The sequence below is a fragment of the Lissotriton helveticus genome, chromosome 3_2 (assembly GCF_964261635.1).
Source record: "Lissotriton helveticus chromosome 3_2, aLisHel1.1, whole genome shotgun sequence".
NCBI lineage: Eukaryota > Metazoa > Chordata > Amphibia > Caudata > Salamandridae > Lissotriton > Lissotriton helveticus.
The window spans coordinates 255,870,238-256,014,416 of record NC_136062.1 but is presented as its reverse complement, the minus strand read 5'-3'; the positions used below and the strand labels follow the sequence as shown (position 1 = coordinate 256,014,416).

At 42.8% G+C, this 144,179-nt stretch overlaps 1 protein-coding gene and 1 long non-coding RNA gene across 2 annotated transcripts; both read left to right on the top strand.

The window, feature by feature from the left end:
* The first annotated feature begins 31,443 nt into the window (after nt 1–31,443).
* On the top strand, nt 31,444–42,640 carry LOC144826629 (beta-1,3-galactosyl-O-glycosyl-glycoprotein beta-1,6-N-acetylglucosaminyltransferase 3-like). Its single transcript, XM_078685159.1, has one exon. It carries the CDS (start codon nt 33,112–33,114, stop codon nt 34,429–34,431), a length of 1,320 nt encoding a protein of 439 aa, XP_078541285.1. The 5' UTR covers nt 31,444–33,111; the 3' UTR covers nt 34,432–42,640.
* Nucleotides 42,641–64,750: 22,110 nt separating this feature from the next.
* LOC144826283 (uncharacterized) lies at nt 64,751–127,716 on the top strand. Its single transcript, XR_013609757.1, has 3 exons — nt 64,751–64,816; nt 75,892–75,915; nt 127,534–127,716. It is a non-coding gene; the product is annotated as an uncharacterized LOC144826283 (long non-coding RNA).
* Nucleotides 127,717–144,179: the final 16,463 nt, after the last annotated feature.

The window sequence follows — 144,179 nt, the reverse complement described above, 5'->3', positions numbered from 1 at the left end:
ACAACCCCCACCTGTCCTTTAAGTGACAGGTCGGCGTTGAGGATGAACCCTAAGCTTTTTACCGAAGGGGAAGCAGTGGGGGGAGAGCGCATGTCGGTCGGCCAGAAATGCGGGCCCTAGCTGATCTCACTCTTCCCAGGCAGTACTAGTTCCGTCTTGCCTGGGTTGAGTTTTAGATGATTTAAGTCCATATAATAAACAAACATTGGCATAGCCAATAGGTCTCACCTTTGGGACCATATAAGTGTTTAACCAGAGCTATTGACTTTGTTACAATAAAAATGTGTTATAAACATTTTTGTTACCTTATAAATAACCAAGAAGTACAATTGAACAACCCTATTAAAAATTAATTAAGGTAAAACATTTATTTAAATGTTTTTGTCCTTGTAATTTTGGCAACTTTTTACCGCTTGTACTAATGGTTGTTTGTTGTAGTTGTTTTTGTTTTGTGGGGGCATAATTAACAGGAGGATAGAGGTTGGAAAATAGTATGTAAATTATAATACGAGCAGAGGATGGATTTTAGGGGAGAATCAATACCTGCCAGACTCTGCGGGCAGACTGCAGTAATGGCAACGAGGCATATTAGAAATTGTGAGGATAGAGTCTTGTTGTGTAGTTCCTATAAAACCTGTACAGGATCTGTGCGTTCGGATGACATACTCTGTAGGATTGGTGTCAGACTGATTCGAAACACTCCCACCGAGAATGTTGGCCTTCTGTATCATCTAGCTCACAGTGCCACTAGAATCTCCTCTTACTAAGAAGAGAACAGTTCTTAACAACCTTCAAACATGACAACCCTGATCCCTCTGACCGTGGAAACAGTGTACTACTTTTTGCTCAGTCACTCGTGCTCACTTAGTCTTAGAGAGATACACAGACTAAACGGTCTGGACGTTTTTCAATAAATAATTATTGAACAGTCTTTATTCTAGTACAAAATAGATGAGGTGCAGCAACCACTAGACAGTAACAGATACAAATTATTGGAAGCACTATGAAAGTAAAAGGATGATAGAGCTCTACCATCTTGCAATAATCCTGAATACATACGAGTATATAAAATACATGATAATAAAAGTGCGTACTCCTACGATGCCTCCCTAACTAGATGTACCTAAGTGTACCTAGCATGTGTATAGGTGTTAAGCCAGGAATCCCTCTAGGATAAAGTCAACCCCATTACCTGGATTGAGAGACTGTGGGACCATGTCGTGGCCTTGGTTTGGACACTCCGCAAGAGAAGTTAGACCACTGCAAGCTGGAGTATCTGCATGCAGGCACTTCAGCATTTTTGGTCAGTGTGCCGACTATGAAGTCCTGGTCTCCCCTGCCTGTTTTAGCAAGTTAGCAAGATGTGATGTATATATACCCATAGGTCTCCCTGAGGGTTCTACCACACTGTATTACTTTGTCGGACTAAGGATGACGTTGGGAATTAATTTTGTACATAGATATTATACAGGAGATATTAGTCCTGCTGTGCTTCCAAGAATCCTCATGTATAATGTATGAGGCTTTTACCAGGGAAAATCCTGCATTCTGTGTGCAGTGTCGTATCTAGGTAAAAGGTCAGTCCCCAAGAACCGTAATGTATGTAATGTAGGGGAGAATATAGGTGAAGAGTTATGATGTTACCTGAGCATATATTAGTGTACCTATATAGAATATGACACCAACTCCTCATCCGACTGGATGACATAGTTAAATTCTAAACGTACGAATAGGCTAACTAGGCACTGGTACACAAAGAATTACAGGAAAAATTAATAGCTGTGGAATAAAATGTTAAAAAATTCTATAAAGTCTTTAAAATGGAAAAAAGGAAATTTTCACTCAAGCCATATCTCTAACATCTCTGTATGTATAGTTCGAACTACTACAAGCGTCTGAAAACCATGCATGTCCATGAAAAGTGTCAATTTATTTCTGAGTTCCAATATTAGTTTGTTTAAAAAAGGCCACATTTTTCCAGAAAACAATCAGTCAATTGTTTAAGTGTCCTGGCTGGTAGATGCAACATTACTGTTGCCTGCCTTCGCAGACGACGATCCCTGTAACACCTCGCAGATTACGTCAATTGAGCACAAATGATCTTCCGTAGTGCCTGCAACCGAGGCTGGGGCAGCCTGTGCATCATCCAAAGCCTGGGTGTCAACTGAGGAGCCGGTATTAAATTCCAACAGGAGCCCTGACTACCTGTGGAGGTTCAACGGAATGCTGCCATCAACATTGGAATAGGCTAGGGACACTGCAGAACATGGGCCGTTATCGGGTTCAGTAAAGCATCAACGTCCGATTACGCACATGATGGGAGTGTCAGACAGAGATCCAACACGCATTCTTTGCCGCAAAACAGGCATCGGAGGACAGGTAAGATGCAGTTCATCCAGACTGTTCTAAATGACAAGAACCAAGATTCACTTAGTTCTCTCAGGTGAGGTGTGCCCAGATTTTGGACCATGCGATCACGGTACTTACACTCCTGGAGTGCTTTTTGTATCTCCTTGGTGACTGGGATATCCATTGCATAGCAATAAAATGACAATCAGGATACCTGCTATTAGAAACAGGATTAGCGGAAGTCCTCCAAAAATACTTCCGAATACAGAGTGTATAAAGTTTGATATAACTCCGAGAACCGTCTGAAAGGTGCTTAACAGTCCTGAACCTATGTTCCTAAAGGTGGACGATACCCGTCGTATCACACATGTTAAAGATACAATTTACCATTTCTGCGAAATGGAAGGGGCAGTTTGTACGTATTAGTGCCTGTATCACAGCTGAGGACCTTGCGATCTGGAGATCAAAAGTCTCTTACATGGAGGTTAAGGGTACGGTCTTCTATAGAAGCATGGCTTTCATTCTGCTCAAAGTAGCAAACCGTATTAAAGAACCATTCAATGAGGGCCATAGCAGTGCCTCCCTGACAGGATGTGTCGGTGGAAACAATACTTTCATACAACAAGTAACCCTGGAGCTTACAGTTACCAGGCATGCGATGCCCGGGAGCATCCCACAGCAACCTTGATAGTTCAGCATCAAGTAAGTACCGTTCGTGAGTAGCCTGAACACTGGAGTAATCACGGCTGCTGGGTCACCCCTCAGGTGACAGGATAAGCTAGCTATTGAACCATTACAGGCCCTGTGCAGCATTATATCCTGGCATATGAGAGATCCACTTAAAGTGTTCTCAGAGTTTGTACCTCATAGAAACACTTCTAGATCCACACTCCTGCATCGGAATCTGTACGCTAATTCCCAAGATTCCTTGATGAATTCCCTACCCATTTCTTCAAATCTGCCTGCCTGCTGTTGTTCTATACAATACTGAAATTGGAAAGTTGTGACCGGTAGAGTTATATGGCAATGGATTAACCATTCTGTGGATACTGATTCTGCCACAGTAAAAGCTAATCTGTCCAGTTTTTCAAGACGCATCATTGTATATTTTGCTCCCCTTTGTGCCATTTTTGTCTGTTTTTCTGTCATATTGTATGCAGAAAACAGAGATGTACTGTTGATAAAACGCCAGGCACATAGCCTGTGTGCAAAGATTGCAGCTTTCAGCTCAGTAACATAATAGAACGCAATTGTGATTGCCCATGCTGTAGTATGGACAAATCTTGTTCTAGGACATCAATAGCAGAGGATACAATGTTGCCCAGTGAATATATCCTGGAAGTTAACGTAGTTATACTATTGTCAACTATGGCTAAAGCTTTCTCTAAGTTAATCTGATATATTACTCGTAACCTCTCCGCTGCTTCTTGAAGGGATATTTTCCAGTTTTCATTATAGACAGCATAATAGAAATGTTTTCGATGTGGCTTTCTAGGACCCAATAAAAAATCCCATACGTCCACATTCTTTGTAAATAAGGATAAGTGTTGTTTCACCTGTGTTAGTGTTAAAGTTTTTAGCCAATCTAGGCATAACTTCCCAGCACTATGTGACATCATTACCTCTGGATGTTCCCTCTGTACATAGAGTGGATCTGGCCTGTGGGTACTAAACCCGTTGGTAGTAACTTTGAACATTTCCTGACATCTATTAGTGTATGTGGGCCATACCACCATCCCGTCCAATTGGGGTCTGATCTATTGTATTGCATGATGTCATCTAGTGTAATCCCTTCTCGTGATGTAAGGTTAGCTCAGTATGTGATGGTGTTGGAATTCGAGGTGCGTTCAAATCCTTAATTTTGGCAATGCCAAAACAGGTAGTTTGTTGCACAGTATCATTCAGAAACATAATCTGCTAAGTAATGAGGCATAGTCTAAATAGCAATTCTGTTCCCTGGACTTGCCAGTCTCTAGAACACCAGACAAATTTTGTGTCTATTCTGCCTTTCCATAATTTGAAACCTTGTTCAGACAACTGGGTAACAAAGGAAGCAGAGTAAATCTGTTTGGTGTTTGTCAACATATTTGTCTGTGCTGATGTCGGTGTAACCTTATAATAATACAAGTCTGGGTCAGACATGTTAAACCCTAGAAAATATGAAAATGTATGTGCAAATGTTTTTGAACTTCTTTTTGGCTGTGTTGGGCAATGTTCCCAATGGTGATATGTGAAAATATTTCTGGGATTAGCAGATTTGTGCAAAACATGATGACCATAATGTTGATAGCAATACATTGTGTTGAAATCTGATGTGTCTTCCAACATTTCATTATTAGAAAAGGAAGCAGATTGTTCAAAATCAAATAATATATTAGTTATAGTTTCATAATCCCACTCATCAGAGTATGTACTCGAGGTAATGATATATTTTAAGGATATTTTAAATAAATGTGGTATTTTTAAAAGTTCTGTCGGACTAAATATATCATAATCAACCTTGTCCCACACTATACCATCAGGTAAAGGAAATACTGCAATGTTCACTGATGACTAGTCTTTTGTACACAATATGAAGAAAGGTGAAGTATCAGAATCAGATTCACCTTTGATACTGCAGAGTTTTACCTAAGATAAGTTCTACTAATAAGCATGCTAAAAACAGTTACTAAGACTACCCTGAAAAGAAAGAAAAGTATCCTGGTGATTACTCAAAGTTCCATCCAAGGTGATACCAGGTGTGTCTGTTTAAGAAAGATGAAAAAGTCTTTGATTTGCTGGTGACAAGTCTTTTGGGCTTTCATCATTTCAGGTTCACTTGGATCCAATTAAAAGGTATCGAAGTGGATAAAATTTGATTTATTTTTGGTAGTTCCACAGGTTTTGTTGAACTTGTAGATGGCTCTGTTGAGGCATGTTGATGTAGATAGACATCAGTGTTTGGTCAAATAGAAATGTGTCTTTCATTTTGTTTTGTTTTTGAATTTGGGTTTGAACTACATTTTCAAGAAGAACGAGTTCCATGGCATTATTGCATAATCCATCATTTTGTGCTGGGGACTCTTCAAACGTGATGAGTCTTTCTGTTTCAACTGCCTATAAAGTAATGAAAGCAGGGCGTCGGCTACTCAGGAGTCCATGAGGCCTACTATTTAGAATCAGCCACATAGTGTGCTTTATCAGGTCAATGGAGACAAATCTTTTCTCCTTTTTCCTGGCAAGAGGCGGCAGAAGTACAGTTCTTGTTCCTTCAACGGCCAAGACAGGAACATGCTTTCTGTATGATGGCCCAAATTCCTTTTCATCCGCTTTTTTGTCTCTGACCAGATCCCCAACATTTGGGACCCAGACAGGTCTTGCCGTGACTGCCTTGACAGTGGAGGTCCTCTTTACCAGGACATTGCTTTGTAGTGCCCTGGGTTCATTCAGATCCTTTAAAATGGCCAAACATTTATGGTTTCCAAAAGGTTTTTCATCTGCCACTGTGCCTTCACAATCAAGATCAGGTACCCGCATTCTTGTCCCAAATAGGACCTCATAAGGAGTGACACCCCCTAGAGAACTTTTTGGCATGTTGTTCAAGCATCTTTGTACTCCACATAAATGTTTGGCCCAACTACTACCCAAACCTAATACTCGAGCTGATAAAGATTGCTTTAAGTCCCGATTTTTCTTCTCCACAACCGTATTTCCCTTGGGATGGTATAGAGAGGAGTACCGCAATGCTACACCCAAACCTTCCATGGCTTCCTTGTAAGCCCGAGAGCTAAACGCGGGGCCACGGTCAGAATGTAATGTGCCAATTGTGTAGGTCCCTATAAAGACTCGCAAATATTTTACAAAAGTTCGAGCATCAGACGAGCACTGGGGCCACACCCATAGGAATCTCAAGCAGGAATCCACTGCAATCATTATATACCTGTAAGCCCCATCTGTTTGTAAGGCGCCGCAGTGGTCCAAATAAACACATGTGAGTGGTTTGTCTGATACTAAGAATGGTGTCTGCGCTGGACGTGTTATGGTGGAGCCTTTCATCTGCAGGCAGATGTTGCCTTTCAAGACATAATCTTAAATCTGCTGTTGTTTCAGCAAGGAAACAGTCGCCATAACTCCTGCATGCGTGGTACCCAGGCTCTCGTGTGCAGTTAATATTAAGCCTAATCTGCGATCCATGTTTGGTATTGCGTGTAGCAATAATTGCAACCATAATCTCACCGTCTATTCTCGTTTTTGAACAAGTAAATGCAGCTACGGTAGCCGTGTATACAGCTCCCTTTGCGGCTTCATCAGCCAATGAATTCCCTTCAACATGAACGCCATCACGTGTATGACTCAGTGTGTGTTTCACGTGAGCTCTCAGCAGTTCGTTTTTCAACTCCACTACCATTTCCCATAGCGCTTTGTGCTTAATGGGGCCACCTTTTGGATCTTTGAACCCATTTAGGCCCCAGTGTTGTAATTACTCATTGTATGAATGTACACAGTAAAATGAATCTCACAAAGTTCATGTGGGGAATTCTCGATCTGTATTTACCAATGCCAGTAGCGTAGCTTTTAATTCAGCTAGCTGTGCCACTCAATCTCCTAGAGACTGTATTTTTTTAATGCAATTTGGGTTAAATTTTCCATCCTGCACATGCAGCGCTGTATTGTTGTTTACTTCCAATGGCCAGCTGAGCAGATCCGTCAGTGTGAATTATGTTGAGCTCATATTCCAGAAATACGACATTGAGGTGGGATTTCTTAAAAATGTTATTTATAGCCTTCAGAGGCGAACCCCAATATTATGGTATTCACTCTGGTCAAGTGTTCCTCGAGGTTATCTTCCATTAGATAAATATCATCTACAAAGGACAATGCCTCCAGATTTTGAAGTAATTCAGTTACTCTGGCTGAGAACAACCCCGAGCTGTTCTTATACCCCTGGGGAAGTCAACAAAATTGACACTGTGAGCCTAACATGGAGAATGCTGTTAAATACCTGCTTTCAGTTGCTATATTTTGGCAGAAGAATCCATTAGAGATGTCTAGTGTGGTTTTGTATTTTTTCCCCACAATGTTATTCATTAATAAATGCACTGTGCGCATTTTGTACAGCAAATGTTTTTGTGAAAGTGTTAAATTGTCTGTAATCCAAGACTAGACGATATGAGTTGTCAGGTTTTATTACGGGAAACAAAAGATTATTCATTTAAGAGGTGCAAGTTTCAATCACCCCTTGGTATTCAAGTTGATCTAAGATCTCCCTGGCCTGTTTTTTAGCTTCTTGCTTTATTGGATACTGCCTCTGTGGAGTTGTAGTAGTTTTCAATGGTATTATGTGGCGGGTTGAATCTACAGTCCGCGAGTTCCGCTGAGTGAGGAGTGCAGAAAACACCACAAACTCCGCGAACGGAGCAAAGTTCACCGCCCAGTCCTACTGATGACCTACCTCTGGATTGAGATCTATTTTCTTTATTCTATTGCTTTTTGTTGTTGTCCCACTTCTTCTTCGAGGAAGCAGGTGCCTGCTTGAAAGTGTCCTTTTCTGGACCACCTATCAGCTGAAGTTTTACTGCTGTTCCCCCCAAACTGTCTCTGCCTAATTCTGCATATGCAGTCTCTATTATTTTGGGTAATTCATGTTCCTGTTGTAAAGGACTGAACTCCCTTAGTTGGTGACGGATTCCCACATGTGCTGCTGCCCCCTTAATATTTCCTAATATTATAGCTGATACCTAGGCAAAATTACCAAGTAATTTCATTCCTAATTTTAAAGCAGGTTTTACTCCATACTCATTCTGTATTTGTCTTAATACATCTGGTATTACTGCTGACGATGGGACACCATGAGTTCTGGCTATAAAAATAGCAGCGAAAACTGTACCTCAAGAGGTACAATCCTTTATTTTGGGTGTTATCCCCATGGGCAAGCACATTGTTAACATTCTATGTTTTTCAAATGTGCTTGTATTCTGGAATACTGCTTCTAGCTGTGTTTTTTGAGCTACCCAGAATGGCATTTGTTTAAGTTTTATGGGCACTTTACCCATTACTGCATGTAACGTTTGTGGTGTTATTTTAATTGCTAAATTCTGAATTGGACCTGTTATTGTATCCGATGCTGGCTGAACCATTAGTGTCCTCATCACAAAATGTGTCATATTTCTGTACAGTTTTATCAGCTCTTTATGAAGTGAAAGTAAATCTCCTCCTGGCATCGTTTCAATGTCAGGTTGTGGTTTGTAGGCCGCTAATACCGGCCATGTTGCTGCATCTCTTCCTAGCGGGCCGAGTCTTACTCTATTTCTTGTATAGTGGAGGGCACCTTTAAATTAGTATATGGGTTCCTGGTAAGTTAGTGGAACTTCAATGTCCTCATACGTGCAATATTCGTCCGGTATTTCATCTTCTATGTAATGAAAAGTCTTTGTTAGTGCATTTGCAACAGGGAATGTAACCCATGAATAGAATACCTTTGTTCTATATGGTTTGTGTGCCTCAATCATGAATGTTACTTGTCCACCCCTGGCTGTTAAACCATGTGCACCTAGTTTTATGGTAACGGCATTCCTAACATTTTCTGCAATGCGAATTGTATCTGCATCTTTTTCTCTAGCTGAGAGATGTAGATCTTGTACTACGTTATCTACTGGCTCAGTCATTGTTTTTGTAAAGAAGAGCTTTCCAAGGGCACTAAGATAAGGTGTTATGCACAATTAATAGCAATGTGTCCTTCAAGCTTGATTAACCAACAGCCAATGATTAGGATTTTTCCTACTCAACTGTGGCATATTTTGTACCCTCCCACTCCAGACATCTCTGGGGAAATGTGAGTAGGGGTCTCTGAAAATAGCACAACTGAACTACTCAGTTTTGACTGGTAAATAGGTACCCAACCAACGTTGGCAGAGCCATGTCATGTAGTTCCTATAAAACCTATTCAGCGTCTACGCTTTCGGACGACATACACTGTAGGATTGGTGTTAGACTGATTCAAAACACTCCCACCGAGTATGTTGGCCTTCTGTATCAGATAGCTCACAGTGACACTAGAATCTCTTCTTAACATGGAGAGAATAGTTCTTTGGCAACCTTCGAACATGACAACCCTGATCCCTCAGGAGTGGACCATGGAAACAGTGTTCTACTTTTCGCTTAGTCACTTGTTAGCACTTAGGGCCCCATTAGGATGGCGGGCGATCCGCCCGCCATCCTTGCAGCAAAGACCCCTCGCCATATTACAATGGCTGGGGGGGTCCGCGGCAGACGAGCCACTTTTCCGCTTGGTCGACACGTCGACCGGGCGGAAAAGGGTTTAAGGTAAATTTTGCGTTTTAGTACTGTAGCGGGTTGTAGGTTTATAGGGGAATAGGGTGGGAAGTAATTTGATTATAGTAAATTAAATAATACATTTTAGGAATTATTCATTTATTTCAATAAAATTTGTTTTTTTGTTGTTTTTTAAAAATCTTTTTATTAACAATCATCAACTTACAATCTGCAATAATACCACAATACAGTTTCAATTTGGGCGCAGCAAGGTATGACAACAGTTACATGACAACACACAGTAAGGCCTGTCAAGGAGAGAGCTGTTCGTCTGGAGCGAGCAGTGTTGGCGGAGTACAGATGTCTCCTCTATATGAGTTCCAGGGTCCCAATATCTTGGACCACTTTCTCGGGCAACCCCGTGCAATAAACACTGTTTTTTCACCAAACATGCACCAGTCCATGTCTAACTTCCATTTCTCCAGAGTAGTTTGGATCGAGGCCCCCAAGCCTGGGCGATATTCCGTTTTGCCACCATAAACCCCAGAGTGGCCCATTGCGTCTGGTGCGAATTAAGATCAGTTGGCTCCCATATATTTAACAAACACCTTCGTGCCTCCGGGAGAAGGGGCCCTCCCATAACTGTGGTTAAGACTTCATGTATCTCCCTCCAGTAGGACCGTATGTGTTTGCATTCCCAAATATTATGTAGGAAGGTTCCTATGTGTCCACAGTGTCTATGGCAGTCTCCAATAGACGCCTTTCCCTTCTGCACCAGTTTAGGCCCCGTCATGTATATCCTGTGGAGAATTTTTTGTTGTACCAGACGTAGCCTAGCTGGTATAGCCACTACTCTGGGGGATGACACTGCATCCTGCCAGTCCCCATCATCCATCTCGATGCCATCTGCCACCCACTTTTGTCATAGTGATGTAAGAGGGTCATCCATGTTGTGAATCAATTTGTTATAGATCAATGAGATTGCCCTCTACGGGAGGTGCCCGTCTAATATCCTGTCTTCTAGTAGGGAGGACTCGGAGGCGAGAAGCCCCGGGGGGAAACCGAGCTTATTGCATGATGCACCTGTAGATAGCGATAACGCTCCGAATCGGCCAGTTACTGCTGAGCCTGCAAGGTAGCAAATGTTTTGATGTCGCCCTCTTCCCACATGTCCTGAATATTAGAAATCCCAATTATGTCCCACCTATCAAATCCCTTCGTCGTCCATAAGTTACCTAGCCGTGCAGTGTCCCAAAGGGGGGCGGCCAATGATAATTTACCCTCCCACCCCATAGATCTGTTGGCACTATTCCAGATTGCCACCCAGTGTCCAGTGGGGCCCGCCAACGGAGGTCTCGCCGATTTTGAGTACAATGATCTGTTATAATTCCCTTCCGAAAGGAGCCACCTGTCCATACGGTAACCCGGGTCTCCAGGGGCCCCATACTGACAATGATTAATAGCGGCCATGTGGGCCTCCCAATAGCATTTCATTATGTCTGGGAGAGCGATTCCACCATCGTACCACTTCAGAGGGAGTTTTCTGAAAGGTATTCGCGGTGGACCATTCCATAGCAGCTCCCTCTGAAGACATTCAATTTCCTTGAAGTACGTCACTGGGACGACATCTAGTGAATTTTGTGGGGCGTAGAGCAAGTGGGAAAGTAACATAATTTTAAATAGGGCCACCCTTCCCAGGAGGGACAATGGGAGAGTTCTCCAACTCGCTATATCACGTCTTAGTCGCAGCAGAGGAGGGAGGAGGTTATTATTGTATCAGAGGGTGGGGTCCAGGGAGATGAAAACTCCTAGGTATTTAAACCCTGAGGTAGTAACCTGTACTGGATAGTAACGGGGAGAATCAGTTAACATTGAACCCCGAATATCTACCATATATAGCCAATATGTCAATTAAGGCAATCAAGGATTTTTGGGGGTTACATAGAAAAAGCAGCAAGTCGTCAGCATAGAGCGATACACGGTCCTCCCACTCCAACGACCATCACTTCCCACGAATCACCAGGTCCTGTCGAACCCAGGCCACCAGCGGCTCCAGTGCCAGTGCAAAAGGAGAGGGGAGAGTGGACATCCCTGACGGGTGCCCCAGCTCAGACCAAACGTATCTGACTGTTTGTTGTTGACTACAACCTACGCTAGCGGTGGGGCGTACAACAGACGCACCCATCGAATAAACTCGTGGCCGAATCCAAACCTCTGTAGTACAGCAAACAGGTAGGGCCACTCGACCCTGTCAAAGGCCATAGTGGCATCTAAGGAGGCCAAGACTGCCGGTTCGCGGATGGTGTCCGCTCTGCCGAGAACGCCGTGCAGGTTTAGCGCCGTGTTACGGTGTGGGATAAAATCCGACTGATCAGGATGGACGAGGTCTGAGATAATTTTGACTAAACGGTTGGCCAGGACTTTCGCCAGAATTTTGGGTTCCGCATTAAGGAGGGAGATAGGCCTATATGAAGCACACTTTGTCCTGGGTTTGCCCTCTTTATGTATTACTACAATATTAGCTTGACGCTGGTCTAATGGCAATTCTCCCTGGTCCCTGCTCTCCTCAAACATGGTTTTGAGATGCACCCCCATTCTATGAGAGTTTAGCTTGTATAATTCTGTCAGGATCCCATTGGGTCCAGAGGCCTTTTCCGAGCAGGGCGATCTAATTGCTTGTGCAATTTCATCCGTGGACAGGGGGCTGTCCATTGAAAGCCTATCTGGCGGGGACATAGCGGCCAGGGCGATGTCCCTCAACAGTGTTGCGTAGTCATCCTCGGTATGGTGGCGGTCGATGCATAAACTGCCATGAAGTGGTTGGCAAATTGATTAGTGATTTCCTTGGGGAGAATGATACTGGTACCTTGAGCATCATGGGGGACAGGGACCAGTCTACTAGCCCACTCACGTTTTTCGAGCCAGGCTATTAGTTTCCCGGCCTTGTCACCTAGATCATAGATTCTTCCAAGTTTTTCTCTCCCCTGCATGCAGGCCGCCTCTGTGACCAAATCTTTATAGGCTTCTTGTTTAAAGCGGAGCAGATGGAGTGTCTCAGGGGTATTATGCTCCTCCAACTCCCTCTCTAATATATAGATTTCCTCTTCTATGTCAGATACCTCTTTTTGCTGTTCCTTCTTGTGTACTGAAATCAGGGACAAAGCCTCCCCCCCTAATCACCATTTTAAAGGCATCCCGGAGCGTCTGAGCGGAGTCCACTGTGCCCTCCTTATCACAAAAAATAATCGTCCATGTTAGTCAGTAGCCCCCTACGAATTTTGGGATCACGAAGGAACCAGGAGTTGATCAGAGCCACCCTGCCCACCCGCGTGTAGTCCAATAGCAAGTGAACCCATAGTGGTGCATGGTCGGATATACCCCTAGCTATGTGCCAGATCTCCTGGATATGTGAGATGTGGGAGCTAGGCTTCAAAACATAGTCAAGTCATGAGAAGCTACGGTGGGCCCCGGAATGGAAGGTATATTGTTTTTTATCAGGATTACAAGCACGCCAGCCATTCACCAGCCCCATAGCCTCGAGGAAATCAGGGAGCCAAAGCGCGGCCAGCACCAGTTTGCGGGGGGACTGCGGTCCAGCTCACCCGGGCCCACGGAGTTGAAATCCCCCCCCAGCACCAACAATCCCAGTGGCAGGGAAAGAAGAGTGGATCAGAGATCCTGATACGTGGTGATCTGGAGGCCTGGGGGTACATACACTGACAACAACGTGATGATGCGGCCCTCCCAAGACCCCGTAATGCTCACATAGCGACCCCAAGTGGAGTCAATACTAAGGGGGATGGAGTTCCTCACCACGATTCCCACTCCACTAGATCCCGTCATGAACCCCGCATGTGCAATCAGTTTGTATCCACCCCTATTCATTGCCTTACAAGAGTGACCCATAAGATGTGTCTCTTGGAGGAGTACCACGTCAGGCGCGTGCATTCTGACATATTGGAGGACAATACTACGCATACTTTTATCCGCAAGCCCATTGAAATTACAGCTCAATATTTTAATACTTTTCTCCCACTGTGTATGCATTGCAATATTGAAAGTACATCAGTCTACCACTGCGTCCGTTGTATTTTTTTCGATGAAAAACAAAACGAATTGAGACAAACTCAGATCCCCCCAAAAAATTCCCCCTCCCTGCTGCCCTTCCCACTGGACTTAAAACTGCCCATTACTAACTGGAAGAGTGCCTGTCACCCAAAGTCTACTACTAAAATAAGTAAATTGGGGAACGAAGGACCCTGGATCCCCAAACCCACCCCATAAGCAATATACTGAATTTTGAGAGAATTCCGCATAAACTACAGGGCCATGGCCAATCAACTGCCATCCCGCCCCACCACCCGCCCAAGATTCAAATTTTAACAAATTATCATAGTATTCTGAGTCAATAACACATGTTAGCCAACATCTCCAGGGATAAGGAGGGGGAACTGTCTATGATGTGGAAGCTTGAACGGTGTGATGAGATGTCCCTCGGCCACAGATTACTATATCAAGGACCAGGTTCAGCCACATGAAGTTAGCCCTCCATCATCAAGCCTCGCCACGGGGCATTCCAGTTACCAAGCAGCCCCGGAGTATGTTCTACAATTTCAGTCTATTAACTCACAGCACCTCCGTTGTCCAGGTCACGACTTTTGGGACTCCAGCCAGTGTGCCGCCACCTCAGGAAGATCGAAGAACCAGGCCCTTCCGTCTGCTTCCACCCGTAGTCTTGTGGGGTAGAGCATGGCGTATTTGAGGCCTTTGTCACAAAGCTGCTGCTTGATCCCCTAAAATGATCCGCGTTGTTTCTGGACCAGCTGAGTGAAATCAGGGAAAAAGGAAATGTCCGCGTTTTCAAGATGCAGAGGTGCCCCTGTTCTGGCACGCTGAAGTATGGCGTCACGGTCTCTATATTTAAGGATCCTGGCCAGGATCGGGCGAGGGGAGGCCCAAGGCTTCGGACGACCACCGGGAACCCTTTGGGCACGTTTCACCACAAAGAAATTACCAAGGCCTTTAGGTTTAAGGTGCTGGAGAATCAAGTCCTCCACAAACAAGTCAACTCACTCCCTAAGATTCGGACATTATTGCGATGCAGACGCCCTTCGTAATCGTCAATTTTGGCTTCTGCGAGTTTCATGAAAGCTTGAAACTCCCCAATATCGGTTTGTATTTGGGAAGTGTCTTCCACCAGGCTGTTGGTCTTGAGCTCGACTTGTTTCAATTTCTCGTTGTTTTTATTGAGATCAGCTCGGATGAGGTTGACCTCGATGGAAATGGCGTCCATTTTGTTTTCTAGGGAGGACTTGATGTCCGCGATCGCCACCATCACGTCCTCGAGTGTGGGATCTTTATCCTGGTTCCCTTGGTCTCCAGCCGCCTTGTTATTGGGGGAATTGTCCTTCGGGTTGTCCCTGGTGAAGGCATATTTATTGAGTTTGTTCGCCTGTGAGGCCTTGAGACCTCGCGCCGTCGCCATAGCGGAGACCCGCTGCAATTAGCTGCCCTGCACTGTGTGGGAGCCACTCCGCTAGGTCCAGGCAGGACAACACCTCAATACAGCCTGTAGGTTCCCAGTCCGTGGGGGTGAAGTCCTGCTGCTGCACACTCACAGCCAACCAAGATAGGCCCAAGTGTAGCATGCTGACCTCACTCAAGAGGGCCTTCACACCTGTCAGCTGGTCAGCAATATCCCTGGCTGGTACGGATGTGCACCGTTCCACCAGCACCTCGTGGCAACTTTCGCTCCGGGCGCACCTTGCCAGCAATCTGCACCTCTGTTTCTGCTGCCTGTGTCCCTCCCCCGCTGCGCGTGGCGTCGCCTGGTCAGTGCGGCGGCCCCGTTGTGTGTGGGTCCCAGTCAGTAGTCCACCCCTCTGCCCGGCGCCTCAGGCCCCGTGCAGCCCTGTCATTGCCTGTGCCTCTTCAGTGTTTGCAACACGCTGGGTATTCTTCCTGTGCCCGGCCTCTCTCTCCCCCAGAGTCTCAAATTCCGAGGCAGTCGCGCCCCCGAAGGTGCCTGGGGCAGTCACGCCAGCAAAGTCACAGTGCGGCGATGCTGCAAGGGGGGGGAGTCAACCGGCGACCACACACAGCTGACGTACTTCATCACTCGAGATCCCGGCCTGGATCTCCAGCAGGCCCAAATGCGGCGGCCGCCCTATCTCGGTCAAGAAGGGGGCTAGAGGGATCGCTCAATGGTGCATTGTCCTCTCATTCAATTGAGCTTTATTCGATTTTTAAAATACAAAATCATACAAGCATTCATTTAAAAACACATTAAAAAAGATCTGTACATATAATATTGGATACTGTAGAAAAGACGGTATGGTGTGATACAATTCATGGGAGGCTGGAAGTTTGTCAAAAAGAAGAACACTCCACTCAGTACAATTTATATGGTCGGAATTAAAAAGATAAAAAGTTGAACATTTACGTATGTATATTGTGTCTAAAATAATTACACTTTCTTTGTACGCTATGTACAAGCTTTCTAGGAGTAATCTTATATAGATGGAGAATAGTGGCCATGTGTCTTACATCAAGTTCCTGAACCTGATAACAAGTTTCAGATAAGAGGATACGACTTTGATGACATATGCATTTTCTAATAATTTTAACTTGTGAAAGGCCACTCTACAAGTGCGTAAGCCCCAGGCCTTTAATAAGGGTATCAGGAATCTTTCCCTCGGAATCAAATAAAACCTGCAAAACAATACACAGCGGATGTTGGATTGATATGAAGTATCATGACACGGGCAAGTTACTCTTTCCCTTGTCCAGTCATTAGATAACGGGAAGGTGATCAATCTAAAAAAGGTGTCCGTGCGGAAGCGGGTCAGGAGAATGCGGGCAAAAGGGCATGATTCTAATAATAGATACTGCTGAAGTCCACCGTTGATGGTAATTAGCTGGTTCTCTATAACTGTGCATTTACCCTTTTCCAAAAGCCACCTTTTACTGTCTAGATGCTCTCAAATCATCCTTTTCAGTGTATTTCTAGACACAGCTTACATACTTGCAGGGTTTACAAAAGATTCCGGCTGTCTAATGTCTTTGAGCATTTCTCTTACATAGTTAAACCATTTTATATTGGCCACTCCATCTAGCTTAAGGCAGTCTTTAATAACTTCTCTATTTAAGCTCGTCTCAGGTGTTACCCATACTTTGTGCCACAGTAATAAGGGGGAGGATTTAACCTTTTCAGTGCGACCGTGTTTCCCCCTGCGGTGCTGGACCCTAATAGAAACGGGCGTGGTCATGACGGAACGGTTCCGTCATGAGCACAGCTCAACCGTAGCTCATGACGGAACAGTTCCGTCATGAGCATGGAAGGGGTTAATAGTGTCAGAAATATATGAGAGGCCTATTTCATTGTGAGAAACGTGTGGCTATGGATTTGGGGGTTGCTAATAAATAACATATAAAATAGTTCTCACGAGTTGGATATATTCTGCATGTTCTATCCCCCAAAGGCCTGCTCCATAAGTGCCGGTGGATACGCATTTTGATTTATAAATTTGTAAGAGTTCACCAACCGGTCTTCCTCCCAGTTTTTCAGCAAAGTTAGTCAATGCTCCTGTGGCCCTGGAGAAAGCTATATGCCTTGCAGTTGCAGCTGCCTGCCATGTGCCCTTTCTATCAAAGTTAATTCCTAGATAGGAGAATCTGTCAGTGCTCTCAATTTTTCTCCCATCCAGAACGATTGGGCCCGATGTCCTTCTAGTCCCGGTTCCACAGGACATAGTGTACGTTTTAGAGACGTTTACTTTTAGGCCTCTGCCTCTCATGAAGTCAGTGAATTTCACTACTGCCCTTTGCAATCCAACCCTAGTCCGAGACATTATTGCGGGGTCATCCGCGTACCAAAGTATTGGTATTGATGTCCTGTTTATTGTTGGGTAATCATGCTTTCCCTGAAGGGCTTTCCTTTATTGCCCTGATAACTTCCTCGCATTCAAACACGAGGCCCAAGGGGAAAGCACTAGGTGAATTGTGCTCAACAGTTTTGCCAGCATCATTTCCAGATGAAAATCCGGATTCCACTACATTGGCCTTATCATATAAACCTTTAAAATGTGTCACCCAGGTTTCACCCGAAATTGCAAGATCAATTTGGTCCGCCTCTTTACTTTGCAGGAATGGGGCATTAACTGCCTTCCAGAAGACTATATTGTCTTTTCTTTCAGATGCTTCATGAAGTGCCAGCCATACATCCTTCTTTAGTGGGTTTTTCCTGCAGATTATGGCAGCACGGTAGAGTTTTCTGGCTCTCCGAATTATTTCGGGGAATCTCGGGGTGGCATGTAAGGCGTTTTTCAAGGTAGTGAGTGCCTTAGTACAACCCTTGTCGAACCAGCCATGGCCTTTGTTCGAGCCATGGCAGGGTACTCTAGTTAAAAGTCTTTTTGATTCCGCTAAGATTTTAATGAAGGAATCAGTTACTTTGCGAGGTTCTTTCTTATGTGAGAGGCAGATTTGAATATCCTCATAATTATTTTCAACTAGATTTTGAATGAAAGCCATAGGCTCCACCTTATCCCATTTGAGAGAGTACCCATTTCTACTGGCCAGACTTATTGGTGGGTTGTATAAAGGGTTATCCAGCGACTTTTGCTCGACGCCCTTAGATTTTATGGCAATCGAAATTGGATAATGATCACTAAGGGTAGTGTTGAGTGTTTCCCAGCTTAGTACTAACCCTGAATATCTTGAAGATAGGAGGGTGAAATCGATGGTTGAGTTGCACTCTCTCCCATTAAAAGTGGTCCGGAAGGGTATAATGGGTGAACATAGTTCGTTAACGTATGACAGATTAAAATAAAAGATCAAGTTATTTAATAAGTCCCCCAGTTTGGAGTGGTTAAAGTGAGTAGGAGCATCTTCCTTATTATTATCACCTAGACCGCAGATACCTGCAGCACCAAGGGGCCACAGGGTGCAGTTAAAATCGCCTACCCATAACAAAGCCATGTCTCCAGCCATCTGTTCCTCCAATTTTAATAGACTAGACATGAGGTTATTTATAACGTTTCCCAACAATAATGTTGGGATGTTGTTATAGAAATTAACTAATGTCATATTTTTTAGGTCTCCCCAAGAGGTTAGTAGGATTTGATAATACTCTGTTGATAAGAACTTGGCTACTTTAAACCCCCCTGTAGTTGAAATGTATGTGCACAACCCCCCCTTATTTCTGCCCTGTATACTAGCAGTGGCTGGTGTATTAAAATTTTGATAGCCCATAATATGTAGCTCGTTTATGGACCATGTTTCCTGTAAGCAGTAAATGCTGTGCTTGGTTACAATTTCCAACCATGGGGGTAGGTTATTTTATCTGTCAATCCCGCGACATTCCAGCATAGAATGTTATTAGTGGGTTTCATCTCTTTGATGGGGGCCCTATCGCCAACCTCTGCGCTGACACCATCTTTAGTGCCCTTGATAAGTGGTGGTCCTATTATCATTATAGGTACTGCCTCTTGTCTTTGTGCTTTAGTTATGAGTGTGTTATCTGTGGGCATTTTGTTTTGATCAATGAAGTCGGTTTTTTCGAGTAAAACGGTGTCCATAGTGATTGTCTCTGGGATTCTAACAAGGCCCTGTCCCTGTTTCCCATGTTGTTCTATCAATGGCAAACTGGTCGGCTCATGGAGTTGCTCCCCCTTTCTGGTCTTCCCCTGTCAATCCTGATCGTCCATGCCCGATAGGACCTCATAGTGATTTTGTAAAGGGATACTCCACCTTGATTTATGGGTGGCCTGTGGTATTCTTCCTTGCTGGTATTTGGGGGTCCTACCTATAAGTTGATGTGGGGGGTAAAAAAATAACAGCGAATTGATGCTTATAGAATTTTGATATATAGGGGAATGTCTGGTGCGCAGTAGAATGTCATGGACAATTCTGGGATCGCTAAAGGTCAAAGCGATACAATCGCCGGGGGAGATCTTATTTTGCCTTCCCACCCACGCCACCCTTCTTGCCATTTTGAAGCAGCTGAACAGTTCGTTGTTTAGCCCGGTTTGTTTGCCCAGCCAATGTAGGGATTTGTTTCTAAGTTCCATCCAAGTTTCATGCTTTCCCTGAGCCAGTGTGGGCACATTGGCCAGGACCACCACATATGGGGTGGCTGCGGGGGGTAAATCTAAGCGATCCCTCGTGTCCATGGCGTTCTGATTAGTTCGGCCACTTAAAGTGGGGGCGCGTCTCTCTGGTTCATCCCGGGGCAATCCCATATTTTACAGGATTTATTGGGTCAGTGTGTAGTGAAGGCGCATTTCTATAGGTTTTGGAGCTGAGGTTTGTTCGTGTTGGATCCCCTGAGGGGGTATAGAATTTCCCATGAGTGGATCAACAATAATATGTGAATCATGTATATTTTTCCTATGGGTGCCCAGCCAGGCCTGGTTGGATTTATCTGTTTTTGTTGTATGTTTACTTTCATTAACGATTTCCTCCAAGCTCGTTACTCTATTAGTCAGAGACTGTACGGCCTCAACCAGTGTACTATGAAGGCAGTCCATTCCCTTCGTAAGATTTTCAATCGCTATGATATTGCGCTCTGTTTGTGTGGCATGGTTAGTTTTAGCAGAGCTTTTGCTATTCCTGCGGGGGGCCGTTTGTACAGCAGGTTTTTTCACCTTGGACCTTTTTCTATTAGGATGCTCCTTGTGGGGGCTTATATAAATAGTACTAGTATTGGTAATTAGATTGTTATTGCCCCCCTCCGTGGTTGCGGGATTCTTGGAGCGTTTATTCGGGGGTTGTGCCTCTGCTTCTTCATCAGAAGAGCTTGGTTCAATCTCCAGTGGCGAGTGTTGTATACAACCATTTTTTACTCTAGCCTGGGTGTTATTATCTCTCAGGGGTGTACGGTCGGATTGAATGTGTGTTATGGGTTCCACGTTGTCCTCTCAATTCGGGACGCAGATATGTGTGGCGGATGTTAGGGGGCAGCTAGGGTCTCCGGAGCTCTGCTAAACGGCGGCCATCATGCGCGCAGCGTAGCCACGCCCCTCCTTCTTGTATTTTATTTCTGTAGCGGGTTATGGGTTTATAGGGGAATAGGGTGGGAAGTAATTTAATTTTAATTAAGTAATGTTTAATTATTTTTATTAACCCCTTCCATGCTCATGACGAGCTCAGCTCGTCATGCAGTACACTGCTTGTGTGCTCACGACGAGCTGAGCTCATCATGAACAATGGGAATCATGGATCTGCAGCACAGAGGATGAATTGCTGTAGCATTGATGTGGTTAATAAATAATGTATTGTTAATTAATTATTAATTAATAATTAATTAATATTAATTGATAATTATTGTATTTGCATTAATTTGATATTGGAGTGGGTTGCCTGTTTTAGGGGAATAGGGTGGTAAGTCAATTATTTGTATTTAAGTAATAAATAAGAAAAATTGAGTATTGATATTTTTTTTATTGATTTTTACTTGGTTATTCATATTTACTAAATATTATTTATTGGTATTGATATTTTTGTTTGTTAATTAAGTATTAATTTGCTATTAATTTGTATTAAATATTATGTATTGGTATTGCTTATTAATGTATGTGTTAATTCACTATTAATTGTTATTAATTTGTATTACATATTATTTGTTGTTATTGATAATTATTTGTTTTATTTAATTATCAATTGCAAATTAATTTTTATTAATTGATTAATTGGAAATGTATTTAATTGTGTGGAGTTTTATGTGGAGTGTATTGTGTGTTTATTGGGGAATAGGGTGGGAAGTATTTAATATTATTAATGTAATTGTTATTTTTGATATATTTTCTCCAAAATGTATTAATAAATCATTATTTAATTACAATATTTATTTCATTTATGAGTATGTTATTTTAAACATCTACGTGGTCCAACACTTTCCCTACTGTTGCACTCACTGGAGTGGGAATAGTAATTCTTACCCCTACGCTATCCAACGCTTTCCCTACTGTTGCACTCACTGGAGTGGGAATAGTAATTTTTACCCTACGCTATTCAGCGCTTTCCCTACTGTTGCACTCTCTGGAGTGGGAATAGTAATTTTTACCTCTACGCTATCCAACGCGTTCCCTACTGTTGCACTCACTGGAGTGGGAATAGTAATTTTTACCCCTACGCTATCCGGCGCTTTCCCTACTGTTGCACTCTGTAGTGGGAATAGACATTTTTACTCCTTCGCTATCCAACGCTTTTCCTAACGTTGCACTATGTGGAGTAAGTATTTATATTAATTTATAGGTATATGTTTATTTTCTTTTAACATTTATTGTATTAGTTATTATTTTAAAATATCTTTTAATATTTTTAACTACATTTCTTTTAATTATATGTATTATTTACTTAATTTACATTATTATTAAAACATTTTAAAAAGCGATATTTTTAACTTCAATATTTTTGACAACTATATTTTTTTTCAATATTTTTGTACTTACCTTTATGTAGATTGGACTTTTATATTTTTTGACTTCTATATTTCTGTGTCGATATTTTTGCAGGTCGCTTTTCAGGCCGTCGATATTCTGTCACAAAATCCAAAACATGTCTCTGGTCCAGCCCAGGTTTTCAAAAACACTCACAAAAGAGACATCACACAAGCCGTGCTTCTGCAGCTACCCAAAATTACCCAAAATAGGGTGTAAGTCATTAAAGCTTACGGCATATACACTACTCAATGCGCGCTAATTTTTAACCTCGTAACAAATTTAAACAACCTAGAAACCTTTCAATGCCCACATATCTTTATTACAAAGAAAAGTGCCCCTAAAAAAAGTGACTGGTGACCATGTAACGCTCTCCAAAGCCCTCTGGTTGTGTCTCTGTGGCAGTGCGCAAGTCATAGCCACCTGTAAACAGGGCCCAAACTCTTTAATAAAACGAGAGCATGACGCTCACGATCTAGGTGTCCTTAACCGCTACCGCGTTTTTCCGCTGTGCGCTGGAATTTCAAAAATGCGCTGTTTATGACAAAGCCAGCTCGTCATCCGCGTAGCGCAGGTAACGCCAATGACTAGCTGGCTTTGTCATCCGCATCGAAGGCGTTAAAGAAAAAGATATATCTACATAGACATTGTACCTCCAGTCAGCGAAGTAGCTCAGTGTCAGCCACGGTCGGTAGTAGGTGTACCTGCAGGGCGGTGACGTGGGGAGGGGGAGAGGCAGGGTGGGGGGTAGTAATCTATGGATTACGGAGCTTTACAGGTAAGCAAACATATAAATAAATAAAACGAATTTAGTAGCGTCCACTGCATCGCATTTAGGGATGCAGTGCACGCAACGAAATTCGTTTTATTTATTTATATGTTTACTTACCTGTAAAGCTCCGTAATCCATAGATTACTACCCCACACCCTGCCCCTCCCCTTCTCCACGTCACCGCCCTGCAGGTACACCTACTACCGACCGCGGCTGCTCAGTGTGTAGGGTGCCTGCTGCTGAGAAAGTGATAGAAATGAAAGAAATAGTTCAAGCGCAACACTGAGGCGCATCATCAATGTTGTAGTAAAATAAACATTCATTTCAGGTTGCCTGTCTTTATTTCGAATTACAAGTTGCAGTGTCACTTTGACGTCACACTTCGATCTATTGTTTCACAAAAAGCTGAAAACATGGCTTTTTTTCCAGCCCAGAGTTCCTGGTCTGTCCCCGCTGACACCCTTCCGCAACAGCACCAGGAAGCTCCTAGGAGTAGCAGATGCGCTTTATACGTAGACATAGATATTGTAGCCAACATACTAAAGCATATTTCACTGATATTAAGTCTCACAAAATTGAGTAAAGTAACTGGCATCCATGTAAAGCGCTCTGAAGCCTTTTGTCCAGGTTCACACTTTCGGGGTTTTAACGAGAATGTTTCTAAAGGAAATGTGTATTAAAAAAAAGATAAACACTTTTAAATCACATTGCGATGCATTTTATGGAACATATTCTTGTTTTCACTAATGATTAAAAAGTAAACGTCTACCCGTGAAAAGATTAAAACTAATAAACTATCCCTAAAAACTATTTAATCTAATAAGTGCATGTTTTCAACCCTCCCAAGAATGTGTGCAGAACACATACATACTAGGATCCCAAAATGCAAAACAGATGCTAAGAACGAACAAATAAATGTACTATTTTTGAAAAGCATACAAAAATTCTAATTTCTTTCATATTCACACAAGAGCACACAGTGCTACAGTGTTTTAATACATCACGGCGTTGCCATCTCAAAATGAGACACCGGAAATAAAACCCTGTTGCCGAATGTAGCAGCCAGGCTGCTTGTCTCTTTAATCTCAAAGATGTTATTGTGTGCAACAAAGAATTCTGAAGTCCACCAAGTTAGATCCAACGCACTGTAAACTGCCCCATATCACCATATGTGAAAGTGACGACAAGAATCAAAGGGTTGTTTTGTACTTTGAAATCGCCGCGGTCTGTGAAAAAAAAGACATTTCTTATCGAACTGAAAGTGTACAAAGCTGTTCTAAAGTACTCCAAGGTTAAACATAACATCAGCTTGTGCAGCTACACACAATTTCTCAAAAAGGGCGTGAGTCATTAAAGCTTACGGCACTATACACCCCTTAATAAGAGCTAATTGTTCAGTTCATAAACAAAAAATCAAACACCTTGAACCATTCATTAACTAACTACCTGCCGGCTGAGAGTGTTCCATAAATGAAAGAAATATCCCAAGAGCAATACTTAGTAGAACCATAACTATTATAGAGATACATATTAATGTAGAAGTTTAAAAGTTATAAAGTCTCAAGGCCTACGCCACCACTGAGTGAGATAGCTTAAGGTTGTGCATTTGCCGTTGTGCACGGTCATAGCCATGTGAAAAGAGGGTCCAATGTTCTTAATTAAAAGAGAGTATAACGCCCACAATCCTAAAGGAAAGGTGTGCTTCAGAGAAAGATAAACATACAGATACATTGCACAACCAGGGCGCGAGATAGCTCAGTATGTGGAGCGCCTGCCGCTGACAGTGTGTCATAAATGAAATAAATATCCCAAAGGCAACCCTGAAGTGCACCGAAATGTTTAGGAAATTAACCATTAATTGCAGGGTGCCTGTTTTTGCTAACTGAAATTTCTGGTAAGTGAGTGTCGGCTGTGGGCAGGCTGTACTTATGTGCCTGGTCAATTAGAGCCCTAGGCACAGCCGCCCCCCGCCCCTATAAAAAACAGTGGAGGGGGTCACATAACATGAGGTAGGAAGCCACCAGAGAGCGGGAGGAGGGTTTTGGATGAAACCACAGGGACCGAAAAAGCACAGCTACAACAAGCACTGTCGCGTTGTCACAATATATTTACTTACAGGAAAAAGCTTTAAGAATCAATTGCTTTGAGTGGATGAATCTGACAGAAACCGGGTGATTACTGGATGGATTACAGTTGCCAGGGACTGGTGATATGAAAATTAACTGCTCACCACTTAGTGTTTGTGTGACAGTATGCTCTGCTCCACTGCACAGACTTGCAGTCACACCGGCCGCCCCACACCTTTCCCGAATAGAACTGGGAGGTTCTGTTTGCAGTGAGGTATCGCTTCCTCCTGGCTCCGGCCTCCTACGCAGATGGTGTTTGCACAGGTTGAGGAACGAGGCAAGATTTACAGAGAATTAAAGTATCTGAGTCAAGCAGGGTTGTAAATTTGCCGGATCCACACAGGTTTCAAACCTGATCGTAAACAAGCCACTTATAAAAAAAATCAAGTGTTCTTCCCACAGTTAAAGAATATTGACCAGTTCCAAAGTCAGCAGCTTTTCGCTAAGAAAGCTACAAAGTGGCAAATAAAAAAATCAATGCAAAGCTATTTCATACTAAACACAGTGCAGTTATTAAAATAGAATACAGAATACAATTCCGTAGATTTCAGCACGTTTTGTTAAACAACCCAAAAAAACGACAAAACAGCACCTTCAGAAACACAAAACGATCGTACACTGAACACAGTTATTAAACAAAGTTAATAACACAGAATACAATTCTGTGGTATTCAAATAGATTTTGAATACCATCAAATTCAACCCATATTACTAAAGATCCCAAAAACACAACTTTCAGAAAACTTGAGCCAAGGCAAACTAAAACAAGCATTGGCATAGCCAATAGGTCTCGCTTGTGGGACCTTATAAGTATTTTGTTTTGCAGCACAATATCCTTGTAACTAAATACTTATAAGGTCCTACAAGCGAGACCTATTGGCTATGCCAATGCTTGTTATGAGAAGAAACGAAAGTGTACTGAAGCTGGTAATTGTGCGCCGTGCTCGGCGCAGCTTAATTAGCCTCTCACACTAGACTGAGCCACAGATCAAAGGTAACCTAGGAACGGGGTTCCTGCTCGGTGCAGCTGTGCTTCGAGGAAAGCAATTAATTACAGCCGAGTTTCGAGCAAAATGAGCATTACTGGGCTCACATGTCGAGGATGTGAAGTGATACAGCAAGCTTAACTGTCAGCGGTGCTTCGATGAGCAAATACTTATAAGTGATGTAAATTACATGCTTGTTTGTAATGTAAGGAAATAAACGTGTGCGTTAGTGTTCAGAAAGCACGAGGCAGAAACCTACAAATCAGGCCAGTGAGTGGCATGGAAGCTACAGAGCGTGAAAGGAAGGCAGAGAAGGGGAGGGGGAGGAGAAATGCGAGACGGCGGGCAGGGGAGCGGCGAAAATGACTAATTAGGGGAGGAGAAGCCGCAGAGCGCACGCTGGGCGAAGCCCTTGGATGTGCTGTGCGGCAAATGGAGGGAGGCTGATGCGCGTTCATGTTTGAACACGTGGTTCACATGAACTGCAGGAAAACGCCATGAAAACGCCAGCAAAAAGCTGGTGGTTTCATGATGTTTTCGCTGCTTGAATTCTCGCTCCGCTCGATGAGCATTCGCGCATCGATAGGTCGCGAGACCTAAAAAATAGTGCGAGGAAACTAGCAAAAATGCACACAAGACAAATAATACATGCAACAGGGACAGTCGCCATGGGCATGAACATCACACAGAAAGCAGGGACACAACTGAACAATTCACCACATAACGGAAAAGAATTTCGAGAGACACACAAATGAACAAATCAGAAGTAAGGGGCGTGCTAAAAACCCATGGAGGAGATGCAACATGTCTCGAGAGACAGCACATGCGCTGCCTAGGTGAGACCTTAAAAGGACATGCCGTTCTTACCAGAGCAGGCCTTCAGAGATCCCAATGGGTATTATTTGATAGTGCATTGCATTTTGAAGCGCTGAGCAGTTACCCTAGTCAACATATACGGTCCCAACACTGACTTACCTGCCTTCCTCCATCATCTTGAATTGAAGACAGGACCCCATGGGTCTGTTACTTTGGGGAAGAGTCTTTAATTTGGCCATGAACCCATGTATTGAAAGCATCTTGAGCAGCAAATATGCTCTGCCCATTGCAGTCAAGGCACTGTAGCAATCAATAACTCACCTCCCATTTGTGGATCTCTAGAGACTGCACACCCAGACACTAGAGATGTCACCCACTGCTCTTCAGTGCAAGCCACGTTGTCGCAGTTAAATTACTGGCGTACCACAAAACACATATGTACTGACGTAACAGCTATTAAACTGCTATTGCGCACATTGCCTCACCACTCTCCTGTCACCTCGTACTGGCAATTCCCACAGACTGCCATCGACACAGATACTGGCACTTGCCTTTGGAGGTCCTTCTGGAAGAGGCGTTCCAATCAGAATTATGCACAGTGATCAGTTAGTATTTCAATAGTAACCTTTATTCTGTGCCCAGCCTGCCTCTGTATGAGAGGCCTTTAAGGTGTACATAAGGGGTATACGTATATCCAAGGCGTATGGCATACCTATATCCGTTAGAGGTAGATTAACAGCACTCAAGCATAGGATTTATAGTCTGGAAGAACAGATGAATTGGAATGCTAATTTGTGGAGATATAGAGGCACTTCACGAATGCCATGAGGAAACAGAATAAGAAATACATTTCCTAGGAAAATGGTATACAGTACATAGATATGGGGAGGGTGAAAGCCTGAGAAAATCACTGGTGGCCATGAAACTTAAACTACGGGCAGTCTCAGGTGTAATCACACTACATGTCACTGAAACAGAACCTACGTCGGACACTAACACTATAATGCATACCTTAAACATTTCTACGAAAATCTATACAAGTCAACAAACTAAATCTCTCAACCCCTGGTCGATAGCTATTTAGATGAGATAGCATTATACTGTCTCATAAATGGACACAGGGAATACCTACTTTGGCCTATAACCGAGTAGGACATTATCAGCACTGTTTGCAGCACAGTGACTGGCAAAGCACCCTGTAGCGATGGCCTCATTGCTTAGTTTTATAAAGAACATGCCACCCTCATTACCCCACACCTTCTTAGAGTTTACTAAGAGGCCTTGTACTGTCTCATAAATGGACACAGGGAATACCTACTTTGGCCTATAACCGAGTAGGACATTATAACCACTATTTACAGCACAGTGACTGGCAAAGCACCCTGTAGCGATGGCCTTATTGCTTAGTTTTATAAAGAACATGCCACCCTTAATACCGCACACCTTCTTAGAGTTTACTAAGAGGCCTTTAACATCCGCTATCTTCCAGATACATTTTTGGGAGGCATACCTAATAACCTTACTTGAACCTGACAAAAACCCCACAAGATACAACTTTTACAGGCCCTCTCCTTAATTAATACAGATAACAATATCTTGGCAAAACTACTTGCTAGCCAACTGCTACCATGCATGCCCACCATTGTCCTTCTGGAGCAATCCGGCTTCATGCCGGGTCTGTCCAGATTGTTTAATCAGTTTACGATATTTTCCCTCCTCTACCAAATAGACCCAGAGCTATAGGCCACAACTGTATTACTCGCTGCAGCTAAAGTTGACTCGTTGGAATGGCCAATCCTTGGCCGCATAGGCGTAAGCTTCACCTGCATCACCTAGGTCAAGTTATTATACACTCGACCCACGGCAACACTGCAAGTCAATGATATGGTATCCTTTGCAATAGAAATAAAGCATGGCACATGGCAAGGATGCCTTTTATCTCAGCTGCTATTCACCATAGGTACCCACCTGAGCGCATTCAGCTATCGTACCTTATAGTGGCACCTGTGCCACATCACATAGTTGCCAAACTCTACCACATGTCCATGTCTGTAAAACAAACAGAGGCACTTAAAATTAAGTTAAAATGGGAGATTATTGTCAAAAAAGTATTATCGGCCTAGCAGTGGACGTTCTGCTTTAACTACAGTGAAATGCTTCCATAAATGGGTGTTGCAGAGCTATAGACTATAAATATCTAAATATTGCATATGACCCCAGGTAGGCTTTGTGCCCTGAGACTTCAGGAAGGCGCAACATGCAAACGATGAGGATATTTCGAGGTAGGTTTTTTCTACAGTACTGGGAAAAAGTATTGAGAGACGTGTCACTTATGATAGAACTTCAGATGAATCCAGACCTCATGATGACACCAGGCCCGGACTGGCCGTCACGGTCACCGGGCAATTCCCCGGTCGGCCGCAAGGGTGGGGGCCGTTTTTGGGCCCCTGGGGGCCGTTTTTGTGACAGGGCCGTTTTTGCAGCAAAGCTGCAAAATCGGCCCTGTAACAAATTCGGCGGAAAAGCGGCCCTGGTAAAGAGCTTGGTGGCATTCCCCCCCCTCCCCCAGGGGGAGGAGGGGGGGCCGGCCGAGCACTTTGCCAGGGCCGGTTTTGGTTCCCAGTCCGGCCCTGGATGACACTCCTGGGATATCTCAGAAACCTCCCTACAATGGTCCATAAGTATTACTGCTGGTGAAGAGATGTCCGGCCTTCCGATGGTGCCGGGGTTAATTAGTGAGGATAGCCAGTATCTGGTGGATATTGTCCTGATGGTATTTCTATATCGCAAGATTGTTTTGTTGCATGTAACGTTGTTCATACTATATTTTTATTTTCTTCTTTTCTTTCTTTTATAAACAAGCAAATCAAGTTTTTTCTTTAATTACTTTCTCACTCGGTTATCTCATGTCACGTCAGGTTATGTGTATTTGTAAAGCGCACTATCACCCATGAGAATATCCTGGTGCTGAGCAGGTGTGTGTGCCTAGCCCTGCCTCTGGTAGGTTGGTTAATTAAAAGTCAGGTTTTCAGCTTCCTGCAGAATTCAAGAAGAGAGGACGCTCCACGCCTTAGGATCGAGGTAAGGGAAGGCCTGTCCTTCTGACCAGGTCAGAGGTACACTTCAGTGCACTTTCTGTCAGGAGAGGCCACCTCTGTTGGATGAACACCAGTGCTGAAATGTGGAGCACTTACAGTGGACTCAGAGATTGAGGGGTTTGTTTCAGTAAAGCAGACGAACCATTACAAAGTAACTTGGTAGTGCAGCACAACTTTATGCAGCTTTTCGGAGGACTTCTGTTCTGACCCAACATTGAGTGGCATCTTGGTGTGTACTGCTCTTGCCTCTATGTGAGCTGTATGTCCGTCCAGGGTTCCATGTGTGTGCATCCAGGATAATGTATCTGTTCTGCCTGCTGGGTGGCTACATCTGTGCTGGTCTGGGAGTATGCTGGTCTGGGTGTGGATGGATTCCTGTAGGTGTTTTGCTTTGTTATTGCATGGGTGGTGTGTATCTGAACATTGTGAGTCTCTGACAGCGCGGTGCAGATGCCACACCTACAGGCTTGGTCACTGGGTTCAGTGGGCGGACAGTTTAAACACATGGAATGAGTTAATAGGACACTTTTCCTAAGTGGAATTGCCTTGATGTCCCCAGATAGCGGTCCGGGATGGCCTCCAGCCCTATTTTTTGCCATTAGAAGAGTTATACCCTTCCAGTGCAAGAATAAAACGATAATTGCCCAGCCCTGTCTGCAGGGCCACTGGAATTATGCGATTTCGCAGCTGCGGCGTATTCCACACAACTATGTGTTTGCCTCAATTGCCACATACTCTTTTGCTGCATTATTTGCAGATTTTAACAAAAAAAACAGTTTGTAGCTCACTACAGTGATGGATTGTAGGCAGTGAAAGGCCCTTCCCAATGGGTGAAAATCACAAAATAATGAAGTTATACTATCACGAAATGTGCAACTGTTCGCCGCATCCTTTGACACTTCTTGCCGCATAAATTTGTCAACTCTGCAACAAAAGCCTAAGCAAGATTGAGGTTCCACTATGCAATATAGGGACAAGGAATTTGCACGCTATGTACTATACAAAAACTTCCGCGATAAAACCATAATAATAATGATGATAATCATAATAATAACCTGATTAACAGTGATTCTAATAAAAGAAAAAAGAATGATTCTAATAGTAATAATAAACTGATTAATAATGATTATAATCGTAATAATAACCTAATTGATAAGTATTGTAATCATAATAATAACCTGATTAATAATGATTATACTCATAATAATAACCTGATTATTCACGCCCCTCCTCCATGTGTTACCCTTATTCAAACTCTCCGACGGCAGCTTTATTTAGAACGCGGAAATGTGGATAAATCCAAAGGTCACAAATGGGTGCTGTGTCAATAATGGGCGGTGCGAGCAGGGGCGTAGCTTGGACAGTAAGACTGAGGGTGTGAACTACTGAGTTCCCTATGTGCACGCTGGTATGGGTTGTGAAAATAGATTCTAAGAAAAACAGTGTGTGGGGCTTAAGGTGCAGTGCATATTGTTGGGAGTACTAAAAATATAATATTGTTCAAAAGAGCCAACATTTTTACATTCTTCCAAACAGAGATGAGAGAGCGACTGTCTGTGAGATGTTGTCTATTTCTGTAAAACCCTCAGGTGAAACCTGACAGACATCTCGCAATACCCGACTGAAAGCACCCATACCCAATTATTAGGGGGTTGGAACTCCTACCCTCCACGCACCCACCCCTGAATCTACGCCCCTGTGTGCGAATTGCCTCGCCCTGAACATTTGTCAACTGGATTTTTTTACGGTGACTCAGTCTCTGGGCGGAACTTGTTCTCCGGGAAACAGTCAACCGAGAAATACAGGCCGGCGCCCTTATAACTGTGCTTTTAGAGCAAAGGCGGGTTGTGTCTCCAGGGCATCACTCGGCATCTCGAGCAGCCAAAGAACCAACCAGCACCCCAGGTGTGTTTCCCGCGCGTGCCCCGGAGCACCAACCAGAGCCCCGGCTGTGTTGCCCGCGCGTGCCCCGGAGCACCAACCAGAGCCCCGGCTGTGTTGCCCGCGCGTGCCCCAGAGCACCAACGAGCGTCCCAGTTGTCTCTCGAGACTCCAGGCTGCGTCCTGTGTGCGCACTTTGAGAACCAGCCAGCATCTCAGCTGTGACTACGCTTGTCTTCCGGAGCACCAAGAAGCCTCCCAGATGAGCCTCCCAGTCTGCTGCTGCGTGTGCCTGCAAAGCTACAACTGACATCCTTAGTCTGTCTCCAGAGCTTCAGTCACCACCCTGAGTGTTCTCTAGGGATGTGGCCGTCATCCTGACTGTGTCTCCAGGTCTTCAGCCAGCAACCTGTTTGTGTCTCCAGAGCTTCAGCTAAAAACCTATGTGTGTCTCCAGAACTTCAGCCACCATCCTGGGTGTGCCTCTAGAGCTTCAGCCACCATCCTGGGTGCGTCTCCAGAGCTTCAGCCACCATCCTGACTGCGTCTCCAGGGCTTCAGCCACCATCCTGACTGTGTCTCCAGGTCTTCAGCCACCATCCTGTTTGTGTCTCCAGAGCTTCAGCTAAAAACCTATGTGTATCTCCAGAACTTCAGCACACCCACCAGAACTTCAGCCACCATCCTGAGTGCGTCTCCAGGGCTTCAGCCACCTTCCTGAGTGCGTCTCCAGGGCTTCAGCCACCATCCTGTGTGTGTCTCCAGAGCTTCAGCCACCTTCCTGAGTGTTTCTCCAAGGCTTCAGCCACCATCCTGAGTGCGTCTCCAGGGCTTCAGCCACCATCCTGAGTGTTTCTCCAAGGCTGTGACCACCATCCTGAACGTGTCTCCAGAGCTTCAGCTAACAGCCTGTGCGTGTCTCCAGAACTTCAGCCACCATTCTGTGGGTGTTTCCAGAGGGTCAGCCACCATCCTTAGTGCGTCTCCAGCTACAGCCACCATCCTGTGTCTCTCCAGAGTTTCGGCAACCATCCTAAGTGCGTCTCCAGCTACAGCTAACAACCTTTGTGTGTCTCCAGAACTGCAGCCAGCATCCTGTATGTGTCTTTAGAGGTTCAGCCACTGGCCTGAGTGCGTTTCCAGCTTCAGCCACCTTCCGGAGTGTTTCTCCAGAGCTTCAACCACCTTCCTGAGTGTTTCTCCAGGGCTGTGGCTGCCATCCTGAGTGTGTCAGCTTTAGCCAACAACCTGTATGTGTCTCTAGAACTTCAGCCACCGTCCCGTGTCTCTCCAGAGCTTCAGGCACATTCCTGTGTGCATCTCCAGAGCTTCAGCCAGCATTCATTTGAGTTTGGAGACTGACTGCAGTTTTGTTCCCCTCCCCGCCTTACAATGCGTATTTTCAGGCGGAAGATGGTTAAAGTGATTTGGAGAATTGGCCTTTTTGCTTTGGTAGTGTCTGCCATCTTTCTTCTGACGGTGTACCCCTCCAGGGACTGTCAGCTGGCTGATATGCGCAATGATGCTCATGGTCCAGAGGCCCTCACGTGCAGGGAGCGCCTGTACACACACCTGCGCCTGCACCCCTCACAGGGCATCAACTGCTCCGGGATCATCAGGGGTGACCTCGAGGCTCTGGAGCAAGCAGCCCTTCAGAGACTGGAGGTGGCCAGGAGGCATCAACCCACCACAGAGAGTGACTACCTGATTCAGACACAGGATTGCAACCACTACCGAGCAAGCAGGCGTTTCTTGCCTGTTGCACTGAGCCGCGCAGAGGAGGACTTCCCCATTGCCTACTCTATGGTCATCCATAACAACATTGAGATGTTTGAGCGGCTGCTGAGATCTCTCTATGCTCCACAGAACGTATACTGTGTGCACGTGGATGCTAAGGCCCCTGAGCTTTTCCTGAAGGCGGTAAAAGCCATCGCCTCGTGCTTTGACAACGTGTTTGTGGCATCCAAGCTCGAGAGGGTGGTCTACGCCTCCTGGTCCAGGGTCCAGGCAGACATCAACTGCATGGAGGACCTACTGAGGAGCCCCGTGCCCTGGAGGTACCTGCTCAACACATGTGGCACCGACTTCCCAATCAAGACCAATGCTGAGATGGTACATGCCCTGCTGGTGCTGAATGGCCACAGCAGCTTGGAGTCTGAGCAGACACCAGAGCACAAGAAGCTACGGTGGCAGCTGCGCCACGAGGTGCAGAACTCCAGCATTGTCTATACTGGTATGGAGAAGGCTCCTCCACCCATAAACAGTCCTATGTTCTCTGGTAATGCCTACTTCGTAGCCTCAAGGGACTTTGTGAAGGCGGTGTTTGAGGAGCCTGTAGTCAAAAAGCTGGTGGAGTGGGAGAAGGACACCTACAGCCCTGATGAGCACCTCTGGGCCACCATGAATAGAATGCCCGAAGTTCCCGGCTCCATGCCTTACCATGAAAAGTTCGACACCTCAGACATGAATGCCATAGCTCGCCTGGTGAAGTGGATTGACTTGGCAGGGGATGTCAAAAATGGGGCGCCCTACCCACAATGCACCAGCAGATACCAGCGTGCTGTCTGCATCTATGACGCAGCCGACCTGAACTGGATGCTCCAGCATCATCACCTCTTGGCCAACAAGTTTGACCCCATGGTAGACAATACTGCAATCGAGTGCCTGGAAGAATATCTCAGACACAAGGCGCTGTATGGAGAAAAACGATGAAGACTCCGTTGTCTGAGTGCTGCACAGGCAAAGGCATCCCGGACATCCTGTGGCCAAAGATCTCATCTTTCGCCTACCTCTGCACACTTTTCATAATTCGGATTGTGCCTAGGGTGACCAACCATCCATAAATTTCACGGACCGTCAGTCATTTTGGTGTGATGTCCGTTATCCATAATCATTCCTTTTTCGGAAGCCTTTTGTCCATAATTTTGGACATTAATTACAGCGTTCTCTGAAAGAAGCCCCAAGAGATTAAAAGTTCTCCGGGGCCAGATCGCACTTCTCTGTGTTGAACTCCAGAGGCTGCAGCAGCCCCTCCCTGAGCTCTCACAGACTGTGGGCAGGCCCTGCAGCAGCCCCACCCTGAGCTCTCACAGACTGTGGGCAGGCCCTGCAGCAGCACCACCCTGAGCTCTCACAGACTGTGGGCAGGCCCATTGTCATTCTGACTGAGGCCGAATATCCCCTTTCGAATACAAAGTTCAGCGAAGGGTTATGGGAGTGTTCAGAAATATGATGGCGCTCTGCATGTAGTGGTTAGAGGGTAATTGTAAGGTTTAGGTGGTTGGTGCCACTTGGTCAGAGATAACCCTGGTCTCTGAGAAAGGAAGGGGGAGAAGAGCTCCACCTTCTGTATATATGTAAGCAACGTCAAGCGCACACAACCCAAGTTACTTCCTTGGTAAGGTTTTGTATCAATCAATGGAAAGATAAGATCAAACTCCAATGTTGTTATCTTATTGGTTATTTATTTTGTCCGATCAGAGTAATTGTTTCGCTTGACTTTGCTTACATATCCCCTTTCGAATGACAATGTGCCCGCCATCTGCCTTTAGCATATCATGTGCCAGTGAGATCGTAGTTAGTGATTACAGAGGAGCTTTTCCCAAACAGAGAGCTGTGGGGAATTTGCCCCCTTGTGTAATTTGTTAATGTTGTACACAGAGTGAACAGGGCAGTAGCAGTGACATTACAGAAGAGGAGGCCGGAAAGGAGAGGTGATGGGGCAGGAGAGGTGACTGGGCAGGAGAAGTGACAGGGCAGGAGAAGTGACGGGGTAGGATCAGTGAGGGGACAGGAGAGGCGACAGGAAAGGAGAGGTGACGGAGCAGGAGAAGTGACTGCGCAGGAGAAGTGACGGGGCAGGAGAGGTGATGGGGCAGGAGCAGTGACGGGACAGGAGAGGCAACTGTAAAGGAGAGGTGATGGGGAAGGAGAGGTGACCGGGCAGTAGAAGTGACAGGGCAGGAGAAGTGACGTGCAGGTGCGGTTATTAGGCATGAGCAGAAGCATTGAACAAACAGGAGCAGTGAACGGACAGGAGCAGTGAACGGATAGGAGCAGTGAACGGGGCAGGAGAAGTGATGGGACAGTAGAAGTGATGGGATAGGAGAAGTGATTGGACCGGAGAAGTGATCGGGCATGACCAGGTGTGCTGACCGGACAGGAGCAGTGAACGGGCAGGAGCAGTGAACGGGCAGGAGTGGTGACTGGGCAGGAAAAAAGAGGGGACAAAAGAGGCAACAGGAAAGGAGAGGTGACAGGGCATTAGAGGTGATGGGGCAGGAAAGATGATGGGCAGGAGAGGTGACCGGGCAGGAGAAATGGCCAGGCAGGAGTAGTGACGGGGTAGGAGAAGTGATGGGGCAGGAGAAGTGACGGGGCAGGACAAGTGACAGGGCAGGAGAGGTGACCAGGCAGGAGAGGTGATTAGGCATGAGCAGGAGGAGTGACGGGCTGGAGTGGTGATAGGCCAGGAACAGTGACAGGCAGGAAAAAAGAGGGGACAGAAGAGGCAACAGGAAAGGAGAGGTGACAGGGCAGGAGAGGTGACGGGGCAGGAGAGATGACGGGGCAGGAGAGATGACGGGGCAGGAAAGGTGACCGGGCAGTAGAAGTGACCAGGCAGGAGTAATGACGGGGCAGGAGAAGTGACCGGGCAGGAGAGGTGACCGGGCAGGAGAGGTGACCGGGCAGGAGAAGTGACGGGGCAGGAGTAGTGACGGGGCAGGAGAAGTGACCGGGCAGGAGAGGTGACCAGGCAGGAGAGGTGACCAGGCAGGATAGGTGTTTAGGCATGAGCAGGAAGAGTGATGGGCAGGAGTGGTGATGGGGCAGGAGATGTTACGGGGCAGGAGAGGTGATAAGGCATGAGCAGGAGCAGTGCCCGGCAGGAGCGGTGAACGAACAGGAGTGGTAAACGGACAGGAGCGGTGAACGTTGAAACAGAAGTGATGGGGCAGCAGAAGTGACGGGGCAGGAGAAGTGACAGGGCAGGAGAAGAGAGGGGGCAGGGGAAGTGAGGAGCAGGAGAAGTGACGAGGGAGGAGCGGTGATCGAGCATGAGCAAGAGTACTGACTGGACAGTAGCAGTGAAAGGGCAGGAGCAGTGAAGGGGCAGTATCGGTAATGGGGCATTAGAAATGATGGGGAAGAAGAAGTGACGGGGCAGGAGCAGTGAATAGGCATGAGCAGGAGCGGTGAACGGGTAGGAGCAGTGAACGGGCAGGAGCAGTGAACGGGCAGGAGCAGTGAAAGGTAAGGAGCGTTGACGGAGTAGGAGAAGTGACCGGGCAGGAGAAAGTGGCAGGTCAGGAGAAGTGACTTGTACTTATGTTCCTTGCCTATTTATATATACACTATTGCATTACATCCACTGATGTGTCTGAAAAGCATTCCTGTTGTCACAAATGTTTGTCCTGAATTTTGACCCCTGGTCCTGAATTTTTACACTCACCATCCTTAATTTGCATCCATGTCAGTTGGCCACCCTAATTGTGCCAGAAGCGCACGCTAGAGCACGTGACTGATTCCTACAGCTTGTACAGCAGAATGGGCCGGACTTGAGGAACATGCATGTAGATTGTATTCACAGCTCTGTTCGTAATGAAAGTCGGACTCTCTTCAGATGTACGTGAAAAGATGCAAATTGATGGGAGCATATAAAGAGAAAAGGGACTGGGGCAGTGAGCAGCAGCAGAGGCGGGAGAGGGAAGACTTCTCGCACTAACACCTGATTGCATTCTACAGAATTCACAAAGGCTGCAGAGCCACACTCGCAATGCCACCAGGGGTGTCCATTCCGTTGGTACAGCAGGTACAGTAGCACCGGAACCAGAGGCCCAAGGGTCACACTGTACCCTGGGACATGATGTGGTCTAACAGCTAGTGCGGTCGACCAGGAAGCTGGGGAACCGCTTTCGGGTCTGGACAGGGACGCTCAGTGTCCTATGATTCTGGGCATATCACTTAATTTCCCCTGCCTATCAGAAGAATGAATGTGTCCATCTGTAATGCAACTGGTGCTCCTGTAAAGCGCTCTGATGCCTTCTGGTCTAGTTCCTGCTTATGAAACAACTCCCTCCTCCCCCCAAAAACAGATTATTGCTGCAGTTTATCATTCAAACAGCAGCTAAGGCGAGGGTACATTCCTTTCCTTGTACTTGGCTCTGCTACTGAATGACACCCTCTTCACACATGTTAGATAATATTGTACGTAGTTACAAGTGTATGGAGAGGGATGGAGCGACCATGAAGGAGAGTGGTGATGAGCGGATGAGTAAATAAGTAAGGGATGGGGAAGTATTAGTGGTACAAAAGGGGATGATGGTCGGAGCGTTTGAGCAAATCAAACACTCACCCCCAGTCAACTGATCTGGGTTTAATCCATCACCATTCTTTAGCCCACTCAGCCACCCCATTTTTTGGTGATGGATTAAACCCAGATCAGTTGACTGGGGGTGAGTGTTTGATTTGTTCAAGCGCTCCGTCCATCATCCCCTTTTGTATCGCGAAGTATTAGTGGTGTAACATTAGCCCACGAGCACCAGCCCTCCCTTCCTCAGCAAAAGTGGTAGGTGGTGAGCCAGGGTATGGGGCTTTGCCCTCCATGTACTCTGTAAGGATGGGACCCCTCAAGTTTCATTGCACCCGTGAGCAGTATGGGAGGAGTGGGTAGTGGAGGAGCAAGGCGCTGAGTCTTAGTAAGTGAAGGAAATGCCTAGTGCTGGGAAAAATAGTGTAAAAGTAGGAGGAACGCAACACTGTTGTGTGGCTCAGCCCAAGGAGCTGCAGCTTCCAGGACATGCAGACAGTTCTTTAGCTGCTGTGGATTTGGCTGAGCGGGGTTTTATCTCAGCCTCACCCAAGTGTTTAATAGGTCTTTAAAAGACCATTTACATGCCTTTGTTACGGAGCTTAATTTGTGTTTTTTCTCAGGTTCCTGTACCCTCTTGGTTTCCAAACTGCCTATTCCTTACATTTTTATTTTACTTTAAGCTGACACATTGTGAGAATGAATTTGGTGACAAGGCATATCAAGAGAAGAGTTTCCACCTTTCCAAGAGAAAAATACTGGCCATTTGTTGTTATTTTTCAGTATTTGCAAAGGCCTGGCCACCATACTAAATAGAGCTTTAAACAAAATCATATGTATTCCTTTGTAATATGACTTTTCTGTCTTTGTTTAATTATTAGTTACTGATCGTTAACACATTTAAAAGTACATTCTATTTATATTTGCTGTTTGAAAGTATGTACAGATAAAGGCTAAAACTAACAGCTTTATGTGATTTTGCTTATTTTTGTGTTAACCAGGATAGCAAAATACCAGTGGTGCTGGTAGAAAACCGGTCAACTTGCAACCCAAATCACGACACCCAGTTTGTTGCAGGATCAGCAAATTATTTATTTCCTCCAGCCTCCATCCCTGATTGATGCCTAATAGCAATAGTTTAACTTGTATCTGAAGCCCTACTCGCCAACCGTCAATAACAGGCTACGTGAGATCAGTCAAGTCTTACTTTATTCAGTTGCATGCATCAGCCATAAAAGTGCAGTTAAAAAACAATAAAAGCTATTTCAGTAGAATCCTAAAATACACACGTACAGCTAAATACCAATAAAATGTCCAAGATCAGCTCAGCAATTTCCGTAATTTGATAGCATACAGTAAAAATTTCACAACAGCCCAACATATGTGAATCGAAGGTAGCAACATAACCATGGCTAACTTAATGCCTAAAATTCAGATCTTTCAAAAAAAGCAGCAGGAAGCGGCATCTAGAAAAAAACATAATATTTACAAAAAAAGATTAAGTGCAATGTACATTGAGTAGATTGATCATCACAGGGCCATAGTGGTAAAATCACATGATATGAAGTTGGCAACATAAAAAGTACCTTAAAGTTCAAAGTGTTGACTCTCAAACATGTTAACAAATGCCTATGAAAACTGATTGGAATTGAGACCAAATATAAGTCAAACAATGGGCTAGTGGTGTGCAAAATATAGTTATTCACAGAGGCCTTCCTGACTGCCTTGCACATTCTCATTTAACAGCATATTTCAAAGAATTTCTCCTTTGAGACATACTTAAAAGAAGCTGGCAACCCATGCTGAGTTACTCCAAGTGTCTGGGAATCTATCCTGCATTCACACAACTCACTCCTCAGTCTCACCTTCACCCTTCACTTTCGCGCTCAGCCTGCACTCACAGCTATCAACATGTACTCACATCATTCATCCTCCTCCTAACCTGACATAACACTAATAAACCGCTCACCATGAACTCACAGTACCCACACTGTACTCACACCACTTGCCATTTACTCACGCTTGTCACCCTGCACTCATTCTGCAGTCACACCAGCATGCTGCTCACCCTGCACTAATGTGACACTTCACTCACATGTCACTCTCTTTACTAACCCTGAAATCTCACTAACAAACACATCACTCACCATGCATTCATTCCTCCCACTCCGAACTTTTATTTGCACCCAAACTCATATGGCCACATTACTTATCCTGCAGTCACTTCACTCATCCTACTCTCGCACTAGCACATCGCTCACCGTGCACTCACAGAGGCAGTCCCGTCACTTAGACTGCTCACCCTTCACTCACAAGGGCACACCACTCACCCTCCGCTCACACCACGTACACAGGCACATCACTCACCCTGGAGCCACAACACTCACCCTGCACTCCCTCTTCTCACTCTGCACTCACACAGACACACCTCTCAGCCTGTACTCACTCAGGCACTATGTTCACCCTGCCTGCACACAGGCCCAATAGTCTGCCCGAACTCCCTGGGACATACCACTCTCCCTGCATTAACTCCTCCTACCATGCACTCTTGCAGCTCACCCCTCACTCTCGCCGCTCACCCTGCACTCACACATGGGCACTCCGCTCACCCTGCATTTACACTGCTCACACCACCCTGCACTCACTCCTCTCACTCTGCACGCATTCCCCTCACCCGACACTCGCATGGGCCCACTTCTCACATTGCATTCATGCAGCTCACCCTACACTAACATTGGCACATTTTTAAACCTACACTCACACCACTCATGCTGCAGTCACCCATACTATTCACCATCACTCAGGACTTACATGAGCACACCTCTTATGCTGCACAAACAAAAATTACACAACTCTCATGAATATACACATATTTCCACAGAGGCTCATTGGCTGTAGGAAGTCGAACTGTGTAAATCAGAAAGCCGTTAGCCCAGCCACACCCATTAGCAGGGGAACATTACAAATGGCAACACACCTGTCCGAAGGCCCAGACATGATGCACGTCATTCTTAGCATATAGGATTGATCCATAGCAAAATGCTGAAACTTATATTTGAGGTAACTTGTCATATGAGATCTTGAACTCATTTTATAAGGGGTTTCAATGGCAAAATGCTGACCCTTGTAAACCGGAGAAACCTTTTAGAGGTACCCATGACTGTGGCTGAAGTATCCATGGCAAATTTCTGGCAATGTCATATTGTATGTACTCCTTGGCATTAGGGGCAAACCAAGGAAAAAATGTGACCTTGGTAAAGTGGAAGTAATTTCTGATCTATGAAATTTGAACATATGGGATCCACTCCTAGGAAAGACCAGGCTTTCCTGGTGCACCATTGAAACTACAGGAATATTTCATGAATGTCCTCTAGGGTCTGTGGCATTTTAGCAAATCGGAGGCCAAAAGTAAAAAAAAGATTCTCAGTGGAGAAACCATCTACAAGAAATCTGTTTACCTATTTTGCTCGCTGGAATTTGGGGGATTTTTAACACCTCACCACTTACATAGGTCTTTAACCAGCACTAGCAAGCAGAATTTGCAGGGTATAGAGGGGACAGTTTAAAAGTAGAGTGTGCACTGTCTCTGCAGAAAGGTCAGGATTAGAGACTTCCCAATGAAATAACAGCATTGTCTAATCGTAAAATGGATATCATTGCTTACATTTAAAAAGTAGGTCATCCTTGTGCTCTCTTAAACTACCTATCATTTTTCCTAATTTATACTCATAATTGAGCCATGTGGTACAGGCTATCTCAGTAACTGTGAATCTGGCCCCCATTACTTCAGGGAACTACACAACTGCAGGTGGGGAGAGCAAACTGAGACAATTCATTGTTACGGCAGGAAGGATCAGCATCAGGCATGCTGGGACTGCAGTAACCAATTGCTTATTCTTCACAACCGAAACATAAATGGGAAAGAAAAAAACCTGTTCAGATGCCTTTGGAGCATCAATGTGGATGACAGGGCTACTTTAAATGAGGGAACATTATTATTGAAAACCTCTGTTCGCCAATAGGATTAGCCTATCAATAGAAATATGGTCTACAGTATAGTTAGTGCACACAGCGAGCATGTAATGACCCTTCAGGAATATTATTAGTCAATACTATTACCACATGGTAAAGGAGTCTTCCCATTGCAAACTACCAATTTATAAAAAAAAAAATGAGGTGACTGAACTCCCCTCAGGAGTCAACAGGAGTAAGCACACTTTCTGAATTCCTTATGCCCGATCAAATATTGTACTTGAGTTAACCAACATGAGGGTGGAGATAAGCTCCTTTCATAGGTGTGCTTATTAAAGCTCTTTTTCTGTTTAACACATGTGGTCAGGTGACTGCTGCAATGTGCATCAAAACCTGTAACATAGAACTCTAAATCTCAGAAGTCCTGCAACACATCCGTTTAACTATGGTGCTATGAAAAAGCGCATCACAACACTCTACAAGTATCTCAACTTTTGCAGACTGATATATTAAGTTATGTCAATGGTTGCAGAGTATCAGTCATTATCCAGAGGCAGTGCAGTGGTTTTATAACACTCTGCTTGATTCAAAATCACATTGTTTTCATTTATTGCCAATAAACTTGTGTTGTTGCATGGATACTAAACTGGTGCATATTTGTGTCTCAGTGTGTCATAATTGAACTAAATATATATTCTTTCCAGTAATTGCCCATTGCTGTGAAGCACATACCTACAGAAATAGCCACTGCTCAACCTTTAAATGGTGAGCAGCATGGATGTTTAATTTTCCCAACCCAACCCAGGAGTAGGTAGCTGGAAAACCTGACTGGAACCAGGAATGCTATCAAACCTTATCACTGCCTTGCTTCATAGTAACCTGCCCTATGTCCTAGAAATATGACTTCTATCTTGAAGAGTAGACAGTGGTCACATGAGACAGGAGATCTGAACAGAAAGAACCGATGACGGCACTCAAATTCACAAAAACAGACCTGCTAGAAGAATTTACAGGAAAAGGGGTCTTCCAACCGCAGTACCTGAATTGGCAGTACCTTTGGACATCCTGATGCCTTGGCAGCGCAGTCGGAGGCCTCACCACGTGCCTGTGCTATGTCCCTGGCACACCTGCATTCCTTCCAACCCTCCTAATAATTTTAAGCCCACTGATTCCCTTTCCATTGCTCCATCATTGCTCAATCAAAATTCCAGCAATGCTGTGCACCTTTCTAGAAAACAAATCATGAAAACGACCACAGTTATTCACCATTAGCCTCGTGACCACACAACTACATCAAGGCTGCAACAGCTTGAAGGCCAGCACGATCACCAGCAGACCCATGTCCTGCTTATATATGAATAATATCCTCATTAATAGCTCTGAAGACATTACAGCCTGAAATGGCAACAGCTCCTTGGCTGAAGGTGTACTCCCAAAAAAACTCCCTAAAACAAAGAGGCCTTCAAACAAAGGCTGCTTCTAACTTCTGATCAATAACCAATTGTTTCTAGGCAAAAAGATTGAAACATCAGCTTTCAGACAAATGTCTACTTATATTGGAGAAAGTAACCTTGTCTCAGAATAACAAAATAGGTTCTGATATGGCTGTGGCGCAAAAGCAGCACTGACTTCCACACATGATGATTTAAACTCTGCAATGGGTTCAAATGGAGAACAAGAAGACCTATCCATGACCTCTCCCTTTATTTTGTTTTGTTATATTGGGCAGAAAACCAGACAAATCATAAAGAAAAACAACAATTCATCCATAAATAGTCAGCATAATGGTACAAGATTGAAAAACACTTAATAATAAATAAGGCCAGATTTACAAAGGTTTTGTGCTGGCGCAAATGGGTTTTAGACCTGTTTGTGCCCGCAAAAAACATGTGGCCCATGTAATCAATTTACGACTAGCAAAATAGGATTAGTGACTCGCTATTAGGAAGGGGCATTCCTTCCTAATGGTGACTCCTTAAGCTATGTAAGAATGTTTGCAACCCCAATTGCGGTCACACTGCCTACTCTTAAAAAATGAAACTGAAAAGTTTCATTTTTATTTTTTAAATACAACACATTTTCCTTTAACCCCTTCACTGCGGGGCTATTTCCCCCACTGTGCTGGGGGGCGCGCACAGCGCCCCGGTGCTCATGACGAGCTTAGCTCGTCATGAGCCACGGCGCTCCGGTGCTCATGACGAGCTGAGCTTGTCATGACCGGCGCCTGTTTAATGGAACGCTCAGCCCAGCAGGGGAATCAGCCCAGCGTGCGAGCATTCCATTAAACGGGCGCGGTCATGACAAGCTCAGCTCATCATGAGCACCGGAGCGCCGTGGCTCATGACGAGTGGAGCTCGTCATGAGCACAGGAGGGGTTAAGGAAAACAGGCTGCATTAAAAAAAAACAGCTTTAATTAAAAGCAGTCCCAGACAAGGAGATCTGCTGACCCTTGCAGGCCACCATTCCTGGGAGTGCCAGCCATTGGAGTCGCAAATTGTGACAGCCTCATTAATATGCATGAGGCATGCAATTTGCGATCCCATTGAGAATCGCAAACAGTGTCTCAGACACTGCTGTGCCTCCCAATTAGCGGTCGCAAATTGCAAGTCGCAAATGCGACACAATTTGTGACTAGCTAATTGGCGGGTCATACATCTGGCCCATAGTCTCATACTTCAACACACAATAAATAGCAGAAAGTCATATACATATTGAGCATTACCTATATCAAACAAGCACTCGCATAGCCACTAGGTATCGCCTTTGGGACCTTATGTGTTTAGTTATCCAGCACAATATCCTTGGTGCAACAACATCAAGTGTTGCATGGCTAAACACTTATAAGGTTCCAAAGGCTATACCTATTGGCTATGCCAATGCTTGTTTCTATTTGGCACTCACTACCGCTGCGAATCAGCCTTACAGCCGCAATTGCGCTACATAGAAGAAAATGAATTTTACAAAACAAAAATAAGCATCCGTTTTATACCTGCAATGGTTGGTGAATGCAGCTGTACATGGTATGTTTCATAGAATATCTTTCAGGTCTCAATGGGGTAGATTATTTCAAATGTATGAATTATGTATATAGCTGCCTTTGTTCTATCTATTTTCATTTGATCTATGTTCGTTATTAATATATTTAAATACCATTTATCAAATGTCTACTATTAAAAAATGTTCACCTAGAAATATATATTTTAAATTGGTGTCATATGCTGTTTTTATCTGGCATAAAAGCGGATTTCAGTATAAATGGGGGCACATTAAGCGATTCTATAGTTACATATGCTTCACTTAACGCGGCTATATAATTATGAGACACAGAACTGCAAAACTTGTATTATGTATTTAAAACTGGAAACGAAAATCAAGCAGCCTATTAGAAAACTTGCGAGAAATGTGACTTCTAGTTTGTACACACCTTACTTGGCTTCAAATAATTCGAAATTTCAACAGGATTCATAGCAGGCGGCCCCAAATGGTCAGAATGTTCTGTTCAACTCAATGTCAATGTATTTCTGCAACATATGGCAAACACCGGGGCCCCTCATCAGATTGTGTTAGGGGCATCATTTTGCATTACGCTCTGCTTCATTAGTAAGGTCCCTTTACACAAGGGATTCTGGGAGATGGGCGCGTGAGTAAGGTCATTCACTGTTAATTAAGTTTAAACTATTGGCGTGGTACATCACGCTGAATGACTAAATATGCTGAATTTTGTGTAGGCTGGATGGGCGCCAAATTATCTTAAGTACAGAATGACAAAATTGTGCACACCAGTGGTTGTGGAGATTTTGGTGATGCAGTGGCGTGTGGGCAGACGGTGGGGGAGGGGCGGGAGCAAGCATCGAGGGCTGCCATATGGAGCCGGATGCTGTGCCTGAATTTAGTACTGGGAGGAAGAGGGGTGACAGGGTTTATCCCAGCGCTGCGGAAAGGCCACCATCTGGACCCACATGTTCATCCACAATGGCAGTGTGTTTTCAGACCTTGCCGCCCTAGGCATAGGATTGCTTCCCAGAGCAGCTGTCTGCACGAGAGAAAGACGATCTAAGCCCGGCCAGGTTTCTGCCCTACAGGCATATGTAGTGCTGGCTGCAGGGAGTCGTGCCAAACGCCTGTGACCAGCCATAATCAGCTGTTCTGGGGTGGCACCAGGGTGATTTATTTAAGAAAGGTCCCGTGACTCACGCCTAAGCGTACCACACTTAAGGAGGGTGGCAGGGATTACATTTAAAAAACGGAAGAATGCCCTAATTTCACAATAGGACTATTTGAGTGAACTTTACGAATAACACGTTAAATGTAACCTTTCCAGCAGACAGGGATTTCAAGGCCCAGGCCGGTAAGTGATGACGCGCTTGCGGCCTGGGAGAGACAACAATTATTGACTTTGGGCCAACGCAGTGCAGAGCTGAGTTTCAAGGGGAGGCAGCCCAGTCACCTAATTAATAAAGCAGCACCGTTCCTTCGGGAACTTTAGGATTCTTTCAAAGTATGCTCAAAATTAGGTGAAGGGTAAAATTATGAATTCCCTACCTGGGAGAAAGTGGCTTAAATTCTATCCAATTACTTGCCATGACAACCAGCTAAACACAAAGGGCCGGGAATGGAAGGAGACAGCTAGCTCTGTAATCATCCCCGTACGTCCTTCACATCACGGATATGCAGCCCCTTTCTCCGCGCCTACTACAGGGCCATATGCCTACACCGTAATTACATGCTTTGCAACACTCCACTTAAGTGCATCAATAATATAGTGAGCGCACGTGCTCTCTAAACCTGCACCTGCTAAGGCAGAGAAAAGGGAAGGTGAATAATGCCGCCTCGGAGCAAACCACGCAGACACCTCAGATGCGTTTTTACAAGCCCCACCAGAAAAAGCTCCAAAAGACAAACACAGCTGCTAATTTCAGCTTACCCGTTTGTGCTATCAACTAATTAGAAGGTCTGCGCACAAGAGAATACATACTGTTTTAACGTCTACTGTCCGCGTCAACGTAAATTCCAGATTCCCTGCTCTCTAGGACAGTAATTGGTAATATTAACGGAAGGTACCTGTGTATACGAGCTAGATTGCTTAATTTGCTTACCTCAGTTGTACTAATTGCATCCTCAGTGAGAATGTTACCTCTGGAAATGACAGCTGAACTGTGAATATAAATTGAGGCATACAAAACAAGAAAAGCGCGTGCGGCTCATGCAAAAAAAAAAAAAAAAAAGTGTCACCAAAAGTAAAAGCGCTTCCCTTGCGGGAGCGAGCAGTGCCAGGAGGGATAACTGCTAATACATGGCGCCAAAGATCGCTCCCACAAGGGAATCGCCAAACGTGCACGCGTTGCCATTGAAAGCAATGCAACGCGTGCACGTTTTTAGGGCGAAAAGCGAACTGATTTCAAAAGGTCTTTTTCTTAAGCAGCGCATGCTCGCTGAGCAGGCGAGACCTAAAACTGAATTACATACAATAAGAATAAATCAGGCCATAAAGTATTACTAAAAGTCTAAAGCTATTTTGACATTCCCCCTTTTTAGGTTGGGCCTAGAGTCAGTTCTGCTCTGGTGAAGATCTGCTGTAATTCAGTACATGAGGGAAGTCCTGCGCACTCCCTCGCCTTTATTTTTCATTGGCTTGTTTCTTTGTCCTTTGTAAATGCTGCCTTCAGATTCGTTTATAGGCTTGTTAGTCACACCTTATTATGGACATGTCGTCATTTGTATCCTCCCTTGGTTACTGGACCCTTTACTTCGAGTGTTACATGGTACATATTATTTAGAGTGTGAGCACTATTTTCTTTAATGAGGTTCTCCTACTCCCTTCTCTGCTCCACCCTCCTTCCGTTTCTCTGTGCCTTCTCACCCCCTCCCCCGCCCACACTGCCATTGTCCGTGCCTCCTCCCCTTTCCTGCCTGCACTCCTGTTGTCGGTGCCTTCTCCCCCTTCACTCCCGTTGTGTGGAAAAGTAAATTTTGCCATGTTCTGTGTCCCTACGCGTCCTCCATCATATGTTATCTGTGCATGATTAATATGCATATGTTATTCCCCATGTTCGATTAAAGACGCAATTATAGTTGTGTCCACCTTTAGTATGTCAGTTTCCAGTTCTCGTGAATACTACGAATATCAGGCCTATGTAAAGCTACGTTGCCACGTTTCTCAGTGTGCACGTTATTCCATTGTAAAATTTCCGTTTCTAGGCCTCAAAAGGGCCTGGACACCAGATTCAGCTCCTGTCCCCTGAAGCCTCGCTGAGGAGCGATACAGCCCCCGCCTGTATCCTCGACCCTTCACTTACTTCCTACCTCGCAGTGCCCGGTTCAGCCTGGCTCTGCCTCTGAGTCTGCCAAGAGTATGTTATGATTCGAGTTATCAGTACAGCCCTCCTTCTCTGCATTCCTAAAGCTACTAAATCGCATCAATAGTTTCCGTCATTTTCTAGCCTCTACGTCTCCATGTAAGAGAAATACTGCATTTAATGATCATTTAATATTCTTCATCACGCACTACATGTAGAATAATGCATGCTCCAGTCTTAGAGTCTGTTCGCCTTTACCCCGATAACATTTGGATTCTATCAACATGTTCTCTAAACATCAGATACTAGATACTGCTTAGGTACATGTCGCCCTGACTCTCCAGACTTCAGTCTCTGCTCCTAGCACAGAGTTCATAGCCCCCAGCTTCTCCTAGTAACACGTCATTGCCAGTTTGCGCGCACCATCAGGTTAGAGGTCCCGACTCCTTAGGTAGCCCCCTCCATGGTTTCCACCCCATTCATGACATATTCTGTTACGTTTGCATCACATGTCTATGTATACGCCCTGTTACACCTCTTTTCACCCTTATCTTTCGCGACTGCTACGCGTCACGCCTATTGCTCCACCCACTGCTACGCCTATTGCGATGTAATGCTATGTGTTTGCGTTATGTATATATGCTCATGTACTGTTATTAAAAAGTTATCCTTCCTAGCCTTCTTGTCCAGATCCTGGCAGCGCTGCCAGGGCTTGCCATCCTATTCCTGTGCAGGTTGTCCTGTCCCTGTCTTTATGCTGTATTAAACCTGCAAAACTCCTACTACCTCGAATCTTGACTCTTATTTATTGAGCTATCTGTTATTCATTTATGCATTCAAAAAGAGAGGTATTATTTATTTATTTATTTACCACATAATGGCGCCCGAATAGGGACTTGCCCTTTCCCCACGCGTCGGTGAAGCCACGCCGACCCCCTGACCCTCTGCAGTCGTGACGGAACTCTTCTGCGCACCGGCAGATATTTCTGCTTCAAGTATCCCTCAGGCCCACGGAGGAGACGGAGGAGGCGGTCCAGCATCCAGACGAGACGGTGGAGGAACGCGGCGAGTCCCGACCAGAGCCCAAGCCGAGAGTCCAAGGTCCGAGGTATCCGGAGGCCCACCCGTAACAGAAGTCCGAAGTTCGTCCGTCCGGCGTCCAAGCAGCCCCGTCCAGTCTGAGGCCTTCCGTTCTTACTGCCCGGTGAGTACCATTACTGGGGTAGTATCTAGACAGGGTCAATTTAATTGACTCTGGTCCGTGGGTTGGTGGTACACAAGCCCACAAACGAAGTGTCCACTCCGGTGGATACGGGTCCTGACGTGTCTCTGTATGAGACCGGTAAGTTTCGTACTGTTTCAGCAGTGCATCTAGTTTCTGTTCTAGTCAGTTCTGTTCTCGAGAAAATTCATGTATTCTGTTTTCCGTATTCCAGGTAGTATTCTGTTCGAACTGTTATTCTGAATGTTCTTCATGTATCTTGATGTCGTGGTATGAGTGTGAAGTAGTTATCGTGTTTATTGTGTATCGTATTGTGTCCAGATTATAGTTCAGTCATGCCGCTCTTTTCAAAACTGCGTCAGTTGAGAACTAGAAAAGGTCTGCTAGAAGCAGCAGTTCCAGTCCCGCCTAGGGACAGTCCAGGTCATTTTATGTATCAGAAGCATGGCATAAGCGCCATATTGTATCTAGATTTATGGGTCGAGTATACCAAACAGTTAGAGGAAAAGTATAGATGGCCTGTGTCAGGCACATGGGATGCCGAGTGCATCATGAGAGTAGAAGAAGCATTATGGAAAAAGAAAGCCAGACAGTCACAGAAAGATGCCATGGAGTTATGGCGCAAAGAATCTCATAAAAGAACCGAAAAAGAAATCAGAAAGTCAGAATTAAGTAGAGAATCCTTGGAACGAGCCCAAGAAAGGGAATTAATCGAGATTGGTGAACGAGTTAAAACCGAACAGTCAGACAGACAGAGGCATGCTCTTATTAAGGGTATGTATCCTCTTCTTGCCGAGGGCCTGCCAAAAGCGACCCCGGAGGCATCCAGTAACTTTCCGCCACCATTAGTTCCGACCAAGCTACGTCACAAACAGACCGCAGCTGATATTTTCATTTCGTCCTATTTGGACGACAGTCCCAGAATATGCAAATCCTGTTCGCGCTCCGCCAGTCCCTGTAAATCAGGCACTCCCCGTTTCTCCAGACACCGGGGTACCCCTTGCAGTACCTGCTACGGTCCCCCAAGTCCAGCCCGCCATACAAGTCCAGTCTGCATTTCCATTTCCCACTCTGCCAGGACGAAGAGCATGAGTAGACGATTCTAGTTTAGGGGCCGCAGGAGGAGGCCCTCCTCAGACCCCGCCGCCACACAAGCGTTTAACGTTAGTCGAATTACATGCACAAGCGTCACAGCGTACGCCCAGATATCAGTCTGTAGCAGAAATAAGAAAAGCCCTTAATGAATGCGGCTATGATCCAGTCCCAGGCGAGGACAATATGGTTTTATATTCATTACGTGTAAGAAAGGTGGCCGAGTATCTAGTCACCCTACCGAATATGAAAGAAGATCTAGACAGAATATATCGTTTCATCCGTACAGGGGATGATCCAGAAAGCATTGGCGAAGTCATGTCTCAAAGGAAAGCCGAGATCCAGCTCATGATACTAAAGTTTTTGATTAATTGTTTAATAAGAGAACAAGATTACCCGTCCAAAGATCAAGCCGAAATGAGAACCCTGACAAAGTGGAGTGATAATATAGCCGAGGGTAAGCACAGGACCATCAGTGCTATGGAAAGTATGTACAAGAAAATCCGTAAAGAAATAATAAAGTTACACGAACAGCGTAAAGCAGCACAAGTAAGCGAGAAAGAAAGTAACTCTGATACTGAAGAGGTAGACGACGAGGATCCCGCCAGAATAGCGTATGTAGGAAAATCTAGATTTCCAGATCGCCATTTACGCCTAGAACACAAGTCAACTTTCCATCATCCAGCACCAGAACAAGGTTCTCTAGAACAAGTGTTTCAAGCTACCGATCACATTCTGAAATCACGAATCGGTTACAGTGAGTTAAGTACTATGCATGAACAAGAACTAGCCCGATCAGCAGTCCGATGGACTACTGATTCTACCACTTTTCCAGACGAAATAGTGGCACAAATGTTTCTGAAAATGCCCCCAGCCGAGCAACGACTGGCGGGTATGTATATGATTCAGCACCTCATTACATTGTATGAGGGTCAGCACTCTGATCCAGGCCCGTTACATGATATCCTGAACGAGTTACTCCAGTATAGATGGAAAGGTTTAGGTACCGATTTAATTAGTGTCATTCTAGAACAGCGTCACAAATATAGAACGTTTTTGAACCCGCATTTTGTTCATGTCTCACCCCCAGAAAGTAAACCATTTTACATGGAGAGACAGAATCCGTTACGAGAAGTCCACCCAGTTAGAGGAACGGGTGGCGAACTAGAACGAGTGTTTGTTTACACCCCGATCACAAAGATGGAACTCTTAGAGATGAAAAAATTAATTCCCTGTCACGATAAAGATCCAGCAGGGTTCCATCGAGAATTAAAAGACATGCTCCGTATGGGAGAATACACGTATCCAGATATAATTAAAATGTTAAAGGTTCTGCTGCCCGCAGGGGTGTATGAAAAGCTCAAGGAAAAAGAATGGGAGGTGGGAGAGAAAAAGATCGATTGGGCAGTTCTAGAAGCTGAAGATAAGGCACGAGTACCAGGTACCGGTTTTGGAGCGAAATGTAAAGAATTACCTGAATTATTGATTCAAGTTTTACCCAGATTGTTAACAACGAAAAAGGAAGACTGGGATGCAATCTCAGCCTGTAAACAGAAACAAGACGAAGACATTAGTGATTTTTATTCTAGATTTGAGAAATGTTTTAGCATCAACAGTGGCCTCAAGACAAGTAGTGAGTCATACCCTCACCTTTTTGTTACTAAATTAGTCGAGAATTCAAGTCCACCAATTAAAAATCGAGTTTTGAAAGTCGAAAGTACCTGGCAAGCTAATACCCCGTCCCAGATGTTACAGATGCTCCAATATCACCAGAATAGAATCAGGGAAGAGCAAGAACACGAGAGAAAGCGTATGAAAGACACGAAAATGAAAGTACTAGTTGCACAATCTGTTCCTCAAGACAGTCAGAAGAGGGGTCCGAATCAAGCCAGTCATCCTGCAGCTCCCGTTAAAGGGAACTGCAATTATTGTAAACAGCCAGGTCATTTTATAAACGAGTGTGCAGTTCTGAAACACAACATAGCTACTGGTAAGACTAAAGAAAGACCACGTCCGCCTAGACAAGAACAAGTTTCACAGACTCCTCAGCCACAGAATGCACCACAGACAGTTACAGCACCGCAGCCCATTGCTGCAACACAGCACGTTACACAGCAGATGTACCAGTATGCACAGTCTGAGTATCCAGAGTATCAGCCATATTCATGAAACAGCCTAGAGAGGGAGGTAGGCTTGCCTCTCATCGAGATACCTGTAGATCAAGAAGGTCCCTATGTTCACAGTCAAGTATTAGGGAAAGACAGAAAGTTTTTGATTGATACAGGGGCAAGTAGGACCACAATTAGCCACGCCGAAGTTCCAGGGGCTCCGCTCTCAGGCTCAAGAAATGTTTCCCTTGGATTTTCAGGAAAACCCATTGTAAATGAAATATCAAAGCCAGTTACTCTAGAAGTAGGTCCATTGTCCCGTACTACTGATCTGTTACTTACTAAGTCATGTCCAGAGAATCTATTAGGTATTAAAACACTGAAAGAGTTAGGTGCAGTTATATGCTGTTCCCCAGAGGGAATACGATTGTTCCTGCGTGACTTTAAGGGTCACTATGTATTACGAGATTTTGATCCCAGATTGTCCAATGTTCCGCAGCATCTATGGGCGCAAGGTCCAACTGATGTTGGTTATATGCAAATCACACCCCATCGTGTGACTCTCAAGCCAGGTGTAGTGTTACCACGAATCAGACAGTATAGATTGCCACCGGAGGCTGTAGCAGCCTTATCCAAAATTATTGACGAGCTCATCGCTCAAGGAGTGGTTGTAGAAACTGACTCCAATGTATGCAATTCTCCGATCATTCCAGTCATGAAACGTACTGATCCAAATGCACCCCCAGTATATCGATTAGTGATTGACCTACGAGAGCTTAATAAATGTATTATTCCCCAGTACCCAGTTGTCCCAGATATCTCTTCCCTATTGACAGCCATTGATTCAGAAGCCTCATTTTTTACAGTCATAGACCTCAAGAATGCATTTTTTAGTGTCCCCATTCATCCAGACAGCCAGTTCCTTTTCGGATTTTGTTTAAATGGAAGGAGCTATATGTTCACACGAGCTCCTCAAGGTTTCACAGAAAGTCCTAGTATTTACAGTCAAGCACTTAAGAGACAACTAGACAACATTCACATGCCAACTGACACTGCCCTGCTCCAGTATGTCGATGATCTACTGGTCACAGCCCGTTCTGAACGTGCTTGCGAGCGAGCATCCCTCACAGTTCTGTATTTCCTAGCCGAGATGGGGCACAAGGTGTCCCCTTCGAAGCTTCAATTCTGTGTCCAGCAAGTGGTCTACTTAGGACACTTACTGTCCAAGAGGGGTAGGCAGTTGACACCTGACCGTATCCAGTTAATAGCGAGTCTTCCTCAGCCCAAGACCCAGAAGGAGGTACGTGCTTTTATCGGCCTCACTTCTTACTGCCGACAATGGATTCCTCAGTATGCATTTCTAGCCAAGCCACTGATACAGTTAACGACACAGGAGGCAGCCGTATCGACTGTCCTCCCTTGGACATCTGAACATACACTCAGTTTCAATGAGTTAAAGAAAGCCCTATGTCAAGCTCCAGTTCTAGCTACACCAAACTACAGTAAGCCTTTTACACTTTTCGTCACAGAACGCGAAGGTACAGCATTATCTGTCCTCACACAAGATCAAGCAGGACAGTACAAGCCCTGTGCTTATTTTTCGAGCACATTAGATCCTGTAGCCCAGGCTCTCCCTGCGTGCCTCAAGTCAGTTGCAGCCACAGCACTAGCTATCAGACAAAGTGATTCCATAGTATTAGGACACTCCCTGACAGTACAAGTCCCACACTCCGTGGAAGTTCTTTTAAACCGAACACAGACTCAGCACTTGACAATTGCACGTTTAACAGGTTATGAATTGACACTGTTTCAGCCACACATAGAAATCAGACGCTGCAACGTTCTCAATCCTGCTACACTGTTACCATCAACTAATCCAAATCCTGCCACACATGACTGTGTGGAAGTAGTCAACATCACGACCAAGCCAAGACAAGATCTGACAGATATTCCATTACCAGATCCCGACCTGACACTTTATGTGGATGGTTCATGTATGAGAACAAGTACAGGAGAACTAGTCGCCGCGTATGCAGTGACCACTGACACTGAAGTTATTGAAACACACCGTATTGACACCCTGTCCGCTCAAGCAGCAGAGCTAGTTGCTCTGACACAAGCCTGCATACACGCCAAGAACCGGAAAGTTAATGTTTACACAGATTCACGCTACGCATTTGGAGTCGTACACGACTTTGGAGTGCTCTGGCAGGAGAGAGGTTTCATGACTTCTCATGGAACCAAGATTCAGCATGGTCTCCTTATTCAAGCTCTGTTAGATGCAATACATTTACCGACATCCATTGCTATCATGAAATGCAAGGCACACACGAAAGTTACTGACATTATTTCCCAGGGTAACGATCTAGCAGATCGCACAGCCAAGCTTACAGCACAGACTCCAGACATTCCAGTTAACATGACACACACTCCAGATCCGACTACATGTATGACAGTTAAGGACCCTACTCAAGATGTCATAGATATCCAGTTACATGCTACTCCCGAAGAAATCAAGAAATGGTCCGAACAAGGAGGGGTCCAGACAGATCAAGGATGGTTAACGAAAGGAAAAGCCACTTGGTTTCTCCCCGACTCTATGGTTCAAGTCATTATCAATACCGCACATAGTCCAGCACATTTAGGAGAAAAAGCTATGTTAGACAGTATCCAGAACATTTGGTTCAACAAGCATTTACGAGCTGCAGCCAAGCAGAAAGTCCGTACCTGTATGATATGTTGTCAGTTTAATCCAGGTAAAAGTGTCCCGGTGGAACAAGGTGGATTTCAACCTCCTGACCACCCTTTTGAAGTCCTCCAGATGGATTATATTCAGATGGAGCGATGTCGAGGTTTCAAGTATGTCCTCGTAGTTGTATGCGCTTTGTCCAGGTGGACAGAAGCATATCCAGTCCCAGATTACACAGCCGCGACCACAGCCAAGCAGTTGGTTCGTGAGTTCTTCCCCCGTTATGGACTCCCTAGGGTCGTATATTCTGATAACGGCCAGCCATTCTCCTCAGAGTTAATGAAGCATGTTTCCCTTTTGTTAGGGTACCAGTGGAAGTTCCATTGTGTACGCCACCCTGAAGCAGCAGGTCTCGTAGAGAGACATAACCAGACTCTGAAAATCCGCATCGCCAAAGTATGTAAAGAGAAAGGTGTGGACTGGCTAGTAGCTCTGCCAGTCGCTTTGTTCTATATGCGCATGGTCGCACATTCCAGATCAGGTCTGTCCCCGTATGAGGTCGTTTTCGGCCGCCCCCCTAACATGTGGGGTACACCCAGACCCCAAAGTATTACCGATGTTTCAAGTAATATGCTGACAGATTACCTAGCTTCCTTGATGTCTGCCCTCAACTCTTGTCGTTCACAGGTTGCCGCCGCATTTCCAGACAATACCGAGGTGGCACCGCATGAAATCGTTCCAGGATCCATGGTCCTGGTGCGAAATTTTGACCGCTCAAGTCCGCTGGAGCCTCGCTGGAAGGAGCCCCGACAGGTCCTCCTCGCCACACGTACAGCCGTGAAGTTGGAGGGACGCAAAGGCTGGGTGCATCTTTCACTTATAAAGAAGTTTTATGGACTGAAACCGGTCTCAAAGAACATTTCCCAGGATTTGAAGGATTACCAAAGTACTATTCTTAAGGACTGTCCCGCAAAGAACAATGATACTGCACCCTCCCTGTTAGAGAAAACTCCACAGCAGGAGTATAAGTTGAAACTCCGGTCTAGTAAAATAAGTCAGCCAGTTTGATTGTCTAAGTCCTCCCCTAGGTGAAACGGTTAGACTGTTTCTGACATGTATAAAATAGACCCCCATAGTGAGAGAGTTAGTCAAAACTCAATCCGATGTATCGTTTTTCTATGTTTCATATTATTTCTCAGCATTATGATTTCCTGCACCAGTTATGCATTTTACCTGTATTTTCCAGTTTCTCATGTAAATAAGTCTTCTAATGTTACAGTAGAACACACGTTTAGTGATCTGCCTCCTCATGAACTCTCTTACCGCCTCGCTATGCGAAATAATTCTTTCATCCGCATGTTACATTATTCACACCAGACCAGCAATGCCACTAATTGTTGGGTGTGTGGTCGACTCCCCCCTTTTCAGACACCGAAGGGAGTTCTGCCACTCTTTCCTTATCCTTTTTCACATAATGGTTCGTGTGGAGCATGGTCCACGTTAACGTCATCCTCAACAGATATGTCTTTTCTTAACAGTACATGTTTTCCAGACAAGCAAGGTCTCCCCCACAGAACCGGGTTAGATCTAGAAAATGAAGTGTATAATTTAGGTAATTATTCTTCGAATTTCATGGTCCTGAATGTTCAGTCTGATACTACTCCAGACTTACCTGCAATTTCAGTACTACCAGTCAAAGGCGAATTATGTGTCCGAAATAATGGTTCTACACACGTAGGACATAGTGATTGTACTACTATTGTCAAGTATAGTGACAGTGGGAAATCTATTTTCAAAGCTTCACGTCATTCTTATTTTATTTGTGGTCAGACCGCATATGTTCGTCTGCCCCTCGATTGGGAGGGAACCTGTTACATTGCCTTCCTACTGCCACCGGTTTTTCTAGCCCCACCCGACTACCATAGGAATTCCCACCTAGTACATACTAGACACAAGAGAAACCTCCCGATTGTCGATTATACTGAAACTGCTCTAGAACAATACATAGATATCAATAAAGGTGTCTTCCCTTATTTAGGTACAGTTGTGAATAGTAAACTGATACGTAGGTTAACCAGAACCCTTGAAGCAGTAGTAATTGAGACTACTTCTGCTCTAAGTAATTTAACCGAAGAACAATCCTTTATGAGAATTGTCGTGCTCCAGAATCGTCTCGTCCTTGACGTCATATTGGCCGATAGGGGCGGGGCCTGTAGAGTCATCGGATCTAGTTGCTGCATTTTCATTCCAAATAACGCGCCGTCTGTTTATTCAGCTATAACCAGACTTCATAAAATTGCCCATCTGTTACACCAAAATCCAGGCACCTGGACATGGTCCGGTTGGTTCTGGAATATAATTTCCGCCTGGGGATGGAAAGTATTGTCATTTCTAGGTATTGCAGTAGCGATCATATTCAGCTGCTGCCTCTGTATACAATGTGGCCCTGCGATTTGCGGCATTTGTGCTACCTCTTGTATTCCTAGTCCCAAACCCCGTTCTAAATCCCGTTCCAAGAAAATTCGAGACGAGCAAATGATACTGTACGAAATAATAGATGGTATCATGAATATTGATGTTTCCTGAAGGAAACGTAGTGACAAGGAGGGAATGTGGAAAAGTAAATTTTGCCATGTTCTGTGTCCCTACGCGTCCTCCATCATATGTTATCTGTGCATGATTAATATGCATATGTTATTCCCCATGTTCGATTAAAGACGCAATTATAGTTGTGTCCACCTTTAGTATGTCAGTTTCCAGTTCTCGTGAATACTACGAATATCAGGCCTATGTAAAGCTACGTTGCCACGTTTCTCAGTGTGCACGTTATTCCATTGTAAAATTTCCGTTTCTAGGCCTCAAAAGGGCCTGGACACCAGATTCAGCTCCTGTCCCCTGAAGCCTCGCTGAGGAGCGATACAGCCCCCGCCTGTATCCTCGACCCTTCACTTACTTCCTGCCTCGCAGTGCCCGGTTCAGCCTGGCTCTGCCTCTGAGTCTGCCAAGAGTATGTTATGATTCGAGTTATCAGTACAGCCCTCCTTCTCTGCATTCCTAAAGCTACTGAATCGCATCAATAGTTTCCGTCATTTTCTAGCCTCTACGTCTCCATGTAAGAGAAATACTGCATTTAATGATCATTTAATATTCTTCATCACGCACTACATGTAGAATAATGCATGCTCCAGTCTTAGAGTCTGTTCGCCTTTACCCCGATAACATTTGGATTCTATCAACATGTTCTCTAAACATCAGATACTAGATACTGCTTAGGTACATGTCGCCCTGACTCTCCAGACTTCAGTCTCTGCTCCTAGCACAGAGTTCATAGCCCCCAGCTTCTCCTAGTAACACGTCATTGCCAGTTTGCGCGCACCATCAGGTTAGAGGTCCCGGCTCCTTAGGTAACCCCCTCCATGGTTTCCACCCCATTCATGACATATTCTGTTACGTTTGCATCACATGTCTATGTATACGCCCTGTTACACCTCTTTTCACCCTTATCTTTCGCGACTGCTACGCGTCACGCCTATTGCTCCACCCACTGCTACGCCTATTGCGATGTAATGCTATGTGTTTGCGTTATGTATATATGCTCATGTACTGTTATTAAAAAGTTATCCTTCCTAGCCTTCTTGTCCAGATCCTGGCAGCGCTGCCAGGGCTTGCCATCCTATTCCTGTGCAGGTTGTCCTGTCCCTGTCTTTATGCTGTATTAAACCTGCAAAACTCCTACTACCTCGAATCTTGACTCTTATTTATTGAGCTATCTGTTATTCATTTATGCATTCAAAAAGAGAGGTATTATTTATTTATTTACCACAGTTGTCTGAGCCTCACCCGCCCTCCCTCCCGTTGTCCGTGATGACTACAGTTTGCAATGCAATAGGTCTCACGTAAATGCGAGTCCTATTGCATTGCAAATTCTTGTTTGTCTCTAGGTGCACTCTGGGACCACACATTCTTTGCTCTGCATTCCGAGGCTTTCCACAGTACATCTGTAATCGGAAGGGATGGTTCCTTTGAAGAGGCCCTAGGCTAGGCCGCCAACACCCTGCTGGCCTTGTTGGAGTTTTCTTGGCGTGGAGGGAAATAGGAGCTGTGTGGGCAGGGACGGGTGCTCTCTCAGGCCCCAGGACCACGATATACCAGCTTTTCAGATCTGAGGAAGAAAAAACACCGGGCAGCAGCAGCAAACCACAGAAACCAGTGGAAGCAACAGGGAGCAGCTGACACACAGGTGAGGTAACTACCCTCCTCGTCCATTATGGACGGTCCATAACTGTTCGTTTGATCTCGTTTCGTTTCTGCGCTTTTTTGTGTGCAAATAAAAATGTACCTATTTGAGGGTGTTGTGCTAGTAGTTTGTTTGTTTATAGACCTCCCTGATGTTGGCAGATCAGGAAACTGAGGCACCAAGGGAAGAATATAGGGGCATATTATCAAGGGTGGCAATAGGGAATTTTCGCCGCTTTATCGGCCGTTTTTGGCCGCTAAGCGACAATAATTCTATCACCTTATTAGCAAGCTGTCGCTAACAGCAGTTAGCGACAACTTTTAGGTGATAGCGAGCGGTTTGGGGCCCGCTTTGCATGTTAGCGATATTTATCGCTAATGACATGCAAAGTGGGAGTACCCAAACTGTTATCGCCTATTAGCAAGGCAGGCGTAGTGATGGAAATATTCGCGCTAAGCGCGAATATCTCCAAATACTAACACCTGCCCAGACCACTTCTTAGCCATGTTATCCAATGGGAGGTGGATAACATAGCTTAGAGCATTTCGTCGCTAATGCGTGAATATCGCTGTATTCTCATCGATATTCACGCATTTCGCCACTATCGCCGGAAATTTATCGCTTTGGAGATAAACGTTGCTAATAGCACGTTATCTCAGCAATAAATTCCGGCGATGCTCAGCGATAAAAAAATCGTCGCTAAGCCTATTAAGCGATAAATATCACTACTTGTTGGTAATATGCCCCATAGTTATACTACAAAATGAGGAGGAGCAGGGACTTGAGCTCGGGTTTCCTGGGTCGATCGGCAGTAATGCAATCAGAGACCGCATCTCCTGCCTTTTCCATCCATGTGCTTGCCCTTGTCTGCTAAGAGCCCTTCTTGTAGAAATTCTGATAATTTTTTCATTGCGTAAGCCTTGGTAGTGTAATCTATGAAGAACCGGTCGGATTCTCTCCATTTTAAGGGCTTGCAGTTTTGGTCACTAGGGAAATTGAGGCCAAGATAAATCCATTCACGGGATCACACAATGGGTCCAAGTAAACAAGACGGGATTTAACGACAACACTTCTAGTTGCACAATCAATGGTTTAAGAGCCAGACCAAAATCTCATTCTAAGATTGCCACTTTTGCATGTTTTTTTAAAATGTATTTGATGTAAAAGGCCAAAAGTGGTTATTTCCTGAATGCTTAATATCTCGAGTAAACCTTCATGTGTCCTATCCCATGGTAAAGTCTTCCTGTAACCCAGGTGCTGTGTGTATATGAAAAGCTCTCTGTTACTCGTGATACCCGCTGTGGTATGTGAGTCAATAAGAACACAAACCAAAAAACTATATGGAGTGCATGCTTTGTAGGGCCAAAAATTAAGGCAGGATAGCAGAGAAGGAGTGAAATGGATCACTGACATAATATCGACGTCACAAATATCGAGATACACAAATATCGAGTGAAAATTATCGAGTGACAAAATATCGACTCCCTATCTACAAACAGGTAAGTACCAAAATATCGACTTACAAAAATATAGACTGTCAAAATATCGATTTATTTAAATGTCTTAAAATTAAGTTAAAACTAATATAGTAATAAATATATGTAATATAAACTTAGAAATAATTATTTTAAAAATTTAATTTTAATAAATAATTTCAATAATAAAAAAAATGATATCACCAAAAATAATACATATATATATATATATATATATTTTTTTTTTTGCAGCTCCTCTCGCACCAATATGCGCGGCACTCACAGGCGGGTGCTGACATGCGAGGGTGCTCTCGCAAATCTATTACCGCTCTCTGCTCCCAAAGTGGAATCTCCTCCACAGGAATACAGCACTCACGGGGGCCGTTTGAATCGTTTATTGAAACAAACTCAGCAACCTCTGCAAAACAGACGCGTTTCGGTCGTAACCGTTTTCTATGTTTACCTACATAGAAAAAGGTTACGACCGAAACGCGTCTGTTTTGCAGAGGTTGCTGAGTTTGTTTCAATAAACGATTCAAACGGCCCCCGTGAGTGCTTTATTCCTGTGGAGGAGATTCCACCTTGGGAGCAGAGAGCGGTAATATATATATATATATATATATATATATATATATATATATATATATATATATATATATATATATATATATATATATATATATAAAAACATATTATTAAATAAACATATATAACATTTTTAGCGTAGCATAGACAATGGTTAAAATTTATTGTAACAACTATAGTGAGTTCAACATTAGCAAAACTATTGGATAGCGTAGAGGTAAAATTTACTATTCCCACTCCAGTGGGTGCAACAGTAAGGAAAGCGCTGGATAGCGTAGGGGTTAAAATTACTATTCCCACTCCAGGGATGTATGACGTTACAACGCATACTTTTACAACACCTACCATTACATCAAAACTTTTACAACACAAAAACTTTTACAACTCATACATTTACAACGCAAGATTTTACAACGCATATACCTTTACAACGCATACCATTACAACGTAAGTATTGGTAAGTATATAATATTTTTTTTAATATAAATTAATTTAAAATATTATAATATAATTTAATTTTATTTAATTTTATTTAATTAATGTAATTTAAATGTAATTTTACTTTATTTTTACAAAGTACCCCTGTACCCCAAAAACCCTAAACTGACCCTGAACCCTAAAAATACCCCTTTACCCAAAAACTGAAAACTGACCCTGAACCCTGAAAATACCCCTTTACCCAAAAACTGAAAACTGACCCTGAACCCTAAAAATACCCCTTTACCCCAAAAACTGAAAACTGACCCTGAACCCTAAAAATACCCCTTTTCCCAAAAACTGAAAACTGACCCTGAACCCTACAAATACCCCTTTACCCAAAAACTGAAAACTGACCCTGAACACTAAAAATACCCCTTTACCCCAGAAACTGAAAACTGACCCTGAACCCTAAAAATACCCCTTAACCCAAAAACTGAAAACTGACCCTGAACCCTAAAAATACCCCTTTACCCCAGAAACTGAAAACTGACCCTGAACCCTAAAAATACCCCTTAACCCAAAAACTGAAAACTGACCCTGAACCCTAAAAATACCCCTTTACCCAAAAACTGAAAACTGACCCTGAACCCTAAAAATATCCCTTTATCCCAGAAACTGAAAACTGACCCTGAACCCTAAAAATACCCCTTTACCCAAAAACTGAAAACTGACCATGAACTCTAAAAATACCCCTTTACCCAAAAACTGAAAACTGACCCTGAACCCTAAAAATACCCCTTTACCCAAAAACTGAAAACTGACCATGAACTCTAAAAATACCCCTTTACCCAAAAACTGAAAACTGACCCTGAACCCTAAAAATACCCCTTTACCCAAAAACTGAAAACTGACCCTGAACCCTAAAAATACCCCTTTACCCAAAAACCCAAACATATAACATTTTAAAAATAATTATATACTTAGCAATACTTACGTTGTAATGGTATGCGTTGTAAAGGTATCTGCGTTGTAAAAACATGCTTTGTAAATGTATGCGTTGTAAAAGTTTTTGCGTTGTAAAAGTTTCGTTGTAATGGTAGTGCATAGTAAAAGTTGCGTTGTAAACGTTGCATACCCACTCCAGTGGGTGCAACAGTAGGGAAAGTGTTGTATAGCGTAGGGGTTAAAATTACTATTCCAACTTCAGAGAGTGCAATAATAGGGAAAGTAAATACTTCACAAATAGATATAAATAACATAAATAGTAATACCAATTACAAATAAATAAAATATTTTACTTGTGTTTACAAAATATTAAATATTTATTTATAAATACAAAATAAAATTATTTTATTATAAAAATTGCCTACTCATACTAATTAATTACCTATTAACAATAAATTAATTTACAAATTAAAAATGTATAAATGAATTTTAATAACCAATTATATTTTAATTAATTACCTAATAAAAATTAATTAACAATTAATTCAAAATACATACCAATAATTTAAATGACATATTTAATTAATGAGAATTAAATTATTTCCCACCCTATTCCCCTATAAACCCACAACCCGCTACAGAAAATAAATGAATGAAATTAACATATTTATCAATTAATCAATTATAATTAATTACCAATTATATTTTAATTAATTACCAATTAATAATTAATTAACAATTAATTCTAAATAAATATCAATAAATAAATTAACATATTTAATTAATTATAATTAAATTACTTCCCACCCTATTCCCCTATAAACCCACAACCCGCTACAGAAAATAAATTACTAAAATTAAAATATTTATCAATTAATCAATTATAATTAATTACCAATTATATTTTAATTAATTACCAATTAATTAATTAACAAATAATTCTATATAAATATCAATAAATAAATTAACATATTTAATTAATTATAATTAAATTACTTCCCACCCTATTCCCCTATAAACCCACAACCCGCTACAGAAAACACATTACTAAAATTAAAATATTTATCAATTAATCAATTATAATTAATTACCAATTATATTTTAATTAATTACCAATTAATAATTAACAATTAATTCTAAATAAATATCAATAAATAAATTAACATATTTAATTAATTAGAATTAAATTACTTCCCACCCTATTCCCCTATAAACCCACAACCCGCTACAGACTTATATTACACAAAAAATAAAAATTATTATTAACTTACCTTAAATTCGATATTTTTGTTGGCTATATTATGTCTAGTCGATATTATGTCCATTCTATATTTTTGATTCGATATTATGTCCATTCTATTCGATATTATTTTTCTCTAGTCGATATTTTTGTTGTCTATATTATGTCTAGTCGATATTATGTCCATTATATATTTTTTACTCGATATTCGGTCCAATCGAAATAAATGACTCGATATTATGGGTGCACACCGAGTGAAATAAGGGTGAGATGCAAGTAGTAGCGTAATGAAACCATGACAGCCCCCTGCAAGGTACTGGGAGGGCCCCCACAATCATCAATTCACCAATCAAAATCGTAATGATTGTAGGAAAGTGTATCTTTTCACTTTGACATGACCTTTGCTGTGAATTTTAGGACAAAATTGTACATTTTTTTCAGGGACACTTTTGTACACTACTCCAAACAACAACAAAAACAGGAAAAGGCGGTCTCAGTGAAGATGGTATGTGGTTCTATGCATATTTTAGCCAACGCCAAGTTCGGATTTTAGGTTTCATTCTTTAAATGATTTGAATGAAACTTGAAATCCCGTGATGAACAGTGATGCTGATTAAAGCGCTAGGAGTGACTCAGAGCCAGCATGTGACAACTTGGCAGTCCGGCCATAGAATTTAATGTTTTTTTCCCTTTTAACAGTGCAACTAAAAGGTAAATTGCTGCTTTTCTTCCTCCTCTATCAAGGCCCATGGCTTTCTACTCTCAATAACATCAACAAAGCCAGCCCTAGGTGGTCTCTGCCTCGGTCTTTCCAAATTAAGCTCAATGGAAATAGAGTTAAAGCAAACAAATGATGGACGGAATGCTGACAATGCAAACATTCTCACCCAGTCAAAAGATCTGGGTTAAATCCATCGTTCTTTTGTCCGCTATGCCACCCCGGTTTGGACCCAGCCATATGCAAATCAGTCTTGACCCTGTGCCCCATGGGAACTGTCCAGGCCGAATTGCCAGGCCAGGTCCACACTGGACCAGAAACAAGCATCCTGGGACCGGATTCAGTGTATGTTACTCTTCTTCAGCCAGGCTAGCTTGTATCCAGTGGCACCGTGAGCAAGGGACCCATGTCTGGGCATACCCATCCCACATAGGGCGAAAAGTGTTACAGCAAACAAATGATGGACGGAATGCTGACAATCAAAACATTCTCACCCAGTCAAAAGATCTGGGTTAAATCCATCGTTCTTTTGCCCACTACGCCACCCCAGTTTGGACCCAGCCATATGGAAATAGAGCAGACAGCTCACTTATTTAAACAAAATGTCTGGCTCCAGTCTTACATTATGTGTCTGCCCTGAGTGCTACTGAGTGGACTTAAACAGACGTCTCCGTCCCACACATAAGGCAGATGTCAAGGCTGTGTCTATGCAGCTCTGCTGCCATTACTTAAAAAACAAATTAGTTTTATATAGCGCGATCTAGACCCGAGACATCGGGTATCGGAGCTCTTTACACAGCACCAGTTTCGTTACAGTAGAACACATTCCTTTTTGTTTGGCACGGGGAGATTAAGTGATTTGCTCAGAATCACAGGATGTTCAGCGTCGTTGCCGAGACTCGAACCAGGTTCCCAGATTCTAGGTCAAACGCTCTAGCCGTAAGGGTACATCCTGGTTTTGTTTGTGTACTCCTTTCTGTGTTCTTGAATGCTAATATAACAAAATATATTCAAAGTACAGTGAACCAAAGGAAATCTACTTACAGTATAAATGTAGCAACACGTAAATCAGTATGCTTCATTTATTATTCTATAATTGGCATCATTATAAAAATTAATACAATCCTTGGTGCAATAAAAAATATGTATAATAACACATCATTACAAACAATCAATAAAATCAAACAAGAAAATTACTCAGTATTATGTGGCATTTTTTAGTGATTCTTTCAATAATTGTAAACATTAAATCTGATACATTTCATATAATTATCATCACACTGCTTTATATATAAAGAAACAATTCCATGGAGATGGATTGCCTCAATAGAAAATTTCCAAAAATGACCAGGATGGCCCGTGGTTTGTCTCCTTCCTTCACCGGTAAGCGCTGTTTGAAAAGGGTACGGTGTGCCCTTTGTATCTCAGATGCCCAGTTCCAGTTCGATAATTCGGGGAAAGCAGAAGAAAACAGGCTGATGATATAACTCCTGACGTCAGATCCCTCCACTCCTTCCTGCACCCAGAGAACTCTTAGGTTGTTCCTTCTCTGTCTGTTCTCTGATTCCTCCAGCTTCAATTTTATGTCTTTTATCTGGGCATCATGAGCCCCCACCATTGTAACTGCCCTTGCCGTTTCACTCTCAGCCCCCATTACCCTATCCTCCAGCTGTATAACTCTTTCCCCCATATTAGAAAACGTTTTGGATACTACTCCCTGCATTTTCCGCATCCCTGCCCGGGTTTTCCTGCTGTCATGGCGCGCCTCCTCTCTGTGGGCCAATATGGCCTGATGAATTGTCTCCAGTGTGGAGGGTCCTTCGGGTTTTGTGGCAGCTGAGAATTTGTCGCCGGTTCCTGACAATGGGGTGTTAGCTGAGTAATCCCAAGCGAGATCTTTTCTCTGCTTATTCTCTTTGCCTAAGCAACCTGGAACTTTTTTTGTTGTTGAAGGTAGATCCTCATCGTTCTCTTCCAGATCCAGATCCGATTCCAAGCTGCTAGCCCCCTGTGATGTACCTAATGCATCCTCTGACCACTCTGCTTCCTCAATCAGCGAGAAGAAGCAATCGCTTTGTTCTTTCTCCTCTTCCCCACCGTCCTTCACCGCCATAGTTTCAACTTCATGCCCCATTTGACTTACAGTCTCTTGATGTATTGTAGGGGGCCTGACAAGCTCCTTTGATGCATTACTAAAGAATGGCTCTCCTTTTCCCATCAGAGAGTTACCATTTAGATTAGGGGACAAAGTACCTGTGGATGACTGTTTGATTTACATAGATTGACCCTGCAATAACTCCTGTTGGTGAGCCATCTTTTTTCCAATATTCAGAGAGTCGCCCGGGCATGCAGCCTTGTCCTGCGTTACAATGTCTGAGTGAAGCGTTGTTTCAGGGCTCCCACTGACATCAGCCCGGTCCCCCACTGCTGCCCCCACCGCTTCACCAGGATTCCCCTCAAGCCGATTCCCCGGGACAGTACTCACTGTGATTGATGCATCTTTGTTCCGATGTAACAGCTCCACCACTGAGGGTCCTGCTGGTTTCAGCCTGCTGTTGCCTGCAGTTGTACCGCCATTCCCTCTCCTCGATTCTATTGGGCGTTTTTTGGGGGGTTGTCCCGGGGAATTGTCGGGGGCTATCATGACGTTCTCGTTAGAGGTTGGAATTGCCTCGCTCCGCACTTTTCTCGCGGCGGCCGCCGCTGCTGCTTTCGTTGGGACGTTCACCGCGATCTTTGGAGCCATCGTGGGGGCGCTGGTGAGCTGAAGCAGTAGGCGCTGCAGGTACACTGAAACGCAGCACCGAACTAGGAGAGACGTTCCGAGACAGTATGAGCATGTGCTGCCTGCCGCCGAACAGCATCTATCTGGGGCTCAAAATTAGCCCGTCAATAGAGACTATAGTCAAAGAGAATTATGATCCATTGAACGTCTCAGTTACATCGGAGTTAAAACGGATAGATGCTATCCATCTTTCACTAATAGGCAGAACTAACTTTCCAAAGATGACTATGATGCCGAGATTTCTGTATCTCTTTCGGTCAATCCCGCTAATGCTGGGGGAGAACGTGCTTAAATCCATCGAGAGAACATTCACCAACTTCCTGTGGCAGTGTGACGCTCACAGAAATATCTAGCGCTTCCACAGGAAAGAGGTGGATTAGGTGCCCCCAACATTAGGTGCTATATCCTAGCTTCCCTGTTTAGCCAAATGGCGATACCTCTGGGCAATACCTCAATATAAATTCACAGGCTCCCTGGTAGCATTCCCTCACCCACTATTTATGAATTACTGATGGGAAAGGAGGCTGTAGGTTCACTGCTACGCAATACTGATCGGCGATACTGCAACAAAAAAAGATACAAGGTATTGGACTGCATGATGGGTCTGGAAAGAAGTTATGAAGACTTTAGGTATTTTGAAATTTAACTACTACACACCCTTATGGAATTCCAAACTTTTCCCATACCTAAGCTGTGATGGAGGGGGGTCTGAATGGGATTCGCAGAATTGGGGATGTATGGGATGGCTCCGCCATAATGGGTTTTGTCGAACTTCAACGGAAATATAGATTGGAATCAAAACACAGCTTTAAGATCTATGAGGCCCTCTCCGAGACATGGCAAGATGATATGGAAAAGGTGGAGGCCTCGTGGGCAGTTAAACTCGGGGACCCGGACGTGGATTTGGACAGAGCGCTGCAGATGGCAAGCAGCTTATTCCGATCCACAAACCTAAGGGCACAACATTACAAAACACTATTTAAGCTGTACTACACCCAGCCAAGCTTTTTGGGTGGGGGAAAAGAGATGATGACAGGTGCCCTAGGTGTTTGGGGGGGCCGGCTAATCTAGTCCATATGTTTTATGATTGCAGCGCTCTGAAACAGCTTATTTCGGAAATGGAAACATTTTGGGGGGGGGCTGCTAGGGATAAAAGTTACCCTATCCCCGGTCCTGTTGGTATTTGGACTAGATTCTAAGTTAAGATTGAAAAAAGAGGCAGAAGCATTTGTATTTATCGGTGTCGCAGTCCTAAAAATATTGTTGGCTGCACGTTGAAGGATTCTATGGCACCCTCATTCCAGATGTGGTTATCCAGACTACTTGGCATTCATAATATCGAAGCCGCCTTACACTCCCGAAGGGGAAGGAAGATGAGGGAACTGGGGCAGAATATCTGGGCCCCTCTTGAAAGCTGGAGGGATGCTAGAAAGTCCTAGATATAGTTCTTTAATGTATTTTCTGCCTTTTTTTTACTGTGATAATTACTGATTTGCCTTAAAATATGATGTTTTTTTATCTCTACAAGATATAATAATAATAATAATTGGTCCTAACTGTTTTAATAGATTTAAACTGATGTATAGGAAACTGTATTATATTGGAAAGATATGTTTGTATACACATGATTTCAATTTTAATAAAAAAAATAATAATAATTTTAAAAAAAGAAGACGCGGAGCCGGACCGGCGGCCAAGATGGTCGCCCGGGCTCCCGGCTCCGCCGGCTCTCCTCTCCCGCCGCCTGATCCCATCGCCCGCCCCGCACAGCTCCAGTGCCCCCGTGTGTCGGATGGTGCGCTAAGCAGATGCGCCCGACTCCGAGTAATTTCCGTGCCCTGGAAGCGAAGCTACGGACCTCCGTGATTTTGGCCTGCTCGAGCCTTGCAGCCGGGACCCCGCGTGATCTCACAGCCGCCTGGAAGTGCAATAACTACGCCTGCGCGGACCCAGAAGGTACCGGTGAACGCTATGCTGGTCGGCCCGCCCCCAAGAACTTGGCGTCAGTGCTGCCTGTGGAGCGTGAGGGCACGACATATGCTGTCCTTTGGAGCTGGTTTGGTGTGTCCCCCCCCCCCGATGGAGTTGGACATTTACCGACTACTTTTTGCTACTCTGATGGGACTTTGCTTGGCCTGCGACGCGCTGCTTACACTCCGCATCACAGTTCCTCAGAGCTGGATGCGGAGCTGTACCGCTGTTGCACCATCCTGACTGTGGGGGGGGGGGGCCCGTCGATGCTCCCGCACCACGAAGTGGGGGCGATGCCTCTATTGTGCGCTAACGTTTTGGAACTGTTGACGCCGTCCCCCTTTCTCCGATCCTAGGGCGGGCGGCCCTGACACTGGTTGATGCGGCGTTCTATTGGGGATCCCTCCTGTGAGTGTGTGGCGCGGTGGTGTGTCCGCATATGGCGTTGGTGACGCGCACAATAGATCGAGGGGAGAGGGATCTTATGCCTCCCGTGCGTTGGAAGGGCGGACCTGGATCTGGATTGCTACAGGGATGAGCCCGTTATCACCGGACTGGGGAAGACAACCTGCCGCTGGTCTCCTTGTTGCGGGACATTGTTTATGTGGCCCCGGCTCGGCCTTATTGTCCAGGCACTATGGTGAGACCTTGTTTTGACTCTATTGGAGGCGAAAGGGGAGGTTCGTATCTCCCGGTGAAGAGTCTTACTGTGGGTGCCGGACGCTACAAAATGGCCGTCCTTGTTATGCTACGCACTGTTCTCCGGATCGCAGACGGATAAAATGGCGGCGGATACACTTTGATAACGCAATTACCTGGAACATTGCAAGGCTTCCTGTTCTTTTCCGATCTGGTCTGCCCATTCGATACGATTTTTACTTGCCTTCTCCCGCTTCCTGATATTTGTGGCATACTTATGCTCAGGGCTACGTGATTCATGTGCATCAATGACGTTCTGTTCCTTGTCTCATCGTGGGGGGTTTTCCATCTTGCTCGGGTAGTTTGAGGGGCTGGGCCGCAATCCTGATTCTGAACTTGTTGCTTCTTGATGCTTATTGTCCACTCTGGTAATATTATGATGACGAGGGGCGGCGGGGGGGGGGGGGGGGGCGGGGGCCTGTATTGGGGTCCCTCCCTGTTTTCAATTTTCCCTATCGTGGGGCTTTGCTTCATTTTCTCCCTTTTTTCCTTGTTTTTTCTTTATCTTGTGTGGAATATTGTCTCTTTCTTTTCTCTTTATCTCTCTTCTCTATATTTCGGGTTTAGACATGGGGCGACAGGCACGCTGCTAGGGGGGTAGGACGTAGCCGTATGCAGAGGTGCAGGGTGGGGGGATAGGGGTGGGGTATTTTTGTTTTTCCTTTCTGTTCTATGGCCTTTATTTCTCTTTTTCAATTTTTGTTTTTCTTCTTTTCTTCTTTTTCTTTCTTTTTCGCGGGTCTGACTAGAGGTAACTCGCCGTGCGTTTTTCTGGATCGGGTATGTGGTGTATGTTTTATACTGTTTTCTTGCACGGCGGGCGGATATTGTTTGGGTGGGGACATGTAATGTTTATTGAATATCCTGTTTCTACGTCCTGACATAATGTCCTGCTTATGGTGATCCTGCTGCGAATATCCTTTTTCATGTGTGACTCTGGCCTTGGTGAGGTCTCATTGTGTGGCATCAGATCCTGCATTTCTTTCATTTAAAAAACACAAACCTTCCCTAATCCTGCGGCCGTGTTGGTACTTAGGTCTCCTGAATTACAGCATAGATTTATGAGGTGTGCCTCCGCATTGCTCCTGTATTACATTGTTTGTTTATTCTACCTCTGTACCTATGCTCGACCGTGACGGTTGGTGAACTTTGACTGTACCTATCTAATGTGAATAAAGGTTTAAAAAAAAAAAAAAAAAAGAAGAACACAGAAGGAATACTTTGTAGACTGTCTTGCCATTCCCGGTCCTTTCTGGTTAACCTGGGTAACTCTCACTTTTTGGAGTATTTGGTTGTGTACTGCCATGCGCGTGTCACAGCATAAGAGCAGAGATGGCTGTCAGGGGAACTGATCCAACCTATTTCCTTCAAAAGTTCAAAGAACAAGTTTTCATGGGACACTCGGTGACTACAAAGCACCTACTTCTGGGCTGCAGATTCGGCAACAAAAAAAAACATTTAAAAAATGGGTGTTTTATCATCTAGTTCGTGATCATGTGGACATAGGGCACAAATGCGTTAATATAACCCGCAGGTGACCTCCAGCAGGCCTGCTGGCTGCAACTTGTAAGTTGCTTTTGCCATTTCATTAGGTCGAGACTGGGCAGCACATGCGCTGCTTTGAGTGGCATGCTGTATTGAGGTAGGGACTTGAAGCTGTGCCTGCAGTCCCCCACATTTTTCATTGGCTTGTGTCATTGTCCACTGTAAACCGTGGCTGTTCATTGGCCAAAAGGCTAATAGTCCCTCCTTAATACCGCCTTGTCTCATTTTGTAACCAGCCGTGGCAACACACCCATCATGTGTGTTGTTGTTCGGAAGGCTTTAATTACAACCTCCAAATGGACATGCTCTCTCCTAACGCTTTAAAACATTTTTATAGCATGCATTTGCAATGCAATAGGTCTTGCATTTGCAAGAGTTTAAGATATTGGCTTTGTAAATTACAATGCCTTTTATTTATCTGTTTTAAAAACATCACATAAATAAAAGGCATTGTCATTTACAATGCCAATAGCTCAAACTCTCATTAATGCATGACCTATTGCATTACGAATGTTTGTTATTATTATTTTCAATTTGCATGAGTGATCAGAGTGTAGTGCTCCCATGTAGCCCTAAATCTACAGAGTGTTCCTACCCTCTTCGCCTAAGCCTCTTCAAATTGATAGGTCCGATGCAGCTTAGAAAGCCACTGGCTAATTGTTGGTACCTTCAATGATCTCCAATTTTGCAGCACCAGGGATCTGGCTACCGCTATTGCTATGAAAACAAAATATTGCTGAAATGTTGGCAGCTGCAAGCCTATACGGAATAATCCATATAAGGCCAACAAAGTTAAAAGGGAGAATGACCATGGACATGCAGCGACTGATGAACCTAAAAACCTCCGCCCAAAAGTGCTGCAGTCTAGGACATGTAAAAAATGTATGTACCCATTCTCTCGCCCCCTCCACATTACATCTAAAACATTGATTAGGAGTTGATGAGAACAATTTGTGCAATCTAAGGGGAGTGTAATATGCCAGCCGTCTAGACAAGAAAGATATTCTTTTAAAGTTGCCTGCCCTGAGAGCTTTATTCCCAAACTCACACAATGACTGCCATTCCTTGTTATTAAACCGTCAATCTGTTTCCTGGGCAATTTTGGGAGCATATCCTCAACAAGCTTATTATTTGAGCCCTAGCGTAGTACCCAATACCAGTTTCCAACACCGCTCAAATGCTTCTCAAAGAATGCTTTTAGGATTGTATTTTCCATCTCATTATCATTCTTAAATGTTCTTAAGGAAGCTTGTGATGTGTCTAAAACTTAACCACAAGCCTCGGCTTTGGGGTTTAAATTGCAGTGCAAATGATTCCCATGTTATCAAATGGATGCAATTATAACAATCACCTAACTTCCAGAACCCTAGATCGTTATAAGACTGTTACAGCCCTTGCCAAAGCTGAAGACTCTATATCTCAAAATCTTGAAGAGAGGTATATGCGTGGCATGTTGGAACATCAGAGGTTTAATGGAAACACTGGGTACATGTGGCAATTGAAATTATGACCTTACATCTTGTTTTCTTGGGTAATTTTGTTGTATGAAGAAACACTGGAAGCTTAATTGCTCTTTCTATTAGCATATGGTTTGACTAAAATTATCAATTTTCGAAGAAGGGTCTGCCAATCAAGTCAGTAGACTAACGTGGCTTGGTAGTAGGTAGAAAAATCGGGGAATGCTAGCCCCCCCCTGCTCTATGTCTAATTGTAAGATGGATAGTTTGACCCAAGGTTTTTTTTATTTGCCCATATAAACTCATGAATAACTTTATCCAACTCCTTGAAATATGAGATTGGTATTTTTAGAGGAAGGTATAAAAACAAAAATACCAACAAGGGAAGTATTGACATTTTGACTAGGGAAACTCGGCACACAGAGGACAGAGGTAGTAAATTTGTATAATTTAGTTGAATCAATTGGGAGAAGTCAGCTGTAACACATAATCCTAAATATCTAATAGGTTGTAATGGCAAACATTTGAACCCTTCTGGGAGTTGAACCTCTGAAGACTTAAACAAGAGGAGCTCTGTTTTGGCCTAGTTAAGTTTATGTCCCCCCAGAGCTGTAAACGCCTGGATTTACCCCAACGCAACCTGGATGTCTACCTTATCTGCCTATAAATATATATAACCATATCATCATCGAACAGCTTGATTTTTGCCTTTCCCGATAGAGGGGCCTGAATTAATGTATTAGAGGAGATTTTAACTGCAAGTGGCTCAATAAACAGAGAAAATAGGAGGGGGGACAGAGGGCAACCCTGTCTGGTGCCACGCCTATTCACTACCTCTCCCACCTGATCCACATTAATATTTATCTTTGCAACCGCCCCCTTATAAATTCCTTGCAACATCTCTATCAAGCGGGTTGGGAAACCAAGCTTCCCTAAGATAAAAAAGAGGGCCTGCCAATCTACAAGGTCGAATGCCTTTTCCGCATCCATCATTCAAATACCTGCTTTATCCTTATTATCTGAAAATAATTCATCGCCTGTATAAAAAAAGGTATTGGCTGCCATTGATCTACCAGGCCGGAAACCTGTTTTGTCCGCATAAATCACCTGCTGTGCGCAGCCTGAGATCCTATTCGTCAAGATTTTCATGAAAAGGTTATATTCTACGTTTAATAGACTTATTGGGTGATAGGAGCTCGGGTCGTTTGGGGCATTATCTTTTTGCAGAATGGTAATCACCACTGAATCCTTAAATCTATCAGAAATAGGAGTCCCTTCCAAGATTTGACTGTACAAGGATATTAAAAAAGGAGAGAGCTCGTCTAAGAACATCTTATATACTTCCATTGGAATACCGTCATTACCGCTTGCCTTAGCGCTAGCATCCCTTTTACAGTTTCAATCCATTCTGAAAGTTCAATTGGTTTATTCAAGGCCCGCTATCAGCCCTCATGATGTTTGGAAACTGTACATCGGCAAAGTAGTTCTCGAGATCCTGTAGGTCTACTATCTGGGCCTCAGCATCAATTTGTTTAAAATTGGATACAAATATTTCAGCAATCCTGTGATTTTCCCTTACCATGATTTGTGTTTTGTGGTCCCTTATTTGTGAGATTAATTGCCTATTCTGTTGTGTTTTGGTAGACCATGCGAAAAATGTACCTATCAGTTGTCTTTCTTTGTAAACTTTCTGCTGAAATGCCTTACTCCCAGAGATCTCTTCTAAGATAAAAAAATTGCTCTTTTGCTCTCAATAATTCCTGTTGTATGACATTCTCGTTAAGGTCTCTTAAAGGCATTAAGATCCACCATAGCTCGGTCTACAGCTTTTTGTAGTGATCCAATCTTCCGATGCCTCTGCTCATATGTGTTAGCTTTATATGCAATCATCTGCCCCGAAAAGAGGCCTTAAAAGCTTCCCACACCATAAAACCTGGGGCTGTATTAATATTCTCTTTAAAGAACCACTGTATAAATTCCCGGGTTTTGTGTGATCATACTGGATTCGAGAGCAGTGCTTTATCAAAGTGCCACCTGGTGTTGTTCCTTTGGGGTGTGTCAGTACCAAACTCCACTGCCGCTAGTAGTTAAATCCACTCACAGTAAAGAGGGGGATAGGGGAATTGGACAATAAGAGAGACTGCCACTGCTGTGCTTCTTCCTAACTGTGATCCCAGAAAGGGTTTTCTTGAGCATCTGTAAGCACAAACACAAATTATTACTCCTTCACTAAACCCTCCCTTGACTCCCCACCAATTCCCACTGACAACCTTTCTTTCTCTAATAGATATTCCTATTGCCTGTTAATTCTGTAGACTAGCTGCTCTCTTATGTTTGAATGAATGTTGAACAAGTAGAACCAAAACATTATTTCAAGTTCTTTCTGTCTATTCTTTTCTTCACAGATGCCGGTTGCTGAACTTCAGTTGGTAAGTACAAATATATATATATATATATATATATATATATATATATATATATATATATATATATATATATATATATATATATATATATATATATATATATATATTACCTACTGGCGATAGCCAGTAGGTATATATAGTTAGGATTGTTTTCCATAGGGATGTCGCAACATTCTATTGGGAATAACTTTGGCGCCGGTTGAGGAATTTTCCTGAAATTTTCCTTAACTTTGCCTCGCGGCGTGTTCCGCTCCTTCCCTGAAAGTTTGGGGGGGATTCGTCAAGCGGGGGCTGAGTTAAAAGGGGGGTCCCAAAACGTGTTTTCCCCATGTTAATTTCCATAGGGCGGTTGGACTCACTTTTAGCCGGAACGGCTGAATGGTTTTCCACGAAAGTTGGCAAAATTGTAGGGACTGGTAGCCCGATGTGCCTTTGCTATGTCTCAAGATATGTGCTCCAGTGGTTTTTATGAAAATTAACTTTGAAAAAATATATATTGGGCTACATTGGGCTACATATATGTTAGAGCCCAAATGTAGCCCAATGTAGCCCAATGTAGCCCAAAGATGGCCACCAGAGACAAAAAAAAACAAATGTAGCCCAAATATCAGCCAGATGTAGCCCAACTATAGCCCAATGACAGAATGTCCCGGAGTGTTCTAAAGAACAACTAGAGCGCTAACAGTCTTACTTATGACAAAAGTATGGCACACCTGAAGTCATCTTGATTGGAATAAAGTGTTAACACTTAAAACATTTAGGGAAAAGCCGCCGTGGAAAAGCATGTATTCACGAACATCCTAATATGGCGGACGGTGTCTCATAGACACCGCCTGCCATGTTATAGCTTTTCCGCCACGGTCGGAAGCCGACCGCGGCGGAAAAGCGGCGGACGGAATTCCAGACCCACCAGCCATCCTAATTTGGCGGTGGGTCTTTGGAGGCTCCGCAGCGGTTTTTCCGCATCCTCCAGGCCGGCGGACACTTCCGCCGGCCCGGAGGATGCGGAAAAACCGCCATCCTAATCGGCCCCTTAATTTGCAAAGGAACAAAATGAGGGGGTTCATTTTGCCATAGAAATTATGATTAGTGCTGAAGAAAGAAAAATTAGGGCACATTTTGAGTGACTTCTCAAATCCTCTTATATTTCATTAAAAAAATTCTGATATGCAGTCTCCCAAGATGGCCACCAGAGACAAAAGAGCCCAAATGTACCCCAAATATCAGCCAGATGTAGCCCAACTATAACCCAATGACAGAATGTCCCAGAGTGTTCTAAAGAACAACTAGAACGCTAACAATCTTACTTATGACAAAAGTATGGCACACCTGAAGTCATCTTGATTGGAATAAAGTGGTAACACTTAATACATTTAATTTGAAAAGGAACAAAATGAGGGGTTTCATTTTGCCATAGAAATTTTATATATATATATATATATATTCACTGAAAAAACCATAGGTTACACACCAGTTATAGTTAGGAATTAGCATTTAAAAAACCTTTGAAATTCACTGAAAAAACCATAGGTTTCACACCAGTTATAGTTAGCTGGAAATTTTACTCGCATAAAACCATTGAAATTCCCACGTTATAGTTAGTTGGACTCACTATAACTTGCACGTCTGCAATGCACTGCTGATGACGTCACATATTACATCACTCATGCATATATTTAAATATTTAAACATTACTCGCTAATATATGTATTCACTAAGATACACTTAATAAGCCAGTTAACCAATCAATTTTTTTTTTAAACACTGAAAAAACCATAGGTTTCAGGCCTTATATAGTTAGAAATTAGCATTTAAAAAACCTTTGAAATTGACTCAAAAACCATAGGTTTCAGGCCTTATATAGTTAGGAATTAGCATTTAAAAAACCTTTGAAATTCACTGAAAAAAACATAGGTTTCAGGCCTTATATAGTTAGGAATCAGCATTTAAAAAACCTTTGAAATTCACTGAAAAAACCATAGGATTCAGGCCTTATATAGTTAGGAATTAGCATTTAAAAAAACCTTTGAAATTCACTGAAAAAACCATAGGTTTCAGGAGTTATATAGTTAGGAATTCGTTTTTAAAAAACCTTTGAAATTCACTCAAAAAACTATAAGTTTTAGTGGTGTTATAGTTACCTGGACAATGAAATTGCTCCTATATAGTTAGTTGTACTAACTATATTTTGCGCACCCGCAATCCACTGCTGATGATGTCACATATTAGATCATTCATGACATGGTCAGTGACATCACTGATGACATCTCAAATGACATCACTGATGACATCACTGATTACATCATCCAAGTGACAATCACATACGCCTTTTCATACACTATTACAATTTTTCATCACTGTTTGCAAAATACAGAGTATCATATTTAAATCCATTGTCACAGCAATACAAGTATCTAAAAATCCACTCAGTGATTCATAGATGTATACAAACATCTAATCACTTACCTATGGATTCACTCATACATGCTGTCAATGAACAATAGAACACTATCAAAAATACTTATACATCTATATCGACATTAAACAACAGCACGCATCCTATTCACATATGAAGTCATCCTACTCACTTATGCAAACAATGGATCATACTTACATATTTACTTAGCAAAACACTTATACAAACACCACTTCTTCTATTCATTTAGATAGTAAGTCATACTTAGTGAATTATAAAATAATTATTACAAGTATACAGTTATCCATACAGTCACTCACACAATCATTGTGTCTTATGTATACTTATTTATATACAACAACTGACACATACACTGCCTTTTATTTTTCTAGTTTGTTGGACCTGTACCTTTGAGAAATATATTTGCTCATCACCACCACACCCATAAAGAGATTCCCTCACGCAAACTGTTAGAACATGTAGTTTTAACTTCATATATCTACTGAATCAACTATTCACACATCTTTGGACAGTCTCACACCCCCCCCCCCCACCGAACCACACACACGTTCACACTCCCATACAAATACTCAGTTAACTAATCAATAACTAATATAGACTTTCACATAGCTAGTAACCAACTGTAGAATCAGTTTACACAACAACTGACAAAGTGATACAGATATTCACACATTTAAGTCACTATCCACTATATTTAGTGAGACATTATAAATTGGTCAAGTAAACAGTCAATTACACTGCTACTAAATCCTCCATCCAAATATTTATTTATATATATCCACTCATTCTTCAATGTAAATTGCTATATATATAATGCATATTTAAATAACGAAGCAAACCACATTCACTGGATGATGTCATCAGTGATGTCATCAGTGATGTCATTTGAGATGTCATCAGTGATGTCACTGACCATGTCATGAATGATCTAATATGTGACATCATCAGCAGTGGATTGCGGGTGCGCGAAATATAGTTAGTACAACTAACTATATAGGAGCAATTTCATTGGTTTTGTATGAGTAAAATGTCCAGCTAACTATAACACCACTAAAACGTATAGTTTTTTTAGTGAATTTCAAAGGTTTTTTAAAAACTAATTCCTAACTATATAACTCCTGAAACCTATGGTTTTTTCAGTGAATATATATATATATATATATATATATATATATATATATATATATATATATATATATATATATATATATATATATATATATATATATATTACTAAGAATTTGAATGGGCACAAGTGTAGTTCGGATAATTAAATGTTTCTTGTTCAGCAAATTGATGCGTTGTTCAATGAAGGACTCCAGCAAGTAATTGGCTGATTCCAAACTCAAGTCTATTCTCTCAAAGAAGTAGTATATAGATTTAGAAATGTCTCTCAAAGCGACTGCCAAAAAGAACTAGAGAGGAATATGTGTCGCTACTTTCAAAAATAAAATCAATAAAACCTCTTGAACTTACTTGGTTATTCTTGTCAACTTCTTTCAGTGTCCAAAAGAAACCAATATGGCTCAAACTGGATCCCTCTCAGAGCAAGAGACTCACATGAGCATAAAAAAATACCTGAATATGAGAGACTCAAGAAATCTCTCTGCTGATGTTGAAGAAAGATATAAAGGGAAATGTCAGGCAGAGCAGTGCGGGAGAAAATGCTGCTCCCCCAATGTATTTTCTGTCACTAATCATGCATGGTAGCCTAAACGCTTCTTCTCCTCAAGAGTATGACAGTTGAAGTGTGCTGAGCGCATGAGCGCATGAGCGTGAGCGCGGTTATAGCAAGATTTCTCCCTAGCTGAGCACTAGAACGCTCAACCAACAAACGATGACTTGAGCCGCCATCTTGAAAATTCCACCATGGTTCAATATTGAACTGCTCACACTGCAACAGCTGAAGTCGCCGTGAAAGGGATCAATGCCACCTAACAGATGAGCACCTGGGAAATCACTTATGCTTCAGTCCAAAGCAGGGATGAAACAGGGTAGTCCTTGACCAAGATTGCCCAGTCCTGACAGTACCCCCCACCAAAAACCCTTCTCCTCCTTCCTTGGGTTTCTTAGGGTGGGTCTTGTGAAACTTTCAAACCAATCTAGGGGCATGAACATTAGAATGGGGTCCCAAGACCTTTCTTCAGGGCCAAAAACTTTACTGTCTACCAAATAAAATAACTTCCCCTTCTTTATTTTAGAATCTAAAATTCGTTTTATTTCGAATTCTTTTTTACACTGAAAATGAACCAGAGGTGGTGGTAGATCTTTTCTTAACTCTGGTGGGTTTCTTTTAATCAATGATAGATGGAACACTGGATGTATTCTTAGTTTACTAGGGAGTTTGATCTTTACAATGACTGGGTTTACCATCTTTTCAACCAAAAAGGAGCCCACAAATCGAGGTTGGAATTTCCTGTTGCCTTTTAAGCGCATATTACGAGTGGAGATCCAAACCTTATCTCCTGGCCCATAGACTGGGTTACCTCTCCTCTTTTTGTCTGCCTGCTTCTTGTAGGAATCTTTTGCTTTCACTAGGTTACTGGTGGCTACCTGATCAGCCTTCTGCAAATTTCTGAACACTACCTCAACAGCAGGTACATTTCTCTCTTGTTTACCCACTAACATGTTTGGGTGTCTACCTGAATTAAAAAAAAGAATGGGGAATAACCTGTGGAAGAGTGTACTGAATTGTTATAAGCAAATTCAGCGGCACAAATCAAGGTTGGCCAGTCCCCTTCTTGGTCCATCAGATACAGGCGCAAGTATTGCTCCAGATCTTGGTTTACCGTCTCAGTTTGTCTATCAGTCTCGGGTTGGAAACCAGTAGACAACCGAGAATCAAATCCTAATCTCTTCAAGAAGGCCCTCCAGAAGTGTGAGACAAATTGTGGACCCTGAACAGAAATACCCACCTTGGGGATCCCATGTGTCTTTAGGTTGTGTTGAGTGAATAATGTCGCCAGCTGTGCAGAATTGGGGATGGATTTTAGTGGGACGAAATTACTTATTTTAGAAAAATGATCAACCACCACCCATATGGTAGAGAACCCCTGACTGGAGGGCAGATCAACAATAAAATCCACGGAGACGGTATGCCATGGATAAGGGGCTATGGGCAAAGGCATAAGCAAACCTTGTGGTAACTGTCTGATGACCTACCCCTTGACACACTTTTCATAAGATGCCACACCTGAGCTTCCAAATTCGGCCACCAAAATTCTCATTTTATAAGCTCCAACGTCTTTTTAACCCCATTGTGTCCAGCCAACTGATTATCATGTCACAGTTGAATGACTTCAATACGTAAATCCTCACTTGGAACATAAAGGTTTCCTAGACAAAAGGGTTTTCCATCCTTAATTTCTCTTCCTGTTCCACTCTAGGCCAAATCTAGCATCTCTTATTCTGGATGGGAATTCTTGAGTTTGTCTTCTAATTCCGCGTACAAAATGGTTCCTACTATCTTTTCCTCAGGGATAATCAGTCCTTCCTTCAAGATTTCTTTTCCTTCACAGTATTTGAATGAGACAAGGCATCTGCCTTTTCGCTTGCAGAACCTGGCTTATAAATTAGGATAAAATTATAATCTGCAAAGAAAACTGACCATCTCAATTGAATGGGGTGAGTGTTCGAGCCGACTACAGAAACTGCAAATTTCTAGTCAGTAAAAACCGTGATCTCATGCTTTGCTCCCAGTAAGTAATGACTCCATTCCTAAAAGGCATCTTTTACTGCTAACAATTCCTTATCCGCAATTGAATAGTTTATCTCTCCTGTAGTCAATTTTTGGGAATGATTGGCCACAGGATGAAGTTGACCTGTTTTCTTATGTCTTCGCGACAGGATTCCTCCGATGGTCAAATTTGATTTATCTGCTTCAACAAAGAAGCGTTCTTCTGGAAAGCCTCCTCAGTTTCTGTGCTCCAAACAAACTTCTCTTTATTCTTCAGTGAGCAAGACAGTGGACTAACTTTTTTAGAAAAGTTGAGAATAAAACACCTGTAAAAGTTGGCGAATACGATAAAACTTTGCATTTCTTTTACATTTCGAGGAGATAGCCAGTCTTTGATTGCTCTCAACTTGGTGTCATCCATTGATACTCCATCTGGAGACAAAATGAAACCCAAAAATTCCACTCAAAATGGTATGAAACACATACTTTTCCAACTTAACATTGAGTTGATTGTCAAGCAATCGTTCCAAAATTGCACGCACATGCAGAACATGTTCTTCCATGTTTGCAGAAAAAATTTGAATCTGTTGATGTAGACCATTGCGAAGCGATCCAAGAACTCTCTTAGAATGTCATTGACAAAATGTTGGAAGGCAGCAGGCGCGTTGCACTGACCGAAAGGCATGACCTGATACTCAAACAGGCCAAAACACATTCGGAATGCTCTCTTCCACTCTTCTCCCTCGGCCATCCTCACAAGGTGATAGGCCCCTGTCAATTCCAATTTGGTGTATATACGAGCTGCCTTCACCTGATCAAGTTCAGAAATCAATGGTAAGGGGTAACGATTCTTCTTGGTAACTTGGTTCATGGTGCGATAGTCAATACAAATCCTCAGTTTTCCATCCTTCTTAGGGATACAGAACAGTGGAGAAGAGAATGGGGACTGGGAAGCTCGAATGAACCCATTGGCTAAATATTGGAATAAATATTCTTTTAAATGACAGTTTTGCGGTTCAGTCAGGGCATAGATTCGGCTGCATGGCAATGAAGCACATGGTTCTAATTCGATATTACAATCGTATTCCAGATACGGAGGTAATTTCTTAGCCTCTTGCTCATCAAATACTGACACCAAATCGTGGTATTCTTTGGGAATCTCTTGGATTTCCACCACACAAATCATACGAGACTGCTCGGCCAAAGGAGACGGTTGCGAAGGCTGAGGGTCTGAGGTGCATGAATATGAGTTGGTAACTGGGCATAATATCTACTTCAAAATATCAAATGGACTAAATATCGAGTCAAAAATATCATTTGTATAGAAATATCGAAAGAAATTATATCGATGTAAAAATTATCGTTATAGTTTGCACTAATTAAATATTGAAGTAAAAAATATCGAATCAAAAATATTGTGTACTGTTAATATCGAATAGTTAGTGTTGTTTAAAATATCGAAATAATATATATAGAATGTAAATATCAAAAAAATATATAGATATGCAAAAATATCGATTTTTTTAAATAATGTTAATAAATAAAATATTTAAAAAAGTGTAAATATTGTAGAATGTGTAAATTTTTTCTAATATTTTAAATGTAATAATTAATTTAGTTGTGTATTTTATGTTTTTTTTTAGGAGCGGGATGTTGGTTAATAGGGGATAAGGGTGGGGAGTGTTTTAAAATAATAATAATAAAATAAAAAAATTAAAAAAGTTGAAAAAGTAAGAATTTTAAAAAAAAGTAAAATATTTTATTAAAATTTTTATACATTTTAGGAGCGGGATGTTCGGTTATTAGGGGATAAGGGTGGGGAGTGTTTTAAAAAAAATTTGAAAAATTAAAAAAAATTGAAATTTTTACAATGTTTTATGTTATTTTAGGAGCAAGATGTTGCTTTAATAGGGGATAAGGGTGGGGATTATTAAAAATATTTATAATATTTTTTCAATAATATGTTAAAAAAACAAATTTTTATTATATGCAAAATGTACATTTTAAATTTACATAAAAAAATAAAAATTATGGTGCTAATTGTGTTTAATGGTGATTATTGACTTTCAGTATAATTTTTTTTAGTAAATGTATAAAAAAAATTCCAAATTTTAATAAATTCAAAATTATAAAAGAAATTTGAAATTTTGTTAAAACATTTAAAATTTTGAAATTAATTTTTAAGAAATTAAAAAAAATACTAAAAATTTAGCAATTTTATTAAAAATGTAAGAAATTTAAATTATTTACTTAAAATTGTCAAATACAATAAAAAAATTATAATAATATAAAAAAAATCTTAGGAATTTAAAATAATTAAATACATTTTTTACATACAAATATATAATATATTAATGTGAGGTTTGTTTAATATAGGTTATTAGATATAGATTGAGACGTAAAGACTTTATTTTTAAAGTACATTTAGGGTATTAGGATTAGTAAATTTGATATGATTATTATTCTGCACCTTCTCAGAATTTAATTTGAATAGAGTGGGAATAGTAATTTATAATGTGTTTGTGTTCAGACCATTACTTGAATTTTACAATATTGGAGTGTGAATATTACATTAAATAGGGTTAGTGTACAGCACCTTCCCTGACATTTATCAGACTGGAGTTTGAATATTAAATTATATATGGTCAGTGTCCAGCACCTTCCCTGTGTTTCATGTAATTGGAGTTGGAATAGCAAATTGTATTTGGTCAGTGTCCAGCACCTTCCCTGTTTTTGATGTAATTGGAGTTGGAATAGCAAATTGTATATGGTCAGTGTCCAGCACCTTCCCTGTATTTCACCTAACTGGAGTTGGAATAGCAAATTATATTGGATCACTGTCCAGCATCTTCCCTGTTTTTGACTTGACTGGAGTTACAATAGTAAATTATATATGGTCAGTGTCCAGTACCTTCCCTGTTTTTCACCTGACTGGAGTTGGAATAGTAAATTATATTGGGTCACTGCCCAGCACCTTCCCTGTTTTTCACTTTATTGGAGTTTGAATAGTAAATTATATTGGGTCACTGTGCAGCACCTTCCCTGTTTTTCACTTGACTGGAGTTAGAATACTTAATTATATATGGTCAGTGTCCAGCACCTTCCCTGTTGTTCACCTGACTGGAGTTGGAATAGTAAATTGTATATGGTTAGTGTCCAGCACCTTCTCTGTTTTTCACTTGACTGGCGTTGGAATAGTAAATTATATAGGATCACTGTCCAGCACTTTCCCTGTTTTTCACCTGACTGGAATTGGAATAGTAAATAATATATGGTCAGTGTCCAGCAACTTCTCTGTTTTTCACATGACTGGAGTTGGAATAGTAAATGATATTGGGTCACTGTCCAGCAACTTCCCTGTTTTTCACTTGACTGGAGTTGGAATAGTAAATTGTATATGGTCAGTGTCCATCACCTTCCCTGTTTTTCACCTGACTTGAGTTGGAATAGTAAATTATATTTGGTCAGTGTCCAGCACCTTCACTGTTTTTCATCTGACTGGAGTTGGAATAGTAAATTGCATTGGATCACTGTCCAGCACCTTCCCTGTTTTTCACATGAGTGGAGTTGGAATATTAAATTATATATGGTCAGTGTCCAGCACCTTCCCTGTTTTTCACCAGACTGGAGTTGGAATAGTAAATTATATATGGGCAGTGTCCAGCACCTTCCCTGTTTTTCACCTGACTGGAGTTGGAATAGTAAATTATATATGGTCAGTGTCCAGCACTTCCCTGTTTTTAACTTTACTGGAGTTGGAATAGTAAATTGTATATGGTCAGTGTCCAGCACATTCCTTATTTTTTACCTGACTGGAGTTGGAATAGTAAATGATATTAGGTCACTGTCCAGCAACTTCCCTGTTTTTCACTTGACTGGAGTTGGAATAGTAAATTGTATATGGTCAGTGTCCATCACCTTCCCTATTTTTCACCTGATTGGAGTTTAATTAGTAAATGATATTGGGTCAGTGTACAGCAACTTACTTAACTGTTATTTGAATGGAGTGGGACTATTAAGTTATATATGTTTTAAAAAAAATCACAAAAGTAAGTTAAATAATATATGAGGTAGTATTATAATTGTAGAATTAGTATTTGTAATGGAAAATGTAGATGTAAATATAAAAATATTATTATTATAATCACAATTTAAAAATAACATTTTATTCTTATTTTTAAAATAAATAGACATGCAGTTTTTGAAAATTTTTATTGACAGATTGTATTTATAATATGTACAGTACAGTATACAAATTATGTAAGCTTTTTTATAAACAGTTAGATACATTGAATGTATTACATTACATTTATTTATAATCATAAATGTTTTACATTTCTAAAAAAACAACTTTTTAACAGTATTTTTCCAAAAATATATACAGTCTTGTTTAAGAATTTTTATAAGCTTTGTCAACAATTTTTAACATTTTATTCTTTTTTTGTAAACTTTTTTATTAAATGTCCATTAAATATTTAATTAATAATGTTACTATTTAATATATTAATTTTATTAAATAAATATTTACAAAATTTACATGAACAGAAAATAATAAACAGGTAAGTATATATTTGCTACATTTACATGCTAAATATATTTTGAATATTATTTATACATATTAAATACAATGTTCTTAATAATTAATATTTGTAATTAATTATTATTAAGTATATACTCAGGTTTTAAATAAAAAAAAATTAATACAATATAAAATAGTAAATAATGTATACAGTTGCATACAATGTTTGGTATGTATTTTTAAATTATTAACATACATACATACTATTATTAATAATAATAATTAATATATTAGATTAATTATTATTATTAATTTACAAATGTAAATTAATTATTAAATATTTTAACAAATAACAAACACATTTTGGAAATAATCACTTAAGTGTAAATTCGGATTAGTATTTATTTACAATATATATACATCAATATGAATAATAATAAGAATAAATAATATTTATTATTTATTATTATTATTAATTTACAAATGTAACATATTTGTATAGTAACTTTAAAAATAATAATATAATTTGATATATGTATTTATTACAATGTATTTATTACAATGTTAATACATAAATTAAGTATTAATAATAATTAATAATACGTTATTATTATTTATTATTAATTTACTAAGGAGATTTAATGTAAGATTATTTTTATAAGTGTTAGAAAGAAATGTATAACATTTTAAGTCTAGTAGTATATTTTATTTTTACTTAGAACATTGTATTTAATATGTTTAAGTTTCTATAATTGTTTAAATGGGACTACTTTTTTAACCGCGTATGGTTATTTTGCTTCATTCAGGATTGGAGAAGCTCACGGTTGGATGCTGCGTCGCGTTGCGAAAGGTAAGGTAAATTTTTATATTATATGTTATAGAGTAGTAGTGTTTGAGTGTATTTTGGAGCAGTGTAGTGTTACTGTATGTGTTTAGTTGTGGCTTTGGTATGTTTTAGGTGTTACTTTGTTTTTACGGAGGTGTCGTGAGTTTTTGAGGCCTAGTGTATTTTCAGAGTTTTATGTTATAATATGTGTATTTAAATGTTGTATAGTAATGTTTAGGTATATTTGGGAATGTTTGGGGGCTTTGTGTGGGTGGTTTTGTTTTCGATATTTTTAACAGGTTTCTGGATTTTGCCGTTTCGTTCATTCCGGAGAAGGATGCGTTTTTTTTTTGGGAGAAGAGATTGTATTACTTTATTAAAGTATTGTTTTTATACTCTCTCTCCTTTTCTCATGGGTTCATGGAGCGATTTTTACTCTTTTTTACTATATTTTGGGTTTTTAAGGGTATCGATTTGGATTGGGAGAAGACCATGCGTTTTTTTTTAAAGAAAAGTGTGGGTATGTTATTTTTATGAATAAATTTACCACACTTTGTTTTTTTGGGATTTACTGGAGCAATTTAAAAAATTTTAAACTAATTTTTTGGATTACATCGATTTGGATTTGGATAAGATTATGCGTTTTATTTTTAATAAAAGTGTGTGTATGTAGCTTAATTTAATAAAGTTACCATACTTTATTTTGTCGGTTTTCCTGGAGCGTTTTTTCTATTTTTACTTGTTTTCGGGTTTTTGAGGGTTTCACTAATTGGATTTGTAATGGATTACCGGTGGAGAACACGAATTACAAGTGGTTGGATTACGTATTCTTCTGCAACATGAATTGTAAGTTTTTAAATTTTCTGTTATTTGGGTGGGAAATGTGATTGTTATTAATATTATTATATTTTATATTATATTAAATATTTCTTAATTGTCTACAATTCTTTTTTTGGTACATAAATATGTTTGACAATTATGGAATATTTATTATGATATACATTTTTTATGCTACTTATCACAGTTTTATTACATAAATGAGAGTATTGTTATTTGTGTGTAGTTAATTTATAGTAGGCTTTTAGCTATTAAGGATAGATAGTCTAGGTCTCATGTAGAAGGATATAGGGTGACTTGGCTTTGGAGTAGTCTAAACATTTGTTTTGTTTGTTTAGTTAGTTTTGGTCCTATTTGGGTTACTGATTGTTGTATCTTGGTAGCTCTGTTCTTTTTGTAAAGCTTCTATTAGTTTTTGGACAGTGGGTTTTCCTCTGCTAGTGGTAGCTTGAAATGCATTGTGCCATCCTTCGACACTGTTGTTAGTCTTAGCTTCTTGATTCAGTGTACTTAAATATACATTCCACCAAGCTATGTGACATTTAGGTTGGCGTCTGTGTCCCGATCTATGTAGCCTTCCCACCCATGTATCTTCGAAGTAGTCTAGGAGTGGTGCTAGTTTTTCCTCATATTTTTTGTAATATGGGCTATCTATTAGGATGGTATAATGTTCTGCTACGTCTGTAACAGGGAACATATGATAGGGCAATTCATTTTTTGATTTGGTATGCAAAGGTGCTGTCTGTAGCATATTGGATGCTTAATGTAGATTTTTGGAGATGTCTCCAAATGCTTTGATTAAATTGATAATAGCAACCTTGTATTGCTGTGTGAGGAAAAGTTTTTAATATACTATTGATCATAGCTAGTTCGAAATCAATAATTATTTTCCGTGGAAAATAATTATTTGTTTCCTGTTTTATTGTGTTTAGGACTTCTGTGTAAGTATTTTGTTGTTTGTTGGGCAACAAGCAGTAAATAAATGGGATGTTAGAATGATGGTACAATCCATGTATGCTGTAGAGTTGGTAAAATGGTTTAGGACATGTTTTAAAAGTCCCATCCATCATCCAATGTTGGCACTCTTGTAATTTTCTTAGATTGTTAGCAGTACCAAACATTATAATTCGGTTGGTAGGGCATTTGTTGTCAAATAGTAAGAATGGTTCCTTATTATGTGTTATACTCAGTTCTGGGGGAATAACAACTTCTTCTAACGTTTTGGGGTTAGGTTGAGTAGTTGTTGTGACTCTTTTTTGTCTTGCAATTGTGCGTTTTAGGGGGTCAATTGAAGGGAGTTGGCCAGAAGCGTGTTGAGGAACTTTTAAGAGATTCCTCTTTTAATATTTGGGTTGTTTGTTTGTCAGTCCCTGTACTTGCTTCTTTTATACTTTCAAGGGCATCCCTGACCTCAATTTCAGTTATATTAGGGGGGTGATTGTGTTCCTTGGTAGATAGTACATTAGCTTCTTCTGTTGTAGCCCTACCATAACATTTATTAGAGTAGTATTTACTACATTTCTAAAAACTTTGCGTCATGATTGTTTTTCTTGGGTATAAACATACCCCATATAACATAGTAAAAGCTTGTTATTCTGTGACATAACAAACTCTGCACCTTCAGTCATATTTCTATTTGTAGTGCTAGGAAAGGTTAGAAAGAAATATATATTAAGTTTAAATACTGCTATACATGTTTTTAATGCATTCATATTTCTATGATTCTACTTACATTTGTTCTTTGTTGTAATTCTTTAGGGCTCATTAGGATGGCGGGCTTATCGGAAATCGGGACCGCCCGCCCTAAGAGTGGGGGTCCCGCACGCACCATTAGGATGTGCCCGCCACAGTGGCGGGCACATCCTGTATTTATAGTATTGTGGCGGGCGGAGCTCTCTGCTCCGCCCGCCACAATACTAAAAATGCTTTGCATCATTTACATAAACAAAGCGGCAGGCACCAAACATCACATTTTCACGGTTCTTCCAGCTTCATTATTCGGCTGGGTTTGATCCGTCACTTGTTTTTTAATCAGTAACCGGATCACCTATAAATAAAAGTTTTTTAGGGGTAGTTTCTGGTTGATTCTTAATCTTGCACTTTACCACTTGCACTCATACACTTCACTTTACCTGCTCCGCTGCAACTGCAGGCGTCGTAGCACACCGGAACAACATTCGGTTGTTCCGGTGGGGACCCTATGATGAAGCATGTCGCCCCAGGTTGGTGAGTGAGGGTCCTTTAATAAACAGATGTGTGTTTCTTTCTTTCCCAGTACTTTTTAGTCACTCTTTTGTTGTTATTGAGTACATTCCCTTGGGGGATCAAGAGTGTCTTCTCCCTCACTCTCTTGTTGTTTTGAATAACCGCGCGGTGCCTGCCTCTTCGATTATGCAAATGCAGGGGGGTACCACAGGTACCCCCCGTGTGCCACCCCCCTTGGGCCTTCACTCTGGGGGCCCACAGGGGGCCCCCAGAGTGAACACCGCATGCCTTTTGCCACGGAAATGCATTGCACTATTGCCAATGTAATATGGCTGGCGGTGTCTCATAGACACCGCTACCATATTAATCATTTTCCGCCCCGGCCGCAATGTGACCGGGGCGGAAAAGTGGCGGGCGGTGTTTTGCTCCGCCGTGGTCGCCCCCGCCATTCTAATATGGCGGGGGGGAATACAGGGAAGGATGGCGGGCAGATTGCCCCGCCAGGCTAGCGGTGGCTACCGCCAGCTGGCGGGGGCAATCCGCCCGCCATCCTAATGGACCCCTAAATGTTGAGAATGTGTTTTCAAGCTTTTTCTTGAATTTCCTTGTTATATTTCTGTTGGTAGAAAATGAAAATAGTTAGAAAATCTATCATTTAATTACATTTTGAGCGGTTTCTAGGGGAAAGCTGTCTTGTAGTTAGCATTTTAGGGTTTTTAAATAATGTGCAAAATATACTTACATTTTTAATTTGTGTAGTCTTCAGCTTTAATGGAGTAATTTTTTGGATGTCTTCGAAATTTCTGTTAAGAAGGTAGAATAAGATAAAATGTGTATTAGAAATTTGGGTTTAATAAATGCAGTTGGTGTGTTAGAGAACAGTTAAAAATACTTACAATAAGGATTTTGTAGTAAGTAATCAGTTCAACTTTTATTGCTGTGTTTTGGAGATGTCTGTAGAAGAAATGTAAAAGGTAAAAAAAAATGTTATTTTAACTGTTTAGAGAAATTATAACACTTTTAGCCTAGTACTTTTGTTTTATTTAAAAATTAGTTTAACTTACTTTAAGTATTTCTGTAGGAGTCTTGTCTAGAAAAGTAGTCTGCTCAGGAAACAGTTAGTCAGAGTGTCACCTTCTTCTTTCTTTAGAGTTAGAAGCAGGAAATAGCAGTATTAAATTAATCTTTTTATAGTGTGTATTTGATTAGTTACTTCATTTGATTGGATTATTTAAGAATGGGGCCTTTTCATTGGTTAGTTTGAATTTTTTTAAATTTAATAGCTATGTTTGGCGTTGTGGTAATGCAATTTACTTAATACTTTTGAAGTAAACCAAGTTTGTTTTTCTTCTATTTAAAATGTATGTAATAATATTTTGCACATTTATGTTAAAAGTATCCTATTTATTTATACATTCACTGGAATGTTTGGATGATATATGTTAAAAAGTTTTATTTTTAAAAAATGTTTATTCTTTGTATTATGTATATTGTGGAGTGTATTATATATTTAAAATATATAGTTGTATTGTATTTAAAACTTTTTAGGTATTTTTTATTGAGTCGATATTCCTTTTTTTTCGATATTAGTGTCATCGATATATTTTGTTTCGATATTTTTGTTGTGTACTGTTTAATTTTTCAATAGACGATATTTGTTTATTCGATATTTTGTCTTTCGATATTAGTGATGTCGATAATTATTATATTCGATAATTAGTAGTCGATATTTTTGTAGTTTCTTAAATAAGTATTGGATGTCGATATAATTGTAGTCGATATGATGTCGCCGATTTTTTTGCAACTCGATATTGTGGTAGACGATATTATGTCAGTGACCCATATGAGTTATATCAGTGTTCCTTACAGTATTCCGAATTCAGCTCTACTGTTCTTCTAGCCCAATCAATCTTCTGATTGTGTTTTGTAAGCCACAGTAACCCCAGTATAAGCTGAAATTGAGGGACATCAATGAGACTGAACCTCAAAAGACTTTGGTGTTGGCCGGGCCCTATCAACATCTTTTCTGCACTCACTTTTTTCTCTCATTTTGTCATTTATCTGTCTGTAATTCTAAACCAATTAATTTAGATACACCTGTGGGTCTTTCAGAAATTTGAGCCAGACCATCCTTTAGTTCATCTTTTAGCCCTCTATAAAAAAATTGCGGCTCTCTTGGTTTCTGGCCAGTTGGTATCGCCGATCAACTTGTTAAATTGCGCAAGATACGCAACTAGCTCTCGATTCCCTTGCCTTAGATCTAAAAGCTCATTATCCGTGTCTGGGAAATGGTTCTTGGGTCAAATATGCAAAGGAACTCTACCTTAAATTCATCGAAGTTATACAAAATAGGATCATTGAAATTTACCAGTGGCATGGACCAGGCTGCAGTATCTCCGCTCAGGTAAGACAATATGAAGGCCTCCTTGTATTGGTTTTCCATAAAAATTATAGGTCTACATAGGAAATGCAAAGAACATTGTATGAGAATAATTGGAGCTTTGTAGGGGTCCCAATTAAATCTCTCAAGGGCTGCTAGATATATTGTTGGGGAAATCACATGAATGTAGTCAACTCTGCAGCTGAAGGGGACGGGGAGAAATTTTGGTGCTTTTGCTACTTGGGCATAGGATTGGAACCTGCTAAAAACTCAGCGAATCTCTGTCGCAGAAATCTGGCTTCCTGACTAGACTTCCTAACCTCATCTTGAAGATTCTTGTTCTCTTCCATTGTCTCACTTAACTGTTTCTTTAATCCCTCCGAAACTGTCGCTAAGGCCTTGACATCAATTCCTTCAGCCATTCTGCCCGGGTGGAAGTTTTTGGTAAATGGCACTTCAATCTGTCAGTACCACGCACCTGGATTCGGCTTCCACAGGAGCAGAAGAACTTTTCCCCAGCTCCCAAACTCCACTGCGTGCCAATAGTTAAATCCACTCACAGTAAAGAGGGGGAAAGGGGAATGGGACAACAAGAGAGACTGCCACTGCTGTGCTGCTTCCTAACTGGAATCCCAGAAAGGGTATTCTTGAGCACATGTAAGCACAAACACAAATTATTACTCCTTCACTAAACCCTCCCTTGAATCCCCACCAATTCCCACTAACAACCTTTCTTTCTCTAATAGATATTCCTATTACCTGTTAATTCAGTAGACTAGCTGCTCTCTTATGTTTGAGTGAATGTTGAACAAATAGAACCAAATATTCTTTCAAGTTCTTTCTGTCTATTCTCTTCTTCACAGATGCTGGTTACTGAACTTCATTTGTTAAGTACAAATATATATATATATATATATATATATATATATATATATATATATATATATATATATATATATATATATATTCACTGAAAAAACCATAGGTTATAGACCATATATAGTTAGGAATTAGCATTTACAAAACCTTGAAAATTCACTGAAAAAACCATAGGTTATAGACCATATATAGTTAGGAATTAGCATTTAAAAAACCTTATTTTACTCACACAAAACCATTGAAATTCCATATATAGTTAGTTGCACTAACTATATATCGCGCACCCGCAATCCACTGCTGATCATGTCACATATTACATCATTCATGACATGGTCAGTGACATCACTGATGACATCACTGATGACATCTCAAATGACAATGGTTTTTTAATAGCAAATATCATAAGCTGTCGAATGTCAAGTACGTGGTAAGTGAAAACATTTTCGTGTTTATGCACACTGATCTGCTTTGAATGGTGCCCCCCCCCCTCATTTCTATTAGGAGTACTCTCTCTTTGTAGATAGTGAAAGGTAGTTAACGCAGGCCTTTGCCCCCGTTGTAATCCGTCGTGCCTGCTTCTCTCTCCATTTGATTGATTGTTATCCAAGTATTTACTGTTTTAGAATTAGTTCTCTTTGGTTCATTCTCTATTTACAAACAAACACAGAGTCGCAATACTCTGTTTAGTCTTTGCAGATAACGAAAAATTGTGTAAAAAAAAAGAAAAGGAATCGAGCAAAATCAGTAGGCCACTAATGGGATCTCTTTTTGACCTCGCTAAAATAGAAACATTAGGAACAACCCCTCATGACAAATACAAAACTAGTGAGATGAACTGAACTCCACACAATGATGGCTGCAAAACAGCTCGGCTCCGCCACCCACCCCGCCCAAAATAACGATAAAGAGCGGCTGCCATGATTGGTTACGGAATGGCCACGACGGAGCTACGAAATGGTGCTGCTCTCATGCTAACCCCAGCTTCAGTCTGAAACATCCAGAAACACTGTAGACTACCAATTCGATCAGTTCCGGTAGCGCCCCAATGTAACCCGGTAGAGAAGAACTAGCCCTCCCCTCTTTGACTGATGGTTCTTGTTGCCTGTCCCTTCTGTTGTCATTTAACAGAACTATTTAGCCTGCTGAAAGGGGTTGTGTTCCGACCGCTGGTTGGTGGAGACATTTTGACTATATTCTGGACCTGCGTTGTCGCGTAATGCGTCGTATGACGCGCCGCGTTAGCGCATCCGGAAGTCATCCGGGGCGCGCAGCGCGTAACGTAAGCATAACAAGTCATGTGACTTGTTAATAAAACTTTTCATTGGTTCATTTTACTTTTCTTATTGTAATGATGAAAGGCTTGGTCATATGACCTAAAAATTACGCTTTTCATTACTTCCGAACATTATTTTTTCTTAAATATATGTTATAATGTTCCAGGCTAATGTACTTTCCCGGAAATTTTACAACTGTCCTGCAAGTAAAATATATTCTTTTTTCGAGAAAAAGAGCGTTTCTTCGTCCCATGACGGAGCCGTTGAGCAAAAGAGGGTCGACCTGCTGTCTTAGTCGCCGATACGCCTGAATATGAGATTCTTATCGATCACTTTATGTTGCAGGAATAGAAAACACAACAGCCCTTGACCATTTATCTTTACTGCGTTCCTTCGTATTATACCTTTTACCCTTCATGTAATTGGTCTGCTTTATTTCACTTGCCTTTTAATGATTCTAAAACAGTCACTATTATTAAAAACTTTACCAATGTATATACTACTACCATGTTTTCTTTTAAAAACCTTTATTGTGAAAATTTCATTATACAAATACGAGCCTATAACCACGTGGGCCTGCCACGGAGCAAACTGTAATCGTATATGATGAATAGACATTTACACTGTAGAGGAACGTAACGGGCGGGCCATTAGGTTGCAAGAACTAAGGTGTCTAACAGTTACGGAATCGGTGGACGTACATTTTATAATTAAAATACGACAGGGCCAGTTACAATAAAATTATCTAGATATACATTTGCGGGCAAGTACCATGGGTGACGTTAATTCGAACTTTCAACAGTACAGTAATCAATAACACATCAGAACTTAATATCAATAGGGATGTCGAAATATTCAATCAATTCTCGTCCCCGCCCGCCATGTGCTTCAAAACTGCATACGTATCTCGTGATTTCAAGGTTCTGCAACCAGTACACAACAAGGAGTTACGAGTCCCATTTATTCCGGCGCCATTTTGGGCGAGGACGGGCAGGTCCAGGATATAGTCAAAATGTCTCTACCAACCATCGACTATGATCATGTTCATATGCTGTATTTATTAGAGTAACACTCATCTGTCCACATGAAATTAATTTGCCACAATCTAAACATGTCATTTTAATCTTTCCAAAGTTCTTCTAAATATTTGGGACCGTTTCCCTTGCCTCTGAAGCCCTCAGTGCCACTTCTTTGATGAATGTACTAGCAGGTCAGGGGTTCTCCTCCAAATCTCTCTTTTATGCAGCACTATAATTAATTGGTGCCACCTCTCCATATGACGATGCATGGTATAGTTACCACAACTATATATTTTTTCGGTTCCTCTGGAGAGTTCATCGTGGCAGATGAAGCGTGTAACGTACCGGGCATTTACCTTTTTTTGCATGTACAGGAAAGGAAAAAAAAATCGAGCGTCCGAGTTCTAAGGTGTCCCAGGGCCATTTTAGTGGACCAGGCCCAAATCCAAAGAACAGGCCGCCATTTTGAGAGTCCTCTTGCAGCCGCCTGTCGCTGTAGCATCAAGAGCAGCCGAAACTCAGCTGAATGGCAACTGAAACGGTAAAGTGGCGCCCCACTACAGCAGACGAGCCTCCACCTAGGAAGGCCCATTCACGCCGGCTCCCCCCCCTTCGGGCACCCCACGCCGTTATTCGGAGCAGTATTGTAGGATGGCCACACCAGTGCGGCAACTTGCTAGACATCACCTCGGTGGTAACCGAATCTCAACGCCTTGTGGTGTCTTCTATTCAGAAAACATTGTTATGCTGCCTTCGACCTATTCGCCGCAAGTGCGCACACAACTCAACTGCATAGCTTGCTAGACACCACCTCGGTGCCATCCGGATCTTGGAATGTCAGCGCCTTTTGGTGTCTTCTCTTCAGAAAATATTGTTGCGCTGCCTTTGGCCCCATTCGCACATCAGTCCGCTACTGACGCCATCTCACAGGCTAATGGGGCGCCCCACGCCGACTTTCAGCATTGTAGAATGACCACACCAGTACAGCAACTTGCTAGACATCACCTCGGTGCCATCCGGATCTCGACGCCCCACTGCAGATGAAGTGCCTCTCAACTATGAAACCACCACGGTGACATCCGGATCTTGGCGCGTTGTGCTGCCTTCGGCCTATTCGCACATCGGTCCGCTACTGACGCCATCTCACAGGCTAATGGGGCGACCCACGCCGAGTTTCAGCATTGTAGGATGACCACACCAGTACAGCAACTTGCTAGACATCACCTCGGTGCCATCCGAATCTTGGCATCTCAACGCCTAGTGGTATCTTCCATACAAAAAATATTGTTACGCTGCCTTTGGCCCCATTCGCACATCAGTCCGCAACTTAGACATCACCTCGGTGCCATCCGGATCTTGGCATCTCAGCGCCTTGTGGTGTCAGTCAGAAAATATTGTTGCGCTGCCTTTGGCCCCATTCGCACATCAGTCCGCTACTGACACCATCTCACAGGCCAACAGGGCGCCCCACGCCGACTTTTACCATTGTACGATGGCCACACCAGTGCCACAACTTGCTAGACACCACCTCGGTGCCATCCGGATCTTGGCATCTCAGCGCCTTGTGGTGTCTTCAAATCAGAAAATATTGTTGCGCTGCCTTTGGCCCCATTCGCACATCGGTCCGCTACTGACGCCATCTCACAGGCCAACGGGGCGCCCCACGCCGACTTTCAACATTGTAGGATGGCCACAGAAGTGCGACAACTTACTAGACACCACCTCGGTGCCATCCGGATCTTGGCGCGTTGTGCTGCCTTCGGCCTATTCGCACATCGGTCCGCTACTGACGCAAACTCACAGGCCAACGGGGCGCCCCACGCCGACTTTCAGCATTGTAGGATGGCCACACCAGTACACCTTACTAGACACCACCTCGGTGCCATCCGGATCTTGACGCGTAGTGAAGCTGCAGCAGCTGCAAATAAGCTTCAGACAGTGTTACAACCGCTGCTCAGAACTCTCAACTATGACACCACCTCGGTGCCATCCGGATCTTGGCATCTCAGCGCCTTGTGGTGTCAGTCAGAAACTATTGTTGCGCTGCCTTTGGCCCCATTCGCACATCGGTCCGCTACTGACGCAAACTCACAGGCCAACGGGGCGCCCCACGCCGACTTTCAGCATTATAGGATGGCCACACCAGTGCGGCAACTTGCTACACACCACCTCGGTGCCATCCGGATCTTGGCATCTCAGCGCCTAGTGGTGTCTTCTATTCCGAAAATATTGTTGCACTGCCTTCGGCCCCATTCACACATCGGTCCGCTACTGACGCCATCTCACAGGCCAACGGGGCGCCCCACGCCGACTTTCAGCATTGTAGGATGGCCACACCAGTGCGGCAACTTACTAGACACCATCTCGGTGCCATCCGGATCTTGGCGCGTTGTGCTGCCTTCGGCCTATTCGCACATCGGTCCGCTACTGACGCAAACTCACAGGCCAACGGGGCGCCCCACGCCGACTTTCAGCATTGTAGGATGGCCACACCAGTGCTGCAACTTGCTGGACACCACCTCGGTGCCATCCGGATCTTGGCGCGTTGTATTGCCTTCGGCCTATTCGCACATCGGTCCGCTACTGACGCCGCCTCACGTGCCAACATATTTTCTCCGCATTTTATACCCTATGCTGCATAACAGGTCATGTGACTTGTTTATAAAACTTTTCATTGGTTCATTTTACTTTTGGTTTCCTAATGATGGAAGGCTTGATCATATGACCTAAAACAAACACTTTTCATTGGATGAAAACTTTTTTTTTTTCCCAAACGATGAAAGCCCCACCTTGTTTCTGGATGTTTCAAACTGAAGCTGGCGTCAGCATGAGAGCACCACCATCTCGTAGCTCCGTCGTGGTCATTCCGCGAGCAATCATGGCAGCCGCTCCCCACCAGAAGCCTGCAGGAGTCGGGGCCCCCAAAACTTTTGATGAATTCTCAAGGCGGAGGGGACGCTTTCGAGAATGGGGTCCAAGACCTAGCAGACAAGCGTCCGATTTCCAAGGTGTCCCAGGGCCATTTCAGTGGACCAGGCCCAAAAAGGAAAGAGCATGCCGCCATTTTGAGAGTCCTGTGACAGCCGCCTATTGCTGCACCGCAAGAGTGGGCGCAACTCAGCTGAATTGCGGCTTTTGACACAGTGGACCAAAAACGGACGGAATGGCAACTGAAACGGTAAAGGGGCGCCCCACTACAACAGATGACACTCCACCTGGAGAGGCCCGTTCACGCCGCCTCCCCCGGGGCGCCCCACGCCGTTATTCGGAGCAGCATTGTAGGATACCAAAACCAGTGCGGCAACTTACTGGACATCACCTTGGTGCCATCGTTCTGCTGCCTTGGAACTATTCGCACAACAGTTTGCTACTGATGACCCACCCCCCGCGATGCCCCACGCCGTTATTTGCTGGGTGGCAACTTACTAGACATCACTTTCGTGTCATCTAGATTTCGGCGCGTTCTGCTGCCTTGGAACTATTCGCACAACAGTTTGCTACTGATGACCCACCCCCCGCGACGCCCCACGCCGGAAATCTGGACGTTGTGCTGCGTTGGGACTATTCGCACAGCCGACCGCTACTTCGTTGTTTTTCCCTAAAAATGTTTATATGTTATTACTATTTTTGTTTTCTTGTATATATTTATAAATTATTAAAGTTTTATAATCTTACTACTTTGTCGGAGTGCTATATATTTTTAATGTGACACATAATTGTAAAAACTTTGATGTACAAAGAGTCATCCCTAGAATCTTCCGCTTCACGCTCGGTCCCCTCCCCAATCACAATACAGGATGGTTTTCAGATAATAGCAACGCTTCTGCTGTGACGGATCTCATCGAGTGTGGGCCTTGATCTACTATAACTCCTTTGAAGAGGGGTGATTCTTTACAGCTGTGGCCATAAACTACATCTGCAGGGCTAGCTGATACCCTAGGACCAGCCTGGACAATCGGACACAGAGGAAAAGGAGTGTCAGAGGGTGCGGTAGTGAATAGGGCGAAAGGGAGGTGTCGGGCGGGCACAGGGTGTGATTCTCAGGGAAGAGCAGCGCAGATGGGGGGAGGTTTATTACCCATGCATAAGACAGAGAGCGGGGGTGACCACTGCCTGGGTGAGATGCTTGCGAGGGTGGGGAGCCATGCTAAGGATCGACAGCGTGCACAGAGTGGGTCTGGTCAAGGCATCTAAAATGGCTGCCGTGCACGACAAAAGTGTGGCATTTGAAAAAAGACAAGATGGCGCAGACAATGTTTTTCAACACTTCCTGATTTCCTTCGAATCGAACGTTAACAGACGTTGGGGCATATTACCAAAGTTAAGCGATATTTATCCCTAACGATGCATTGCAAAGATTTTTTTACCGTCAGAAATTATCGCAGATAAACCTTGCTATTATCAAGGTTTATCGCAAATACGATAAAAAACGACCGCAATGCATTAATATCGCTGAAAACTCAGCGATATTCATGCATTACCGAGCTAATGCTCTTAGCCATGTTATCCACCTCCCATTGGATAACATGGCTAAGAACTGCTCAGGGCAGCTGTTACTTTTTGGAGATATTCGCGCTTATCTCGAATATTTCCAAAAGTTGATAATAGGAGATAGCGATGTTAGCGACTGTTTCCAGTCGCTAACATCTTGGCATGCCCACTTTGCATGTCATTAGTGATAAATATCACTCACATGCAAAGTGGGGCCCAAGATGGTCGCTATCTCCTACTAGCCGTCGCTAACTGGTGTTAGCAACAGCTAGGTAATACAGATATAATTTTATCTCCGCGAAGCGGAGCGCTGTTACAGATATATATCTTGTTTTTGAACGTTAATTTCTCAAAATGCACTGAAGCACATATATTGAGACCTAGCAAAGGCACATCGGGCTACCAGTCCCTAATATTTTACCAAGTTTCGTGCAAATCCATTCAGCCGTTCGATTATTATTATTATTTTTTTTTTTGCCCCGCGGGGCCCTTTTAAAACCTCCACATCAAACCTAGGGGGTCAGCGAGGATCTACTATGCCCCCTTATGGTCATTTGCCCCTTCGCTTTGGCCTCCTCTTGTCTCTCGATCCTACCGAGAGACAAGATGGCGGCCGCTACGGACTGTTTGGAATGTTTACAGACACCGGAGAGCCAATCAGCTTCGCTTCGCAAAGCTCCGTAACGCGAAAAGTACGCGAAGCGGTGCGCTGTTACAGATATATATCTTTTTTTGAACGTTAATTTCTCAAAATCCACTGAAGCACACATATTGAGACCTAGCAAAGGCACATCGGGCTACCAGTCCCTACAATTTTGCCAAGTTTCGTGCAAATCCATTCAGCCGTTCGATTATTATTATTATTTTTTTTTTTTGCCCCGCGGGGCCCTTTTAAAACCTCCACATCAAACCTAGGGGGTCAGCGAGGATCTACTATTCCCCCTTATGGTCATTTGCCCCTTCGCTTTGGCCTCCTCTTGTCTCTCGATCCTACCGAGAGACAAGATGGCGGCCGCTACGGACTGTTTGGAATGTTGACAGACGCCGGAGAACCAATCAGCTTCGCTTCACAAAGCTCCGTTGCGCGAAAAGTACGCGTCCTGGAGCGCTGCCCGGTCCGCTGTTACAGATATATATCTTTTTTTAAACGTTAATTTCTCAAAATCCACTGTAGCACATATATTGAGACCTACAAAAGGCACATCGGGCTACCAGTCCCTACAATTTTGCCAAGTTTCGTGCAAATCCATTCAGCCGTTCGGGCTAAAAGTGAGGCCAACCGCCCTATGGAAAACTCAATGTTAAAAACACGTTTTGGGACCCCCCTTTTTTTCTCAGCCCCCCCTTGACGAACCCCCCCCAAATTTTCAAGGGCTGCTCAGAAACAAAATGTGCCATTTTCCTGAAAATTTCAGCCAATTCCGTCCACAAACGCCAAAGTTATTAGACATAGAATTTTCAAAAATCCCATAGAGAAAAAATCCTAACTATATATACCTACTGGCGACCGCCAGTAGGTAATATATATATATATATATATGTATATATTATATATATATATATATATATATATATATATATATATATATATATATATATATATATATATATATCCAAATATATATATATATATCCAAATCAGCTCCTCTCAGCTTCTCAGCAGCTGGCAGCCATGTACGCCAGCCTGACAACGAAGGAGACGGACCACCAGGGACAGCAAGATGTTATTTATTACGTTAACACAGCTACGCGTTTCGGGCAAAGACGCCCTTGTTCACACTGCAACGTCAATAAAGTCATTGCATTTTTTATATGCTTGAAATGAACCACACCTCCAACAGTGACATCAGTGATCACATGATCATAAGGATAGAAGACATACATAGACATTTTTGTAACGGTGAGTTGATACATATTACAGGATAAATCCCGATATTGATTCTGTTTTTATAATTATATTTCGCCACTTCAAGAGAATAAATATATATTTTATAACATCCTCTGTAGTATATAAATAAAATATTGGAGCAGCAGATTTGGATAAATTATTTCTGTTTAAATACATAAACATCAGCAATTTATAATAATTGCATATTATATCGAACAAATCATATCTGCTAAATGATCGCACTCATTATTTCTTAAAAACAATCCATTGTATGTATCGATTTATGTGCAACAAAATTGCAAAGCAGCAATTGAACTAAAGTGCATAACGAACTGTGCAAAAGTATGTGGAAAGAAAGCGAAAAAGTGCATACTGCATGAATCAAGAAGTATTTCATTATTTATAACTGTAACTTCTCAGATCCCTGAGATAACCTTACATTAAAATTATGAAACTCATCCACTTCTAAAATTCTTCATAACAGTAAAAAAGTTAAGTAATTAAAAATCATCAAATATTCAAAAATATATAGATATGTACAAGACATTTTGTCAAAAGATATATATATATATATAAATAAGTAGATAATATAATTTTTTTTATAAAAAATCTTTGGTAAAAAATTCATCATTATATATACAGTTAAACTTCAGTACCAATGGTGATTTGCATTAGTCGTGATACACAGATATACTTCAATAAATACGTATATACAATTAGAAAAAGCCAATACATGTGTCTTGATGCAACAACTAATGATTTTGCACTCAGTAATAGGGAAACTAACTATTGAGCAAGTTGTATGTAGCAAGCAAAACGGATGTGCAAAATATATACATATGATCCTGATATAAAGAATTATATAATGTTCATAAAAAATGGTGCATTTCTTCTGTGTTGTTAAGCCCATTTGGCCATTTACTATCAAATTCCAGAATCATTTTAGTTTCAAGTTGTCTAAGTAACACTTCTCGATTGCCACCTATTCTCAATTTAGGAATAGCTCCTACTACAAAGTATTTAAGGCAGGCCACGTCATTATTGTGCGTTGTTTTAAAGTGGCGAGCTACCGGATAAGCTGGATCGCTATGTAATATAGCTCGTAAATGCTGCAATATCCTGACGTGCACCTGCATCCTGGTGCTTCCGATGTAATTCAAGCCGCAGGTGCACATCAGGACATATACAGCAAAGTCAGTCTTGCAATTAAAACTACCGGTAATTGGTGTTTCTTTTGTGCAGAAAGGAGTTTCATAATGAGTGGCATTTAGGCCAAATTTACAGGCTCGACAACTGGAACATTTGCAGAAACACTTTGCTGGCTGGAGCCAAGAAATATTCTGTTTTAATTCAGGGGCCGCCTTATCCAAGACAGAGCCCATATTCTTAGCTCGTCTAAAAGTAACAGTTGGGGTCTGTGGAAGTCTGGAACTAAGGACATTGTCACTTAAAACGATAGGCCAATTTTTCTTTATTATTGTTTTCAGTTGTCTGTCTTCACTACTGAAAGTGGTTATCAGCCGTGGACAGTTTTTGATATGAGTATGGTCGACAGATGTTTCCTGTATTCCAATCTCAATATTTGTAGGATCATTGCATTTGAACAGGCTTTCTCTTGTTCTAAGTTTTGCTTTGTCTATTGCTTGTTTTAGTATTATATCAGTGTATCCACGTGCCTTGAAACGTGTAACCATCTCCTTAAGGCAGAGATCAAAATCCATAGTGGAGCTACATATTCTCTTTAGTCTAAGGATCTCGCCATACGGGATGCTAGATATCAGATGCTTCAGATGCATGCTTGTTGCATGCAAATTAGCATTTCCCGCAGTTGATTTCCTGTGTTATGTCATTTGGATACAAGAATTCTTAATGTAAACTTCCACATCTAAGAACTGCATTTGGGTTTCATGAATATGAGCAGTAAAATTCAGATTTAAGGAATTTGTGTTTATGTCATTTACAAACTTGAGAGAACTTGATCATTGTTGCCAGCCCATAGGATGAAAATGTCATCTATGTATATTAGATAGCATTTCACATTTTCATCCATCCAAGTTTCTGTTGAGTAGCAAGGACCTGTTCCTCCCACCAGCCAACGTGTAAACACGCATAGCTGGGGGAGAAACAGGCCCCCATTGCTACTCCTCTCAACTGTCTAAACACATCCTTTCCAAAAAGGAAGAAATTGTTTTGGAGGCACCAATCAATGAGGCTTAAAATGACCTTGTTATGTTCGTAGTACTCAATAGGTCTTTTTGCAAAAAAATGTTTAACTGCTGCCAATCCTTGCGTATGATCAATGCTAGTGTAGAGAGAGTCTACATCTATCGTTATTAGCAACATATTCGGATTCCAAACCAGGTTTTGGATTTTGCCCAGAAAATCACTGGTGTCTCTTATGAAACTGGGTAATTGCTGCACTATATCCTGCAGGAAATAATCGATATATTCTCCTGCTTTTTCTCCCATGCTTTTAATTGCGGATATATAATTGGCCTTCCTGGTACGGGGCTAACACCTTTGTGTATTTTGGGGCTCAAATACAAGGTCGGGAGGACAGGGAATTCAACGTGCATAAATTTAAACTCTTCAAAAGAGATCAAACCTTCTCTACGCCACTGTCCCAAGATTTTGTGTGAAGTTCCTTTGGCATTTGCATATTCCTTTTGCGATGATTTTTCATAACAGATGTTATCATTTAATTGTCTGTTAGCCTCTTGTACATAATCCACCTTTGGCCAAATTACCAGATTGCCCCCCGTCAACTTCTTGATATCATTTGTTACACAGTCGTGGAAAATGTAAATTTAATCTTTGGGCATGATTGGTAAAAAGCTGGATTTGCTTTTAAATGCACTTAGACCTGCTCCTTTTTGGTGTATATCAATTTTTCTTAATCTGATTTGAGTTGCTAGGTCTGGATCAGTGTCTGATGTTTGTAAATTGGTGGTGTTATTTAGATCGTGAATATCCAGGAAAGTATGTGCGTCCGAGGCAGTTAGAGTGCTAATATAATCTGTTTGTTGTCCATCAGAACTGTTATTGGCACTACTAACCGAGATGGTATCTTTAACATTTTGTAGAGCAAAATGTTTTTTCAACTTAAGTTTCCGAATGAAACGGAACAAATCTATCCGAGTCATAGTGTAGTAAAAACTTTGTATTGGACAATAGTTCAATCCCAAGGATAGCAGTTGTTCCTCTGCCTTGCTCAAAATGACTGTGGACAAATTATTTATGGTGTTAACTACTGGCGTTTGTTTACCCAAGTGCGTTTCTTCTTTTTGTATTGAGTTTTGTTTGCACTTGCATCTCCTTTCTTTTCTTTGTTTCTTCCCTGCCTATTGATTGTTTTCGCTGCCTCGGTCGTAAGGTTTTTAATCTTTCTTCCACGATAAAATCCATCTCCTGTTCTAGATTAAGTTTTGTCAGACCTTGTGCACTGGAGGATGCGGAGTCCATGCTGGAATCACTTGTTAGAGAAACAGAGTCTGTGCTAGGCTGATCTTCATCATCATATTCTTCATTTACTCGTTTATTTCTATTTGTATCCCCCAATGTGTTGGATGCAGCTACAGAGGCAATATTTACTGTATTCTTGTCTTTTAGCCGTGTTGTACTTTCGGGTAAAGGTGAAGATTTGTCCATTGTTGTAATCATCTTCATCGCGTACAAACATATGGGCTTTGCGCAGTTTAATTTTTTCCTCATGTTTTTGTAGAAGATCATTCATTATATCAGTTAGCTTTTTTATTTCTTCATTTTCAGTTCGTGTTTGTATTTCTGTTTCAATTGCTTTGATTATCTCCAGAGTATTTTCACGATCAATGGCCGCATACTTAATTAAGATGTGCACTAAGTTCATCGATGCGGCCAAGTTGCTTTCTCCCCATTCCTTCAGCATAGCCAGGTTCGGTTTATCAAAGCTAGGCGCCAGGAGAATGCGCAATCCTCGTGGGACCCTGCCTACTTCCGCATATTTACTCAATGACCTGTGTTCCCACCATTTAGTAACTTCAAATTTTTTATTCTTCTCCAAATCTTTGAATAGATTTTTCAAGCTTTTCAATTGCCCTGTATATTCATTTTCATTAGATGCTTTCTTTTATATATATATATATATATATATATATATATATATATATATATATATATATCTTCACACGCCGGTTCCTGGTTTCCCAACCTTGCGAGCGCTCAGTGTGGGTGCGTTCCCTACGGCGGAACCTCGCCGTTGATTATTTCTCACTCCTTCGCCAACACGAAAGTAATGGGCGCACTCGCGCTGATTTTCCACAATTTGATTTATTTAATTATATTTCAGCATGAAAACAAACAAACGATCTACGCGTTTCAGCACTGAAACGCGTAGATCGTTTGTTTGTTTTCATGCTGAAATATAATTAAATAAATCAAATTGTGGAAAATCAGCGCGAGTGCGCCCATTACTTTCGTGTTGGCGAAGGAGTGAGAAATATATATATATATATATATACACGAAAACTCCCTCCACACAAAGAAGAAGCAGAAGCCCAGAGGGAAACTGGTTGGAGAGACTTTATTCAGACAAGACAGTCCGGTGGCGGCGAATGCATTTCGGCGCATTGCCTTCCTCAGCGCCCAACACCTGACAAGATTGTCCCGGTAAGTTCTCCCTGCTGCCTTTAACAGGTGACGTATGTCCACTCCTCCCCCAAGCTGTACTGCTCACCTGTTGTAGTGCATTAGACATCACCGCACCACAACTCCCAAGATGCTCCATGTTAAAAACAAATCGGGCCGGCGTAATGGGGGGAGAATCCATGTGGTGAAAATCAAAAGCGGAAACCATTTGCAGCAGGACGCGATGCTCTTGTGTGCCTGTCCTGCATTCACAAAGTCACTCCTTGAGCCCCCTCAGACCGTCACAGCCCCTCAGGTAGGGCGACCATTGAGCAGGGGCACAGTGCTACAGAGAGAGGTTAATTACCTCAACCGCTCGGGTCACCCAAAAAGAAAGGCGGGTACCAGATGAATCCATTCCTGGAAAAACACATTTGCCGTGAAGCATGCCAGTATAATCCGGACCCATTCGCGTGGCGGGGGCTTCTGAACTGCGCTGCTGGCTGGCGCAGATAATGTGCACGAAAACTCCCTCCACACAAAGAAGAAGCAGAAGCCCAAAGGGGAACTGGTTGGAGAGACTTTATTCAGACAAGACAGTCCGGTGGCAGCGAATGCATTTTGGCGCATTGCCTTACTCAGCGCCCAACATCTGACAAGATTGTCCCGGTAAGTTCTCCCTGCTGCCTTTAACAGGTGATGTATGTCCGCTCCTCCCCTAAGCTGTACTGCTCACCTGTTGTAGTGCGTTAGACATCACCGCACCACAACTCCCAAGATGCTCCATGTTAAAAACAAATCGGGCCGGCGTAATGGGGGGAGAAACCATGTGTTGAAAATCAAAAGCGGAAACCATTTGCAGCATGCCGCGATGCTCTTGTGTGCCTGTCCTGCATACACAAAGTCACTCCTTGAGCCCCCTCAGACCGTCACAGCCCCTCAGATAGGGCGACTATTGAGCAGGGGCAGAGTGCCACAGAGAGAGGTTAATTACCTCAACTGCTCGGGTCACCCCAAAGGAAAGGCGGGTACCAGATGAATCCATTCCTGGAAAAACACAATTGCTGTGAAGCATGCCAGTATATTCCGGACCCATTAGCGTGGCGGGGGCATCTGAACTGCGCTGCTGGCTGGCGCAGATAATGTGCACGAAAACTCCCTCCACACAAAGAAGAAGCAGAAGCCCAGAGGGGAACTGTATATATATATATATATATATATATATATATATATATATATATATATATATATATATATATATATATATATATATATATATATATATATATTACCTACTGGCGGTCGCCAGTAGGTATATATAGTTAGGATTTTTTCTCTATGGGTTTTTTGAAAATTCTATGTCTAATAACTTTGGCGTTTGTGGACGGAATTGGCTGAAATTTTCAGGAAAATGGCACATTTTGTTTCTGAGCAGCCCTTAAAAATTTGGGGGGGGTTCGTCCAGTGGGGGCCGAGAAAAAAGGGGGGTCCCAAAACGTGTTTTTAACATTGAGTTTTCCATAGGGCGGTTGGCCTCACTTTTAGCCCGAACGGCTGAATGGATTTGCACGAAACTTGGCAAAATTGTAGGGACTGGTAGCCCGATGTGCCTTTTGTAGGTCTCAATATATGTGCTCCAGTGGATTTTGAGAAATTAACGTTTAAAAAAAGATATATATCTGTAACAGCGGACCGGGCAGCGCACTGGTTCGCGGACTTTTCGCGCAACGGAGCTTTGTGAAGCGAAGCTGATTGGTTCTCCGGCGTCTGTCAACATTCCAAACAGTCCGTAGCGGCCGCCATCTTGTCTCTCGGTAGGATCGAGAGACAAGAGGAGGTCAAAACAAAGGGGGAAATAACTATAAGGGGGCATAGTAGATCCTCGCTGACCCCCTAGGTTTGATGTGGAGGTTTTAAAAGGGCCCCGCGGGGCAAAAAAAAAAAATAATAATAATAATCGAACGGCTGAATGGATTTGCACGAAACTTGGCAAAATTGTAGGGACTGGTAGCCCGATGTGCCTTTGCTAGGTCTCAATATATGTGCTTCAGTGGATTTTGAGAAATTAACGTTCAAAAAAAGATATATATCTGTAACAGCGCACCGCTTCGCGTACTTTTCGCGTTACGGAGCTTTGCGAAGCGAAGCTGATTGGCTCTCCGGTGTCTGTAAACATTCCAAACAGTATGTAGCGGCCGCCATCTTGTCTCTCGGTAGGATCGAGAGACAAGAGGAGGCCAAAGCGAAGGGGCAAATGACCATAAGGGGGCATAGTAGATCCTCGCTGACCCCCTAGGTTTGATGTGGAGGTTTTAAAAGGGCCCCGCGGGGCAAAAAAAAAAAATAATAATAATAATCGAACGGCTGAATGGATTTGCACGAAACTTGGTAAAATATTAGGGACTGGTAGCCCGATGTGCCTTTGCTATGTCTCAATATATGTGCTTCAGTGCATTTTGAGAAATTAACGTTCAAAAACAAGATATATATCTGTAACAGCGCTCCGCTTCGCGGAGATAAAATTATATCTGTATTACCTAGCTGTTGCTAACACCAGTTAGCGACGGCTAGTAGGAGATAGCGACCATCTTGGGTCCCACTTTGCATGTGAGTGATATTTATCTCTAATGACATGCAAAGTGGGCATGCCAAGATGTTAGCGACTGGAAACAGTCGCTAACATCGCTATCTCCTATTATCAACTTTTGGAAATATTCGAGATAAGCGCGAATATCTCCAAAAAGTAACAGCTGCCCTGAGCAGTTCTTAGCCATGTTATCCAATGGGAGGTGGATAACATGGCTAAGAGCATTAGCTCGGTAATGCATGAATATCGCGGAGTTTTCAGCGATATTAATGCATTGCGCTCGTTTTTTATCGTATTTGCGATAAACCTTGATAATAGCAAGGTTTATCTGCGATAATTTCTGACGGTAAAAAAATCTTTGCAATGCATCGTTAGGGATAAATATCGCTTAACTTTGGTAATATGCCCCAACGTCTGTTAACGTTCGATTCGAAGGAAATCAGGAATTGTTGAAAAACATTGTGTGCGCCATCTTGTCTTTTTTCAAATGCCACACTTTTGTCGTGCACGGCAGCCATTTTAGATGCCTTGACCAGACCCACTCTGTGCACGCTGTCGATCCTTAGCATGGCTCCCCACCCTCGCAAGCATCTCACCCAGGCAGTGGTCACCCCCGCTCTCTGTCTTATGCATGGGTAATAAACCTCCCCCCATCTGCGCTGCTCTTCCCTGAGAATCACACCCTGTGCCCGCCCGACACCTCCCTTTCGCCCTATTCACTACCGCACCCTCTGACACTCCTTTTCCTCTGTGTCCGATTGTCCAGGCCGGTCCTAGGCTATCAGCTAGCCCTGCAGATGTAGTTTATGGCCACAGCTGTAAAGAATCACCCCTCTTCAAAGGAGTTATAGTAGATCAAGGCCCACACTCGATGAGATCCGTCACAGCAGAAGCGTTGCTATTATCTGAAAACCATCCTGTATTGTGATTGGGGAGGGGACCGAGCGTGAAGCGGAAGATTCCAGGGATGACTCTTTGTACATCAAAGTTTTTACAATTATGTGTCACATTAAAAATATATAGCACTCCGACAAAGTAGTAAGATTATAAAACTTTAATAATTTATAAATATATACAAGAAAACAAAAATAGTAATAACATATAAACATTTTTAGAGAAAAACAACGAAGTAGCGGTCGGCTGTGCGAATAGTCCCAACGCAGCACAACGTCCAGATTTCCGGCGTGGGGCGTCGCGGGGGGTGGGTCATCAGTAGCAAACTGTTGTGCGAATAGTTCCAAGGCAGCAGAACGCGCCGAAATCTAGATGACACGAAAGTGATGTCTAGTAAGTTGCCACCCAGCAAATAACGGCGTGGGGCGTCGCGGGGGGTGGGTCATCAGTAGCAAACTGTTGTGCGAATAGTTCCAAGGCAGCAGAACGATGGCACCAAGGTGATGTCCAGTAAGTTGCCGCACTGGTTTTGGTATCCTACAATGCTGCTCCGAATAACGGCGTGGAGCGCCCCGGGGGAGGCGGCGTGAACGGGCCTCTCCAGGTGGAGTCTCATCTGTTTTAGTGGGGCGCCCCTTTACCGTTTCAGTTGCCATTCCGTCCGCTTTTGGTCCACTGTGTCAAAATCCGCCATTCAGCTGAGTTGCGCCCACTCTTGCGGTGCAGCGATAGGCGGCTGCCACAGGACTCTCAAAATGGCGGCAGGCTCTTTCCTTTTTGGGCGTGGTCCACTGAAATGGCCCTGGGACACCTTGGAAATCGGACGCTTGTCTGCTAGGTCTTGGACCCCATTCTCGAAAGCGTCCCCTCCGCCTTGAGAATTCATCAAAAGTTTTGGGGGCCCCGACTCCTGCAGGCTTCTGGTGGGGAGCGGCTGCCATGATTGCTCGCGGAATGACCACGACGGAGCTACGAGATGGTGGTGCTCTCATGCTGACGCCAGTTTAGTCTGAAACATCCAGAAACAAGGTGGGGCTTTCATCGTTTGGGGGAAAAAAAAAGTTTTCATCCAATGAAAAGTGTTGTTTTTAGGTCATATGATCAAGCCTTCCATCATTCGGAAACCAAAAGTAAAATGAACCAATGAAAAGTTTTATAAACAAGTCACATGACCTGTTATGCGGCATAGGGTATAAAATGCGGAGAAAATACGTTGGCACGTGAGGCGGCGTCAGTAGCGGACCGATGTGCGAATAGGCCGAAGGCAATACAACGCGCCAAGATCCGGATGGCACCGAGGTGGTGTCATAGTTGAGAGTTCTGAGCAGCGGTTGTAACACTGTCTGAAGCTTATTTGCAGCTGCTGCAGCTTCACTACGCGCCAAGATCCGGATGGCACCGAGGTGGTGTGTAGCAAGTTGCCGCACTGGTGTGGCCATCCTACAATGCTGAAAGTCGGCGTGGGGCGCCCCGTTGGCCTGTGAGTTTGCGTCAGTAGCGGACCGATGTGCGAATAGGCCGAAGGCAGCACAACGCGCCAAGATCCGGATGGCACCGAGGTGGTGTCTAGTAAGTTGTCGCACTTCTGTGGCCATCCTACAATGTTGAAAGTCGGCGTGGGGCGCCCCGTTGGCCTGTGAGATGGCGTCAGTAGCGGACCGATGTGCGAATAGGCCGAAGGCAGCACAACAATATTTTCTGACTGACACCACAAGGCGCTGAGATGCCAAGATCCGGATGGCACCGAGGTGATGTCTAAGTTGCGGACTGATGTGCGAATGGGGCCAAAGGCAGCGTAACAATATTTTTTGTATGGAAGATACCACTAGGCGTTGAGATGCCAAGATTCGGATGGCACTGAGGTGATGTCTAGCAAGTTGGTGTGGTCATCCTACAATGCTGAAACTCGGCGTGGGTCGCCCCATTAGCCTGTGAGATGGCGTCAGTAGCGGACCGATGTGCGAATAGGCCGAAGGCAGCACAACGCGCCAAGATCCGGATGTCACCGTGGTGGTTTCATAGTTGAGAGGCACTTCATCTGCAGTGGGGCGCCGAGATCCGGATGGCACCGAGGTGATGTCTAGCAAGTTGCTGTACTTGTGTGGTCATCCTACAATGCTGAAACTCGGCGTGGGTCGCCCCATTAGCCTGTGAGATGGCTGTTCTTTGGATTTGGGCCTGGTCCACCAAAATGGCCCTGGGACACCTTAGAACTCGGACGCTCGATTTTTTTTTCCTTTCCTGTACATGCAAAAAAAGGTAAATGCCCGGTACGTTACACGCTTCATCTGCCACGATGAACTCTCCAGAGGAACCGAAAAAAAATATAGTTGTGGTAACTATACCATGCATCGTCATATGGAGAGGTGGCACCAATTAATTATAGTGCTGCATAAAAGAGAGATTTGGAGGAGAACCCCTGACCTGCTAGTACATTCATCAAAGAAGTGGCACTGAGAGCTTCAGAGGCAAGGGAAACGGTCCCAAATATTTAGAAGAACTTTGGAAAGATTAAAATGACATGTTTAGATTGTGGCAAATTAATTTCATGTGGACAGATGAGTGTTACTCTAATAAATACAGCATATGAACATCATCATAGTCGATGGTTGGTAGAGACATTTTGACTATATCCTGGACCTGCCCGTCCTCGCCCAAAATGGCGCCAGAATAAATGGGACTCGTAACTCCTTGTTGTGTACTGGTTGCAGAACCTTGAAATCACGAGATACGTATGCAGTTTTGAAGCACATGGCGGGCGGGGACGAGAATTGATTGAATATTTCGACATCCCTATTGATATTAAGTTCTGATGTGTTATTGATTACTGTACTGTTGAAAGTTCGAATTAACGTCACCCATGGTACTTGCCCGCAAATGTATATCTAGATAATTTTATTGTAACTGGCCCTGTCGTATTTTAATTATAAAATGTACGTCCACCGATTCCGTAACTGTTAGACACCTTAGTTCTTGCAACCTAATGGCCCGCCCGTTACGTTCCTCTACAGTGTAAATGTCTATTCATCATATACGATTACAGTTTGCTCTGTGGCAGGCCCACGTGGTTATAGGCTCGTATTTGTATAATGAAATTTTCTCAATAAAGGTTTTTAAAAGAAAACATGGTAGTAGTATATACATTGGTAAAGTTTTTAATAATAGTGACTGTTTTAGAATCATTAAAAGGCAAGTGAAATAAAGCAGACCAATTACATGAAGGGTAAAAGGTATAATACGAAGGAACGCAGTAAAGATAAATGGTCAAGGGCTGTTGTGTTTTCTATTCCTGCAACATAAAGTGATCGATAAGAATCTCATATTCAGGCGTATCGGCGACTAAGACAGCAGGTCGACCCTCTTTTGCTCAACGGCTCCGTCATGGGACGAAGAAACGCTCTTTTTCTCGAAAAAAGAATATATTTTACTTGCAGGACAGTTGTAAAATTTCCGGGAAAGTACATTAGCCTGGAACATTATAACATATATTTAAGAAAAAATAATGTTCGGAAGTAATGAAAAGCGTAATTTTTAGGTCATATGACCAAGCCTTTCATCATTACAATAAGAAAAGTAAAATGAACCAATGAAAAGTTTTATTAACAAGTCACATGACTTGTTATGCTTACGTTACGCGCTGCGCGCCCCGGATGACTTCCGGATGCGCTAACGCGGCGCGTCATATGACGCATTACGCGACAACGCAGGTACAGAATATAGTCAAAATGTCTCCACCAACCAGCGGTCGGAACACAACCCCTTTCAGCAGGCTAAATAGTTCTGTTAAATGACAACAGAAGGGACAGGCAACAAGAACCATCAGTCAAAGAGGGGAGAGCTAGTTCTTCTCTACCGGGTTACATTGGGGCACTACCGGAACTGATCGAATTGGTAGTCTACAGTGTTTCTGGATGTTTCAGACTGAAGCTGGGGTTAGCATGAGAGCAGCACCATTTCGTAGCTCCGTCGTGGTCATTCCGCAACCAATCATGGCAGCCGTTCTTTATCGTTATTTTGGGCGGGGTGGGTGGCGGAGCCGAGCTGTTTTGCAGCCATCATTGTGTGGAGTTCAGTTCATCTCACTAGTTTTGTATTTGTCATGAGGGGTTGTTCCTAATGTTTCTATTTTAGCGAGGTCAAAAAGAGATCCCATTAGTGGCCTACTGATTTTGCTCGATTCCTTTTCTTTTTTTTTTACACGATTTTTCGTTATCTGCAAAGACTAAACAGAGTATTGCGACTCTGTGTTTGTTTGTAAATAGAGAATGAACCAAAGAGAACTAATTCTAAAACAGTAAATACTTGGATAACAATCAATCAAATGGAGAGAGAAGCAGGCACGACGGATTACAATGGGGGCAAAGACCTGCGTTAACTACCTTTCACTATCTGCAAAGAGAGAGTACTCCTAATAGAAATGAGGGGGGGGGGGCACCATTCAAAGCAGATCAGTGTGCATAAACACGAAAATGTTTTCACTTACCACGTACTTGACATTCGACAGCTTATGATATTTGCTATTAAAAAACCATTGAAATTCACTGAAAAAACCATAGGTTATAGACCATATATAGTTAGGAATTAGCATTTACAAAACCTTGAAAATTCACTGAAAAAACCATAGGTTATAGACCATATATAGTTAGGAATTAGCATTTAAAAAACCTTATTTTACTCACACAAAACCATTGAAATTCCATATATAGTTAGTTGCACTAACTATATATCGCGCACCTGCAATCCACTGCTGATCATGTCACATATTACATCATTCATGACATGGTCAGTGACATCACTGATGACATCACTGATGACATCTCAAATGACATCACTGATGACATCACTGATGACATCTCATTTGACATCATTCTTGTGCTAATACGATAAACCTCTTCAGACTCTAATATAACCTTAGATACACTCAGTGTATACAGACACTCACACACTTCCACTCATCCATGGAGTTACTCACACACCCAGTCAGTCATGCAAAGAAACAATCTCATCTCCATTTCTTCAACTATACAGTTAAACACACCTTACTTATTGAAACATATACTAACACATATTTACTCTCTTATACAATCCCTGATACAAGTTCACAATGATCGATACAACCACTCACTCATTCGGTGGCTCTCATGCACAGTTATTTATATATGCCAACTCTCACATGTACTGTGTTTTACATATGTACTTACTATGACATGTAGCATTGAGATATCCATTCACTCATCAATACACTCATGCACACAGTCAACTGCCCATGTAGCTGTTTCCACATGCACTCTTGAACTCATACACCTAGTGAATAAACTGTTCACACATCTATGCATAGTCACACACCTTCCAGCCACCCCCACACAAACTCAATCTCCCATAGAAATACTTGGGCAAGCAATTAATAACACATATAGCCTCTCGTATAGCTAATGATCAACACATTCAGCAGTTTACAGAACAACAGACATAATGATGCACAAATTAAGACAGTTTAGTCACTAACCCATGCATTCAGTGAGACACATTTAATCACTCACTCATACAGTCAGTCACGCACCTACTAAATCCTTCATCCAGACACTTATACATCCACTCATTCTTCAATATGTAAGATATATTTTAACTTTACAGAAACATACAGTCACTGGATGTTGTCATCAGTGATGTCATCAGTGATGTCATTTGAGATGTCATCAGTGATGTCATCAGTGATGTCACTGACCATGTCATGAATGATGTAATATGTGACATGATCAGCAGTGGATTGCAGGTGCGCGATATATAGTTCGTGCAACTAACTATATATGGAATTTCAATGGTTTTGTGTGAGTAAAATAAGGTTTTTTAAATGCTAATTCCTAACTATATATGGTCTATAACCTATGGTTTTTTCAGTGAATTTTCAAGGTTTTGTAAATGCTAATTCCTAACTATATATGGTCTATAACCTATGGTTTTTTCAGTGAATATATATATGTATATGTATATGTATATATATATATATATATATATATATATATATTCACTGAAAAAACCATAGGTTATAGACCATATATAGTTAGGAATTAGCATTTAAAAAACCTTATTTTACTCACACAAAACCATTGAAATTCCATATATAGTTAGTTGCACTAACTATATATCGCGCACCCGCAATCCACTGCTGATCATGTCACATATTACATCATTCATGACATGGTCAGTGACATCACTGATGACATCACTGATGACATCTCAAATGACATCACTGATGACATCACTGATGACAACATCCAGTGACTGTATGTTTCTGTAAAGTTAAAATATTTCTTACATATTGAAGAATGAGTGGATGTATAAGTGTCTGGATGAAGGATTTAGTAGGTGCGTGACTGACTGTATGAGTGAGTGATTAAATGTGTCTCACTGAATGCATGGGTTAGTGACTAAACTGTCTTAATTTGTGCATCATTATGTCTGTTGTGATGTAAACTGCTGCATGTGTTGATCATTAGCTATACGAGAGGCTATATGTGTTATTAATTGGTTGCCCAAGTATTTCTATGGGAGATTGAGTTTGTGTGGGGGTGGCTGGAAGGTGTGTGACTCTATGCATAGATGTGTGAGCAGTTTATTCACTAGGTGTATGAGTTCAAGACTGCATGTGGAAACAGCTACATGGGCAGTTGACTGTGTGCATGAGTGTATTGATGAGTGAATGGATATCTCAATGCTACATGTCATAGTAAGTACATATGTTAAACACAGTACATGTGAGAGTTGGCATATATAAATAACTGTGCATGAGAGCCACTGAATGAGTGAGTGGTTGTATCGATCATTGTGAACTTGTATCAGGGATTGTATAAGAGAGTAAATATGTGTTAGTATATGTTTCAATAAGTAAGGTGTGTTTAACTGTATAGTTGAAGAAATGGAGGTGAGATTGTTTCTTTGCATGACTGACTGGGTGTGTGAGTAACTCCATGGATGAGTGGCAGTGTGTGAGTGTCTGTATACACTGAGTGTATCTAAGGTTATATTAGAGTCTGAAGAGGTTTATCGTATTAGCACAAGAATGATGTCAAATGAGATGTCATCAGTGATGTCATCAGTGATGTCATTTGAGATGTCATCAGTGATGTCATCAGTGATGTCACTGACCATGTCATGAATGATGTAATATGTGACATGATCAGCAGTGGATTGCGGGTGCGCGATATATAGTTAGTGCAACTAACTATATATGGAATTTCAATGGTTTTATGTGAGTAAAATAAGGTTTTTTAAATGCTAATTCCTAACTATATATGGTCTATAACCTATGGTTTTTTCAGTGAATTTCAATGGTTTTTTAATAGCAAATATCATAAGCTGTCGAATGTCAAGTACGTGGTAAGTAAAAACATTTTCGTGTTTATGCACATTGATCTGCTTTGAATGCTGCCCCCCACCCCTCATTTCTATTAGGAGTACTCTCTCTTTGCAGATAGTGAAGGGTAGTTAACGCAGGCCTTTGCCCCCGTTGCCCCCGTTGTAATCCGTCGTGCCTGCTTCTCTCTCCATTTGATTGATTGTTCTCTTTGGTTCATTCTCTATTTACAAACAAGCACAGAGTCGCAATACTCTGTTTAGTCTTTGCAGATAGCGAAAAATCGTGTAAAAAAACAAAAGGAATCGAGCAAAATCAGTAGGCCACTAATGGGATCTCTTTTTGACCTCCCTAAAATAGAAACATTAGGAACAACCTGTTGATAATACCAATGTGTATGTACATAAGCGGCGTTCATTTGTGTTCACAGTACCCCTTGTTGATTGTTTGAATCGAGCATTGAATTGTTCGAAGTTGATTCTCTTAAGAATCTTCTCTGCCTGCAAACGAGGAAGAATAGGAATATTCTCTCTCCCTTTGCAGATAGTTAAGGGTAGGTAACGCAAACCTTTAACACGTCGTGCCTATTTCGTTCCTCATTGATTGATTGTTTCCCCAAACATTGACTGTTTGGGAATTGGTTCTTTTTGGAGGTATTCCCTGTTTGCAAATATACGTAGGAAAATCTTTGCAAATAGTGAAAGGGTACGTAATGCGGACCTTTCTCCCCCGTTGTAATCTGTCATGCCTATCTACTCCCCACTGATTGATGCACCTGTTTCACCCGGACCATTTACTAGAGATACGTCATCTGGCCCGACCAGAGAGTACCCCTAGTGAAAAGGACATATGCAATAATAACGAAGTGATCACTGTATCCTGTTAACAGAAACTTTAGCATGAAACAACCTGGAAAGAAAAGAATAGGAAAACGAAAATCAGTAGGCCACTGATGAACATGAACTTTTATTAAACAACGAACAAAGAAACGATAACATAACGTAATGATAAAACCTATTAATGTCCTAGAAACAAGAAAACGTTAAAATATGCCAGTGGTGAGAGACCAGAAAAACAGTAAGAGAAACCAAATCACCCCTCGCTGTCCCACCGCCTGCCACGCCAAAAAAATCGATAGACTAGGGAAAATGCAAGTCAGTAGAACATCCGCCCCCACTCTGGAAACTTCCAAGGTGGGGCAGGGTTGCGGCTACGCCCAGCCGGGAGCAGCCCATATAAGGCGGGTCCTGCTGCCACGCCTCGGCCAGGAGATCCTAACGTAGGGTGTAGCCGGAGGAGAGGCCGAGGCCAGCGGGACCCGGCCAGGGGATTGCCTTTACAACGCTGAAGAGTTGCAGGGGGGGGAATATCTCCTCGACCCTCCCCTCTCTCTCCCAGTCCGGCCGCGGTGGCCCTTGACAGTTTCAGGTAGTCCCGCCACATGCTCTTCCGGTCCGGCCACCAACGGTCGGGGGGCCGAGGCCGACGGGATCCGGCTGCAGCCGATAAACCAAGAAACCCGTTCATGGGGCCAGAGCCAGGGGCGTCCGGCCGACATCTACCGGAAGCCCGGCCCGAAGACGGACGGGACACTTCTTCTTTCTTGAATAATGGCTGCGACAACACTGGGGGGGATGTCTTGCACATGCCTCCAACCCCCCCCCCTCGTCCTCATCGCCTGGTCCGGCCATAACAAATCTCAAGCGAGACGCCGTGGGGTGCACTGGGAGGGAGAGACGGTGCGAACAGGCCTCTCCCGCCTCCCCAGGTGGAGGCTTCCCAGCTGCACCCTCAGCGCTCCAGGCGCCCGGAAAAGGGTTCTTCCACTGTGGCCATGCTGCAACGTCTCGCCCGGCAGGGTGGAGCCCGTCCGCTCATTTGACCCCGCGATCGCCAGTAGCTACCGAACTCTCAAAATGGCGGTCGACCTGGCAAGAGCGGGCCCAGCATAAAGAAATGGCCCGGTCACTGGTTGACTCCACCACCGTAGTCCTCCACGACCTTGAAGATTCTAGAGGAGCCGCGGGAGTCTCCGACCCCCGATGGGGAATGACTGCCATGATCGCCCGTGGAGTGACGAAACTGTATCCGCGGGACGTCGGCGCTCCCATGCTGGTGCCAGCCTCACTTTGAATTACTAGAATCCTGCAGACCTCAGTTCCGGTGAAAGCACAGTGTGACCCGGTAGGAAAATTGTTGCACCCCCTCCCCTTTTTGACTGACAGTTCAAACCACCGATCCTTTCCTTTGCCCTTTTAACGGAACTTTGGACTGCCTCCCCCTCTTTTACATTTTCTAGAGAAAACAAAACATTAACCACTACATTAGCATAGCAGTTGACACCAGAACTGTTTTCAAATTGAAAACCAACAACATCTTCAACAGAATCCTTTTTGTTTCTGCTGTGACCCTGCTACAGCACAGGCATTGTCCCCAGCAGTAATTCTGCAATGCCGGTAAGAATAGCTGTGGTGCCTACTGGACTCACTCACCCCCGCGGCGCCCCACGCCGTTATTTGCTGGGCGGCAACTTACTAGACATCACTTTCGTGCCATCTAGATTTCAGCGCGTTCTGCTGCCTTGGAACTATTCGCACAACAGACTGCTACTGACGACCCACCCCCAGGCAACATCTTCTGAATTTTCATAATTTGAAAGAACTAGTAACATGTCCTCATCAGGAATTCAAAAGAAATTGCCACGGTCTCTTCGTTGTTTAAATGTTTTTACTGTTTTTGTTTTGTTGTATATATTTATATGTTATTAAAGTTTTATATTCCTACTACTTTGTTGGAGTGCTATATATTTTTAATGTGACACATAATTGTAAAAACTTTGATGTACAAAGAGTCATTCCTGGAATCTTCCGCTTCAGGCTCGGTCCCCTCCCCAATCACAATACAGGATGGTTTTCAGATAGTAGGAACACGTGTGGTGTGACGGATCTCATCGGGTGTGGGCCTTGATCTACTATAACTCCTTTGAAGAGGGGTGATTCTTTACAGCTGGGGCCATAAACTACATCTGCAGGGCTAGGTGATAGCCTGGACAATCGGACACAGAGGAAGAGGAGTGTCAGAGGGTGCGGTAGTGAATAGGGCGAAAGGGAGGTGTCGGGCGGGCACAGAGTGTGATTTTCAGGGAAGAGCAGCGCAGATGGGGGGAGGTTTATTGCCGATGCATAAGACCGAGAGCGGGGGTGACCAGTGCCTGGGGAAGATGCTTGCGAGGGTGGGGAGCCATGCTACGAATCGACAGCGTGCAGAGAGTGGGTCTGGTCAAGGCATCTAAAATGGCTGCCGTGCACGACAAAAGTGTGGCATTTCAAAAAAGGCAAGATGGCGCAGACAATGTTTTTCAACACTTCCTCATTTCCTTCGAATCGAACGTTAACAGACGTTGGTGCATATTACCAAAGTTAAGCGATATTTATCGCTAACGATGCTTACCAACGAACTTTTTACCGCTAAGCATCGTCAGAAATTATCGAAGATAAACCTTGCTATTATCAAGGTTTATCGCAAATGCGATAATAAACGGCCGCAATGCATGAATATCGCTAAAAAGTCAGCGATATTCATGCATTACCGAGCTAATGCTCTTAGCCATGTTATCCACCTCCCATTGGATAACATGGCTAACAACTGCTCAGGGCAGGTGTTAGCTTTTGGAGATAATCGCGCTTAGCGCGAATATCTCCAAAAGTTGGTAATAGGAGATAGATATCTTGCATGTTGTAATGCAAATTATTGTGGTATATGGAACTCATACCATAATCTCTCAGGAAAGCAGAAACTGATCCTTTTGGGACCGCCTAAAAAGGCCTAGGGGGTGAGGGGTACTCTACTTTGCTCCCTTTTCACGTTCCGAACTATTTTATTTTACTCTCTTCTGTAATTACACAAAATAGCAGCGATAAGATGCATCGGAGACACACAGTGAGAGAAAGGAGGCCGGAGATGAAGAAGAGATGTCAAATACACATTGGAGATAATATAGTGGCAGAAGGGAAGTAAATATGAGTAAACTTACCATGTAACATAAAAATGTTGCACTCTATACTATAAGTCTCATTTTATACTACAATCACTTCGCTACAACCTCATAAATTAAAAATAAAAATGAATAATGTCTCAAACAATTTTTGATTTCTAAATATAAATTTATTCTTCAGAATTTTCTAAATTTGAAAGAACTAGTAACATGTCCTCATCAGCAATTTCCTCATTATAAGTCTGCAATGATGATTCTTGTAACTCTATGGTCTCCAAACATTCGATAAATTCGCCATCAACAGATTGATCAAAAAAATCATTCAAGTCATCTCCTCCTTGTGACAATATTTCATTATTGGTGCTGTCAATTTCAATCAATGTAGTGGAATCATTCAAGTCATCTCCTCGTGACAATATTTCATTATTGGTGCTCTCAATTTCAATCAATGTAGTGGAATCATTCAAGTCATCTCCTCCTTGTGACAATATTTCATTATTGGTGCTGTCCATTTCAATCAATCTAATGGAATCATACAAGTCATACAAGTCATCTCCTCCTTGTGACAATATTTCATTATTGGTGCTCTCAATTTCAATCAATGTAGTGGAATCATTCAAGTCATCTCCTTGTGACAATATTTCATTATTGGTGCTGTCCATTTCAATCAATCTAATGGAATCATACAAGTCATCTCCTCCTTGTGACAATATTTCATTATTGGTGCTCTCAATTTCAATCAATGTAGTGGACAATTCAAAAGAAATTGCCACGGTCTCTTCATTGTGAGCCATTTTATTTTGAAATTGCTTGCTGTAAATTGCAGAAAAAAATAATCACTTTCATTTATCGTTTTTAGTAATACATAATATAAAACTAACTTTATCAAGTATTTAGTATAACAGAAGGACTGCAAATAAATAACAGAAAACATTTTTCAAATTATCTTCAAGTGTACAACATAGTTCCCCTTACAAATTAACAACTCACCTTTTTAAAAGTAGGAGAAGTGTTAGTACTGTGTAAATCAAACACCAGAAATTCACCACCAAAAATTCCTCACAAATGTACCTCAGACAGTAGTATCACAAAATGGCTGTGGTTTCCTCTCATTTGACATATATACATAACCAATTAACTTTCATCACACACAAATACAAAACCAAAGTAACATTTTAATTGGTTCTAAATTTCAACACTTTCAAATGTGTTTTCCCCATGCAATTTTCCATAGGACATTTACATACGTCTACAGCCTGAATGGCTGAACGGAATTACACCAAACTTGGCAAAATGGTACATCAAACCTAAGAGGTCAGGAAGGATCTACTATGCCCCCTTATGGTCATTTCCCCCTTCGCTTTGGCCTCCTCTTGTCTCTCAATCCTACCGAGAGACAAGATGGCGGCCGCTACGGACTGTTTGGAATGTTGACAGACGCCGGAGAACCAATCAGCTTCGCAAAGCTCCGTAACGCGAAAAGTACGCGAAGCGGAGCGCTGTTACAGATATATATCTTTTTTTGAACGTTAATTTCTCAAAATCCACTGGAGCACATATATTGAGACCTAGCAAAGGCACATCGGGCTACCAGTCCCTAATATTTTGCCAAGTTTCGTGCAAATCCATTCAGCCGTTCGATTATTATTATTATTTTTTTTTTTGGAATGTTTACAGACGCCGGAGAACCAATCAGCTTCGCTTCACAAAGCTCCGTTGCGCGAAAAGTACGCGAACTGGAGCGCTGCCCGGTCCGCTGTTACAGATATATATCTTTTTTTGAACGTTAATTTCTCAAAATCCACTGAAGCACATATATTGAGACCTACAAAAGGCACATCGGGCTACCAGTCCCTACAATTTTGCCAAGTTTCGTGCAAATCCATTCAGCCGTTCGGGCTAAAAGTGAGGCCAACCGCCCTATGGAAAACTCAATGTTAAAAACACGTTTTGGGACCCCCCTTTTTTCTCGGCCCCCCCTTGACGAACCCCCCCCAAATTTTCATGGGCTGCTCAGAAACAAAATGTGCCATTTTCCTGAAAATTTCAGCCAATTCCGTCCACAAACGCCAAAGTTATTAGACATAGAATTTTCAAAAATCCCATAGGGAAAAAATCCTAACTATATATACCTACTGGCGACCGCCAGTAGGTAATATATATGTATATATATATATATATGTATATATATATCAATATCTACTAAGAATTTGACTGAGCACAAGTGTAGTTCAGATAAATAAATGTTCCTTTTTCAGCAAATTGATGCGCTGTTCAATGAAGGACTCTAGCAAGTAATTGGCTGATTCCAAATTCAAGTGTATTCTCTGAAAGAAGTAGTAGTATACAGATTTAGAAATGTCTCTTGAAGCGACTGCCATAAAGAACTAGAGAGGAATATGTGTCGCTACTTTCAAAAATAAAATCAATAAAGCCTCTTGGAATTACTTGTTATTTCTTGTCATCTTCTTTCCTTGTCCAAAAGAAATCTATATGGGGCAAACTTGATCCCTCTCAGAGCAAGAGTCTCAAATGAGCATAAAAAAATACCTGAATATGAGAGACTCTAGAAATCTCTCTGCTGATGTTGAAGAAGGATAAAAAGGAAATGTCAGGTGGAGCAGTGCGGGAGGAAATGCTACTCCCCCCAATGTAGTTTTTGTCACTAATCATGCGCAGGAGCCCAAACCCTTCTTCTCCTCAGGAATATGACAGTTGAAGTACGCTGAGCGCATGAGCTCGAGCACCGTTATAGCAACACTTCTCCTTATCTGAGCACTAGAACGCTCAACCAACAAACGACGACTTGTGCCGCCATCTTGAAAATTCCGCCTTGAAGCAATATTGAACTGCTCGCACTACAACAGCTAAAGTCTCCGTGAAAGGTATCGATGCCGCCTAACAGTTGAGCACCTGGAAAACCACTTATGCTTCAATCCAAAGCAGGGACGAAACAGTGCAGTTCTGGACCAAGATTGGCCAGTCCTGACAGGGGCTATATAAGCGTATCAAAAGGGGGTGGTGATGGACGGAGCATCTGAATCAATCAAACACTCACACCCAGTCAAAAGATCTGGGTTTAATCCATCACCGTTCTTTAGCCCACTCTGCCACCCCAGTTCAGACATGGCTATATGCAAATCAGTCTGACCCTGTGCCTCATGGGAACAGTCCAGCCCGAACTGCCAAGCCATGCCTTCCCTGGACCGGAAACAAGCTTCCGAGGACCGGTTTCTGGCATTCCAGCCGTCTTCAGCCCGGCTTGCTTGAATCCAGTGGCAAAGTGAGCAAGGGACTTACGTCTGAGCATACCCTGCCACACTTATGGCGGCCAAAAGCAGTACAAAAGGGGGTGGTGATGGACGGAGCATCTGAATCAATCAAACACTCACACCCAGTCAAAAGATCTGGGTTTAATCCATCACCGTTCTTTAGCCCACTCTGCCACCCCAGTTCAGACATGGCTATATGCAAATCAGTCTGACCCTGTGCCTCATGTGAACAGTCCAGCCCGAACTGCCTTCCCTGGACCGGAAATAAGCTTCCGAGGACCGGTTTCTGGCATTCCAGCCATCTTCAGCCCGGCTTGCTTGAATCCAGTGGCAAAGTGAGCAAGGGACTCACGTCTGAGCATACCCTGCCACACTTATGGCGGCCAAAAGCAGTACAAAAGGGGGTGGTGATGGACGGAGCATCTGAATCAATCAAACACTCACACCCAGTCAAAAGATCTGGGTTTATCCATCACCGTTCTTTAGCCCACTCTGCCACCCCAGTTCAGACATGGCTATATGCAAATCAGTCTGACCCTTTTGTATCGCTATATAAGCGTATCACCAAGGAATCTATTGAATGGTCTGAAAAAGAGTCAGCAAAAAGTTCAGCCTCTCCTCTTACAAATTGCTTACTTATCAGGAAAAAGTCAAGTTGTGAAGCTGCTTTAAACATGTAAACTGTGTAGAACCTAAGTGATCTACCCCCTCAGGATCAATTAAGGCATAATCTTCTTTCATAATGTTTAATAATTTCTCAGCCTTTGGTTTAAGTTGTTGTCTAGCCTTATGTGAGGTGTCTAGACCTAAATCGTGTATGAAGTTAAAATCCCCCCGACAACTATAGGGCCGCGGGCATGTATTAACATATCATATCATATATGTGTTTTAAGGCTTTGATATCATCAAAAAGTGGTCTATAAAAGTTTTAAAAAATGAGACAAACCCCATTGATTAAAACCTCCATTCAAATCCACCTTGCTTCATCATTCCAGATCACTTCTCTCACCTCCCAATCCAGTCAAGATGAGAATAAAATACCCAACCTGTGCTTCCCTATTGGCTGAGGCAAAATAGGCTAGGGAATACTTCCTGGGGAGTGATAAAGTGGGGGTATTAGACTCAAAATGTGTTTCCTGCAAAAAATTACCTAAGCGGAGAATGAGCCCAACCATTTTAACACTGCCCCTTTTTACAAACATTTAGAAGGCCATTTACATTGCACAAAATTATCTTTAATGATTGAGACATACTTCAAGATTAAGCATAGCACAGTTACTCACTACATGAATACTTGGTGCAGTCTTCCCATTGGAACACCCCCTTTCATATAGCTGTGCTTGTTGGAGTTGACTCAAACCCCTTGCTACCATGTAAACTGCACCTAGCCCCTTGTCCCCTGCTCTTCCTCCAATCTTGTATTTTAACCATTTCTGACCTTCTGTTTTCCTGCCCTTTTTTTGATGCTTCACCCAACAACCTCTCACACCCCTCATCTCTCACCACTCCAAACCCACCTGAAGAAGGGAGTGGCCCTTGACTCCCTTTCAAAACCGTCCCAACAATCAAGGGCACCTTGCCCTGTCACCTAACCACACGTCTATGCACTCTCCCCCTCCATGCTACTTAGCCCTCATCTTTTAGAAGCCCTAGAAAAAAAGAGCCCCTCCGTAAAGTGCTAGCAGTATAAAGGAAAAAAATAGCTTGTGCTTCTTGTGCCTATACCGACCAGAAATAGCCATCTGTACCTTAATCTATAAATTGAGTCTGGAATTTGTTGAATAAATGAGCTGGGAACCCACTTTAAGAAAAATCTGGCAAAATTGTGTTTCATAGAGCAGATTTTTAAAAACCTTGTCCCAAATTCACAGAGCCTTAAATAACCCTCTTATGCACAGACTCTCGTTAAAAAAAAGGTGCAACATGCAAGTGCAAAACCTTATTTCAAAAACCTGGTATTCAATCCTGCTTAAACTACCTATTGACCATAAAAAGAGAATAATGCCATCTTTTCCTATTACAGCATAAGAAGATACTAATAAATGTTGCAAAAAGGGGAAGTAAGTGCAAAGTGAAAGTGAACACAGTATACAAAGTACAAAGTGCAAGGAATTAAACCTACTAAGATTTACACGAGATCATACATAAACCAGACTTAATATATTGAACTATACTTCAAATTCATATAGCTGTACTCTATCCCACAACAGACTAGACCACCCCATGTTTTTAGGTCTCGCATTTGTTTTCTTTTGCACTGCATCCGTGTATTCACCTGAGCTTACCTCAACTCTAAGAATGCACGTTATTTTCCCTTCACGCTATTTTCTTTTAAGCTCTTTCGGTAGCATTTTTTATATGGTCATAACACTGATTTCGAGCACTATCGCTTGTCTGCATGAGCTCCATTTAACGTAATATGTTGTATATATCTTTGTGTATGATTGTTTACATTCATTATATTCATGTTAATTATTGATGTTCTAGATTCCCCTGATGAAGGGCAGTGTTCCGCCCGAAATGCATTGGGACAGGGAAAACGTATCCGTCACCGGAATGCTTTTGCTGAGTCAAGCTACACTGCGCTTCTGATTGAAGAAATTCTGTTATGGACTGATTAAAAAGCAGTTTCTGACTTAGGATAATTTTTCTTCATGTTATTAAAAGCATTTTCGATACCTTTTGGAGCAGGTCATATGATTCATTGATTATATGCTCTAAGATTGGCATCACAACTTATTTAAAGTATTTCTCAATACCCTATGTACACTTTGGATGAAGTGACGTTCCAGTAGTGAACTCTGAGTTCCTGGATACTTATCCGGGATTTGAGTGTTTACTTGTGGCCTGTTTGGGGAGGCATAAAAGGTCCGATTGTCAGGCCCAGCTCCACAGGATTCAGTCGCAGCAGAATAAATGGTCCACCTCCTGATATTACGAAGTCCCTGAAATGGATATATCCACAGGGCTTTCGAATAATCTGGTGAGGGAAAGGAAAGGGAAGGGATAGCTTGGGAATAGAACCTGAAACAACAAAGAACCTGGGTTAACACAAGAATGTAGGCTACTCTCATATAATTCTTGCTAGAAACACAGCATTCATATACCTAGATAGAACTACAACTGATGATGCTGTATGTGGGCCTCTCTACGCATTGTAAACGTTGTTCCTGAAAGGAAAGTATCAAAAGCATTAGCTTCCACACATTCACTCCCTTTACTCAGATTGTAGGTGACAAAACATAAATACTACCTACCCAATACAGTGTTATAACGATCACAATTGCCTTAGAATATATAAAGTATGATAGAGCACCTCAGAAGTTAGATCCAAAGATAAATGTGTAGTCATAAGACAACTCCTCTCCACTAAGAGGATAAGTAGCACCAACAGTAAGGTATAAATACAGGGTTGCCTTCACCTCCGTATTTACCCGCTATGTGTCCAAAAAGATCTTGCAGAGGCAAAGTACTTTCCAAGTTACTCGTAATCCTATTAGGATTGTCTCCACTGTATTCCCCAATAAAGTAATGAAGTCATGTTTTCAATGTTTGAGAACAGAAAAAAGGAAAAGCATCCCGCTTGCAATGGCAATACGCGGTTGTGAACACTGCTGCATTCCGTTGTAGAAATTAAATGAAAAAAAAGAACTGCACGAGCACTGTAATACGCGGTTGCGACCACCACCGTATTCGGAAGACATTAAGGAAAGCAAACACTTGCTAAAAACGAACCACAATGGTAATACGCGGTTAGACAAAAACTGCGTATTCCGCTGTAAGCCGAATTGACTCGGGGTCTTCAATACAAAAAAAGGAAACGGCAATACGCGTTTGAGACCACTGCCGTGTTCCGCTCCTTATAAGGCACAATAGTACTCACTGTCTTTGTGACAATGAACAGGATTCGAAGATGAATCTCCCAAAAGACAAGACCCTCCAGCGACGCCTTCCTGATCCTTCCTCTCTCTTGCCCGAGAGAGCAAAGCAGAACGGGACAGATTACGCGCAACTTCCTGTGCGCCTCCAGCACCTAAATCCCCCCTCACTGGCATGCATTCTGGGAAAATGTAGTTTATTAAATGCTAGGTAGGCGCAAATGGCGTGAACCCTGACACCGATAGGGACCCGCCCAGGAGATATCACTCTGTTGCGGGCCAGTGCTTTTCAGACTGTCATAATGGTCACTCGAATACAATCCACATCTAAGTCGCTGCGCAGTGGGCCTTTAACAGTTGGGTACTCCCATTAACCCACTTCTCTCTAGTACTCCGTAGGACCTTCCTACTTAATCTGGGTTAACTATTTTGCCATATAAAGTATTTAGCCATGCAACAGTTAATTTTGTTGCAGTAAGGATATTGTGCTGCATAACTAAATACTTATAAGGTCCCAAAGGCGAGACCTATTGGCTATGCCAATGCTTGTTCTACTTTCTGCTTGCTTGGGGTGTGTTTTGTAATATTACTTGAGCTTCTTCAAGAGTAGAGCAAAGATGGAACAGGCCTCTCCATAGGACTTTCAGTTTGGACTGTTGCACAAAAGAGGCCTGTGCACCTGCACTCTTAAATGATCCAATCAACCCCACAAATTCTCTCCACCGACACGCTGCAAACGCGGACATATCAGAGAACACTCTCACCCTGGACCCGTCGGATAGAACAATATCCTTTTTTTGTATTGCCTTACTTAAAATAGCCTCTCTAATATGAAAGTCAGAAAAATTCACAATATAATGTAATGTAATGTGTATACTTGTAAAGCGCACTGTTGCCAGCCGGCGTCCTGGCGCTGTATACCGCTGGGGAACCCGTCCTGGCTTTCCCTGTGGGATGGTCCCTGCTGGGAATCCCCAAGGTGGAGCCAGGCATCCCCGGCGTTGATGGGGCCGTTGTGGAGATTAGGCAAGCTAATGCCCAGAGTTGCCGAGTGCGACACCTGGTTAGAGTAGGCACCGAGGTGAGAATTATCGAGTCCACTGACCCTGGGCCACGACCCTGCCGCATCGGGAATCGAACCCTGGTCCCGGGCCGACTTCTGCTTCCGGGTCTGCCGCCTCTAATCAGTGAGCCACACCACTCCACTAAATCCACTCCACAATCATCGTCCTTGGATACTTAGGCTCTGAAAGTTTCTGGGAAAGAATCCTATGCGCTCTCATTATAGTAAGGTCCTCCAGAGCGTTCTCAAGTATGTGCTCTTTAATCAGGATTTCCATATACGATAAGGGATTAGACTGCCCATTGGCACGTTCACTGTCCTCCGGTATCCCAGTAAAGCGCAGATTCGAATGCCTAGCATAGTTCTCCATTTCGTCCATCTTCAATTGTGAAGCCTGCAGTTTTTTCTGAAGGTAAGCAATATCAGAGTCAAAAGCCAAAGAGTGGTCTACAATATCTGATACTCTTTGCTCCAATTCCTAGATTTGCTCTGGTATTTGTTGTACCATGCTCTCGATTTTGTCAAGTATTTCCACTAGAATCGTGTCGAAAAACTGCTGCATTTGATGTATCGAAACCATTGAGGACTGGCTCTCTATTTCACTCTCCCTGGGATGCCCAGTTGTCGTCTCCACTACCTGCTGATTTTGCATGCCCATTTCTTTAGCCCTGGCTTTCCAATGGGAGGCCCCCTGAGGTACTCAAGAAGGTGATGTACCTGACATTGCTATATCATGAAGAGGCACAGCCAGACCTTTTTCTAATTCAAACTGTCCCCTTGGATCAGGGTCACCACCAGACAAGATTTCCAAAGAGTCTAGTGCCAGAGAGTCCCTAGATGATGTGTCTATAAGTTGTGCATTAATGTCCTTATGCATTGCTTTATAATTTTTGAGAATGGAAGGTAGTCCTTATGGGGATTGTCCACCCCTTTCACTTTCTTCCTTTCCTCGAAGGTTTTTGTTGTGGCCATTGGTGTGGTCATTATACCACTGCCAGTATCCACAGCTTCCTGCAGGTTGTTGACGGCTTTGGATCCTTCACTTCCCTTGACTTTAGAGAGCTGTCTGGGACCACGACATTCTCTGCCCCAGTGTCCCCTTCAATGGTACCAAACTCTGGAGCAGACCCTAAGAAGCCTAACACCTGGGGAGAGGGACCTGGGGATATTTGATCCATTACATTATTTGCAACCCTGCTTTTCTTCTGAAAAGCGTTTCCTCTCCTTGCTGCAAGGATGCACGATTGTGCTGCTTACCTCTTAGTCCTCTGAGTTAACAATGAGGGACTCGGGCTGTGGCTCCTGTTCCTACGCCTGTTCCCCTCAGGACCATTTGCCGCATGCTTCACCATCCAGGTGCAAGAATCGTTTTATATATTATTCCTCTTCTATAATGGGTGCACTATCCTCAAAAAGGATTTCCTCTTCTTCTTTTTTTTTATTTCTGTAGTTTCTGAAACCCTCTTGATTGTGCAGAACTGTTACCGCTCTGTTGGAAAGCAAGGCTCATCCCAGCTGGGCAGGACAGGTCTAATGGGGCGACTACCCCAACAAGAGGAGACCTTCTTACCTCACGCTAGGTTCAGCAACGCGAGGCTCCTCGCTTTCCATGCAATGCATCCCCTGCAGCAGCTCCCAGCATTAGCGGGTTATCCCTTGTTGACCTCTCCTGGGAGGGGGACAACAGTCCAGGATTTATTTACCTTGCAAGTTTCTTCATGAGTCCCAAAACCTGCCTACTACAACATAGCTGCCAAGGTTTCATATTGCTATGAGTGACGTTTTCATAATTTTAGGGAAATTATGAGTGAAATTTCAACGACACTTTTTTGCGAGTAAAATCAAGCAATAAAAACTAGGGAAACAAATATCAGCAATTACACCCATTTGAGCAATGCGACTGAGTTGTGCCAAAAATGCCAAAAAGTTGGCACTAACGCCCCTAAACACCTAATATAGCTATATTTTACTGCTAAACAGGCAGACACCATTGCAGTTACCTTACAGTTGAAAGGAGCTTGGAATTCCTTGTTCTGCATAGACAATCCTCCCACTCCTAATGTCTCAACTATATTTCCAGTACCTGTCATGACTGAGCTGCAGGCACCTTTCTCTATGCGACTGCAATCATTGGCGGTCACTTCAGCTACCCATTTATCACACCCATCCTCACCTATACCTGGAGACACATCACTTAATGCTGTATTTTGGGGCACGTAGCGTCAGTCGCACTCGCCCAACCCCGACAAAGCCTCAAACCTATTGAACAGCCTTAAATTACCCAAAGGGCATGTATTAGTTTGCTCTACCAATCTAAAAGCATTCCTTCCAATGGGTACCCTGGGGCTATAGAAATATGATAGGGGGAAAGTTTGTATCTGGGGGGACCGATCAGATCGTGGCCAGCTACAAATGTAGTTTACACTTCTCCAGTCTTTGAAGTTAATAATGACACAGTCCCCTTCAGAAGACTCAGGTCTCCTTCCCAACCAGTTCACTCTCCTTGCAAACAGAATTTCTGTAAGAATGTTCGGTGGTAATGGGCGATGCTTGTTGAGCCAAAAGACACACTTATTTTCATCTCCCCGTAAGTTTCTCGGTTGCCATGGGCTACTGGAGGTACTCCCACTAGTATTACCACATACGGTGCTGATTAAGGTGGGAGATCAATAGTCGGTAGGGTAGCCACAGATCTTGTTACAGGCCCCACGGTACTTGTTACAGGCCCATACAGTCACTCACACACCCACTCACTCACCAATACAGATACTCACACAGCCATTCACTCACCCATACAGCTTCTCACACTCATAAAATAAAAACACCTGAATCCAGTTTGAAATCTGATGTTTTTTATTTTATGGTTCATTTTGTTTACATCCTGCTTGTGCTTTTCTTTTTCTGGGAATTTCTGATCTCTCCGCATTCTAAAGGATTCATGTGTAAAAATGGCATGGGCTCAGTCAGGTGTCCACGCGTTGCGGCTCAATCCTGTCGTCGTCCTTGAGAACCTGAAGAAAGGGACCAAGTGCCCATAAATGGGATGATCTGCTACTGTGACTAGGTATGAATGTGTAGACTGCTCCACAAGCGGCCCCGGGAGCTGTGTGCCGCTTGTGTAATCCATCCTGGCCCTGGCAATGAATTAACCCTGTTCCCTACACCAAAGAGCCAGGATCACTGCTGGGCTGCTGCTAGCTGGGTAGCACAGCCTGGACCTGGCGTTGGAACCAGCAGGGTGACAGCAGGGAGACATCCTGCAGCCACTTCACAGCTGTCCTCGCCTGAAAGTTTAAATCAGGGACAGATGCTGAAGCGTTTTGTTGACATGGAAGCACTCAAATATCTTCTCACTCACCCATACATCCACTTAACAGTCACTATGCAATATAGCTGCTCCAAAACCCACTCAGTTAACCAAACACCCCCCTCAAACAGCCACTCACTTACCTATAATGCCACTCACACATCTAGTTGCTCACCCATATAGCCACTAGCACAGCCACTCAGTCACCCATTCATTCAATAACACACCCACTCACCTGCCCATACAGCCACACACACAACCACTCAATCACCAATATAGCTACTCACACAGCCACTCACTCACCCATGCAGCTACTCACACATCCACTTATTTGCCCATACACCTCCACATTCACCCATCTATTCACAGATACAGCCACTCACACACCCACTCACACACTTATACAGCTACTCACAAAGCCACTCACTCACCCATATAGCTACTCACAACCATGACATACATCAAGAGTATCTCACAGAGACATTCCAGCTACATGTGTGCATGTGGGTATCATTAGCTCACCATTTGGAAATGGTGAGAATTATGTACAATTCTTGACATACTTGAGGTGAGCTACATAGGAAACTTACTATGAAGGGACATTCACTCAGTAAAGCCAGTAGCCATGTGCTGTGTATGTGGTGATCCTGCCACTTCCCCTGTTTATCATTCAGGGCAACAGGAGACGTGCTATTTTTCCGCTGTGTGAAATGAGAAGGTGTTGCACCCTGGTGTCTCTGACTCATGACTTGAGCAGACTCCAGTGCTACCTGCAATGTTCCCCTGCCAGGCAGTTCACTATAATAATGCACATGCGATTAAAGTACACAGCAGTAAATTCTGTTTATTATGCCACTAAAATAAAAGCTATTACGACTCAAGCAGCACGTTCTGTATTGTCCTTGTACAAAATAAAAGGGAAGTTGGTTTTGTTGGGGCCTCAGACCTTTGAACTAATAGTATCACATGCAGGGAACCATAAGAGGTTCATTAAACCACTGAGTTGTCTGGCCATGTAATCTTCCCCTTGAAGGTTACAGGATTTATTTGAATTGGAACCTCGTGTCTGAAGGTTACACAAAGACACATATGGTCAATGCCTAAACCCAGTATGCAATTTTATTAGCATTGGAACATGGCACCCGTAGGTTGAACCCTACGCCCTGCAGCAGTTGCTAAGATGCTGAGCTAAATTATTGGAACAGAATTATGTGAAGGCACTGTGTTTGCATATCTCGCATGTTAATCCACTCTTATATGTTATTGGGACTGGAACCTGTGACCTACAGATTACACACAGATCTCAGCAACAGACACTTAACCCACTGAGCTGTACACAAGTGTAACGCCCAATGTGTGACTCTTGCAAGGTTCTTCACCTAGTCAAATAGTGTTCCTCGGAGTGCTGTGGTGTGGGGGCAGGACTGGGGTAGGTGAGTACACACTTTTTCTCTCACACCTTCTATCACAGTGAGTAGTGAGATGAGGCATTGCTGGTTGTCATAGGTTTACCACAGTGTGTACTGTAGGTGTTTGTAATGCTGGCCAGACAGTTCTGGGAAAATGTTACTTTCAAGCTATTATGCATGTTTTTATTTTATTTTATTTGCAAATATTTCCTGTTGTAATTACACATAGATCATGGCTGTCCCAAAGCATGTTGCATAACTGGTCTGTTCCACTCACAGATCCATACAGCCACTCATACATCTGCTCACAGACCCACACAGCCACTCACATACCCACTCACAGACTCTTACATCCACTCACACACCTCTAAAGTCACTCACATAATTACTCACCGGCCCATACAGCCACTCCCCCCACAAACACTTACACACCCACTCACACACCCAGAAAACCCCTTATACAATCACTCACAGGCCCATACAATCACTTACACACCCACACAGCTACTCACACACCCACTCACAGACCCATACAGCCACTAACACACCTACTCACTGACCCACAAACACACTCACACACACAAAACTACTCACACATCCACTCATAAACTCATGCAGACCCTCACACACCCACTCACAGACACATACACTACTGACACAGCCAGCCACTGACCCATACAGCTACACACACACACACTCACAGACATTCATTCAATTACACACCCACTCACAGACCAACAAATTTACTCACACACCCACTCACAGACCCATACAGTCAATCACACACCCACTCACAGACCCATACAGCCACTCATACACCTACTCACTGACCTATACACCCACTCCCACACCCACTCGCAAATGTTACAGGTTACAGTTAGGAAATAAACTTTTAAAAAACTTCAAAATTCACACAAAAAACAAAGGTTTCAAGGACATTATAGTGAGGAAATAACACAGGAAAACTGTAGAAATTCACTCAAAAAACAAAGGTTACATGGACATTATAGTTAGGAAGTAGACTTTAATAAAACCTTTGGAATTCAATGAAAAAACAAAAGGTTACAGGAAAGTTATAGCTAGGCTCAGATTTCACACAAACAAAACCATAGAAATTCAGCAGTTTTTGTTACTTGAGCTAACTTTAAGTTAAGTCCCCACAATGCACTGCTTGTGACCTCACATATTACAACACTCATGACATGGTCAGTGACATGACTGATGACATAACTGATGACATCTCAAATGATATCACTAATAATATCATTCACAGAACTACTCACACACCCACACAACCACTCAAAAACCCACTCACACACCCATACAACCACTCTGACACCCACTCCCAATCCATAGAACGGCTCACACTTCCACTCACACCCACTTACAGACCCATACAACCACTCACACACCCACAAACCCACTCACATACCTACTCACAGACCCATACAATCACTCACACATCAACTCACACACTCGCACAGGCACTAACACATCTACTTACACAATCAATCATACCCCCATACAATCACTCACACACCTACTCATACAGCCATACAACCACTCACTCACTCATACAGCCACTCACATAGCTACTCACATACCCACTCACCCATACTGCCACATATACACCCATACAACCACTCAAAAAACCATACAACCACTCATACAGCCACTCACACACCCAGAAAACCACTGACAAACCCATTCACAGATCCATACAGCCACTCAGATACCCACTTACAGATGTATACAGCCACTCAAACACCCACTCACACACTGATACAGACAGTCCCACAGTCACTCATTGGTAGTACAGAAAGAATAGTATTTTAACTTATGCAGTAGCTTAGTATATATTTTTAAGTCTCATAAACATTTACAGAACACTTACACTCACTGGATGATATAATCAGTGATGTCATCAGTGATGTCATCTGTGTTGTCACTGGCTGTGTCATGATGAACTATGTGAGGACATCAGCAGTGCATTGCAGGAGCATACGTTACAATTAGCTCAGGTAACTATAACTGCTTATTATCTATGGTTTTGTGCGTATGAAATCTGAGCCTAACTATAATGTCTCTGCAACCTTTGTTCTGCAAAGTTCCGCAGAAATCCCGCCATCCCCACAAAAACAGGGCTGGTGCAGGATGACAGGTTTAGATCCTGTTGTCAATGTACAAAGCTTACTCTGTGATAAAATTCAACACAAAGAAACATACTCAGCGTTCAGGTTAAGCTCCACCAAGTTATATTTAGCAATGCATTTCAACCATAAAGGGTCTTCGTCACAGCCTTGTACACAGTTAGTGTGCTCAATCACTTCTTAAAACAGAAAGCAAACAATAGACATAGAAAGTATGTTCCCATCCTTGTCCAGCATGACATAAATGAATAAACAAAAATTTTCTTAAATCAATATAAGATTTAAATAATTTTGTGTCAACCAGCTGTTATTTTAAAGTCATCACCAATATTTAAAGTAGATGCACTAAGATGCTAAAAGAAAAAATACTTATAAGTTCCATCAATGCATAAACTTATGTTGCTAGTGAAACAATAAAGATATGAGCTACAAACAGTTCTGTCGGGTGAATGAAATCTCCTCAAGGGGGATTGTAAAATAACGTTTTTCATTAAATACTAAAAGGGCCTACAAATGATCCCTCAAGTATGTGTGAAAATTCTACAAAAAAAACACAAATCTTTAAAGAAAAATGATTTACAAAAACCACTGACACAACACAACCATTACCTTGTTTTAAATATATTATTTGTCGTAAATCAAAACATGTATTGCTATCTCTTTTCATATTTCTCTTTTCAACAGCTGTGCAGAGAACATAAAGAACAATACATCACATTGACATATATATATAGTGAAAATCAAAAATCTCCCGGTTATCACATGAGACCTTGGAACCACAATTAATCAATATGTCCCAAAAATGTTTTGTTCAGTGTATCCTTATATCTGCTTTACATATTCCTAGGATAGCTGACATAGGACATAGTGTAATGTTGTCGACATTTCAACCCTGGCTGTGATCAAGTGTTATTTATTATGCATCATGGCAACACTTCCTCAGGACTAAAATAGACCAAAAGGCAGCCTTATATGTATTCAAAGAAAGACATATATGGTGTGTCCAAAATGGTATCTATTAGTTATGTAACATGACATCCCAGACTCCAGCTGGGGTTTACTCAATGTGGGGATGGGGTTATTACCCTCCTTCAATTGTAGTCTTCTTGGCCCAATCGAGGCTTCTTTTTAAAATAAACAGTAGCAGCTCCGGTCTTGTCTGCTGTCTTCCTGCGTGTCACACGCTGAGGTCTGGGATGTCAGGTTACATAACTAATGGATACCGTTTTGGACATGCCATATGTGTGTTTCTTTGAATAAGGTTGAGTTGGAGGCGCACCAATGCTAACAACTGGTTGGTAACCTTACCAAGTTAATCTCATATCATAAATGTCTTGGTCTGCATATCAATGATGTGTCTTGATTCTAATTTGCAGAATTTTAATTCCCTAACTCCTCCTGTAACATCTCAGGGTAAGTGATCAATGCAATAAATCTTAAGCAAATTCCTATTGCTACCATGATGGGATTAAAAGTGCCTCACTACTGGATACGTTATGGTCTTGTCAGTTATAGCTCTTAAGTGCTCAAGCATCGGTACTTTGGTGGGGTGTACAGTGCTGCCCACATATCTCAGCTGACAAGGGCTCACAAGACAATAAACTGTAAAGGTTGTATTACAGTTAATAAATTACATTATTTTCTTCGGTACAGTGAGCTCTGGGATATCATAGATTAGCACTTTATTACTGTTCGCACAGGCTTTACATCTTCCACATGGAATAATAGCTTAGTACAGGAAAATAATACTGTGAAGTTCCAAAAAGGAAACACAGACGCAGTTGATCCATACAAGGGATTTAATGATAAGTCAACATCAAAAGAACTCTATTCATCTGAGACATCCTGCAGCCTCTTCTACCAGCAATCAACTGTCTATAGCATTCCTAGTTTCCCAGTAATCAAGCCCTTGAACAATAACATTCTAAGAATATCACAAACCTCCGCCTTACAATAACCAACATTTTAACAATACTTACAACTATAAGTACAAACATATTTGCAAAACTAAAAAAAATCATGATAGAAGAAAATCACTCATTGTTCTGTAATTGAACAGGTCTCTCTTGAACACATTGAATTTTCCTAAAACCAAGATAAAACATAATTGATGAAAGATAACACATAGGGAGTTTATTAGGATGGCAGGCGGATTTTAGTACACCCGCCACCCTAGCGGTGCTGTGACTGGCCGCCAGATGTGTGGCTGTCATGTACCACCAATTAGGATGCAACTGCCACCCTGGCAGTCACATTCTGCAACTTCAACATTGCGGCGGGTGCCGCTATAAGCACCACCTGGCCCAATGCCAAAGAGGCATGCTGTGCATTGCCATGCACAACGTGGCAGGCACCGCGAGGTGCATGCCACCTTGTGCATGGCAATGAAGGGGGGTACCATAGGTACCCCCCAAATGCAGCCCCCCCCCCAGGGGCCCGCAACGGGCCCCCATAGCAATTCCCACCAGCCTTTTCATGGTTACATCGCCGCCATGGAAAGGCCTTTACCACCTGGCATCATAATATGGTTGGCCGTGCCTTCTAGGCACCGCCACCATATTATGCCTGAGCTCAGACCGGCCGGCAAGCAGCGGATGGACTTTTCGTCCGCCACAGTACCCCCGCCATGGTAATATGGCAGTGGTAAATGTGGTTGTGTTGGTGGGAGGATCACCACCGCCAGCCGGGCGATGCTGATCCGCCCGCCATCATAATGATCCTCATAGTCTTGTAAATTAACATGTCTCTTGCACGCACGTTGACTTTTCCTGCTCTCAAGAAAGCTTCCAGATTCACTGCTCTTCAATTGCGGCACAATGAGAAATGATCTCGCATTCCTGTGATTCTCTGTTTTCACAGCATTCTTAAATACCTTAATCACTTTCATCGGCTGACTGAATTTAGAAATCCTTTCTTCCTTTCCGGAATTCTTTACCTTTGCCCAATCACCCACACGCACATCAGTAATCTTGACCGCTTTGCGTTCATCAAAATCTTCATCCTTTTCTTCCATTCTCCCTACGCTTTCATTCATACTCAAACGTTTCTCATTCACCCACCTGGGACACACAATGCTATTGACTGATCTTTCTCTAAACAACATAAAGGGTGTTAGACCAGTGGTAGAGTGTGGAGTCAATCGATATTCCCTCACTTTCTGCTTCAACTCATCTATCCAATTTAAATAAGACATCAACAAATGCTGTATCAATTCCTTCAAAACTTTGTTGAAATGTTCAATTATTCCATGTGAATCAAGATGATTCAATGCTTTCTTCTTATGCCTTATTCTTTTAGTACTCTGGAACTCCTTGGTGCACCTGGATGGGGAATGTACACCATTATTGGTCAAATAATTCTTAAAGAAAAGCATTCACAGCACATTTTTCAATAGAATTTACCAACTTTACTACTGGCCAGAGTGAATACATATTCATAAAAGTTATAATATACTTGTTACTTGCCAGAACTGGAAATTTTAAAAGGACCAACAATATCTTAAGCAATGTCAACCAATAGCCAAGACACAGGCTCCCGCACCACCACAGGTTGTGCTCTACACTTCAATACCTTGTTGCTAGAAGTCCATTTCCAATAATCCCTCATCACTCTCTCAAATTTTCAAATCATACCTGGTCACCAATATACTTCCCTGACCCACTCCTTGGTCTTGGAAATGCCCACATAACTCTAATGAGTATCATCAATCAGTTTTCAATTACAATTGCTTGGTGGCACTAACTTACGCTCCCTTTTTTGGGTAAAAATGTCTATGAGCGGTTTGTGATCCGTCTTATTTTCAAACTTATGTTGTTATTATTATTATTATTATTATTATTATTAATTAATTCTTGTTGAGCGCATAGCTGTCCATAGGCATCCCAGCGCTTACGTAGCAACGGACAGCAATCTGAAGTCTTACTGCAGGTTTTGGAATAGCCATGTTTTTAGCTGTTTCCTGAATGCAAGGTGATCTGTTGTGGATCTGAGCTTGGGTGGAAATGAGTTCAATAGGGTGGAGGCATTGTAGGAAAACATGCGTCTGCCTGCTCGCACTCTTTATTTTGGGTAACTGGCCTGGAAGAGGTTAGCAGATCTTACATTATGCATCGGTCGGTGGAAATTTAAGAGGGTATGATTTATTTTTGGGCCTGTGCCCCATAGCGTCTTGTGTGCAATGCAGAGGGATTTGAATTTAATGTGCTCAGCGATGGGCAGCCAATGAAGTGCTTTTATTGCTGGTTTAGCCGATTGTCTTCCTGGGATATTGTATAGTACTCTGGCCGCTGCGTTCTGTACTATTTGGAGCTTCCTGAACATGGCGTTAGGAGTTCCTAAGTAAAGTGAGTTGCAATAATCCAGCCGAGGAAGGACCAGCGATTGAACCATAGTTCTGCGCGCCGTCTCAGGGAGTAACAGTAGTATCTTGCTTAGTTGCCTTTGGATGCCGAAGCAGGTGGCAGCAACTTGTACTGCTTGATGGTCAAGTTTGAGGGGCCTGTCAACCCAGATTCTCAGGCTTTTGATCTTATCTCTGGGCGTAGGTGGGGGCCCAAGACATTTTGGCCAGCTTATCTTAGACTGGGCCTCTGCTTCCTTTAAAAAATCATAAGCTCCGTTTTGTCCCCGTTTAGCCTGAGGAAGGATTGATCCATCCATGTGGCCACCAGCTGTAGGCATGATTCTAGGTCAGTATTGCTCTTTTTTGGGTGATTGAGGGCTACCACCAGTTGGGTGTCATCCGCGTATGTAACTATACTTACTCCAAAAAGAAGTACTAGTTCGGCCAGAGGTCTGAGGTACGCGTTAAAAAGGGTGGGGCTTAGTGACGAACCTTGTGGCACCCTGCAGACAAGAGGAATCTCTCTTGAAGTGTGCCTACCTTCGAACACTTGGAATGTTCTGTCTGTTAAGAATGATTTAAGCCATGTGAGGGCATCTCCTCCTACTCCTACCTCCTTCAGTCTGTCTAACAAGATGCCGTGGTTTACCGTATCAAAAGCGGCTGTCAGGTCCAGCAGGATAACTGCTACTGTCCCACCGAGATCGAGCACTTTCCTGGATTCCTCCATTACTGTTAAGAGTGCCGTTTCCGTTCTCATAGGAACTTCCTCACTGCCCAATACACTGCCAGTGTTTCACTTTCTATAATGGAATAATTAACTTCTGCATGCCTCAAGCCATGTGAAATAAAGAGAATGGTCTTCTTACCTTCACCTGATCTCTGCAAAAGAACAGCCTCTATTACTTTAAACCTAGCATCAGTCATGAGTATGGTTCAACCTCATGGTTCAAAACTACTCAAACATTGGGTATTTTCAAGGGCTCTTTAATACTGAAAAACTCTTGATCACACTCTTGACACCAGACAAATTTTGTACCTTTTTAAACAAAATCCTAATTTTTCTACTTTTCTCAGCAAGCCACAGACTGAATTTGCTATGATGTTCTGTCATTCCCAAAAACTTCGCCAATTCATCTTTGTTCTGTGGACAGGGCACATTTTTAATTGCACTATCCCATTCCTTTTTATAGTGTAAGCCAGCCACTGCATTCGCATGACCAAGAGGCTCAATCTCAGGCACATTAAATTAGCACTTCTCGGCCTCCAGATTAATTCCACTGTCCCTAAACCTTCTAAAACTTGACATTGTCTTACATTATGCTCCTCCAAATGTTTCCCAAAGACTTAGGGGGTCATTAGGATGACGGGAGGACTTTGTCCGCCTGCCATCCTGTCGGAGTTCGGGACTGCCCGCCATAAGGGCGGGGGTCCCGTGGGGGTATTAGGATGTGCCCGCCACAGTGGCGGGCACATCCTGCATTTTTAGCATTGTGGCAGGCGGTGCTCTCTGCACCGCCCGCCACAATGCTAAAAATGCATTTCACGATTTGCATTAACAAAGCGGCAGGCACCGCGCGGTGCCTGACGCTTTGTTAATGCAAATGAAGGGGAGTACCACAGGTACTCTCCGTGTGCACCCCCACCTATACTTCACTCTGGGGGCCCACAGGGGGCCCCCAGAGTGAAGACCGCATGCCTTCGCCGCGGAAAGGCACCTAAACACAAACCTCATAATATGGCTGGCGGTGTCTGATAGACACCGCCACCATATTATTCCTTTTCCGCCCCGGCCGCAAAGCGACCGGGGTGGAAAAGCGGCAGACGGTCTTTCAGTCCGCCGAGGTCCCCCCGCCATACTAATATGGCGGGGGGGAAACGAGTGTGGATGTCGGGCGGATTGCCCCCGCCAGGCTGGCGGTGGCTACCGCCAGCCTGGCGGGGGCAATCCGCCCAACATCATAATGGGCCCCTTAGTTCCAAATCTGAGGCTGGTGGTCTTTGATTGCCAGACTCGTGCTGGCACAGCGGTGGGTGGTCATGCGCCCGCCATATTACGAGGTGGCCATTCGGACCGCCGCGGTTGCGCCAGGAAACAGCCATTTCCTGGTGGTTACGCTGCACACAGGGGTATACACTATGCAAGGCAGGAATGCTGCGGTCCACTGAGAGTATTACGAGTTTCCCCACCACCAGCCTTTTCATGGCGGTGAGCCTGCCATGTAAAGGCTGCTGGTGGGGGAACAAAGGCGACCCTTCAAGGCTCTCATACCTCCACTGCCATGGGGATGCATTCGGGGGCGGTCACAACATGTGCCCCACTGTTTGCATTCACCCCAAGTTCCAGCATTACATGGACATCACAGTCCATGCCGTGCTGGAACTGCTTTTGAATTCCCATTGCGGTGCCCGTTTTCAGGGTACCGCTGTGGGAATAGCCCGCCAGACACAAGTTAAACTTGTAATCTGGCGGGCTGACCATGCACAGCTTTGGGGGTGCTGTGCCGGCACAAAGCTGTTGCAGCACCGCCAAAGACATAATCAGGCCCTAAAACATTGTCCTGATAACTTTTGACACTATCTATGACACTCCATACCGTCTTAATTGCTTTTTGAAATACCGATGAAGCAGAAATTAGCCCAAATGGCATTATAAAAAATGTGAACATCCCACCAATTCATGCTAGCCCACACACGTGACACCCCGAACACCCCTCAACACGCCACCACGTCCCCGACAGCACCGGTGCCTCTCTATTATGCACATGACCTAGTCTCCCCTCCCTATATCGCGCCTGGCTTCCCCAGCCCACGCCCCGTGACTCCCCTTCCCCCCCTCCCCCTCTTCCACCACCCCCCAGTCGCTGCCTCTGCGGATGTGCCCCGTACGGCCTGTCTAATTCTGCTCCCCTGCCTCAGTCTTCACCTCTCTACCCTCCCCCCCACTTCTTCCCCCAGTTGTTTCTCCCCTCACTGGAATATGT

Coding starts and splice junctions, on each gene's coding strand:
- LOC144826629 (XM_078685159.1), top strand. CDS start 33,112: ATGCGTATTTTCAGGCGGAAGATGGTTAAAGTGATTTGGAGAATTGGC.